Source organism: Leptosomus discolor, chromosome 2, assembly GCF_034619465.1.
Source record: "Leptosomus discolor isolate bLepDis1 chromosome 2, bLepDis1.hap2, whole genome shotgun sequence".
Lineage (NCBI taxonomy): Eukaryota > Metazoa > Chordata > Aves > Leptosomiformes > Leptosomidae > Leptosomus > Leptosomus discolor.
In genome coordinates, this window is record NC_141392.1 from 113,100,183 (window position 1) to 113,244,361 (window position 144,179).

Sequence of the window (144,179 nt, forward strand, 5' to 3'; positions counted from 1 at the left end):
TCATCCAAAAGTTAAACCAGTCTCTCCTGGATAGATGGATAGATGAAAGAAGGACTAAAATAGGTTTTGTGATGAAGGTAGACTAAACGTAAGACAATAGTTACTAAAAAAAACCCCAAACAAACCAAAAAACAACAAAAGGAAAGACTGACAGATCTTATGCACTAAAAAAACTCTGCCATAAAGTAGAAAATCCACTCTCTTACAAGACTATGAGTGAAATTTGGGAGTGTGCATTCAGATGTCCATATTGATTTTTGTGAGGTAGAGATACTCTCTTTTTATACTACACAGTTTAAAAGTAGATTAAAATTCCCTGTTTTCTGCTTTGCTTAGTAACTCATAGATTAGTCTATGTCTTCCCGCCCTGCTTTCTCCTTTTCAGCTCTTTTTCAGCTCTTTTCTCCTTTTACACAACTGTGTGTTCTGGCATGGTTTACAGCAGGATCTCACTGACTGCACTCTAGAGTGTAAATGAATACATCATAAAAAGTAAGCATAATTTATTGCAGATCATATTGAGTTTGTTTAGGGTGCAATTCATCCCTGTGTAAAGGGCAACACTGCCAAAGTCAAGCAGTCAAACAAGTTGACAGATTTCCCTCCCTTCTTCCCTGCAAAAAAATGAGACTGGTTTAAATTATGGAACCAGAAATGAGCCTTTAAATTTTTGAGCCTTCAGGAAGCAATCACCTTTTGCTGATTATTTCAGGTTCATCTCCAAGTTTGTGTTTCTGTAAACACAGAAAAGTGGGCTTCTAACTGTTGAGAAGGGAGAAGTGGTGTCCTAATTGCACTTTTCTATCCCTATCCTTAACTTTTTACAAATCTTTAGGCCTTTCCTATTGGTTCTTCTGACAAATCCCCTCAGTTTTCTGTACATTTAATATGTTTTCTTGGTTTTCCACATACCACTGCACCTTCTGCATCCTTTCAATGTCCCTGATCCATCTTTTATTGTCGTGTAATCTGTTCTTTCTATTTCCTTAAAATTTGTCAAATATAGAATATAAGATAATGTAACAGTCTCTTCTGCTTGCCTTATTGGAAAAAAACCCACCAAAACACAACACACAAACCTGGAAGGAGGCAGTCTTTCCTACAAGCGTATCTTTCAAATGCAAATCAAACCACCTTGACAGAGGTCAGCTATGGTTCCATGGTATGCCACAGTGTCAATACTCATTTCAAGAAAAGTGAAACTTGGGAGCTAATGGAAATTGAGACTTTAGGGAAAAATGAGCTCATGAGCTTAGCAGTTCTGTAAAAGCTGTAAAAGCATTAAAATCAGTATCTCTTGTAACTCTCAAATGATGATTTTCTTTCTGGTTTTACTGATTCTGTGTGGTTTTTTGTTGTTTGGGTTTTTTTACCTAGTAAAGCTTTTCTTCATATCCATGCAAACTGAAAAGTACTACAATGAAAAGTGGGATACCCAAATTTGGTCCTATTCCGTAATCTCAGGCCTTAAAGTTATTAAATTTTTATTTTTCCTGCAAGCTGTGTAAAATCGTAATAAAATCACTCAGTGGACACACACTATGCTCTTCATTTGAATTGTTTCACTGACACAGGAATGAAATACAGTCTTTGAAACCATTCATGATAATCTAATAGTTATTATTTAACAGGTTAATAAAGATTTGCAATAATTTTAAAGTGCAGTTTCAGAAATATCTGTATTAGTTGTTTGTGTCCCTTTTCTTAAAATGTTATTTGATAAGAGAATCAGGCAGGTCAAGACTCAAATGAACCAATGATAAGAAATTTTCACTTTATCTTATAAAACATAGAGAAGAAAGTACTGTTGTCTATCAATTTTGTGAACAAAACACTTCTGTGATATTTCATAAGACCAGATGTTAATTTTGTGTTTGAACAAGATGAGCTATCATTACTGAAGGAATAGCAGTGGCATCAAAGCCTAAAGCTTGATTCAATGATACTGCAAGAGCATAAAATTGTAGTGTTTCTAAAAGGATACACTAACAGTACAAAGTTTAAAATAGAAATATATACCACTGTATTTAAAAACAAAACAAAACAAAACAACAAAACACAGGAAAAAAAGAATTACTTAAACTGCTTGTCCTAGACTGAGTATCAAAGCAGTTCCAAAGTGACCCTCTTTCACCTTCCTCCAAGCCTAAGCATTCAAACCCATCATCTTTTATAATGTATCTAATCACCAGCAATATGACGACACTGAACAGAGAAAAACGATGAAAGCCAGGATTTAAGCCACATCTATTGCTCTCTCTGTTTTCTTTGAATTGCCTTTCAACTGACTGAAACTCCTCTCAGATGTTTTTATATTCTGGACATCACTTCTCCTTTATGCCACTCACTAGTGATCCCCCTTTCCCTCAATCTTTTCCTGGCTTTATACATGTATTTATATACATATATGTAATTATACCCTCTGTTAACATCCTAATTTTGACTTTGTGAAGTCCTTTATACACCTGATAAACTGACAAATTTATATGAGAGATGATTAAAAGTTGGGAGAAAACCTGGATTATGCATATTTAATATTATGAACTACATAATCTTCAGAAAAAAATGACACATTCTGAGAGTCAGAGAGGCTGAACAGAAGCACAGCATACATTCTTAATTTAAGAGTTGGGCCTAGCTATGGTTTGTTTATTTTTAAAATACATTTTAAAACTCATTCAAAACTATACTCATGGTAGAGATTGCTCAGAACAGTTCATGCAAAATAGATATCTGCTACTTCTAAAACCTAAAAGCCATTTTCTGGTTATGCGAATAACAAGTACAGAAATGTACATGGATGATTGAGACCTATAGGTCTAGAATCAAATATGGTATAAATTCATGTTTGTGATTTAAAATCAAAGCATATATTAGAACCTTTCAACACATTTTTTCATATTTTTGGACAAAGTTTTGGACAAATCTAATGAACCCCTAACATTCTGTGATTCTGTGAATAAAAGAGAGTGAATTATACTTTCCACAGTTAATATAAGAAAATGAAAACTGTTGAGGGGTAAAGTTTGGGAATCCACTAAGTGGAATCTCAGAAAGCTTTTGCCTTTTCACCTTTAGTGTTTTTTCTTGCATTACATCAGAACACAATAAGTCATTCTTTGTTTTGTATCCTGTATATGGACCTGTAACACTCATTTAAAAAAATGCGTAGAGAGCGATAAACATGCTCCCATTTTCCTAGGGACAATTACACAGTCTGTTCTACAAAGCACAGGATATATTTTGAGCACAGATGGTATAGACCAAAGAGTCAGCAAAGGTATTTTTTTGTGTGCATTCATAGGAGGAAATGAAGAGCAATGTATTCTTAAACAAAATAAAAATTCATCTGTGCTTGAGAATGATGGACAGAGAACTTTTTATGAAAGATCAGTTGTGAGTGAGCAAGATGAAGGCTTCAGTTCTCATAAATGCTGCTACTTGGATGAGAAAAATTCTATTTGCTGTTTATGATAAAGCAGCTGACAGCCCTACAAACACAACACAGTTCAGAAGTGAAATATATAAAACATGATAACCTTAAGTTACATTTGTACATGAGATGAGACAAGATCCCTATTGTAACTATGTTTCCTATATAAAAAATATAAAAAACATGCACCTCTCTCAGGGAAGCTGAATATTTTTGAATACTGAAGAAAGAAATCCACTGAACATTCCTTTAAGCATCTGTAAACCATTTTTTACTGTTGTTTTCTTCCTTGCACTTGCTGTCTGTATATGTTTATTAGGATTTTTTTATTTGGTGTTTTTAAATTCTCCAGACTTGAATGCTTAGAAAATGTAAGAGAACAAAATCATCCATGGCTACTAACACAAAGGGCTTAATTTTCTCTTGGACTTTTATGTAAATGAGTAAGTGAGAATTAGAGCAAAGCCTTCTGAAGTCAGTCAGTTTTCAGATTTGTGACAAGATCATAAATAAGACAGTAACCTAGCTCACTATTTTGTTTTGAACGGGGCTTATGTCTCCCTTGTGAAGATTTTTTTTTTAACCTTAACTGCTGACAATCAGAAAGTATTAAGTGTAGACCTCTAATCTCCTTTGACTGGGCCAGGCTGAGCGACTAGCCACAACTGTAAATAAGAGGATGCCGTTCACAGCAAATGTGATGTTGTCTTAAAGAAGTGGTTCATCAAACTGAAAGGAGGCTGCTCAAGAAGCAATACCACAAATTTCAAAAGGAGAGAGGAAAGTGAAAAGTTTTACATCTTTATGTGGGGGAGCACAATAGAAATATTTTCTTAAGATTCTTCTCCTTTGTAGACAGAAAGTTTAAGTATCTAAAACTGAGAGAAATAGGAGATGATGAGGAAATTAATGTCTGAAAATTGGCCTGCTAGGGGAAAACTTCAGCACTTTACTGATTTAATACTTTACATTGACTTTATATTTTATCCTGATTTCATTTTGAGGCATTGCTGGTTGAATGTATTTTCATATTCTTTGTCAGCTGTTAATAAGTCTGTGAAAAAGAAGAAAGATTTGACTATAAACACTTTTTCCACTTTTAAGGTATGGGGAGAAGCTGAAAAATGGTGTGTACCCATAGGATCATTCTGTAACATGAAGTGGGCTCCTAGAACTACCATCTCACACTTCCTTTAATGAGTTGGTGAGATGTCATAGAAGTCCAGGAAGAGAAAATATTACTAATGAATTAGCGTACACTCTCACACGGAAGGAATCTCCTCAACTCTGCTTTTATTATGGCTTCCTAAGCCAGGAACAAACTAAGGGAAGACAGAAATAACTGTTGTCTGCCAGTTACCTCAAATAACGTATAAAAGCCTTGAGTTTCAACAAATGTAGCTGAAGACTAGAGGTTTCAGAGGTCCGAACTTCCAACATCTTAATAAAAAATCGCTAGTTAGAGAAGACATTCTCTCTCCTGGTGAAAGAAGGCGGTAAAGTGGGCTTGATAGTTGTATTTTCTGTTTGATCTGCTGGCTGTCCAGCAAATAGAGCTTGGAAACTGGCAGAGCATATGCTGACTCATCCTGACAATACTCAAGAGTACACTAGAGAGAGCTGGCTTTCAGGGTGAAATTATGATATTTGATGTAAACTAGAGAATGATCAGGGAAAAGAAAGAAAGAAAAATAAACAGAGATTGGTTTATTTCAGAGGAAGGTCTAGAAAATAAATTTATAGGAAATCAAGTTGTTAAGTCTGTTGTTCACACAACAATTTATTGATTTGAAATATGAGTAATTTCCTGGAGTATATTTTCCAGAAGTACCAGGTCAAGTGACTCAGGGGTCTTAAGCAAAGTGAATGACTGTGTCAAGCTCCATGTTCTGGGTGATTATATCATGTCACAGTGATTTTAGGAAAAAAAAAAAACAAAATCAAACACAAAGCATTTCCAATGTGACACTGCTGTCCCGAGCTGAGAAACAGGGATTACATGTGGGAAGCCAGGTTCTCATCTTAGTTGCAGTGAAAAGTAACTTCCATAAAGTTATTCTAAATTTATAGTGGCTTCATCAAGGTAAGAATCAGGTCTGCTACAGCCTAGAACTAATCACATGCTGGTTTTGGTGCTCTAATAGTTGTGTTAGCACATCTGAGGCAGGGCTGGGAGAGAAGGAATTCTCTTCTTATTGCCACATGCTGTTTCAGCTGCTGCCACGAAGATACTTCCCTGAAATGTAATAGCCAGTAAGCTCTAGTCAGAGACTCAGAATGTTTGATGTTTTCTTGGCAGCTTCTGATTGCAAAATACCAAGGACTCCTTCTTGCAATAAGCTTTAGCTGGGGAGCATGCAGCACTTGTATTTCCATCTCTTATGACCTTGTAAGGATTATATCTCTTATTGGGAAGGGAAGAAGTACCCATGACTACTAGGCATTTTGGAACACTCAGGAGGTGAAATATGTTCTTAAACTGGGTGTTAAGACAACTCTTTCTTTTCATGGTCTGTGTCTTCCCCCCCCCCAGTCTTATTCGAAACACAGTCTTTTGATATAGATTTGCAGGCAGCTTTGATGAAAGACTGCCATGCTTTTACAGACATTCTGGCTAGTAAAGGTCCAAATGAAATAGACCATGTTTAACAGCAATTCAGGAATACTATCACGTCTACCCACCCATCGAATGAAAAGAAAGCAATCAATAATGACTATTTCATAGGATCTTCAGTGAGAGGAAAAAACTGTGTGAGTAATGCAGTATGCGAGTAATACAGTAAACCAGTGAAGGAAAAAACCAAAAATATGTAAGGATTAGCTTTCTTACCCATCACTTCTGACAGGAATACAGCTATGATAATAGTTAGGATCATGAAAGCACTTCTGTATATGCCCACATTAGTTTTCTTTCTTGTTTGTTTGAACATGAACTAGATGAAGGACAAGGGAATAAAATGATTGTAAAATTAGCTTTACTTTTAGTAGGATTTGTGTTATGCATGTCTTTTACTGATGCAAATGCACTTTGCACTGCTTCAAGTTATCTGATGCAGCCCAATTATTCTGTATATTTCTTTTCTTCTTTTCCTCCATGTCTAATTTCATCTTACACAATTTAAATTTACAAGAAGAATGACAATAGAGCTTAAGTACCCTTTTTCTTTTGTACTTTCTGATTAATTCCCTCTTTGCATTTTGCCTTACCAGAATCTTTCACACACTGATGACAGTCTGTCACTCTTGAGTTTCTTTTCAGTATATGTTCAAGCTTGAAGTTTTGTACATTGAAATTACAAGACTTTCCATCTTCCAAATTTTCTCCTATTAAGCAAAGGAGTTTGAAGTATTGTATAAATCCAGTAAATGGATTTAGGTGTCATAGAGTTGTCATCTTTGAATCACTTGCATAATTGTAGAAAGGTTAAAAGACACAATTACCTTTATAGCTCTGGGGTATATTTCCAACAGAGATTACAAACTATAAAGTAAGAATTTGTGCTTGTTATCTGAGGGCTATATTAAATTAAGAAATATTTAATGTAAACAAAATTGAAAACTCTTCAAGGTAAGGATCCTGTCTCCCTTTCTAATTGTGAAATGTTTTGATAAATGGAAGTCGTAAACAAATCCAAGCAGATGTTCAGGTGCTTTGCTGTATTGTGGATAAATGTCCATGTGTGGTTTTATCATCACAAGCTAGTTTCACAAAAAGATGATATTGCCTTGCCAGGAATCATGACCTCTCTGCCTCACTTCTGTCTGCTTCTGTGTCTGTATAAAACTATCAAAATCCTGATGATCATCCATACAATATAGACTACTGTGTCTTATAATACCCTTGAGAAGTCTCTTAAGGGGATAAGAAAATTACATTTACCTGGCTGCCTTATTATAGTGTCTAAGAGGTTTAGGCTATTTCATCACCCTGCAGAAAATGGAGGAAAATGACAAAAACCGCTATGGTCTATATAGTAACATTTTATGGGATGTGCTTAAAAAATACTGCATGTGGTTATATGTCCAGATGGCATCTCTCTTGCTCCTACTGTGACTTTTCTCCTTGCAATAATGTGTTCAGATGTCTGATCTGTTGGAAGTCATAATGTAAGATGATGTATCTATGATACATATTATAATTTAGCTGTTTTAAAAATTTATTGGTGTTACAATCTTCTTCACCTTCTTGTATGTACCGAAACCTGTAAACTGTAGTAACATACAAATACAGAGGTTATGGTTACACTTGTCAAAAAAAGTCAAGGGAACTTGATAAGTGCTGGAATCTGATTATTTATAATATTAAATTGAGTAAAATGTGCCTGGTACTGTCTTGGTCCAGGTCCAGCAAGTACTTTGATAAACAATTCCTGAGTACAGTATGAGAGTTACCATGGAGAAGGAAACATTTTTCAGTGGACTGTCTTCATGCAACTGCTCCCCTTTGGAGAATGAGAGCTGTAGGTTATATATACACAGGCCTTTCTACACAGTTTGACCTCAGTGCAAACAACAGCCTAAGCACATTTACTATACCAGTGACTACACTCACTCCTTTTCTGACCCAAAGCATATTGAAAAGTTTCCAGGAAAAAGGGAAGAGCTCCAACATGTGGAACTGGATGGCCTGCTTCAGAGTACTACAGGCCAGATGCTGAGGCAGGTGGAAGTTCATAATGTGAATTTGAATACAGCTGTGAAAACATGGAGTTTGGTCATTTAGTTTTCAATGTGATCACTGATCTGTTTGGAGAAACAAAGAGGAATGTGCTATGTTTTCAAGTACTGATTCGCTGATTTTTTAAAGTACAGGATAATATATCATAGAATCGTATCATAAAATGGTTTGGGTTGGAAGAGTCCTTAAAGATCATCTAGTTCCAGTCCCCTGATATGGGTAGGGACACCTTCCACTAGACCAGGTTGCTCAAAGCCCCATCCAAGCTGGCCTTGAACACTTCCAGGGAGGGACCATCCACAACTTCTCTGGGCAACCTGTTCCACTGTCTCACCACCCTCACAGTAAAGAACTTGTTCCTAACATCTAATCTAAATCTCCTCTCTTTCAGTTTGAAACCATTACCTGTTGTCCTATCGCTACCTGCCCTTGTAAAAAGTCCCTCCCCATCTTTCCTGTAGGCCCCCTTTCAGTACTGGAAGGCCGCTATAAGGTCTCTCTGGAGCTTTCTCTTCTCCAGGCTGAACAACCCCAACTCTCTTGGCCTGTTCTCGTAGGGGAGGTGCTCCAACCCCCTCATCATCTTTGTGGCCTCCTCTGGACTTGCTTGAGCAGGTCCATGCCTTTCTCGTGCTGGGGGTCCCAGAGCTGAATGCATTACTGCAGGTGGGATCTCACCAGAGTAGAGTAGAAGGGGAGAATCACCTCCCTTGGCCTGCTGGACACACTTTGATGCATCCCAGGATGCAGTTGGCTTTCTGGTCTGTGAGCACACATTGCTGACTCATATTCGGTTTTTCACCCACCAACACCCCCAAGTCCTTCTCCCCAGGACTGCTCTCAATCCACTCATCACCCAACCTGTATCTGTGCTTGGGTTTGCCTTGACCCAGGAGCAGGATCTTGCATTTGGCCTTGTTGAGCTTCGTGAAGTTTTCATGGGCCCACCTCTTAGGCCTGTGAAAGTCCCTCTTTATAGCCTCCCTTCCTATCAGCGTGTTCACCACATCTCACATCTTGGTGTCATCAGCAAACGTGCTGAGAGCGCACTCAATCCTACTGGCCATGTTGCTGACAAAGATGTTAAACTATACCAGTCCCAATACGGACCCTTGAGGAATGCCACTCATCACTGATCTCCACTCAGATATCAAGCCATTGAGTGGAACTCTTTGAGTGTGACCAGCCAATTCCTGATCCACCAAGTGATCCATCTGTCAAATCCATGTCTCTCCAGTTTAGAGACGAGGATGTCATGCGGGACAGTGTCAAATGCTTTGCAGAAGTCCAGGTGGATGACATCACTTATTCTTCCCTTATCCACCAATGCTGTAACCCTGTCGTAAAAAGCCACCAAATTCATCAGGCAAAATTTGCCCTTCGTGAAGCCATGTTGGATGTCACAAATCACCTCTTTATTTTCCATAGAGGATCCACTCCATGATCTTGCCAGGCACAGAGGTGAGACTGAGTGGCCTGTAGTTCCACAGGTCTTCATTTCTTCCCTTTTTAGAAATGGGGGTTATGTTTCCCCCATACCAGTCAGTGGGAACTTCACTGGACTGCCACGACTTCTCAAATATGATGGATAGTGGCTTAACAATTTCATCCACCTTTATGTACCTTCAGGTTCCTTAGATGGTCTCGAATATGATCTTCTCCTACAGTGGGCAGTTCTTCATTCACCCAGTCCCTGCCTTTGCCTTCTGTGACTTGGGCAGTGTGGCTAGAGCACTCGCTGCTGAAGGCTGAGGCAAAAAAGTCATTGAGTACCTCAGCCTTCTCCATGTCCTGGGTAACTAGGTCTCCTGTTTCTTTCTGGAGAGGGTCCACATTTTCCCTAGTCTTCCTTTTATCACTGACGTACCTATAGAAGCTTTTCTTGTTGGACTTGATATCCCTCACCAGATTTAATTCTGCCAGGGCTTTGGCTTTCCTGACCTGATCCCTGGCTGCTCAGACAATTTCTCCGCATTCTTCCCAGGCCATCTGTCCTTGCTTCCACCCTCTGCAGGCTTCCTTTTTGTGTTTGTTTGGTCTAGGAACTTCTTGTTCATCCACACAGGCCTCCTGGCATTTTTGTCTGACTTCATCTTTTTTGAGCTTCATTGCTCCTGATCTTGGAGGAGGTGATTCTTGAATATTAACCATCTTTCTTGGTCCCCTCTTCCCTCCAGTGCTGTATCCCGTGGTACCCTACCAAGCATGTTCCTGAAGAGGCCAAAGTCTGCTCTTCTGAATTCCAGGGTAGTGAGCTTGCTGTGCACCTTCCTCACTGCCTTAAAGGACATGGAATTACATTTCATGGTCACTGCAGCCAAGGCTGCCTTTAAGCTTCACCTTCCCTGCCAGCCCTTCCTTGTTGGTGAGAATAAGTTCCAGCATAGTGCCTCTCCTCGGTGACTCCTGTATGACTTGGAAAAGGAAGTTACGCATCCTTCTCACTGCCTCCTGCAGCACAGCGACCTGCTGCAGGAGGTCCTCCACTTGGGCCCACCTTTTGCAGGCAGGTCTGCTGCCTGCTCCTGCCCCAGGAGAAAAGTCTAAGCATTGCCTGAAGTCTGAGGTCTGCACCGCAGCCTCTCTCTTCAGCAACTCCATCTGGGTGGAGATAATCAACCACCACTGAGGTAGATGGTGCAGATCCCCCAGACGGAGCTGCAGCCTTTGCTTTCCGACGAATACTCACCATTCTGCCTTGAGGGTCAGGCAGGATAAATGCTCTTGGCCTATGCAGATGGTCATTGAATGGTGCCCAGTTGCTCATATGTTGTTATATGTGCTTCCAGCCTCTCCACTCGGCCAGTGAAATGTCCCTCCTTCAAAGAGGTGCCCTCCCACTTACCCACCTGCATGAACTGCTGGGCCAACTGCAGCGTCACACCCTGGCTGACACGCCATGCCTTGTTTGCCCACTCTCTTCATGATACTTCTGGTTGCTGACGCTATCCAGGCCGTTTTTTATAAGCATTCTTCTGTGCAATCTGAACTTCACAAGTTAATTTATTCAAGAGGATAAATACTATTTAGTGGTAGATATCCTCTTAATTTTATTCATCTGTGATATCTTGAGGAGACCAAATTTTCAGACTTTTCCTAGCACTTCATGGGAAATATCTGATGCAACTTTCTAATTATATTGTTAGGCGTAAATCTTATTTTTAAGTACTCACTGGGCACCACGCTTCTTACATGCATTACCTGAATTGGATGATTTCCGGAAGCTGGCACATTATTATAAAGAGGGGGAAAAAACCTAACATCCCCACCAAAAAAAAAAAAAATTGGAAAGAAAATCCTAGCAGTCTCAGACCGTTCTTTTCAAACCTTAATTTCCACTTGTGTATCTGGCTAAGCATAATTATATAAATATTATCAAGAAAAATGTCTGAGAAGGTGAAAGTTCAGCTTAACTGTTTTATTCATGTTACTCCTGATTCTTCGCCTCACTACACCAGTTTTGCTTTTCTTTGACTCCGTTGACAAGAGTTCAGTCACACTGGCATGGAACTAGTTTAATGAAGTAGATGATTATGACAACAAGATCCTTAAAAAAGAATCTTTTAAGAAAGTAAGTTAAACACTTCAATTAGGGGATGCTGGAATTTAAGTTACTCAGGCAACGTCATCCAATACTTTTGAAAGTATTTTATGGTAGCCTGCCATTTCCTGAACCCCATAGGACCCATGATAACTTCGGTGTAATGAAGAGACAGCAACACAGAACTGAGAATAGTGTATCCTTTTCCTACATCTTTTCAAGGTGATCCCGCTGTATTTACTGATATTCATTGAAATACTGTACAATATAGGTAGTTCTTTTGCTTCCTGGAATTCCAAGCTGTGGTAGCCCTGCCATGTCAGTTATGTTTTTTCTTCTCTGACATGGTACAGCATTTCAAAAATAAGGATAAGCCTAAACCGATAGTTTCTTCTGTGGTCCTGGTTGTGCAGCACATCTTAGACCTGCTGGCATCCAGCAATATGATAATACGGGCTGTTACCTTTACTAGGTACCCATTCTCCCTTTTATATCAGTTATAAGTGTGGATGTTCATCACTATGTATATTAAGCTTCAGACTTGTGTAAGACACGAAAGATTATAATTAAATCATTGCCAAAAACTAGTGACAAGTGGCTTGTCATATAACTTCATAAGAATATCATAGAAAACCTGTAGCTGAGGCAGGGATTGGATTGAATTTTTATTTTATTTTATTTTTGGTGGCATTCACTTAAACCAGGAGATTTAAACTTTTGCTTCTGCAGTTCTGCTTTATTCTCTATGTAAACTCCCAACATCTAGAAAAAATCAAATATTCCTCCTTCCGCTAACACCATTTATGATGCATCTTTACTTCTTTACCTTGAGCCCATTCTTCCAGCATGTTGCATATGTTATGAGTGCTTTGGCTTAAAGAGAGCATAAACATCATGTATTATAATGCTTATGTGCAAGGGAGCTGTATCAAATGTTGGCATTTCCCTGCTTTCAGCCATTATAGTCTATATAGATTTTTTGTAATTAAAGAAATCAAAGACTAATTTTGCCTGCTATAGTGAGCTGAGAGGAAAGACATAGACACAAACTGGTTTATACAGCTTTGGTGTAACCCAGCACACCTTAACTAAGGGTTGGGGGTTTTTTTGTTTTTATTTATTAAATGAATGCTTCTTTCCTTTGTTACCTTGGGAGCTTGGATCTCTGATGACCTCATCTATGCACCACAGAAAATCTCTCTCATACACTCTCTGTGGTGACTGTTGAACTTGTATCTATTTCTGCAAATATATCTATAATTTCTTTTTATTTTTACTCTGAAAAAAAAACAAGCCAAGAATATGAAATATGCTTTTGTTTAACAATTCTGTAAAAATGTATTCTGTTAGTCATAAAGCTATGTTATTCTTTACTGTATACCCTAGTTTTTTGTCATTTTGCTGTGTTTATGTCCACCCACAATAAAAACACAGGTTTGAACTGTCATGCCTTTTATTTTCACTGCCTTAGCAACCCTAGAGAATTTTGTATTTGATGGGAGTACAGGTGCTACAAACACCCCATGACTTAGACTTCAAACTAATTGAGAAAAAAAAAAAAACCCACATTCTAAAGGATAAAGATGTTCCTTAAAGAAGATACTTACTATTCAAACTGGTTGAATAATCTGTGAAATTGTTCATCTTGCAAATGTATTTTTTAATCATAACTATTCAACAAATTGCTTTGAATAGGCTATTTTGAGTCTGTTGACCATTCACAAAGCAGTTGCTTTTACTTGCTCAAAATGTACTCTGTTTTGTGTGCTTTCCCACGTAAACCATACTCAAGGATTTTTTGTTTTGTTTTATTTTTAATGAAGAATCTTTATAGAAATTGCATGGTACATATCTGTCATGGTCCATGTTAAGAAAATTATTTGCTTGTTGTGCACAGAAACCTCATCCTATCACAGTGGTATACAAATGCTTTCCAGAGACTGAATACTAAACAAATTTTAACTGACAACAGAATTTTTTAGAATACTTTGTTTTATGTAGATTTCCCAGTTTTTTAAGTCCATTTATGTTCAGATATATTTTGTACAAAAAGCCTACAGAAATATCCATCTAAACCTTGGGCATGCTAACATATCTGTTAATAAATAAAAGATTTATTTTAGTAGCTTAGTCTCAAGAAACAGATTTTTATAGGATTAATTTCATTAAAACATTTAAACAATAGCATTTATAGCAACTTAGGGAAAGACAAAATACTAAAATCCTACTTGGCAATCTTTAGATTTAGAATTCATTTTGAAGGCTTGTAATAAGGCCTGTTTCAAATCTCAACAGATTTTCAAGGGATCTTGAACAAATCATGCATTATAATTTTTCTCCAATTGCTTACTTTACTGAGGTCAAAAGAAACTGGGGGTATAGGGTATAATACAGGCAGAACTCAGGCTCAAAACTTTTTCTGCTTCCGTTCCTCATCTATAAAACATAGCCAAGCAAAAGAACAAATTACCATGAGACTGTCTTGGTGGGAAGGTCTTATGAGTATGAGGTGGTAATGGCCCATCTGGAGTTCAACCATCTGAAGCTGACAACTGTAAGGTTTTGTGTTTTCATATACAAAATAGCAGAGACATTGTTTTTCTATTAAAACTGCAGTAAACCACCTTTCAATATGCAAATTTCTGTCTTCTAAGTTGCCTCCCAGTGACAAAAATATGCAGGATCTAGGAATTTATTACATATCCTTGGTGTAAACCATATGTCCAATTTATTAATCTCAGCTCAGTATTGGGAAATAAATAATGAATGTAGAGTCTTGCTTCTGAATCCAAGTAGAGCACAATTGCTGTTAATCATTCTCCACTTTAAAAATATATTGTTTTTCATTGCAGTGGTTTATGGTTGGGGAATTCTTACCCTCCTTTCTCTTTTGCTTAATAGTTCTAATTCCTGTTGAAGTGGTGGTTCTGAAGAATGCTAACTTCTGCCTACTTTCTCGATACCTTCTTGAGATCCAAGAGAACTAAAAATTCTTGTGTCTGCAAAAGGAAAAAGAAAAAGGAAAAAAAAAAAAAAGTGAAGTTTAGTCTTAAATACAGAGCTTTGTTGTTCTCGTGTGGGTTTTCATGGGTTTTTTAATCCGCGTTACAACAACAGTTCCTATCATATATTGCCCCTCACACTGTATGCAGTTTCCACAGACACACTATTACATATTTTTAAAAAAATCTAGAAACAGAAACCATTACATAAATTAATTATCTTCTTGAAAGCTGTGCATCATCTTTTCTTAACTTTTATATGCTTGAGATAAACAGACCTTTTCCTAAAACAGTAGCATAACCCTACATACTAGTATTTCTCTGCTGGCATTCAAAGAGATAGAACACTCCTCAATTTTTCAACATAGAATAAGGACTAAATTTGAGATTTAGACAGTCAAAAGAGGTGATTATCCCACTGTATTCAGCTTTGGTGTGGCCTCACCTCCAGTACTGTGTGCAGCTCTGGGCCCCCCAAATTAAGAAGTATGTGAGGGTCCTTGAATGCATCCAGAGGAGGGCAACAAAGCTGGTGAGAGGGCTGGAAGGCATGTCCTGTGAGGAGTGGCTAAGGACTTTGGGTTTGTCTAGTTTGGAGAATAGGAGGCTGAGGGGCGACCTCGTTGCTCTCTACAGCTTCCTGCGGAGAGGACGTGGAGAGGGAGGTGCTGATCTCTTCTCCCCAGTATGCAGTGATACGATGCATGAGAATGGTTTAAAGCTGCATCAGGGGAAGTGAAGAAGCATTTCTTCACCAAGAGGGTGATCAAATGCTAGACCAACCAGAGGTGGTTGAGGCTCTTTAGGTGTTTAAGAGGTATTTGGACAGTGCCCTTAATAACATGCTTTAACTTTTGGTCAGCCCTGGAGTGGTCAGGCAGCTGCACCAGATGACTGTGGGTCCCTTTCAACTGAAACATTCTATTCTATTCCAAAAGGAACTATTCTATTTTTTTCCCTTGTTTTTACCAATATATTTCCGTGTTTTGATAAAAATACTGCTTTCCCCATGTGAAAACAAATGGGGTTTTTTATTTTAAATACTTTTTGTGGAGAAACATCAGTTCTTTTAACACTACAACATGATCCTTTAGAGATGGTCTCTTAGAGAGTGAGAAATAAATGGAATAAGAAAATTTGGGTTCTTATGATTTTTTGCACAAAATTGTGACCATCATTAAAATTGAAATATTTTTTTCCAAATGTTTGGGAGAATGTATTTGAGATTTCAGTTTCTCTTTTTTCAGTTGTTTTATATATTTTGTTCAAAATACAAATATCTTCCTTTTTTCATTAAATTCATTATGATGTTACTGTCATCATTGGAGGACTCATTGTGACAAAAAGATCACACTTCGTTTTAAATTACATCTACCATGTAGTTCCAGTCACATCCTACTGCATCTGAAAGTCTTAAATTAAGCTACCGTAACTCACTGCATAGTGTGCTGAGTAAAACTCCTCAAATGGATAACAAGGTTGTCTACACGTTAAAAAGACTTAGTTTCCTCTACTTCTACATGAGAAGCTCATGTATCTGTGGAACTGTTAGAATGATGATAAAATGTTTTGCAAAATCCACTTAAGTAGTTCTAAAACTCTAAAGTAGAAAAATTTTGTGTAGTTCTAGATACCTTCCACCATAAGTGATTGTGTTATTTAAGCAAAAAGATGTGACAGACTGTGGCAGTGCTGATTAATTGACACCTTGGGTGTGTAGCAAGGCATGAAGTGAAGCTGATGCAAACAAGAAGTACGTTAATCACAAGAAGTTCAGAAACCTGAAGCATCTTATTGTCATTTTGTAATGAATAGGTTTTACACATAAAAATATATATTGTTTATGTCTATTTTTAGTGCTGTCATATGTAATAAAGTTTTATGGCCTTTTTTTTTCCCTTTAAAAATGTGAATTATACAAGCATTTTGGAAGCTGATTAATAGTTTAGAGAAAAGCCGCTTCCAATTGCTAGAAGCTAGCCTTCAAGGGCCTTTAAAAATGTATTTTCATGTGTGTATATATATATATATATATACACACTCATATTGCAGTTTTACAATATGGATTGTACTTGGATACAGTTAAAAAAAAAGACACCTCTAATTGTGAGAAGTCGCTTTAAGACAAGGATAAAGTTGGCTGTATAAAGTTGGCTAGTAAAGCAGCAACAGGAACCTGCCTTTCACTTTCATTACCTTGACTATTCTTTCTTGCCTATGCATTTGTGTCTTACTAACAAGTTATATGCCATGTTTGATTTTTATGTCTCTGCTTAATGAAAATTGTTATATATATCTTGCCAACAGGAGAGGAACAGAAATGATTTCTTAATTTTGATTTAAATACCTTAAACTTTTAGTAACACTCTAGGGACATCATTGTGCTTTAAGACATACTGGACGTTTTTTGAACACTGACCTATTAAACTCTCTAAATAAGAGCCTTCTATGCACCTTCTCATACGTAAATATTTATACTACTATCTTCATAGTATGGATGACACTGTCTAACCCTAAAACATAACTACAGTTACATACCACAGGAAAGGTAAAGGGTCTTTAAATGAAATCTGTCTGGTTCCTGAGTGATTCAGGAAATACTGAAAAATCTGCTGAACTTTTCACAAGCAGTTGAGTTCCAAAGGCCAAAGTCTGTGCAATGGCTCATGTCATCTTCATTCTAAAAAAGTGCCTCATGACTGGAGATATAATGCTCAAAAGTGCTCCTGATGATACGCGTGACATGTTTTATGTAATAATGTCCACAGTTCCACACAGTGTCCTCTTACATTCAGCTCATGACATTTTCTGATGGTTTCCTTCTTATAACTGAGACATTTCTGTGTCATACAAAGTGCATTTATTTTATTCCTATGCCTTAGAAGTAAACTATGGGATTTGAAAAGATCCAAAAGAAGCTTATGTTTCTAACTGATAGCACTTCTGTGTCACTTGTATGTTCCTCTGTGTGTCAGCAAGGTCATAAGTCAACACAGAGTTCTCATGAGAAATTGCATTGGATCTTGCTAAGGTCACAAAGATCACCACTATGGCAAGATATTAATGCTGTATTAGGAGAATATATCAGGATTCTTTTATTGTAGTGCTGATAGTTTTGGTTTGACCCATCTTGCCCCTTGGCTGTACAAATCTTTTTACTACAAATACTTCTTTCCCAACCTCCTTCCACTTAATCCCAGTGTTTATTTATTCATTTTTATATTATCTGCCTTAAAGATGAATGCTCCAAGGGAACTTAGAAATTCTCTACAAGCACTTCAGCAAAGACTAATTTTCTGTCAGCATATAGCTCAGCTAACATGTTTGTCTTGGAATCTATTTTAGAAAACGTAATTCAGTCATTTATTTCATTTAAGTGGGGTAGAACAAGGTTCACCATACAAAATAGATCAATTACATAAAACTCAGAAGCAAATCCACTGTTTGTAATTCAGCTTTGTCAAGCTCCATTCAAAATTTTCACAATTTTCTTAGAATTGTAAATATGTTGTCAGTTACCTTCTTTTAGTACTGTTGATTCAATTCACCCAGAGTCATTGAATTTTCCAACCCAAATAGCCCTAAGCCAAATAACTACTATATTCATTATTAAATTTTAGGATATTTTCCTGCTTATATGGTCTCTAATTATTTTCTTATCTTATTCTTTTTCATTGTACCACGGAGTTTGGAGGCTTGAAGAGAACTGAAGACACTTACAAAAAGTCATCTTGCATTTAGAGTTATGATACTTTCTGAAACTTCAATGGGCCCAGCAATCTGCAGCAGCAAAAACTTTTTTACAGACTCGTGACAAAATCATTCAGTGAGCTTTGGTCCTGTCCTGTCTCATGCGCTCTGCAATAAGATGATGCCTATGATTCATCTCAGCGTTCATGGGCTCCTGTGGGGTAGACATGTATTGTCCCCATTGAAGAAAATACATATACATAAATAGATATACATATATGCATGTATACTTCATTACTTGTAATTCAGCTGTGTTTTGAGGACTGCACTGTGGTTTGTAGAAAGCGTATTAGCTGGAGACAGAAGGCCTGTTAGAAGGATCTATGATATTAAAGAACAACGACACGTGAAATAGTGAAGATTTCTGAACATGCTGTTACTGAAATATGGTGTGGACATAACTTGTGCACTCCCTACCCCTAAACTCCTCTAATGCTACTTCAGACAACTTGTGACTTTCATGTGCACTCTGAGGTCGCATCCAGGGTAAGCAGCATAGACTGTCAGACTGATGCTGATAAGACATTGCTCTTCTGACTTTATGGTATAGCCACACATTTTCTCAGGCACTCCGAACTGAAAAATATTCATGAGGTAGTTGTAGGTTTTAGGGCCATAGAAGTATAAAATTTGGCTTAGAGGAAATCTTTGTGCTCCACTTTATGTAGAGTTGATGTGGCCTTAGTCTCTTGGCCTCTGGACTGGAAATTTCATTGCTACAGTTAGTAAAGATTTGCTGACGTATTATTTAGATGGTCACTTCTGATGATCATAATTAGTTTATTTCTTGCAAATCAACAGTATAGATATCTTATTTGTTTAATTTTTTGAACTGAAACTTTTAATTTTGTGGGGGAAAAGTGCAGTGACCCAAACCAAATGAAATTCTAACCCAAAGGATTTACCATTGTGAAGAACTGCTAACACAAGATACTGTGTTAAAGCTGGTGAAATTTTTACTACATCCTAAATTCTATCAAGGCATGACTTACGCAAAGGTACCCTAAATGTGTCTAACAAGAGACATGTTTTTCTTCTTAGGTTAACATTTTCCCTGTAACACTACTTTTTTGACACAGAATCAATTCAGGGATTTTGTTGAGGTTTTTTAATGCTTTAAAACTTCAAAAGAGATAATAAACAATAAATGAACAATGACACATTTGTCAGCTTCCATTTTGTTAACAATCTGAGAAAAAAAAAAAAAAATCATTATTATAAGAAACACCAGCATTAAATGACATACGTCTCTAGAAAATAAACTATTTCAACATAGAAAAACATGTTTCATCCCATAATGGTAAGACTAATGGAGAATTTTCAAAGCTTTCCTTTGAAAAACTCAGTACATTTGTTTTAAGTAAGCAACAATGGACTACTAACTGCTAACAAACACTTTGATTTCATGATAATTTCGTAGATGGGAAATTTCTATATGGATTTAAAATGAAGATTTGATTTTGAACATAACAAGAGAGACCTTGACACATCCAGTCCCACTAACAACTCTTAATTGTATTTAAATATAATACTGTCCATATTAATCTTTTAATGTCTTCTTCTGGGATATTATCTCACATTTAAAAGATTCCTGCCATAAATCTGCAATCCAGCCAGATAGTCCTTTAGCAGCTGGCCTAGGTTTCTCCTCAGGTTTCCACATCTTTGATCATAACAAAATTTGAATCTTTTGTCTTTGCTTTTCTTCATTCTGATGAAATTATCTTGCTGCCCTTCATCTCTTTTAATTTACTAATGCAAATCTCCTGAAACAGAGGACCAGACCTCTGTGCAGTACTCCTGTGTTGGAAGAAACATGATGGATTTCTGCAGTGGTAAAGCTTTGTATATATGGTTGTTCTTTACTTAGCTCCTACTAATTGCTAATACCCAATTATGCTTTTTTGATCGCTTTCAAGTACTGCAATAGTGTTTTGATGGAACTGCTTATATGTCTAAGATCTTTTTTGTCATAACTATTTTGGGACTTTTACTTTATGTTCCAAGATAGATTTTTTATTCATGTACATCACTGACACTTGTTGACACTGAATTTACTTTGATTTTATCATTATAAATGTGAATTTGATGGTCATTTTGGCAAATTTTGTCGCAACATTCCACTTATTATGACTTTATTAGTATTTTCAAAAGCAAAAACCTTAGAACAGGTCCCTGTAGATCTCCACTAGTGACCTCCCTACTCTGTAAAAGCTGTCTAATTATTCATATCCTTGCTTTGGTATCTTCTAACCAGGAATTAACTTACAAGATTAATGGTTTCTCCCTTTATGCTTTTGTTTCTCTCAAACCTTTTATTGAAGAATGTTGTCAGGTTGTGGTGGTGTGCTCCCCCTCTACCCCCCACCCCAACAACCTGATCTTTATTTCCTGTAAACCTGCTCAAGTGATAACTACCAGTGGCAGCTATAATGGATACATCTGGTCATGATGGCTGCGTATGGCTCACAGTGGATTTGGGGGAGACAGATAACAACACAAGAGCCAAGGGCTAATTTGAACAATGCGCCCACCTAACCACAGTGCTGATCAATGTCCGAATCAAGCCAAATTTGGAAGAAACTAGTATGTAAATATATCACATATGTACATACTAAAAATTAGTATGTAAATATGACTGTAAGTCAATTGTCTTACTCCATAATAGTGGACAGCTCCAGGGCCCATGGAGCTCTCCTGCATGGCAGCAGGCTGCACAGCAGGATGTCCCCTTGAGGAGGGATGTCTCTCAAGGCTTCTCCGCAAGGCTGAGAGAGTCCTTGCTGCAACAGATTCTTGGTAAGCGATTAATAACATGCTAAACTTTGAAATCCTAACTAAGTGATATAAAAGATTGATTGTGCACATATAATCCTACAGACATACACCATTGACCAAGTCTGGGACTACATCTGCATCCAGCCGCACCTAAACTTCCTTCTGAGAAGACGTTTAGATCGCAAAGGGATCCTTTCTGAATCTTGTGACTCAATGGGAGGGTTTCCCTGACAGTTTTGTCTGACCTTGTCCTCTATGCAGTAAATAATCAAGTGTACCTTACCATCAAATCTTGTTAAACCATTGTTACACTTACCAATGAATTTCATTAACTCTCTGTCTTACATCAATAAGCATACTGCTGCTTCTCTCTTACTAGTGAAATGCATCACTCCATTGGTGACACAAGTACCTATGAGAAAGATAATTAGCCTTTTGGACTCTATCTCTCTTGTTCACACACTTTTTGACTCCTTTAAAAATGTTTTAGGTTCAGACTTTCTTTATAAGTACCATGCTGACTTTTCCATAATATTATTATTAATCCTTAGGACCACAAATCTTTTTCTTTCATTTCGTCTTACTTTGATTTGTCTTTCTGGTTAGCATTTCGACAGGTCCTCCTTAAAGTTTTGAAAAAGAAAATAAAAGATCACCCTTCTTCTTCCCTCCAAAGAAGCCAGAAGAAACACATATGTTACCTTTCATTCTAGGGTACTAGGGAAATTATAAACGAGAAGTTATTACTACATTCAATTTTGACAGTTTAGCTATTTCATACTCAAGTTCCTTTACAACTCTTGGGGGAATACCAACTGTTTGTATCAATTTGTTACTGTTCATTTTGAGTTGTGCTGAAATCTCTTCTGTTCACACTTTAATTTCAGACACATTTTCTAAAGAGCCTTCTGTGAGGAAAGGTTCTGGTGTGGGAATGCCTAAGATCTCCAGGAACAGACACAGATGTGAAAGAATAAACTACTTTTCCTTCTATTCCTAAATTTTTAGGCACTTCCTTCCTTGTTTCATGGCTTATTGACCCTACAGATTCCCTGTCAAGTGTCTTGTATCAGAGACTTCCTTGTTGGATTTTTCCTGTTATCACAGTGTTCCTTTTATTCTTTTTTTTTTTTTTTTTTGGGGGGGGGGCGAGGGGGTTGACAGGCAGGGGGCAGGATCTTGTGTTATTGGGCTTTTTACATTTAATTTTCCACAGTTAAAGTTCTTTTGTATTTTCCTTGTGGACAAGGCTTTATTTTTCTTAATGGTATTTTCTTACTTTAAATGGCTTTTTGCATTCTTTCACTTCACTGTATTTTTTAAGTCTTTTCACAGCTGTCCCTTTCTTCTCTGGGCATCTAAACGACCTCCATATACGTAAGTATTTTATCCTTTCTCAGGCTTAGCAGTCCCTTAACTGGAAAAAGGTCTTTCCTTTGCGGAAATGTGTTTAGAGCAGTAGGTGCAATTCCCTTTTGTGGTGACCTTTCTTCGTTTGACTAGAGTCAATGAGCTTAGATGGTTGTTTTGAACTGAATACATAACTTTTAGATGAACTGCACACAACTAAGGCCTGAATAAATGCTTTTGATCCTTAAGATCTGACTTTCTTTTCATATAATACTGTTTTAGGATACCTGTTGCTCATGATCAATGCTGGAGCTCAAACAAGTGTTGCTCTATTCCAGAAATAGGCAGCAAGTACAGATCTACATGTTTTACCAAAAATAGAAATAAATTAAAAATTAAATATATTGCAATATTTTATATTAAAAACTGTTATCAGGTTCCCTGTCAGCTTGTCATTCCTAGAAAAAACAAGTAAGATGCTCTGTATATTAATGATGAGACAATATAATTATAGGACAAATGGTGGTTTGGACAAAGGTTTGAGTGTGCCTCAGACAGAAAAGAAGCCTATAGACCTGAGCCAGACAGCTGGGTGGTCTGGGTCACAACCCAGAGAGGTTGGGTACCACCTGCGGTCTAAATCAAATAGTTTTACTTAATCTGTACAACTATAATAAATTGGATGTACCAACAAAACCTCACATAAATGCATCTACAGTCAAGCCATTTTTTTCTGTGGGCAGCATGGAAGTGCGTGAGCAGAAAATCAGGCTCCACACTGATTCTATCACAAAAATCTTCTCCCTGCCCCTGTCTACAACAATACTACAAGACAGAAATGAAAAAATGATCAAGAATATGTGTGTGTGGTGGGAGAGAGGGAGAAGGGGGAGGAATGCAGGCATCTTTAAAACACCCTGATGGGATTTGTAGCATTAACGGCAGGAGCTGAACCCAGTATGTGGTGCATCAACATTAATAACATTCATTTCTACATTAACAATTAATTGAGGTGAGTATAGATTGGCCCTTTCCCGGGCCAGTCTTGCCTCTTAGTGAATTGGGCAGTAAAAATTTAACGGCATTTCTGCTTCACTACTATTACAACTGTGTGGCTGTCAAATCTGAATTCTACAATTTCCATAACAGCAACTGTACTTGTTTGCATGCTAAAAGCTAGTGTGAACCTGATGCTGGTGAAGGCCGTTGAAGATACAAAAAATTGCCTACATGCTAAATAACATAAGTGTTCACTCCTTATTTTTTGATTGAAATTGAGTCCTTATATACCCTATGGTCCCTTCAGAAATGTTGAGTAGGAGATAAAAAGTTGATCAAAAATAACCTTCTGTCATGTTTATAAGTACAGCAGTTGTTCATTGTCCGTTATTTAAACCAGGACAAGGAAAAGCTATTCAATCATGAACTTGTCCTTTATAAATCATCCTCTGCAGGTGACAAGCAAAGAACATACAAGTGACCCTTCAAGTCTCACAAAGATTTAGATCAGTCTCCTGGGGAATATCATATGTGAATGACACCATCAACTGATATTATTTCTCTTCCGTAAAGGTATAAATGAGGAGCTAGGAAGGCATAGATTTCAATTTTCAGTTAAAAGCTTCATGGTCATATCAAAAATCACAAGGACTTCCCAAGGTGGCATCTGGATACTACAACACTACAAAGAAATCAAATGATGTCAGCTTAATTCTAGCTCTGTTGCAAGCTTTCTTACTCTGGACTGTGACCTAAGCTGGATCTGTATGCTCCATAGGAGAAGGAGATGGGATAAAATTTGTGCTTCCTGACCCTGGTTTGTGTTTCATGTTACTGACAAAATGGCATGTCCAGTTGATTTATAGTATAAATCGTGTTGTCTTGCACAGTGGTGATGTAACCTCCCTCAAGAACATCTTTCTTCAGGTGTTGTTGTACTGTGCAAAGAGAGACTTTGCAAGCAGGATATGCACAGATAAAAGTACACACCAGTTATCCATTAGCTAATACATAATAGATCGCTAGTATTGTTACCAGCTTACTTGTTCACATGCTCACTATCATCCTCCATTGCTTTAAATTGCCTTTAAACAGTCATGCTGAGTTGTCATTTTCTGTTTGTTTGTGAGGGTTTTTTAGGGATGTATAACTTGTCATGAAAGCCAGTATTTTCTTGATGAACCCTTGAGTCATTATTGCCACCTCAAGACTGACTTTCTATGTTGTGACTTTTCTTATCTTGTATGGCTTTGGTTAAATACTCTCACACGGCTCAACATCATTTTTTTTTCTGTAAGAAATGAAGGTAACGCAGATAGGATGCACAAAATCAAACCTTAGGTCACAGACAGGTGACCACTCAGGCCATGATTTGCTGTGGAGCCACTCATAAACATGTTTATGAGCCACTCATAAACAAGTTTGTCTACCTTCTCTAGCCACCCTCAGTAGTGTAGGATATAACCAGCTGGCCTACAGTAGCAATGAGTGCACACTTGGGCTTTTTTCTCTGCCATGCTTTAAAATTCATGCATAGTTTTCATTGTAAAGGTTTTATATTCACACCCTGAGGTGCTGAATATATAAATGTAAAAATAAATCTGAGCCTTTCCAGTGGATGTTATATTTTGCACATAATCTTAATCTTCATTAATTGCTAGTTTATAATTTGGAAGTAATAATTTTTATCCAGTTTACTATGATGTTTGGGAATACTTTCTTCAGTATGTCTGAAGACCTTCAGTTTCATGATGCTCAAATCCATAGAAGAACCTCTATAGATTTCAGTGTTATCAGGAGTTAATTACTATAATGACTGGTGGTGGGGGTTATAACCTTCATTTAAACAGTACAGAAATAGCTGTACTCCTGCTTTATTGATCACTACACTGTACTTAAACTTTTGGAAATATATTTCATTTATGATGTGAGACAAACAATGTGTCAATCTCAGATGAAATCTGCTCCTTCCAAGCCATAGAATCATACTTTCTGTAACAGTTCCATGATTGATATAAACATTTTGATGGAAAATATTTGGTGGTGAATGCAGTGTAAAACTATCTGAGAATAAATGCACTGTGACTTGGAATACAGAATACAATTTTATTTGCATAGAGGCAAAATGAAGTGATCACAGAGTTCGCAAAACCTATTCTCCTCCTAAAATTGCACTTTGACCTTGCTTTTCAACAGGAGTCTTTCAGAAAGTTAGACTTGACCATGCAAGAAATTTCACATACTTTTCTCTATAAACTGGCAAATGTAATATAACAATGCCCAAATTCTTTAGTGTTCTGTACATGAGGATACTAACAGAGACCCCTGAGCTACCAGACCATAATAATCATAGTAGCAACATAAAATTGTATATCTTAACTTAATGGCTATTGGAATCCAGATTTCCTACTTAGTACACTACGTATTGTACTGAAAGACCATAAATCTGGGCTTATTCTCCCTTTTTGGGTTGCAGAAGTTCTCATTATTTAATGCAAGTGAAATCTTTTCCTCAGGAGAGTGATAGGGCAAAACCATTATAATTTGGACACTTCCCTGGGAAAGTATACAGTCAAGTTGCCTTGCACAAAGGAAATAAATAAATTCACTTTCCTATGGACATGGATTTTTCTCAAGTCCTGGAAGCCCTTCAGTTGGTAAGTGTATGAGTGTCATCATCACCTCTACCTGTTTCCTATAGCAATAGCTCCAGTTTAGTGTCTTCAAAGTTTTTAAAAAATGGGATTCAAATATTTGGAGAAGTTACAAGCCTATGAGTGCTGAATAGAGAGAGTGAGAAATTTTAGTACAAGAAAGAAACAAGATTTAAGGCGTGGGTTTTTTATATCAAATTTTGTATTGTCTGCCTCACACAGCTTCTTGTTAAAATGCAAATCCATTATGAAAAGTTTAATATGTTTCATACATTATACTGGAAGGCTATTTATCTATTTAAGGGAAGATTACTTTCTTAATTTACAAGCAGATCTTCATTTTATCTAGTCTCAGGAGTTGTTATATTGAAAACTTTAGTTTTAATTATCAAGCCTTCCATATATTGTGTGCTTTGGCACCTGCAATGTTGTCACCATTTTGGGTCTCATGGTGGGAAGAGTCTGTGATGCTTGGAGACAGCTCTGAGTATTTCCTTATAGGAAAGTCCTTTCAAACAAATTTCGCCATTAGGAAGTTCATCCTCTTCCCTCCACCTGTAGTGCTACAAACAGCCTGATTCCCAGTCATCCACCTAAATTGGTTAACATTCTGAAGGACATTTTAAGAAGTTACATTTTGCATATTTTTAGCTATGTAGGAAGTGCATAAGAGCAGTCCTCAGCATGGGGGAGCTGCAGATAACACTCCAGACCTCACTGTATCACATTAACAAGTTTGAATGTCAGCTAGGACTTTTGAAAATGTGTCCACATTATCATAGAATCATAGACTAGAATCACAGAATAGAATCATAGAATAGTTTGGGTTGGAAGGGACCTTTAAATCTCATCTAGTCCAACCCTCCTGCAGTGAGCAGGGACATCTTCGACTAGACCAGGTTGCTCAGAGTCCCGTCCAACCTGACCTTGAATGTCTCCAGGGATGGGGCTTCTACCACTTCTCTGGGCAACCTGTTCCTGTGTTTCACCACTCTCATTGTAAAAAATTTCTTCCTTTCTTCCTTACCCTCTTTTAGTTTAGAACCATTACTCCTTGTCCTATTGCAACAGGCCCACGTTAAAAAGATTGCCCTCATTAGCCAAATTCCATCCATATGGAATACGATACTAAAACCTCTGACGCTGATTTAAATGGTTAAAGAGGCAGGTCACTGCTATGCACTTTTCAGAATGTCTTTCTAAGGTTTTAAGTGTTCTGTTAATATGGCTGGAAAAATAAGGCAGCATGTGTGCTGGTTTTGGCTGGGATAGAGTTAATTTTCTTCGTAGTGTCTCATATGGTGCTATGTTTTGGATTTGTAATGAAAACAGTGTTTCACACCTGTCAACACATGGTTGTTTTTGTTATTCCTGAACAGTGCCTACACAGAGGCAAGGCCTTTTCAACTTCTCACACCAGCCCACCAGTGAGGAGGCTGGGGGTGCACAAGAAGTTTGGAGGGAACACAGCTGGGACAGCTGCCCCCAACTGACCAAAGGGATATTCCATGTGACGTCATGCTCAGCATAAAAAGCTGGGGGAAGCAAAAGGAAGGGGGGACATTTGGAGTTACGATGTTTGTCTTCCCAAGTACCTGTTATGCATGATGGAGCCCTGCTTTCATGGATAAACACCTGCCTGCGATGGGAAGTAGTGAATGAATTCCTTGTTTTGCTTTGTTTGCATATAGCTTTTGCTTTACCTATTAAACTGTCTTTTTCTCAACCCACAAGTTTTTTTACTTTTACTCTTCTAAGGAGTGAACGAGCGGCTGGCCAGTGCTTAAACTGCTGCAGTTAAAACACAACAGCATGGTATCAGGGAACTCCCATGGAACAGGGATATTTATTACAATTATATTTAGCCTCTGTAGTTCAACAGCCTATCAAAGCGGTATAAATAAAAGACAGTGTTTCCATACATTTTTAGGAGCTCCTCCTGCCATTTATATTGTATTCACACAGAGCAAGAACTTAGCATTGTAAATTAAATCACTGAAATATTGCATGTTAACATACTTACATCTCACAGCAAGGTCATTTTATATACCCTGTAGCAGCCTCAGGAAATAATGAGTAGGCTGAATAGATTACATTGTAGAACTGAACTGTGCTTAAATTAAATCATAAAATACAGGCTCTGACAATCTAGCAGAATACTAAAATGCAATAAAAGATAAGAAATCTGAAGCACGGACATAAGTCTACCTCCATCTCAGAGTGCCATACATATGTTGTATAAAACATATGAAGTCAAATCGAAACTTGGTGCAATTTGATATGAACTGAAATAGAACTGAAAAGATCTATGCCAACTCAGTTGAGTCAATTTTATCCACATTTATAAAATAAGTTCACTTACTGTAAAGAGACCACTGAACTACTTGGAACTCATAAAAGGTAAGAGAAAAAAGTAAAATTCTCACAAGGAAGTTAACAAGCCTTGACAAGGGAAGTAAAAATGAAATTAAAAATCGAACAAAAAGGAAGAAAATGAACAAAGAAACAAACAAAACAACACCAAGGAGAGGTTTAAATGATCTATTTTGAGATTCCAAAAGGTTAAGTGGGGGAGGGCAAATATTGTACTCAGGCTAGTAGATTTTAATGTGTTAATTAAGTATCTGTAGAAGGTCATGCTGGGGTGACAGCCTGCTGATGACACATTTAATTAGTTGAGTCTAATGTTTAGTGAGGTTATGAGGAAATCTAAAGCCACAGAACAATGGCACAGGAAGTCTTATAACTTCAAAGTAAGGCAAACTGGAGAGAAGCTATTGAGCTACTCAAGCAAACCTGTGGGATCCTCTGTAACTGTAAGCCCTCTGATAATTTCCTGAAGTAATTTAGAAAAAGTCAACAAAATAAAGGAAGAATAATGCTTTGCAAAGAATCAAGTACAATCAACTAACAAAAAAAAAAAAAAGGCTGAAAAATCAAAGCTCTCTGAAAATGTGTTCTTCACCATCTTAAGGTGAAGCATAGCTCATTCCACTGTTCCCCAGTGCACTGTTTCAGTAAGTGGTACATATTAGAACAGGTTGCTCCTGGCTATATTTTAAGACCACAGCTGTGACCGTTCCTTCCCCCACCCTAGGTACTGAATTCTCCATGTCCGAAATCGCTCTTCTGAGTTGCTTGATGAATGCTGTTTTTTGCAGGTTGTGACACTGTAGGAAAGGAAGATGCATGGACTTTAGTTTATAGTTAATAGGCAAAGCACATTTTGATATGCTATGATGCTATTGATTTTAAAAATATCAGCTATCAATGGGTCAGGATGCTAACTGGCTGTGTCACTGACAGTGTTACCACTGTAGTTCTCCCTACAGATCTAGTCTCTCTAGCTTCATATTAGGACTTTTTAAAATGTGTGAATAAGTCTTTTGATTATATTTCTATTGTACCTTCACTCTTTGGCATCTATCAATATTTAGATCAGGTAACTATAACAGGTAGGTATTAACTATCCCATACAGCAGCCTACTTCAGGAGACACTGAAACATCAGGCAGTCTGCAGTCTGCAGCAGTAGAAGCATCCAGGCAGATTCTGAAAGTTTTAAACAGGGATGGATTGCTCCCACATTTTTGATCCAGATGTTGCTCGACTTTTGCTGTTGACTTTCGAATGAGATGAATGAGGTCTTGAATTTTTTTTTTCAGTTTTTGACTTTTTGAAACCTTTTGCTTTTCCCCTATTAAAAAATTAAAAATAGCCAGAGAGATTTTCAGAAAGTTGGAGCAGGGGAGGTGGCTTTGCAGGTTTATTGTTTTCATTTGTTCTTTAATGTATTCTGGGCTGAAACCATATATGCCAAGGTTTACCTTGGAGCAAATATTTTTTAATGGTTGAGTTATAAACTCCCACAGAAAGGGTTATAATAGAAACACTGACAGGCATTTAACTATAACAGTAGTAGCAGAGTTGTTATAATAATTGGATTTGGGGTGGAATGCAAAGCTAAATTTACAGATTCTTTCTGCCTTGGGGGAGCCATTCATTTCTGTCTGAAACAGCTAAAGCAAAGCTTAACATCAGCATAGGAAAAGGCACTAGAAAAATGAATGATTCCATCTCTATTAGCTCCAAGAAAACATTTGTTACTTTATAGATTTAGTGATGCACGAAATATTGGAACCTGCATCTGGGAATCATTACAAAAAGAATAAATTGATTTATATTGACTGTCTTAATTTGTTGCTTTAAGTGAAAATGTGAAAGTTGATATCTGACACAAGTATTTTTTCACTGGATAGTTCACTGGAGTGTTAAATTAAACAAAAACATCCAAATAAAACTGAAGAAATAAAGGTGGATGCAATTAAGAGCTTATCCTGCAGATCTTTCTTCTGAGGGTCCTGTGGTTTAATTCAATTAAAAAAACAACCAACAAAACCTTGTCTTTCTTCTTCCTTTTTTTTTTTTTTGTATTGCTGAGTTTGTCAGATCTTGATAACATCTTAATGTTTATGCAAGTGAATGAAATTGCTTTGTTCTGTCAGATAAATAAATGAGATAGTCTTCAACAAATTACACCCTGTGATAACACAGAAATCTTGTAGAACGACCTTCACATCTCAGGACATTTTTTTAGTGTTATACCCTTGTCGAGACTCTAGTGCTTGTACATATCCAGTTGTCTCTAAAAAATACCCATTATGCTGTCTCATCAATAGCTCTCCTTTAGCTGTTAAGTTTGATTTGTATTTGAAGTAGAAAGTCATGCTAGGTCAGATCTGGAATTCAACTCAGTGGACTTAGTTGCTCCAGACATCTAGGCAGCTTGCACTATGATTTCTATCAAAAAACAACCGTCATCCATTGACAGGGGACAATTTGATCTTTTTGAAGAATCTGTACTTAACACGACCTGGATGATGATGTTCAATTATCAGGTAAACCCAACAGTATAGTCAAGCACCTTTAAAACTAGGCTTGAGCTGCAGTACTTGCTGAGCTAAAACTGAAGTAGAACTACATTTAGAATTGTATTTAAGGACGCCTGCATCAGAAAGTATTTGTAATGACTTTGCATTGTTTAAGTGTGTTTCAGCAGAAGAAAGGTTTTGGTGACTTTCGGTGACTTACATGAGGTCTGGCTCTCTCCCTGGACTGGGTTGGCAGCTTGCATTTCTTTCAGCAGATCATTGGGTGTTACTTTTCCTCAGTGGTCTCTATGGTAAAATGAAAGTCCTGATATATAGCATAAACTATGTGTTATACTATTCAGAAAAATGTTTTCAATGACAATTGAAAATTGCTGGTATGAGCATATACAGGACTATTTCAACTCCACTCTGAGCTTCCAAGAGCACAACACTGAACAGACTCTGGATTACACTTTTCCTTTTTTTCTTTGTCTGACAGAAGAGAAGAAATCTCTTCATTCTATCCAGTTAATTTTGTACTCTACATGTGCTGACTGTCCACACAGCCGCTGCCCATCATACACCCAAAGATAAGAGAGGGTGCTTCCTCCCTCCCTCTCCTGGACAAGGAGTTGGAGCAAAAGCAGAGCAGTCACTTCTCTGGAGTTGGTTTCACCACTCTACCATAGGAGTCTGTGTACTTTTTATAAGTAACTCGGTTCCAGTATACTTAGTGGAATTGTTGTGAGATTGAATTTTACTCCTCAGAAATCACGAAGGCATAATCTACCCTTTTCAATGCTTTCAGAAGTAAATCAAAAAGTTTAGCTTTGGAATTATTTCTAAGCTGAGCTACAAAGGTGCCTGATGGATCAGCGTACTCTGCTCTTGTACTGGTTCTGTAAAACTTTGTTTTCTAAAGCAGTCTCTGTTTTAAATGGTTTTTTCCTTCATCCTAAGGATATATTCAGTTTAATGACTGTATAGTTATCTGTTAGCATCCCCACAATGCTCTTTATAAGTGAGAACTGCCTTGTATCTTGGGACTAAATTGCTGAAGCTAATGCACAGTAATTCATTAGACAAGTGTTGCTACAAGAAACCTAACTACAGAATTTGTTCTATAGCAGTCTCCAGTAGCAAACTGCTGACATAGTTGGTTAACCAGAAGTGCACCTGAAGTTACATTTGTGACTCAAATACTGAATGCAAGCCAAAAAAATAGAAAATTGCCAAGAACTGAATTGTCTGACTGTTCATTTAATAGGATACTGAAAATGGAAATAGATTTAAAAATCTTACTTGTAATTATTTCTCCTTTAATTTTTCCCAATGCAGTTTTGTCTTTCATCTACTTTTCCAGGGTAAGTATTCTACAAAGCAACAAAAATTTCTGTTAGGAAGTTTTCCATTAACAATAGTGGAATATGTTTGTAGATTTAATCTCTTTCATTTTTATAATGTTCTCAGTATTTGCCATGACTGTCTTTGTTGTCTTGTCCATATAACAGTGTCTTAATTTCTGACATTTCTGTGGTTTTCATGCTTGGTTATCATTTATCCACAGGGTTAACTCCTTTTGCAGTTGCTTTCACTTCTCAGAGACTATAACAGGAATCAGGAGTATATAGACACTTTTTTTTTTTCCTTTGGGGTTATTTTTGTTTGGTTTTGCAAGATAATAATACTCAACTGCTCATCTATAGCACTGTTAACCATTAACCTGGGCTTCTCACTTGCAATCCTGCAGCAAGACCAGTTCTATGAGAGGAATGTGTTGTCTGCAAGAAGAAAACTATCACTTTTCTTCAATAGTTTATCTGCCATCATTTGACTTATCCAAAATACTTCTATTGCAGAGAAATTTCATAGTGGTTACTTGCCCTTTTGAATGTCACCTGTCAACTTACTTCGGAACGAAATTCTCCATAGAAGGACAGAATATGGAGTAGTCATTGCAAAATATTTATTCCAAAATAATAGGTAGTTTTCATTCATGTTCTTAAGTTTCTTAGCCTTTTACCTAAATGCAAATCACACTGGGTGGAAGATTTTGAAGGAGAGAAGGGGGAAGTTTTGGAAAGATAGGGTATTTATTCTGTCCTATTTTGTTCATTTGTTTGTTTGATGGAGTGGTAAGCTCTAAACCATACAGTTTAATGACATAGCTAGTAGAAAGTGAATTTGTCTCAAACCTTCTCATTCATTAATTGGGTGTCCATCGCTTAATCTGCCTTTCTAGAAGGTTTTCCATTTATGAAAGAAACAAAATTGTAATTGCATATCTTTTTGCCTACAGTATCTTGTGCTGGTAGTAAAAGTTTCCACAGTGACTTGAAGATGCAAAATGTCTTATTTTTTCTCTATTCAAAACCTTTAATAGATGTCATATTAGAATGTCATTGTTTATAGCATATCTCAAGGTTTTTAATATTAGCTTCTTTTCCACCCATAAGATCTTTGAATATCTCTTGTTTCTGAAGATGCACCTTCCCTTATACAATATTTTTTCAGTTGTGCCTTTGTTGAGGTGCTTTAAGATTCCTTTCCCTGCTACTAAATTATATTGTTTCTCATTGCATTCTATTCACAGTTTTCCTTCATTTCCAAATCATGATGTCTTGAATTTTAATGCTGTGACACTATCACTTTCTAGGAACACATTTACTAGTATGAGAACTTCAAATTGCTCAGGATTGCTGAAATTTTCATGTAAGTCTCACATCCAGTGTTTTACTACTTGAACTCTGCATTATGCTGAGAAATTAGCCACTAGATATATAAGAACATATGAAGTTATGCATGTTAAACTGAAGGTCTGTCAAGCCCAGTAATTGAGAGAGGATGTGAATAATAAAACTGTAAGTGTGTAGTGACACCCTTTCTGCTATATATTTACATGGTAAGTTCCATAGAAGAGGTATCTCTTTACAGAGTAAGCCTTATAAGTAAAAGAAAGGAGGGGTTCATTCCTGAGTATGTACTTGGGTATACACATAGTACTTATATTAAATACTTAACTCAGATGCCTGCACTTTTTCTATAATAATGGAGGAAGAAAATCCTCTTCAGCGAGGGATTGTGTCTTAAATTCACTCTAGACCAGTCATGGAGAGCACTTCAGGGATGCTGGGATACCTTCTAATGATGAGATTCCTAAATCAGGCACCTCAGGTAAATGTTTAAAATACAGCAGGATAGATAGCACTTTCCTTGGATGATTAGATAACCATTGTGGTAGGAGTCCAGAGGGTCTATGGTGCTCATGGCTAACCAAGAGCCTGAGGTTCTGAAAATTCAGTTTACTCTGTATTTCTAGAAGGAAAGGTAGAGCAAACCTCCTGCAGAATAAGCAGCTGAAATTCTCAGAGAAGAGCCCCTGTGGAATAGGTTTATCTGTCCACAGAGTGCACATGCTGGTGGGGCTCTAGAAGAGCTTGGTGTGTTCAGCTCCCCACAGAAAAAAAATCTAGTTTAAAAAGGGGAAGGTTGTACAGAAAAAGAATTAAAAAAAAAAAAAAAAAATTGAATTGTGATTCTGAGTGTGCTGAATGTTTGGATTGCTTGGATTAGAATTTATAGTTTTTATTAATCTGCATAATATTGGAATATAAGATGATTCAAGCTCTTTTAAACCCTCTGAGTAATATTTTATTGTTCTTTTAACATAGCCTTTTTACACAATATTATTTTCTGAGTGTCATCTTTAACATAAAATTTAATGATTCAGTATACAAGAGTACACATAGGAAGCCAGGTTATCACTTGAGTCTGGGCACGTGGATCTGATTTGAACAAAGATAAATGGTCTCATTTTATTACAGGAACTTGTCATTAATAACGCTATGTATGTCATGTACATTATAACAGGTTCAGTGCATTTGGTCCTTTTGACATTTTATGAAGCAATGGTAATGAAATTTGTGAGCTGCTACACAGCTTTGTGTAAAAGAAAACAGCACTTCAGATTATTTATAAAAAATTATTAAAAAATGTCAGGTAAATAAATAATCTATTTGAGGGAGATGTTACAAATTCCATTAAGGAACCGAGAAGAAAATTTCTTAAATCTATATTGCACTTCATATAATAGTATAATTTCTGCAAATAGTCTATACTAAAAGGTTTATTGCTATACAATAGAGATTTGTTGCAATTATCAGTAGGTATGTAATAATTAGTAATCTGGACTTCGTGAAGCATCTAGTTAAGATTATACATTTTTCTCTAGAGTGTTTATGCATTTTTCTCTATATTTTTTTGTGTGTTTTCTCTTAATGTAAAAGCAGTGATATTCAAATTTCTTAATGTGCTGCTTCTCTGAGGTTTAAGCTTTGTGAGCTTTGGTATTTTCTTTCTAGTAACTAAGTTCTCACCTTTGGTAAAATACAATATCAAGAGTTTAAATCGTAGTAGTAGTAGTAGTAGTAATACTAGTAGTAGTAGTAGTAATAGTAGCAACGGTAGTAGCAATAGTAGTAGTAGTAAAGGTAGTCCTTTACCTTCCCCTTTCTTTGAAAAATAGCACAGTAATTTGTTCTTGTAACATTAGACTAAGCTACCAATTGTTTCACATTTATAAATATTGTACAAGCAGTGAAAGAATGAGGAAGAGAATGTATTTAACATAAATTTAGGAGGTAGAAGTCTAGTTTTTTACATAGTTCTCAAGCTGACTGAATGAGGAAACTGGAAAATATACTATAGCATTTATCTATAGAGCAAGGAACATAATACCAGTCTATCAATCATGACTACTATAATGATTTGTTATTTAATAACTGTAAATTTCTGTTAAATTTAAAAATGTTAAATATTAGTGAAGGATTTTCTGGCTTACAACAAAGCGTGACAGGTCATTGCATAAGACAAGTGTGACAAGGTATTGTCGTAGTAATGGCTGGATAATCACAGATTGTGGATTAATTGTATTTGCACTGCTGCATTAAGCAAATGAGAATAATTGGTTAGTGGGTGAGGAAAACTTTGCTTAAATCTTAACAGCGAGAAGAAGCTATTAGCAAAATGTAGAAATGGAAATACATACATTGGGGAGAGTAACTATATTTCAGTTAAATTTTGATATGTGGATTTGGAAAGTTTTCTCAGTCAGAAAATCTCCATTTAGTAGACTGAAGAGCAGTAAGGGTTTGCTGAAATATCCCTAATGGGAAATGATATTTGAAAGCAAAGGCTAGTGAAACTGATTACTTTTCTCATTAGGCAGCATCTCTAACTAAATAAATCGGATGTTACTATATAAAATGTCACAAAATCTGTCAAACTGAAGGATATAATCTGGAAACATACCATGAAATTAGCATAGGTCCATGCAGAATTGGATTCAACAAGCATTTTCATCTTATACTAATTGACAAAAGGCAGAGCCACTGCTGCACACAATTTTATGTGCAATTATTAGAGGGACAAGTGAAAACATTCTGAACTACAATTTTCTCCTCATGTTTTGATGTCAAGTGCTACTTATATCAATGTCTCCAGTAAGTAGAGTTTTCTCTTTTTAGTACAGTGCAGTATATCCTTTAGCAGCACCTTCCCCTTTTCAAAGCAAAAGGTTAAATGAAATCCTTTCCCTACATAGCTCTGGGAGGCTGGGCAGAAGAAAGAGTAAAAACGTTTCTCAGGAAGGAGTGTGGAATTAGCTCAACGCACCAGCATATAGACCCCAGTGTGTTAGGCTCAGTGTCACAGAGCTAAGTAGTGAGAGAGCACATGTCCCTAAGGCCAAAAGTGGTTCCTCCAGGTTCTCTCTGCAGGTAATGAGGAAGAACGTCCTATTCCAGAGGTGGTTGAATGCTCCTGGATCAGAGGATGCTCTGAAGATGTTCTGTGCTGAACAAGTAATACTCAAAGGCAGGGAGAGGGAGAGGGAGAGGGAGAGGGAGAGGGAGAGGGAGAGGGAGAGGGAGAGGGAGAGGGAGAGGGAGAGGGAGAGGGAGAGGGAGAGGGAGAGGGAGAGGGAGAGGGAGAGGGAGAGGGAGAGGGAGAGGGAGAGGGAGAGGGAGAAGGGCCATGCATGGGGCTGCCTGTAGCCAAGACAAGAATTTAATTATTTAAAGCAGACTGGCATTGCTTTAACTGGCAAGGTGAAAAGACCACTCATGATAAGCTATTATTTAGCACTCCCAGCACTTTTTGGTAAGAAGACCTGAGTTCAAATCACTTTTCTAAGTCAAGAAAAAGAGGAAATCATGCTGCCTCTTCTATATGCTATGTGAATACTCAACAAAGCGGTTTGTGTTTATGTGTATGACAGGCATCAGTGTGGCCATCTGGGAATTTATGTATCTACTTTGCTGGCACTAGAACTTCTTTTCTCAGCAAGGTACCAAACATCCCGAAACTCTGGACAAATGAACAAATATCTATTTTTATGTGCTATGTATTTGATGTGTTTGCCAAACATAGAAATATATTTCGGAAAACAGAGATATAGCAGCCCTTCTTAAATGCTTGCTTGAGTCCCTTCAGCCTCAACTGTCTTTAAATGTCTTCAGGTTTGGTACAAGATGTTGACAGTTGAAGCTGGAGCTAGTAATCAGATTATTGTTGATAGTTGATATTTGATTGTTGAAATTTGACAGATTGCTGACAGTTATCATTTATCAGGCTAGCACATTTTGTACATATGTATCTTCAGCAAAGTTCCTATCTCTAGCTGAGCTTTACACAAGCTTTCTGGGAGAGGCACCTCTTTTGTTTGGTTGTTTGGTTGTTTTTTAAAAAAAATTATTCCCTTTGTTACATGAAGTGTACAATTCTTGCTAAATTAACAGTAGACAGGCAGTACACTACACTGTCTCCATTATCAGGTGGTCCAATGAAGCATGATATTCAGTTTCCTTGCAGTTAGTATTTTAGCATAACTCAGCACTGAATAGTTACCAACATTTAAACATTTGTAACATCATCCAGCTTTCCCCTGTTTCTTCTAATTTATCCACCTACTGAAGCAGAGAATGGTAAAATAGAATCATAGAATAGAATCATTGAATCGTTAGATTGGGATAGATCTCTAAGATCATCAAGTCCAACTGTTAACCTAATGCTTCCATGCCCACTAAACCATGTCCCAAAGTGCCATATCTACATGTTTTTTGAACACCTCCAGGTATGGTGACTCCACTTCCCTGGGCAGCCTGTTTCAATGTTTGACTACTCCTTCGGTAAAGAATTTTTTCCTAATGTCCAGTCTAAACCTTCCCTGGTGCAACTTGAAGCTATTTCCTCTTGTCCTGTCATTAGTTACTTGGGAGAAAAGATCTATCCCCATCTCACTACAGTATCCTCTCAGGCAGTTGTAGAGAGAGATAAGGTCTCCCCTCAGCCTCCTCTTCTCCAGACTAAACAACCCCAGTTCCCTCACCCACTCCTCATAAGACCTATTCTCCAGGCCCTTCACCAGCTTCGTTGCCCTTCTCTGGACACGCTCCAGTACCTCAATGTCTTTCTTGCAGCGAGGGGCCCAAAACTGCACACAGTATTTGAGGTGCGGCCTCACCAGTGCCGAGTACAGGGGCATGATCGCTTCCTCCTACTGGCCACACCATTTCTGACACAGGCCAGGATGCTGTTGGCCTTCTTGGCCGCCTGGGCACACTGCTGGCTCATGTTCAGCCGGCTGTTGACCACCGTCCCCAGGTCTTTTTCTGCTGGGCAGCTTTCCAGCCACCCATCCCCCAGCCTATAGTGCTGCATGGGGTTGTTGTGACCCAAGTGCAGGACCCAGCACTTGGCCCTGTTAAATCTCACAGCGTTGGCCTTGGCCCATCAATCCAGCCTGTCCAGGTCCCTCTGCAGAGCCTTCCTACTCTTAAGCAGATCAACACTCCACCCAATATAGTGTCATGTACAAAGTGACTGAAGGAGCACTTGATCCCCTCATCCAGATCATCAATAAAGGTGTTAAACAAGAAGAAAAACAAAATTTAACATGTGCTTCCCAAGCAGCCATCTCTTGCAGTTTGCTATGGATTTATACTTTTTTTATTTCATTGCCTATTAATGTTCTTGTTGAAGAAAATGAAAAGGCACTAAGGCAAAACATCCTCCTAAATCCAAAGCATGCATGATTACTCTTATAGGAGCTGTCCTATAAGAACTTTTATTCACTGGGGAGGCAATAAGTGTATAGTGAAAGGTCAGTCCTCACTGTTTCACATACCAATGTTCTGCATGCAAAGATATATATGACAGGGAAAACAATTATCAGTGTAATATTTCAGATTATAACAATTCTTGTAAAATAATTAAACATTCTGTTTACACTGACGAGTTACTGTGCTGATGGTATTCTACCATGATGAAATCTGTAGTTTTAAAGAAAAGATTTTGTAAAGTAGGTAACATTTACAGAACATTGGCACAAGCTGTGCTGCAGTTCAAGAACAATATGTGTTCTCTTGTGTAAAGGAAAAAGATGCAAGATAGTAGCTACATATATTAGCGGTAGTAGGGAAACAGGATAATTAAAAGATAACTAGGAAGATAATTAAATGATAACAGAGACTAACCTGATGTGCTTTTGGCTAAGTGCAATAATTAATCTTGATACATAGTATATAATAAGGGTTTTCCAATATACTCTCCTACACTAGCTTGCTATTATGAAATCACAGCTCTTTGTGCAGGAAATAATTGGACTAAAGTGAAATGTTCATGTTAGACTAGTGTAGTTCTTCTGTGAAAGGTGCATTTTAGAGAGCAAGCAGGAAGAACTGAACAACTCAATTAGCTATGGAATTTCTAAAAGGCCTGCAAATATATAGGAACCCTTCACTCCTCCCTGCTTTTGGCTTTCAATGACTTTAATGAGAGATACTGGAGTGGTTGGTCTGTAGAACTGAGATTCTCCATAGAGGTGAAGATTTATTGAACCGCAGTGCTACTTTAATCCTGTTCCAGAAGGGAACATTTCTCAGGAGGAAACTTCTTTCTATGTCAAAGTGTCAGAATATGGACCTTGGGGCACATTGCCATTTGCTTGTTTGTTTAAACAGATTTTAAGATTTTTAGGATTGTAACCTCAACTTGTTTGTAATTATTACTTTTTTTTAGAGTACAAATCTTATATCATCAGAATCTTATATTGTTCTTTTTAGAGGTAAATGAAGCACAATTTATGAAATAGCAAATGGTAGGCTACAGTCATTCATTATGTTGACTCTCTGGGGAAACAGCAGAAGTAAGTATTAATTACTGTCAACCATGATACTGGCTTTTATAACACTGACTTGTCTGAAATGAATTAAGGTCAATAATTTCCATTCATACAGCTCTACAAATAATGGCCACCTTTTAATGAGTATAGTTAGAAAGAGTTTAACAATGTAACACTTCCTTATAGCACCAATATGTGAAAAAAAGTACAATTGGTAGAAATAAATCATTTTTCTGCTTTTAAGCATAGAACATTTTTGCCTTGAAAACAATGCTATGCCACTAAAAATCTCGGCTTTAAGAAAAAGAGGTAGAAGAGTGAAGAACATGGGATGAAAAGCAGGAAATATTTACTAGATCACATTTGAAGATCTCCTTAAGGTTTAGATATTCATAACCAGAATCCCTAGACAGGATAAACTGAGCAGAACTCTACCAGTTTGTGCCAATAGGGAATGTAGTTATACTCATCTGTCTTTGGCTTGCCTTGCTACAAGTAAATTACTGACTCTTGTGAGCTGCAGTGATTCACATTTGCCACTTTGCCATCTATGCTCTAGTTATCTGTGTCATGGAAAGCAAAAGCAAGACTCAGAGGATGCTCTGCACCAGGGGGATGGAGGGTACAGGGTTCTTTCTGAATCTTGATCAGAAAGACATAATAGTAAATAGTAATAAAATTGCTTTAAAAGTAAGATAGAAATAGGAAGTATAATTAACAAATAAATCTTACGTCACTTCAGATGCTGGGAACCCTACTTTCATGCAGCATCGGAGTAATCCCAGGTGAATTCTCACAGCTCACTGCAGATACCCCATCTGCGGAGACTTTCAGGCTCCCTGCCATACTACGATGCCTTTTATCTTGTGTAGCAAACAAAACCATCTATCTTCTCCTGGTGGGATGACATCCACCAGAGCACAGCACTGACCAACTTGGGGACCAGCACCTTCCTCTACAGTGTTGCATGCTAAGGGGTTGGTTATGTGGCAGCTACCCATGCAAAGAGCAATTAAGTCTTCTCGAGCCCCAAATACAAGGCCAAATAGAGCAGGTGTGACTTGCCTAAGACCACCAACTCCTGCAGTACAATGTTTACCCCAGAAAACTCACTACAGAGGACTGGTTAGCTAGTGCAATATTGGGTAGCACTGATACACGTATTACAGATTATTTACCTTAACAGGCCACAGAAGTCTCTTTGACAAAGCAGAATTAAGTATAAAGCCAAAAAAATAAAGTTTGTGCGAGCAGGTTTTGTTCATATATCATCAAAATATTATTTCACCAAACCAGTGAAGTTAGAGGGGGAAGTTTCTTTGGAGGAGAAGATCACATGCTGCACATTCTTTTCATTTTCAGTACTTATATCTTTTTGTTTAAAATCTTCAACAATGTGCTTGAGAAGAGAAGGAGTGGGTGGAGGAATGCAAATAAAGAAGTAAAAATACACTTTGCAACCAATTTTTTTTTGATTTTCTCTGCTTGTAACCAGGGTCTGAAATACTTCTTCATGTCTTGTGGACATCTGGCCCTGAGTTTCTAGTTCTCTGCCTCATGGATATAAAAGCATTTAAGCTCATTAAACTTCTGCTTATGTGAAATATAAATGCTTCAGGAAATACAATTAATTTCTATGTCTTCTGTTTTGCTGAATTCCATTTGTGGAATTCTGGAAGTCATGACCTTACCCAGCTCTAATCCTGATTTATTTATAATTACACCTCCTGTGATTTTGAGATGACAAAATTACATAATCTGCCTGGTTTTCTCAAGCACAGAAGAAAACAATTGTGACCACGTTATATGAGAAATTGTTGTAAAATCTGTTGGTTGTAGGGATTAAGAATGGAACTAAATAAATTTTTGTTTGATTTTTGTTTACTCACTGATAGGAGAATTCAGATTCTGTTAAGAACTGCAAATATAAATTATGTCATATCCAGAAAAAAAGAATACTTTTCCTCTCATTCAACCAAAAGCAAGAAACTCCAGAAATCTCCCGAAAAGGCTGTTTTGCAGTCCTCCAGGTTAAACTGGTAAGCTTCATAATGGTTTGAATGAAATCTTGAAACAATTTGGCATCGGTTCACTGCTAAGATTATATGGAGTTGATTTGGATAGGGTTTTTTTGGCAGGATTCAATATGGGTCTTTTTGAGGAAATGCTACATGTTTGCAAATCCTGTCACACTGAGTGGGAGATGAAGGTTGTCTGACACTTCTGAGGAAGAACACAGAGTTACCAAGATCATGTTACCCATCACAGGACTAGATGGAGCAGAATTTTAACAGGACTTATAGCTACTATTTATTCACAAGGGGACAACAACAGATTAAAGTATATTTAGAAATGTAAGTCACATTTCACAGGAGAGAAAGGCAGCTTGCCATTTCTGCTGCAGTACTCATTTCTTATTACAATAATAATAAACAATAAGAATGATTTTGAGGTTACCGGAAGAGAAGGGAAAAACAAATATAAGCAGCAATTAATTTTCCAGACCAAGGAGGTAATTTTATGTATCTTGGAAATAAAAGCTACAAACAATGCCAACCAACAACTGGGAGGGTAGCTATTTAATGGAAGAAGAACTGCTTAATGATGGCAAAATTCAAATAAACCAAAATTCAAAAAAAGCCAAATAAACAGAAATAAATTGATATAACTTTGGGATGACTCTTGTTGTTTTGAGATAGACCTGTAACATGGCTCTCCTGATAATCTGTTCATCACTGTGTTTTATATCATATATTTTATTAATATTAAGTTTGTAATACGTTAAGCATAGTCCTCTTCAGTTGGATTCCTTTACTGAGAATTGTTCCTTTGGCTGTGAGCTTTTCCTAACAGCTCTCTTCCTAACAAACTCCTTCACCTGGCACTTAATAACATTCCCCCTGCCCTGGCTGTTACAGCTTACTAAGAAGTGCATCTAAATTTCTCTAATCTATCTATGTAAGTATCACAAAAGATGTTTTTACAACGGTAGTTTATTTGTAGAAGCTCCATCCCTGGAACTGTTCAAAGTTAGGGTGAACAGGGCTTTGAGAAATCTGATCTAGTGAAAGATGTCCCTGCTCATGCCAGGGGGTGGTGAACCAGATGATCTTTAACGATCCCTTCCCACACAAACCATTCTGTGATTCTATGATTCTTGTTCTTGTTTGAGTTATGTTCTTGATTACAAGGCTGGAAGCAATGCCGCCAAAGAAAGTATAAAATAACAAATCTTAATCTTAGATCTGACTTGACAAGGATCTTAACGGCTCCTGTATCTGACCTAGCTTGTGAGCTTTTTGGTTTATTCCATGCAGATGCACTCCTGCAGCAAAAGCTATATGAGCTCTCTTTTGCAATAGTAGCTTACAGGTACACGCACACTTCCTGTCTGTGAAAATTCCTTCAGACTAGAAGGAATAGCCTAAATCAGACTCCTAAGATACAGTCACACATTTTTGTTTTGTGAAAGACTGAACATGAACATGTTTCCCGGCAAACCACTTCTCCCAAGATTGCATCTAAACTAGCCAAAAATGACACAGTTTGTTGTTGGCTTTTTTTCACTGCTACATACACTAGAAAACATAACAACTGTGATTTTCAAACCACAGGGGAAGTTCTAAATTCTTATTCTGTCATAAAAAAATAGAAAAGCATACCTGAGTCAGCAAATATATTCTCCTGGTCCTGATGCACCAAAATAAGAAAGAGAGGAAGATGGGAGAAGACAATTGAACCTGAAAAGACTCCTACGACTCACTCTTGCAGAATATGTCATCCAAGAGTCAGTTACCAGAAGTCTCCTTCAAAAACATCCTTTCATATTTTGACAATGATTTGTACTTCCTAAGGCAGGCTTTTTCATTGAGCATTCTTCATTCAACTCAGAGATCCAGGCTGTCTATACCCATGGAAAAGAAAGCATCCTGCCTCTACAAGACAGAAATGCTCATCAACATATTGTAAGAAACGACCATGAAGCGCAAACTGTACTTGAGATATACAGTGAAAGCCTACTGGAGCAAGTATATCTTTAATGACATGGAAATTTTTCTTAGATTGAAGAGTAAACCCTTATAATTAAGTAAGATGCTTTGCATTTTCGGTTTCAGTATTGTTTAGCACCATTTTACAGGTGAAGAACTGATATTTTTTTCAGTTTAAAAGATCTTGTAGGGATAAATACAACAGATATTGTACATGCAACAGTATTTATTGCTTGCATTATTGTATCATGAAGGAGCATGGAAGGAGCCATCAGCTAGAAAAATAGAACAACCAGATATAGTAGGAACCTTTCACCATTCTTAGATGATATTATTTCACTTGACTTTATAATATTCTGAAACAATTTCCTGTTTCTTTATAATTACATTTGCAATTCTCTTTCAAAAAATGAATTAATTCATTTAGACTAAAATCCAAATGATGAAACCTTAATTAATAAACTATTAAACACAGCTTTGATGACTGATTTGCAGATTTGTAGCTCTGTATATTTGTTATCTAACTAACATTTGTTTAATGTTTTGAACATGACAAACACCATGAAAATACTAAGCACAATTAGTAGACTTTAGCTGAAAGAATTAGCTCAGCTGGATTAGAGAGGAAATAATCTGACTAAGTAGATGGATTTACAAGATGACAGTTAGATTTCATTACTGTAGGGATAAGAAGTAATTCCTGTTGTTAAAAGTCTATTTACGGGTGGCAGAGGAAAAACAAGGGACAGCATTAAGGACAGTGTGTGTCTAGCATTGTCATTGGCATGTACAAATAGGACACCTACTGTATTGGTTTTGTGAGGAAATGTTTTGGTAACAGGGGAGCTACAGGGGTGGCTCATGTGAGAAGATGCCAAAAGCTGCCCTTGTGTCCGATGACAGAGTCAATGACAGCCAGCTCCAAGAGGGACCCACTGGTAGCCAAGAGTGAGCCCATCAGTGGTAGCACTTCTGGAATAACATATTTAAGAAGGAAAAAACTTACTACACAACAGGAGCTGGAGAGAAGAGTGAGAACATATGAAAAAAACAACTCTGCAGACACCAAGGTCAGTGAAGAGGGAGCGGGAGGAGAAGCCAGAGCAGAGACTCTCCTGCAGCCCATGCTGAAGGCCATGGTGAGGCAGGCTGTGCCGCTGCATCCCGTGGAGGTTAACAGCACAGCAGATAACCAGCTGCAGCCCACGGAGGACTGCACTCCAGAACAGGTGGATGGAGCTGTGACTCCATGGGAAGCCCATGCTAGAGCAGGTTTGCTGGCAGGACATGTGACCTCGTGGGGGATCCACTTTGGAGCAGTCTGTTCCTGAAGGGCTGCACCCCATGGAAAGGACTCATGCTGGAGCAGTTCATCAAGAATTGCAGGGTATGTGAAGAACTATGTTGGAGAAGTTTGTGGAGGACTGTCTCCTGTGGGAGGGACCTCATGCTCGAGCAGGGCAAGAGTGCAAAGAGTTCTCCTCCTGAGGATGAAGGAGCGGCAGAGACAGCATGTGAGGAATTGATCACAATCTGCATTCCCTGTCCCCCTGTGCCACTCGGGGAGGAGGCAGAGAAAATCAGGAGTGAAGTTAAGCCTGAGAAGAAGATAGGGGTGGGGGGAAGGTGGTTTAAGATTTAATTTTGTCAAGAGTTGAGGCTGGGTCAGCCACTAACAAATGACAGACACTGTCTATTAACCTCCCTACCCTCCCAGAAGGGAAAGGGAGAGAGAACAAGGGAGAGAGAATTATGGTTTGGAAAAGAAAACGAAAACAGCTTTAATGAAACAATAACAATAAAAGAAAAGATAATAATAAAACTAAGAAAATAACAAAATATATACAAATAGATACAAAACAAATACCGAACCCAACTGCCCCCACCCTGATGACGATACATCACCACCACACTGCAGGGCTGGCACTGGGGCAGTCCCGAGCTGGACTTGGCAGCAGACAGGAACGGGATGCAGGAGCTGGACTCAGGCACTGGATTCAGGGATGCACGGATCGGGATTGATGACAGAAGAACAGACAGAGTCCTCCTCGGATGTTCGCCATCGAAGAAGAGAGAGAGACCTTCGAGATCTCTCAGATTTATACTGAATATGACGTATATGGGATGGAATACTCTGTTGGTCAGGTTTGGGTAACCTGTCCAGTTCGCTCCTCCCTGCAGGTGTGACCTCTTACATGCTTGCGACCCTTTTCACTCCCAGTACCCCAACATGGGGTACCAGATTTAGCAGTGACCTTGGTCGCTATAAGAACAAGTATAAGCAAGGGCCTCTCTGCACACCGTTCCTTGGTACGCACTATAAACATCAGGCCTTATCACTGCTGGAAGCAGTCACTGTCTGGAAAAACATGCAGCTGTTTCAGAAAGTGCAGTTAGTTAGAGGAGACTTAACTGGAAAGTAAAATCACTAAAATAGAATTAGGTCTGGTTCAGCCCAAACCAGGACAAGTTTTTATTTCTCATTATCCTACTCTGATTTGGCTGATAATAAATTAAACTAATTTTCCCCAAGTTGAGTCTGTTTTGCCCGTGACAATAGTTGCTGAATGATCTCTCCCTGTCTTAACCCACGAGCCTTTTGTTATGTTTTCTCTCCCCTATCCTGCCAAGGAGGGAAGTGATAGACAGGCTTTAGTGAGCACCTGACATCCAGCCAGGGTCAACCCACCACACCTGCATTTCCGTATCACGTGGCATGACAACAGCTATATGGTCATGCAGCTCTTTGACTGTGCCTCCACATGTCACATCAGCAGTTTCTTTTACTACTCTCATACTCTCTATTCTTTCATTGATCATGCTTCTTGGGTTTTGATTCCTACCTCTACTTACTCGCTGACTCACAGCAATCACTGACCTTTGATATATGTTAGAATAAAAGCCAGTACCCTTGAGTTTATCCTCCTGCATCCTGCAGGCCAGAGAGTTTCCCCATGATTCTTGAAGCAGTCACACACATTATAGTTGAACTGGCTTTCCTTCTTCTTTTCTGAAGATGTGGTTATTATGATAAAGAATATGTCTCTATCCTGTCCTATTCTCAAGAGAATACTTCCCTAATCTTATCAATCTTTTCTTTAAAAAAAAAGTAAGACAGATTGCAGTTTTCTCACCCTAGTATCAAGTAAAATGCAGCTACAAATAGTAAATAGGTTTATTTTCCTGTAAATGTTAATCTGGAGTTTCTCCAAAGTAATTGTGAAAATAATACGAGAGGAATGGCATGTTCTGGTTGTTAACCTGAGTAGACAATGTTATAGAAGGGAACAAAATTTGAATCTACATCTCTTATCTAAGTGGAAACCATTCTTTTTCTCTGTCAGAGAGAGAAGAAAGAGGCATGTATAAAGAATTGAAGAGAAAAAGCGACCCCTGAAATCCCCAAGACAACCACTGTGATTTTGCTTTACCTCCCTGTTTACTGAAACTGACTTATTAACGTTTAAAATTGCCCTGATAACGTCTGCAAGCAGTTCACTGGTGTTTTAAATAATGTATCTTGGTATTTGGCTAGAGCCATATCTCATATTTGTATTTGATGAATCTAGATTATATTTTCTTCATGGTGAGGACATGGCTGAAAGCATTATATTGATTGACCAACAAAAAGTGAATTAAATATTGCTTACCATCCTAAAGAATGTGAAGTTACTGAATGGTGTCTTGCATCTTGCTACTTGCAATCTCCCAGGTGATGGGATTCAGCGCTTTCATATCAGTTTTAAATATTCTTTCCAAAATTAGACATTTATTTCCTTTTAGGAAAACCATGTTGAATTAAGACCTCAAAACATTCAGTTTTCTGGGCAGCCCTTAGAAGTCACTGTGTACTAAATACTGCATTACATATGGTATCAAACAGCAAATCTTTTTCAGGGACAAATACCCTACCTTTTTTACAAGCCCCTGGTACATGATGCCAATAATCTGATCATTGTCTAGTAATTTTAAAATAGGATGAAGGGGTTGTCCCACAAGAACATCCCACCATGCTCAAAGATTATCACAGATAATCAAAACATTTTTTGAGAGTTAGTTTGTATTTGTAAATTAGAGTTTTTTGAAAGGTAGGTACTGCTAAACTATCATGTATCCATGATTATGAGGAGGTTCAGCAAGTCAAAGTGCAAGGTCGGGCCAATCCCAGGCATAAGTACAATCTGGGTAGAGAGTGGCTTAAGACTAGCCCTGAAGAGAAGGACTTGGGGGTATTGATTGATGAGGGGCTCAACATGAGTTGGCAGTGCACTCATGCAGCCCTTAAGGCCAACGATATCCTGGGATGTATCAAGAGGGGTGTGGCCAGCAGATCAAGAGAGGTGATTCTTCCCCTTTACTCTGCTCTTATGAGACCTCATCTCGAATACTGAGTCCAGTTCTGGTGTCCCCACCGTAATAGGGACATAGATCTGTTGGAACAAGTCCAGAGGAGGGCCACAAAGATGATCCAGAGGCTGGAGCATCTCTGCTATGAGGATAGGCTGAGGGCACTGGGTTTGTTCAGCCCGGAGAAGAGAAGACTCCAGGGCGACCTTATAGCTGCCTTCCAGTACCTGAAGGGAACCTATAGGAAGGCTGGTGGGGGACTTTTTACAAGAGTGTCCAGCAACAGGACAAGAGGAAACTGAAGGAGAGTAGGTTTAGACTAGATCTTAAGAAGAAGTTCTTCAGTATGAGGGTGGTGAGACTCCAGAATAGATTGCCCACAGAGGTTGTGGATGCCCCCTCCCTGGAGGTGTTCAAGGCCAGGTTAGATGAGGCCTTGAGCAACCTGGTCTAGTTGAGAGGTGCCCCTGCCCATGGCAGGGAGGTTGGATTAGATGATCTCTAGAGTCCCTTCCAACTTAAGCCATTCTATGATTCTATGATTTTGTATTAAATGTTTCTGAGTGGGTGCTGAGTTAAGGAAAAACCAATATAATATGCTCTTCTTGTATTCTCTTTGCAAACTTGGAAATAATTACTTTGATTTTAACAGTTATTTTGCTTCACTTTGTTTCTTCTAGCAAAGGCTGAATCATTGGTTGACATATTGCTGAAGTGTGTCTCTAACTTAGCATCAGTTTGCAAGTGCTGCTTTTACCCCTCACAGACAGCTCACCTTCCCCTTTCTCCTCACAGTCTGTTCATTTCAAGATGTCTAGAGACAAAGCTGACGATGGGAGGCAATCTCAGTTAACTGAAATCTTAGCTTATGGTAATAAAAGTGTCCCACTGAAACAGCCCTTAGAGCTGTCTCAGTTTTAAGAATTTTTTCATTTATTTTACTAATCTTTGTCAGAATAAACAGAAAATAACTGGTAACAGCTCGCTTTGCCTGTGATATTATTTTGGTCTATCTTATATTGAATCCTGTAACATTAGACCATGCAAAAAATATACATCAGTAACTTTCAGTAACTGCTGCAACACAGGGCTCTCCACAAAAAATGAGATGCGCTCTTATGAAACTGTAGAAGTTAAGAATTTACTACTGCCATTTAGCAGGTGACAGTGGCAAAAAGAAAAGAAAGAAAATAGGAAAACAAAGAAAAAAATTATTTTCTAGAGCAAATTCTACTCCCAGGTATATCATGTTAAAGGCACAGTTTATTTGCCTTGCTGTAGCTAGTATCTTTCTGTCAAATTAGTTGTCTTATGTACGACTTTGTAGTCATGTCTGCGGTGCTTTGTGGATGGAAAATACTGCTTTATCTGATACAGTAGCATAATTTATAGTGATTTTGCAACATTACAAGCAATTCTAAAATGTAGTAGGTATTACGTAAGGCTCCTGCTGTCCTTTTTCCCTTATCTTGAAAATTTGTTATACCTGAACTGCTTGCACAAGTGCTAGGTGATACTTTAAGGTGGCTCTTGGAGACAGCTTAGGATTGACATAGTTGAAGAAAATATATCTGAAAAAAAAATGTGAATTACTGTTTAATTTGTAAATCAAAAATGTGAATATTTCACATAATAATAAAATTGAAAGACATTTTTCATTTTCTCTGTTGACTTTCAGAATTTGATATATTCTTGTAAGAATCTTCTCATTTCTAAAGATATCTAAAAAAAATAATATTTTTTAAATGCCCAGAGCTCTCCAAAACTGAATCAAAACGTATCATAACAGGCAGAGGTACTACTCAAATGGAAAGATTTTTGTTGGTTTTAATTTGGATCAAGAACTCCTAGAGGAGAAGGAAGTAGCATATAGTAAGTATAATCAGAAAGGGAAATCCTATTCCAACATCAGATCAGATAGCTCCTGATGGCTGAAGATATATATTCAGAATTTTGGGGGTGAGCTGTAGAGCACCTAACTTGTGTAACTCATTTGTGCCTATATTGCAGCTGGTGAAGAACTGGTAAAACTATTCTTCAAATTCGGCTCTTCCCATACAGTCAAAGGAGAGAAATAAATTACTCTAGACTTTTGTATTGCAGTAAATATGAAAATTAAGAAAAGAGGATGTGACTCTAAAAGCCTTCAAAGACAATTATCTCTATTGCTAAAACAGGCATTCAAATGAAGGAGGATTTTAAAGGTGAAATGGGTACGGAGTTAAACCCACACAATAAGAAACCAGGGCAGTGGTGGAGAATGTAAAATTATTAATTTCTGATGGTAGTATGTATTCCTTCCTTTTGTGATGGAAGGAGAATTATGCTTGAAGTCTACCTTTTGTTGCCCAGTATGGGCACTGTCAGCCTAAGGGAAAACTGAGAAGGAGCATAACATTGCACAGTGGTAGCAGATAACTTGGGTTGCCCTCTTCCATTTTGCAAATAAACAATTGCATAAACCAACGTAATTAGTTCCTCAAGTGTTAGGAGGGCAGAAGAAAAGTAACTGATAAGTACCCACTCCTTGATACTTTTTTTCTGGGTTGCATAGTTCTGAAACAATGGGGAAAAGTGGAAAGTGCAAAGGCAAGTTTAGAATTTGGCCCAGGCCAATTGTATGAGGTTCAACAAGGTCAAGTGCTGGGTCCTGCACTTGGGTCACAACGACCCCATGCAGCTCTACAGGCTGGGGGATGGGTGGCTGGAAAGCTGTCTGGCAGAAAAGGACCTGGGGGTGCTGGTTGACAGCCGGCTGAACATGAGCCAGCAGTGTGCCCAGGTGGCCAAGAAGGCCAACAGCATCCTGGCCTGTACCAGAAATGGTGTGGCCAGCAGGAGTAGGGAGGTGATCGTGCCCCTGTACTCGGCACTGGTGAGGCTGCACCTCGAGTGCTGTGTGCAGTTTTGGGCCCCTCGCTGAAAGAAAGACATTGAGGTGCTGGAGCGTGTCCAGAGAAGGGCAACGAAACTGGTGAAGGGTCTGGAGAAAAGGTCTTACGAGGAGCAGCTGAGGGAACTGGGGTTGTTTAGTCTAGAGGAGGCTGAGGGGAGATCTTATTGCTCTCTACAGCTACCTGAAAGGAGGTTGTTGTGAGGTGGGGGTCAGTCTCTTCTCCCAAGTAACAAGTGATAGGACAAGTGGAAATGGCCCCAGGTTGTTCCAGGGAAGGTTTAGATAGGACATTAGGAAAAATTTCTTCACCAAAAGGGTTGTCAAGCATTGGAACAGGCTGCTCAGTGAAGTGATTAAGTCACCATCCCTGGAGGTATTTAAAACTTTTGGAGATGTGGTACTTACAGACATGGTTTAGTGGTGGACTTGACATTGTTTGGTTTATGGTTGGACTTGATGATCTTAAACGTATTTTCCAATCTAAATGATCCTATGATTCTATGAAAAATAAAATATTTCATCCCTCTGTGATTGTTCGGTACACAACTAGAGCTAATAGGATGCTTTCCATGCTCAGTATGCAGTATTAGTGCAATGTCGCTGCTGTAATACAGGAGGTGGTCTGGGACTGCACTTAGCAACCTGAAATGGGCCAGGAAATGCATTTTAAAACAAACATTGTTAAAGCTGCTAGAACTACATTGGAGGCTAGTGACCCAGACACATGAGGTCTTTTGCATATAAGTACAGAATGATGTGGCATGTTATTAAGAACTACCGTTTCTTAAGAATTATGTTTCGAGAGAAAAGACCATGCTTACTTTAGAAGATGATGAAAAATGAAAGGAAAAATTTGCTGAACAGAAAAAATGGGAAATAAGGCAAAACAAACAAACTAGAGGTCAGTTGAGATGTCCAGAATCAATTCCTTGCCTCACAGCTCCCTGTGCTCTCTTTTACACTTGTCAGCCAAGCAATAGAGTTCAAATTCCTCAATCCTGATTAATGGGCCTGAGAACAGAGACATCCTATCTGGAAAAACAGAACTTCAGTAGTGCCAGAAAAAAAATCTTGAGAATAGCTTGAGCAGCCTGGAGAACTATCTCATGCTGGCCAACAACAGCTGCAATAAAGCAGTTCTCCAACTCTGCAGTGCTGAATGCTGCATGACACCCCACAGAACTGTACCATAACCTGTAAAGAAAGAACAGATGATGATCCATCAAAGAGAAGGAGAACAAGAAATATCTCTCACCACTGGAGATTCTTAATGCTGGAAATGCACTTTGGCTTACCATGCTGGACTGCAAAGAAGCAGCTCAATTCCAGGAACCTGCAGAGTTGCGCATGAGAGGGAGGTCAAACCAGATGACCACCAGAGATGCCTTCCAACTTACACAGGATTTGATAACAAGAGTGTATGGGCAGCTACTAAGTTTCTCCAACTTGAAGGTGATCCGTAAGGAAGCAGAGCTGCTGTTTTGCTACTCAGAAAAAAAATAGACTTTTCTGGGGTTGAGGTGAAAGGGTGATCAATGTTAATAGATAAAAAGTCATTTCTCCTTGAACATCTAACATCTGATGAAGATGCTATCAAAAATTGATATAAGAGAATGAAACACAACTTGAAGGATGATGGCTCATTAAGAAAAGAGAATAATTGCATGCTGAGGCAGAAGATACTGAAGAGCAGTGATGATCACTGTATCTTTTAATAAGGACACAGGTGGCTCAAACAGTGTGATAATAACTCTCTCCCGGGCTCATGTTTTTAAAACTGATCAACTTTGGAGGATATAGAAATCACACTCTTAAACCGCCAATTAATCAATACAGCCTTTGGGGCACTGATTAGAAAGAGAAAAAAAATAGTTCTTTGACAATTACTGAAGGAACTTACAGTGTGAAAGCAGGCCAGATGCAAAGCCACGATAACCCATGGATGAGCTAACTGTAGGCATACTAGGTTTAGCCTTCCAGTTAAAAAACTGAAGTGGTAGGAAGCATCTGGAGATATATTGTTCCTATGCAAGGCATAGTCTTAAAGAGCAATCAGTTATTCCCCAAGGCTATTGAACAGAAAGAAGATACAGAAAGACTACAGATGGAAAAGCAGATTGCTTGGAGTTAACAAAAGACATTATGCTCTTGCAGCATACAGAGAATCTGCCTGCAGATGGGCAAGGCCCTGGAGAGAATATATGTTAAACTATCCCTTTGATGGAGTTCACAGTTCATTAATCTGTGACTTGGTTGCATCTTTGTTGAGGTCATGAGATGAAAACATATGAGCAGAAGCTCATTGTGTTGGGGGAATACAAAGACAGACAATACCCTGCTTCAAGAAGCAGGCTCACTGTTATGGTAGGAGTGCTGTAAATTTAAGTTGAAGATACTCTGTGGCTAGCAAAAGACAGAGAGGAAGTTTTAGGGAAAACAGATTCTAAAAAGGAGAGCCTTTATCAAGATAGTAAAAATACCTTTGAAAATCAGTAGTTTTCTAGATAAGGATTAATGTAAGAACTATGTGTTAACTGTTTCAGAATTAATGAATTTCTATAGGAAAAGTTGCCAAGAAAACTGACAGTGAAAATGAACTAGTCACACAGATCTGAATGCAGCTCAGTACAGACTAGTTTACTATTATTTGTCATTATTAGAATTGTTAAAATGAGTTATTTTTACCTAGTTTTACATTTCAGGTATTAAATAAAGCTTGCTTTAAAGCAAACCTTGATGTCTGAAATTTTATTTGGACTAGATTTTGTGAGATTTTGATCTTTGCATGTTTTTAAAAGATGCCCTAAAGCAGTTTCTAATACACATCCAAAATGCATAGGTATTCAAGGTTTGCAAGAGACTAATAAGAAAAACCTTTACTCTCAAAAGGTCTGAGGAAGAGGCTGGGTTCATTCATACTGAAAACTAGCATAACATTTTCTAAGTCAAAAGATTTTGTTACAGGTGCTTTGAAATCATTAGAGAAGCCAAAATTGTTCTGCACTGCTCAGCAAAAAAAGGAACCCTTCATTCATAAGGAGCTAGCAGTTCTAGTTCAGACATTTCCCACATCTTAAAATGAAGATATGTGCCCTAGAATGAAGATGTGTATCTAAAATTCTTCAGGTTTCTTTGGACACCTTTTTTTTTTTCCCAAATCACTTAACATCACAGTAAATTATGCTTGGATCAATGAGCTATCTACTTGCCGTCTTTGAATATCAGTAACCTTGCAAATGTTGGGATTTTTCCAGTGTTTCAAGATTTAATAAAAATGAGTGTTAGTAGGCCAGAAAACTCCACAGTTAGCTTATTTAGTAATACTGTTTGCAATTTAGCCAAACCTGCTGATTTAAAAAATGTTTATACCTAGTAGATGTTGTTTAACATCCTCTACTGTTACTAATGGTCTGGAAAGTGCTTCATCATGCTTGTGTGTTGTAATCAATCATCCTGTTATCTCTTAAATACAAAAGAAAAAATACTTGTTGAACACTTCTGGCTTTTCTGGTTTATTTTTAGCAATTTATGCCCATCTATTAATGGACTCAAACTATTCTCCATTTTCTAAAATTAATAAAGAAATAGCAACAATTCTTATTGTCATTACCTCCATTAACCATTGATTTCTTTCTTTGTTTGCTAATTTTCTCTTATCAACATATTAAAACCCTTAAGTCTGATTTTATATACTTTGCTGAACACATTTCCTTGTCTTCCATTCATAAAATACTATGATTTCTTATTGCTGTTTTGCTTAATGAGATTTTATCTAATGTCATCCTCTTTCTTGGTTATGGAATTTTAGCTGTGAAGACATTCAATGAACTCTTCTTAAAGATCTGCAAATTCTGATTTGTATTTTTTTTGTCTTCTTTGGTTGAATTATCTCAAACTTTAGGAAATTTTCCATTTACAAGCAGTGGACACATATTTACTACTGATAAGGATGTTTCTTTTTTTGCCCATTTTAAACACAAGTAATTCAGGATCACTGAGCTGACCTGTCAAGCCATTAAAGTACCTTAATCTCTCATAATGAGATCCTAAGGAGATACATGGTGGCAGAATTAGCCCATTTAGGCACATATGAGTTCCCAATCAATATGGAAAAATTATGTAGTGTTAAATGAAACCTGTAGCAAATTTACCTTTGCACATATGTACACTTTCTGGGCAGAGAAAAGTAATTGATTACAACAAAGAAGTAAATTATTTGCATTTTTTTCTTTTTTTGTTTTTTCTCAAAAATATGGGAACCACATCCTGTAATGACTGGTTATGAATTTTTATTATTAATCCTTACATATGTAATCCTATAATCATAACTGAAAAAGAGTCTCTCTCTCTATATATATATAAAAAATAATATAAGTAGGTGTGGTGCATAACACCTCCAAAACTTCCTAGACACCCTGAACAAACAAAGCAATGTGTTCTTCATTTCTCCCACTGCAACGATTTCCTTTGCTATACCTTGAGTTGTCTATTTAGTTGGAAGGCTCTTCAGGGCAGAGTCTGTCTCCTGTGTTCATGTAGTCCCAAGCACAATGGACCCCAAATTCCTGTGCCTCTAGGTTATGTCATAATACTAATAATTAACTGATTCACTTGATTTACAATAGAGATGGTTTTGAGCTACATCACATGGATTCTGTTTTAATTAGTTTCTTGTACTGAAGTCATCATCAGAACAGCTTACTTCTTTCCAGTCTTCTCCTACGTGCCAAATTTCAGGACAGTTAGATGCCAGGTTTTCAGCAAAGCTAAGACCTGATTGTTACAATAGACTAATTGCAGAGATACAATATATTAGAAGTCAAGTCTTACTTTACAAAAAACCTTCACAACATTGAAGATGATCAAGGGGCTGGAGCACTGCGCCTATGAGGACAGGCTGAGAGAGTTGGGGTTGTTCAGCCTAGAGAAGAGAAGGGTCCAGGGAGGCCTTTTAGCAGCCTTCCAGTACTTCAATGGGGCCTACAGGAAAGATGGGGAGGGACACTTTATCAGGGAGTGTGGTGACAGGACAAGGGGTAACAGTTTCAACGTGAAAGGTGGTAGATTTAGACTAGATCTTAGGAAGAAATTCTTCACTATGAGGGTGGTGTGGCACTGGCACAGGTTGCCCAGAGAAGCTGTGGCTGCCCCCTCCCTGGCAGTGTTCAAGGCCAGGTTGGATGGGGCTTTGAGCAATCTGGTCTAGTGGAAGGTGTCCCTGTCCGTGGCAGGGGGGTTGGAACTAGATGGTCTTTAATGTCCCTTCCAACCCAAAACATTCTATAATCCTATGATTCGTTAAGGCTTTTTAAGGGGAGCTATTGTACTACCCTTATGTAAGTCATCGCCAAGTATTTGTGTATACATCCTGCTTTTTACATTCTACTTAATAACTAGGATGCTTTTTCAATATGAAGTGTAAATTTGAAATACGAAGGATTATTGTATTTTCCAGTTTATTAGTCATTGTTCTCCTTTAGTCTAAGATAGGAAATGCAGTGTTTTTTCAGAAAAAAATATCTGGACTCCTGGTTTATGACTTAAGCATGACACTTGCAAATCTAAAACAAATCTCAGATATGGTATAATAATGTATCCCCTTGGCCTGGCACATACGTCTTCTTGCATGAGTTCTGAAGCTTAACAGAGTCCTGTTTTGTCACCCTGTTGGGCATGTTTTCCTGTAGATATAATAAAGAACTTAATCTGTGAATAAAGCTTCAAATATGAAAAATTTGCTCTTGCTGATAGTTACTTAGGCATATGAATGTATGTGTCAACAGCAACAGAACTATTTGCCAGAGTAAGGACTGATCAGTGTGTGTAATTGTTCCACTGTTGGTTCAGGAGAACTACACTGCAAGTTGGTAAGACAGAAAATTTCTAGCTGTTCAACTGCAAATGACTAACAACATATTTATTTTTTTTCAGAACATCTGACTATATCACTTTTTCTAACTGCAAAGTTCAAGAAAGGATTTTTGATCAGATTGTGTCGTTAACAGACTATGAATTCTGACAAGCTTTACTGCAAAGTCCAGTCAGAGATAAAGCAGAACTGTAAAGGCAGTTCCAGACACCTGATTGACAAGAGCCCTTTGTGGTGCTGCAGATTTCAGGAGCTGAAAGGAAAGATATTACGCAGATTATATCGTCTGTCTCTGTTTCTTCCTGCTGAATATTATTAAAGGAAACATAAATATTTCTTTTAATATTAGTTTCCCAGCTAAGTAATTGTTGTAATTTCCTTTAGGCAATGATAAGAACAAGGCAGAGTAGATGGGTTCAGGGAACATTCTCCCTTTTAAAATATGACTTTCCTCATTGATAACCTGCCTTTGCAGCATAGATACACAGTTGTGAAGTCTGAAATACTTTACCCATCCTACAGGAGGCTCACCATCCACGCAGTTTGTTTCAAGGATGTTATAGCTAGTGACCTCATTGCAGGCTTAGTAACTTCAACAGAAATCATTTATGGTTTGTCTTTTTCAAGAGGTATACTGCTCCTGCAACATCTGCAAACACAATAATGTATTTAGAAAGTGCTCATGGACTTTGAACAAGGCTTGATTAAAGCTGCTGGAATAATAAATGCCTCTGTATAAAAATTCAGTCTAAATCCTAGCTTATAAAGTCCTTCTGTGGCAATGTAATAGCTGCCAGTATGGGGAATGCCACAGTTGGAGGTGAATCAGCAGCAGCCTGCAGCATGTGTACAGGCCTCCCAATCACTCAAAGAGACAAGACAAAACACAGTAAAAAAAACAACCCAGAATGTTTTAAGGGAGGATAATGCAACATCCATACCTTACAAATGAGCTCTTGCTTAAGAATCTGGAGGAATGATATATACCATGCTGACAGAAGCCCTCCAGGTGATGCAGTATGCTCCCAGCACATGACTGAGAACAAGAACTGCCTTAATAGATGTCTCTCCACTAAAAATATTGATTTTAAGACCTAGACCTCTGTGAAAGTTTGGAAGGGGTGGAAGGGGTGAAAAAGTAGCATGAAGTGTTCTTTTTCAGGAAATGTTACACTTCTCAACAGATGACAAAAGTCTTTCTGTGAGATGTGGCATGAATGTGTCACTCCCAGTCAATCCACCAAGCATCACAACAGTATCTGTGAAATTAGTATGAGAAAATATGTTTCTTGATACCGTCTGGCTCAAAGTCATTAATGAAAAGAGCCATGCCACAGAACAGCATCAGTGAACAAAGTGCTTTGTGCTTTCCTGCCCTCCTCCTTTTTCTTCTGGTGCCTGTGCTTTCAGACTACTCCAAGCACTAGGCATCAGCAAATTGTTGGCCTTGTTTGAAGCCAAATTAGGTCATTAAAATCTTTAACATTGACTTCAGCCATCTCTGGTTGCACACTGTAAACGTGGATGTGATCTGGCCCTTCTTGATTGATAGACTTGACATATTTTCCTACTGACCAGGAACATTTTGGATAGGCAGGCAAGATTCTCTCTTTCTTTCTCTTTCTTTCTGACTATATTTGTAGATAGAGCCCTGTACTCTTTCCCTCTATGTACTGTATAGTTTAATTTGTCTAGTTACCAAGTTCCTAATTAACATCTAAGCCTGTACTGAACTAACTGACGCATTTTATTACCTATGTTTTTTTCAGAGTCATCTAATAGGTGAACAGTAAAAAAAGAATAAGTGCTCTTGATAGTCAAATTGAGTCACAGCTTTTTCAGGTCAATTTTATCCTCTATTTTTCCCCCCTATTTTTAGCCTTACACCCCTTTGCACCATCACTGACCAAATGTTCCTATTCTTGACTACTACCAGCTGCGGAGTTTTCAATAAGCAATTTTCTCTAAGTGCTTTCTCCTGTGTCTCCTTCACCTTTCCTGTATAGCTTGCAATCTTTCATATTGAAACAGAAGGTTTGTGATCGTTTCGACTAACAAAAGCACAAATGACAAATCAGACCTCATTTTGACAGTGTGTTTGGTGTGGGAGATTCATGTATTCAGAGACAGCTCTGTGTAAGTTCCTACTTCATCCTTATCTGAAAATACCTCCCTATATAAATTCACAATTTAACTAGGGCATGTGTGTATTCGAAGTAACTCTCTGTACTAAAGGATGATACAAGGTTCATGTCTCTGTATGCTCATCTCCACTGACTGTAGTGTAGCTATGACAAGCTAGGGAGGCAGAGAATTTCAGTTGCGAGACATGTTTCCACTTCAGGTTCTGGAGCGCTTGTGATGGCAGTATGACAGTTTTGACCATACTATATGTGAAGATTAACACTCAAAGAAATATGAACCAGGATTTTATAACAGTCTTAGATTAGTACTAGGAAAAGGCAAAAGCACACCTTTAAAATACACTGACATTATTACTGTCAACCACTGGATTTCAACTATAGAATCATATAATCATAGTATCATTTGGACTGGAAAAGACCTTTAAGATCATCAAGTCCAAACATTATCCTAACCCTACCAAGCACACCACTAAACCATGTCCCTAAGCACCACATCTATAACTCTTTTGAACACCTCCAGGGATGCTGATTCCACCACCTCCCTGGGCAGTCTGTTCCAATGTCTAACCACTCTTTCAGTAAAGAAATTTTTCCTAATGTCCAATGTAAACCTCCCCTGGTGCAGCTTGAGGCCATTTCCTCTCATTCTATCATTAGTTACATGGAAGAAAAGACCAACGCCCACCTCACAACAACCTCCTTTCAGGTAGTTGTAGAGAGCAATAAGATCTCCCCTCAGCCTCCTCCAGACTAAACAACCCCAGTTCCCTCAGCTGCTCCTCGTAAGACCTTTTCTCCAGACCCTTCACCAGCTTCGTTGCCCTTCTCTGGACACGCTCCAGCACCTCAATGTCTTTCTTGCAGTGAGGGGCCCAAAACTGCCCACAGCACTCGAGGTGCAGCCTCACCAGTGCCGAGTACAGGGGCATGATCACCTCCCTACTCCTGCTGGCCACACCATTGCTGATACAGGCCAGGATGCTGTTTGCCTTCTTGGCCACCTGGGCACACTGCTGGATCATGTTCAGCCGGCTGCCGACCAGCACCCCCAGGTCCTTTTCTGCCAGGCAGCTTTCCAGTCACTCCTCCCCAAGCCTGTACCGCTGTATGAGGTTGTTGTGACCCAAGTGCAGGACCTGGCACTTGGTCTTATTAAACTTCTTACAATTGACCTCAGCCCATCAATTTGCAGGGCCTCCCTACCCTCAAGCAGATTGACAGTCTTGCTTAATTTCATGTCATGTGCAGACTTACTGAGGGAGCACTCAATCCCCTCATCCAGGTCATTGATAAAGACATTAAACAAGACCGGCCCCAAAACTGATCCCTGAGGATCACCACTTGTGACTGGCTGCCAACTGGATTTAACTCCAGTCACCACAACTCTCTGGGCTCAGCCATTCAGCCAGTTTCTAACCCAGCAAAGAGTACACCTGCCTAAGCCATGAGCCACCAGCTTGTCCAATAGGATCCTGTGGGAGACTGTGTCAAATGCCTTGCTGAAGTCCAGGTAGACAACATCCACAGCGTTTCCCTCATTCACTAGGCAGGCCGCCTGATCATAGAACGAGATCAGGTTGGTCAAACAGGACCTGCCTTTCATGAGCCCAGGCTGGCCAAGCCTGATTCCCTGGATGTCCTGCACTTGCTGTGTGGTCGCCCTCAAGATGGACCGCTCCATAATCTTCCCTGGTACCGAGTCAGGCTGACAGGCCTGTAGTTCCCCAGATCCTCCTTCAGGCCCTTCTTGTAGATGGGTGTCACATTGGCAAGCCTCCAGTCTTCCAGAACCTCTCTCATTAACCAGGATTGCTGATATATGATGGAGAGTGGCTTGGCAAGTTCCTCCGCCAGCTCCCTCAGTATTCTCAGGTGGATCTCATCTGGCCCCATAGACTTGTGAGTGTCCAATTGTCATACTAGGTCATTAACTTCTACTTCCTGGATTATGAGGGAATCCTTCTGGTTTCCACCCCTGTCCTCCAGCTCAGGGAGCTGATTACCTTGAGGGTAACTGATATGACTATTAAAGACTGAGACAAAAAATTACCTGTCTTTTCATCATCCTCAGTGACAATGTTCCCCCTCACATCCAATAAAGGATGGAGATTCTCCCAGGCTCTTTTTTTTGTTATCAATATATATGTAAAAACATTTTTTATCATCTCTTGCAACATTGGCCATACTGAATTCTAGCTAAGCTTTTGCCTTCCTAATGGTCTTTCTACATGACCTAACTAAATCCCTGTACACTTCTTCAGTAGCCTGCCCCTTCTTCCAAAGGTATTAGACTCTTCTCTTTCTCCTAAGTCCCAGCAAAAGCTCCCTGTTCAGCCAGGCTGGTTGTTTCCCCCTCCAGTTCGTCATGGGGACAGCCTGCTCCTGTGCTTTTAAGACTTCCTCCTTGAAAAATGTCCAGGTGTCCTGCACCCCTTTGTCCTTTAGGACTGAATCTCAAGGGACTTTCTCAACCTGTGTCCTAAACAGGTAAAGTCTGCCCTTCGGAAGCCCATGGTAGCAGTCTTGCTGCCCCTCCTCCTTACTTTGTCAAAAATTGAAAACTCTATCATTTCATGGTCACTAAGCCCAAGACAGCCTCCAACCACCACATCAACCACCAGTCTTTCTCTGTTAGTAAACAGGATGTCTAGCAAGGCATCTCCTCTGGTTGGCTCACTTACCAGCTGGGTCAGGTAAGTTATCTTCCGCACACTCCAAGAACCTCCTGGACTGTTTCCTCTCTGTGTTTTATTTCCAGCAGATGTCTGGTAAGTTGAAGTCCCCCATGAGAACAAGGGTTGGTGATTTTGAGGCTCCTGCCATCTATCTGTAGAACACTTCATCAGCCTCTTCATCTTGGTTGCGTGTGTCTATAACAGACTCCCAACAGGATGTCTGCCTCACTGGCATTCCTCCTTATCCTTACCCATAAACATTCAACCACTCCATCCCAGTTGTTGTGTTCTATGCAGTTAAAACAGTCCCTAACATAGAGAGCCACCCCACTGCCTTTTCTACCTTGACTGTTCCTTTTGAAGAGCTTATAGCCATCTATTGCAACACACCAGTCATGGGAGTCATCCCACCATGCTTTTGTGATGGCAACTATGTCATAGCTGTCGTGCTGCACAACAGCTTCCAGCTCCTCCTGTTTGTTGCCCATGCTGCATGCGTTAGTGTAGATACACTTGAGCCGAGCTAATGATTTCACTCCCAACAGTGGCCTGCCACCCTTAGGCTCAACTCTGGTGAGCCTGGTTTCATCCCTTTCTGCTTTCAGATCTAGTTTAAAGCCCTTTCAATGAGTCCAGCCAGTTTGTACGCGAAGATCCTTTTTCCCCTTTGAGACAGATGAACTCCACCTGTCGCCAGCAGACCCTATGTAGTGTAAACCTCCACGTGATCAAAAAACCCAAAATTCTCCCAGGGGCATCAGCCTCTAGCCACATGTTAATCAGCTGAGTTTTCCTTCTCCTTTCAGAGTTCTTCCCCAGCACTGGAGGGATTGAGGAGAACACTACCTGTGCTCCTGAGACATCGAGCGAACTCCCCAGCACCCTGAAGTCCTTTTTAATTGCTTTTAGACTTCTCTCTGTAACCTCATCATTACCAACCTGGATAACCAACAGAGGGTAGTAATAGAAATCTATGTGCTTGAAGAATTTTCATTTGCGTAATTTCATTACCGTCTAGAAAAGCCAGTAATTGACCAAGTGTTAGTAAGAAAGCTAAATCAAAGCATATCATTTTCCAAACCAGCAGGTGGTTGCAGTTCTATTCTAATCACGCCTTCAAATATAGGTTTTACTTTATGTGGAATTTTAATGTTTACAATCATTAATATTAAAAAAGGCATATATTTGCAAATTCAACCAGTAAAATGTGGGTCCTGCAGCTTTTTTCCTCATTAGAATTATTCCACTAAATTTCTCCTTTCTGTGCTGCTCTATCTATAGTCATCTGCACAGTTCGAAAGGATGCTAAGGCAATTCATGAGAATAAGGGCAGTATCCATCAGATAGTAGTTTTAACTAATTAACTGATGTTACGAATCTGACGGATAATCCCCTTATTCACATGATGTCAAGAATCTGGATTCTTCTTCAAATACTGGGTAGAAACTGGCTGCTGTAAATTATTAACTGACTGATGGGAATGACACTAGGATTGTTTTTCAAACCTACTATATTATTTTATATTATTTTCTGCAAACTTTAAGGCTGCAACATTGATGAAAAGTGAAAGAGTAGAACCCAAACTAACTTTCTTGTTTTGTACTTTAATGTTCTGATCCTTCCCAAAGGTATTTTCCCTCTGAAACAGACACAAGGTATAACATTAATTGGCTTCACTCATAGCTTTCAAATTGCTTTGTAATTGGTGCTTTTCTTGGAACTATTTGAACTTAAAAGTATTCGAGCACATACGTCTGCAGATGCAGAATTACTGGAGGTAGGGGAGAAAGAGATGCACAAGACAGGGTTGTTTACCTTCCTTACCAAGACTAAAAGGTCCACCGCCATGTTGCCATGTGTTGCATTTCTATTCATACTAATGTGAAGGCCATTATGAGTTGGCCACTAGGCAGGCAAACAAATTGAAAGAATTCATGCTATTACACACTCACATGATTTGCTGAATTCGGAACTTCAGCAAGAAACTAAGCAAAATAAGCTTGTGGAAATGTGGGAAGCCAGAAATCAATGAACCTTGTGTATGGGTGTCTTGGTTTGAAAGACAGGTGTCTGCGGAGGAAGGCAGGAGCCTCCCTTGAAATGGAAAGTGCAACCCCCTTCCCTCCAAATTATTATAATTTTGAAATTAATGGGCCTTCAGGCAAACATATGGGGAATAGGAATAACAGTTCTTTACTAATATATATATACATAAAACAAGGCAGGGAAAACAAACAAACAAACAACTGGTTTACACTGACAGAGTCAGAAATACATCCTGACACCCTGTTAGGGTGGCAGTGGCAGTCCGATAAGATGCTGGCTGCAGTCCTCCTGAAGCGATGGATGTAGTTCTGTGGAAGCAGCAATCAGGTAAAAGAGTCTGGTCTTCCTCCGAAGGTCCAGTGGTAGGTAGATAGCTCTTGTCCTCTGGAACTCCAGTGGGGGGAAAAGCTCCTCTGGGAATCCAGTGGAAGAAGGCTGCTAGGGTGTTCAAAATCTCCGTTTTTATTTGACATGGACTGCTTGGCTCCTTCCCCCCGGGCGGAGCATCTCACAATGGGATGGGGAGTCGTGAGGCAGTTCCTTGATGGGCCATGAACAGGAGATAGCCCAGGAGCGAGTTACCGATGGGTCAGGCGATAAGGCATTGTTGTGCCCAGTAACAGGAGATAGTCCAGAGGGGGGAGGCAGGGAGCACCGCCCCACCTGGTCTCAACAGATCCTGAAGATTGTAATAGAATACTTTTTTTTCCTTTTGGCACATTTTACACTGTAACCTAGGACAATGGGGCATAAATGTTTTTCTAGTTAATATAATAATGCCTTGAAATAAAACACTAGGCTGTGTTTTTTTTTATTCTACCATCATGTGCTGCCATCTGCCAGACGTTGCCATGTTTACCCCAACCAGTTGGATACTTCTGAAGCTGGCGAACACAGACCTACTTTTCAAGTCAAGGGCTGCTTCCTTTTGCAGGTGCACTGACAAGGCTGAGAAATCTCAGAGGATGCAGAAAAAAGATTTTTTTGCAGGTTACTGCTCTTTGAAAAGGCACAACACAGACTCTTTCCTGCTTAAAAAGCCAGTGTCAAGTCAGAAACTGAGTCAGATTCTCTGAGTGCAGTTGCACTATTTTTATATACTGAGGCATTTACAGTTTTAATTTCACATACCTTTTCTTTGAATCTAGGAAGGCAGTCTTTAAGGTGGAAAGCTGTCTTTGTGGGGATCATTGTTCATCTTACTGTGATTTTTCTTCTGTTTGTCTTCTTCCTCTCCTCATCAGTGAAGGAAGATCAAAAAACCTGACAACTAGCAAACAGCGAAAAGGACTGCTACATTTCAAATATATAGAGCCCAATATTTGCAGACACTGATTTTCCTTCTGAGAAAGACTCATGACAGCTATGAAGCTAAACTCCTTGTCACCACTCACTTTTCATGCCCTTTCTGACTTGTGTTTTGTGAGAAGTAGTAGTAAGAGAAATGGGAAGTCTTGGGCAAGTTTCTGTAATGTGCCAAATTCTGATGAGATGGCAATTACTGCCAGCCTCAGTTTTCCTAAAATGTGTCTTCAACATTAAATGCCTGGCCTATTCGTGCTCACTTGTGTGTTGGAATTCTGAAATATCCAGGAACATCCTTGTCTTCATCCTCTTGCTTTAGCATGACAAGGATGTTTTTCCAGGAGTTTTAAAATATCAAAAACCTTTTAAAACTATTCTATAAAATAATCTCAAAGTAAGAGCAGTGTCCACAGGGATATCTGAATAGATAATTCATAATATTCCTTTTTTTTTTTTTTTTTTTTTAAGGAATCTTATATCCAGTCTATGGTGTTCAAATAACTGGTGATTTTCCTTTCTGCAGCTTAAATTTTGCAACCAAAAAACCCTTGTCTATTTTTATTTAACTACAGGGCAAGTTTAGTGTATTATTTAAGGCTTGTACTGTCTGGATCAAACATCTCTTGCTAAGAGTGTCTTAACTAAGAAACTTATGCTGGGCCATAGTACTCTCAGCCTTACTGATTAAGCTGAGCCACTGCAGCTCACTAGGTCAGAAAGAACACGGCATTATCTGTCACTAACTCTTTAGGTCATTGAAAGTCTTCAGGTCCAGTCCTTGCTGCCAGGATCAGTGTTGTATTTTGCCAATTGATTACATAAAGTGAAATATAGAGGTAACGTGGGGTCCAGGACCTGCAGTCTGGGTTACTGCAAATACTAGAGCCCCTTTCTGGTCCAGCACAGATACCTATTTGCATTCCAACACTTTCTGAATGTGTACCCATTTTTCTATAAAAAGTTTCCGGTCAAGCTGAGTAGTACTTTGATTCTGTTCTATGTACTGGCTTTGGGTGAGATCGAGCTAATATTCTTCATAGTATCTAGTAGGGGCTATGTTTTGGATTTATGATGAAAATTATGTTGGTAATACAGGGATGCTTTTGTTGTTGCTGAGCAGTGCCTACACTGAGGCAAGGCCTTTTCTGCTCCTCACACCACCCCACCAGCAAGGAGGCTGGGGATGCACAAAAAGTTAGGAGAGGACACATCTATGACAGCTGACCCCAACTGACCAAAGGGATATTCCATACTATATGATGTCATGCTCAGCATATAAAGCTGGTGGAAGAAGAAGGAATGGTAGGGACACATTTGGAGTTATGGCGTTTGCCTTATCAAGTAACTGTGTGATGGAGCCCTGCTTTCATGGAGATGGATGAACACCTGTCTGCTGATGGGAAGTAGTGAATGAATTCCTTGTTTTGCTTTGCTTGCATATAGCTTTTGCTTTACCCATTAAACTGTCTTTATCTCAACTCACATGTTTTTTTTTTTACTTTTAGTCTTCCAATACTCTCACCCATCTGGCTGGAGGGGAATGAGTGAGCAGCTGTGTGGTGCCTAGTTGCTGGCTGGGGTTAAATCACGACAGTCCTTTTTGGCACCCAACATGGGGCTTGAAACGTACAAGATAACAACAGATTTGATTGGAATGTGCCAGATGGAATTTATAGCTGTTATTACTGTTTAGCCATTAATTGGCAGGCTTCTGTGCTTGTCGTAGGGCTTGCTTGCCTTGCTCTATATTCAAGCCTGTTACTTGTCAGTGGTTGCTTTTTGCTTTCGCTGCGTGCTGTACTGCTGTACTGCTTATCATCTTACTCTGCTGTGCCTGGGAACATTTTGCTAACAGCAATGGTGATGTGCCTGGGCTGGCAGATGGCCAGGTCATTGCTGCTGTTTCTGTGCTGCTATACTGGACAGGTTGGAACCCTAGTGTGAACTCGAGTCAAAGGAACTGTTACCTGTGGCTGAGTCTACACGGGAGCAGGACACCCCAAAGCAGCTGTGGCCACGGATAAGCCCATGCCAGAACAGGTATATCTCAAAGTGCCTGTGGCCGTGGTCATGTCTGCACTGCAGCAGGTACACCTCTGAAGGGGTTGTGGCCCCAGGGTAAGTCCACACTGGAGAAGGCACACCTTGAAGCATCTGTGGCTGTGGATAAGTCCATGCTGCTGCAGGTACACCTTGAAGCATCACTGGCTGTCCATGAGGTCATGCTGGAACACCTCAAAGCATGTGGCCATAGACAAGCCCACGACAGAGCTGGTACAACCCTTGAGGTACTGCAGCCTTGTTGAAGCAGGTTTACTTCTGAAGGGACTGTGGCTGTTGGTAAGGCCATGCTGGAACAGGTGCACCTCATGTTGCTGTGGATACGTCTATGCAGCAGCAGGTACACCCCTGAAGGGACTGTGGCTCATAGATAAATCTCCACTGGGAGCGAGTACACCCCTAAGGGACTGCAGTCTGTGGATAAGTCCAAGCCAGAGCAGGGGCAAGGGGAGGAGTTCATTGTAATGTTAAATGTGGCGGTTTGGTCCAAAGGGACAAGGGGTGGTGATTGTAATGGAAATATCTTTAAATTGTTGTAACCTTGGATTTGAGTTGCGTGTTATGGGAATTACTACAGCAGGAACCACCTGAACCAATGGAGGACAAGACTTACGAGAAGCAGTGGAAGTGCAAAAGTGACCCAACCTGAGCTGACTTTGATAAAACATTAAGTATTTATTTCTCTTCAGGCATAGAAATAGATCTAAAGATGTCAGCGAGATGCCTCCCAGGTGCTCAGATATTACGCATAGTCTTTGTGATTTGCAAAACCGTTCTCAGCAGAGAATGGTTTGGTTTGAACTGTAACAGCCTCAATGAACTGTTTGATGTGCCCAGTGAGTTTGAGAAAAACAGCATTTTTTTGCACACTGGACAGAAAGGCAACCTTGTTGAACTGAATGTAGATGCTTCCTTGTTTCGGTTTGCATTGGACAGGAGCTATAGTTAAAATGCATCCCAGCAGAATTTACCACTAAAACTGCTCGATATTCTCCTGCTTACCTGAACCTCACTGATGATGGAAAATGCTTATCTCACCTTCAAGCAGTATGCTCCAGTACTTCTGATACAGTCATTGTAATCTCTGCCACTCACTCATATCTGAAGTTGGCAAACTTGTAGCAGGCCAATTCAGAATAGCAGGACAAGCTGAAGTCTCTGTTGTTTATCCCTGAAGCTACTGTGATTCAGAGAGAGTTTACTGACATCTATGAGACCAGAGGAAGCCTTTTCCAATCTCAACTGACCCAGTGCCCTGCAGCACAAAATGGGCCTCCATAGTATCCGTACTGAAATATGCCTTTTAGGGAAAAAATTACCATTGCAAAATTACTAGCAATTTAGATATCTTTAAGCAGAACACCAGCTCACACAAGGCTGAATTTCAGTTGTTGGAGCATTACTATCTTCCAGCATGCACAGAGCACGATTGGATATATTGTTCAGTGTCTTTTATTGGAACAGTGTCTCTTCCTGGGGGAAGCTCATTTATTACTTTGACTGAACCTGCTTTATTGTTATAAAATTGTATTTGCTTAACAAGAACAACTAAAGAGAACCACAGCTTAGATGATATTAAATAGTGGGAATTAGACCCCAAGGGACTAATTCTAGCAAAATTCTGTACTGAAAGGTAGAACTTTCCTCTTGGAGACTATACTTGAGCCATTCACCTCAGGGAGTGGATTGTGGAACGATATGTGTTCCTCATGCTTGCAACAGAAAAGCAAAGATTTCTGAAGTTCCTCTGAATGTTTGAAAGATTTTATGTATGTTCAAGGAAAGGTAAAAATTGAAGCATTATGAAAGGATTGTCTCTTCAACCGTGACTAAATGGCTGGTTCCATTTGCTGTCAACTTCATTAGAAGTCATAAGTCAGACCCACCCATCTGGTTTGCATTGCTTTCCTGACATAAAACATCTGCAAACTTGGCTAAACTGGTACTATTCCATGAATTATTGTTGATTCATTCAGCCAGTGTTACCAAAAGCTGCTTTAGGGAAAAACAGAACTATCTTTTCCCCCCACTGATTAGTAAAAGAAATATGTTAGTTGTTTAGACACTCATAAACTAAAAAAAAAAATCTGCTTGTGTTTGTATAACCTGAATTTACCTCATTCCACAGACACTTTGAAAAAGAAAATAGCATAAATTTCTGATGAATTCCAGTACCAAGCTGCATTCATGGTGTCTTAATCAGCATAATAATACTACCATTATATTTGTTAATTATTTTCTTCTCTTACATTTAAGACTATTCTCCTTTCTTTGCATCTGATTAAAAGAATAATATCTTTTATTATTTTGCATTCTCCCTTTAAAGACTTTTTGAGGAGAATGCCAATGTTATCACAATTAAAAGTCAATGTTCAAGCAGAGCTGTATCCTTCCAGATCTTTGAGTGGAGCTGTGTAGAGCTAGTTCCTTTAATTGAACTAATGAATTCAGCCTTCGGTACCCCATGCAGTTATTCTTTTACTTTAGCAGCTTTATTAAAGGTTTTCTATTAAAAATCACGTTAAATTGGGACATTTATTTGTCTGCATATTCTCAAATGTGCATGTTGATTTCTCCAATTATGCATCTGACTTTTTATTACACTGTAATCCTTTCAGGAGCAGGCATAAAGCATTGAAAATCATAAGGATTTCTACTCTTTGGTTAGAGAAAGCAATGTTCTTGAAGGTAAAAGAATCTATTTATCCTTCGCACTAAATTTTATTGTGATTTTTGTCTTCTCTCCATGCTCCCTAGTGGTGTTGCACTAAACACCATTTTGCTGGTAAGCTTTCACAGAATGGCCAAAGGCTGAGGGCAGATCAGCTGCTATTAAAGCTGACATGATTTGGACTGTGGCTGAGATGAGCTTTTTCTTTTAGAGTTCGATATAACTCATTTTTTAGTCAGCCTTTCCCTTAAGGTCCAATTCAGCCATACACTGAAGTCCATCAAAAGGCAGACATTGTCTTCAGCTGAGTTGGATTGGGCTCTCAAGGGCACACTAAGCATGTTTACACCATAGGCATAGCAGGTGTATGATTTTTTTCTTTGAGGAAGTAATTTTCAGAATCAACTTTCAGAAGAGGCAGCTAGGACTGATATTCGTGACCATCATATTTTTAAAAAAATTGTAAAAATTGTGGAATTAGATTTTTATCCTTTGTTAAAAAACATCTGATTTCATAAATACAACTGTTTTCACTAGGAAACTTGGCCATTTTTGTAATCTGAAACATTATTCTCTGTGAATAGTCGCAATCTACCTGTACAGATTTTTTCAGACAAGTTTTTATATAGATATCCACATTGTTTATATTTATAAATGGAGAAAACATCTAAATTGGTTTATTTGTTGAAGGAAAGAAACAGCAAAAATCTTGCAAAACATTAAACATGCCAATTTGTGAGTACCTTTTTTTTTTAAATGTTGGTAGTAAATAAACATTAATTCAGAGAAAGGTGAATTCATTATAGTGTAATATATCTAGCTAATACAATGCTACAGGGATTGTATTCTGTTGCACTGTATTTTATTTTATTTTGTATTATGTGCTGCCTGGAGGCTACAAATAATATAAAAAATATATTTTACAGGAACAAACATCACGCAACAAACAACAGGAACAACAAGGCAACAGAAAATCCTTGAATAAGGACCATCCAGTTTAAAAGAAGGGAAACTTTTTTTTTTTCCCCTGATATGTGGAGTTAGCAACTTTCTGCTATGATGTATGGGAATTAACTGCACCAAAATTACTGTAATTCATGTTCTAAAAATAGCATTATAGAAATGTCTTGTTGCATTTCTTCACCATTGTGTAGAATTATATACTTTCCCCATAGAGCTACGTAATTCTTTCCATATGTAGAGATGCATGCCTTACATATTGGGCTAGGTATCTGAGGAAGGTATTCTCAACTTGGTCTTTAATACCAGTCGCACAGAAAACAATTTTTTTAATTCAATGTGATTCACAATATAAACTGGACACTTTTTTTAAAAAAAAAGTTATCTATAAAAGAGTGTGAAAGGAAAAAAAATAGAACCATGTTAAAGCTCTAAGTAAGCACTTAAAATTTAAACAGGAAAGTTAAAAATTAATTATTCCGCTCAAATACTATAATATTTATTATATATTTCTGAACGACTTGTCCTCAATGTGGCTGAACAGAGTTTATATCATAACCTCTTATTATTTTGTGATATGTTGGCTTACTTTTAACTACTTTTCTTAAGATTATATTATTCATTTTGTCCCATCTCCCCTATTTGCCCCACAGTCATATGCGTCTGTTTCACATAAAGCTGTGAATCTATTTCCATAAGACTCTTGTAAGATGAACAGAGTATTATCGCTATTATACTAAGTAATGTTTGTTACCCTTGATTGATTAAATTCAAGAGTATCTGGAAATTCTAGGTGTCCAGTCTAAGAAATGCAGCACCTGATTTTGCAGAGAGTTTATATTGCATTTTATACATTCAAAGCACAATCTCTGTTGACTACATTTGCATTTCTATAAATCAGACCCCACAGTCTCAAGCTAGACACCAAGAAAATGAGAAACGTATAGTTGGTACTCTCCTCTGAAAAACTGAGTTTCAGTGACTTAACTACAATCATAGAATTATATTCCCACGCAAGTACTCTGCTATCTGGGTCACCAAGTAATTGCTTTAACTAGATCCTTCTTTCTTTTTATGCAGTCTTTCAAAGGGGTAAAATTTAGATCCGCTCTGTGGATCATATTGAGTGATATAAAATAACCACTGGCACCTGTGAGTTGTCATACTTTGAGAAATTCAGTTTGCCATGAGATAGATGCACAATTACTTAATGGATTTCACAGGTATTTGCTTACAGGGGAAGGCAATCTCTGTGCTAAAAGTGGACAAAACCTCTTAGGAATTAAACAGAGATCTAAAAGGAGGATTCTGTGCAAAACGAAGCATTTTCAAATTTGAGCAGATTTTCATGGGGACTTAAAGAGATTTCATTTCTTCAATTTCTCAATCAAAACAGGTTTAGTTTAAAAACAAAAAATCTACAACCTTAATTTACATATTAGTAGAATAATGTATTTGTTTCACGGCCTTATTCTTTGAAACAGCTGTACTGCTTAGGCTGTTTGGGGACGAGGTAGGTTTTGTTGTTTTTAGTAGATTGAAATAACATGCATTACAACTGTCAATCATATTGGTTTTTATTAAACTATAACCAACTACAAATATCAAGAGATCTAAGTTTTTCTTGCACCCTAATGACAAGGTAATGCTGATGTGTTCCTGCCGTGTTAGGAAGTCAGATGACCCTCAGCATTACATTAGGAGAGATGAATGGTGTCACATAGCTTTCAGATGCCATGGTGGGCAGTTTTCAGCTCATTCTTGAAGTTATTAGAGATAGCTTGATTGCAGCTACAGGTGGCAGCTTATAAGGTTTCTGCTTCTGCCACTTCTAGTGTTTTCTCGGATACTATGTACGGAGCGGAGCAAAAAATTTCAAAAGCAATGTAGTTCTTTCCTAAAAGTCATAAGAAGCTGTAAAAGCAAACCTAGGGCAGTGGAATGAGGCCATATGCATATTGATTTTATTTTAGTTTAGAACTTCTTACCAGTCTAAGTACCCAGTTGAGGGGATCAAATTTTGGTATGGAAGCTGATCATGCATTCATTGTCGAGTTTAGGGGAAAAAGTACTTCTGACAGAGCTCTTCTTTATATCTTAATTAATAATAGAAGGTGACAGCTCATCTGAGAAATTTTCAATCTACAAATAAAAAATTATGGAGATTCAGCCACTGAAAACATCTGGAGAAATAATTTACTGCAAACTTAAAACATCAGGTGTCTCTCAGCTTTTGTTTAAATGAAGTAACATCAGGAAAAATAAATAGCATTATCATTTTATCTCTTGCTTCTTCTGCTTTATTCTAGTTTATGCAGTGAAAACAAGCATTCTGCATTTCAGAATCATTTTGCCAGAGTGCAATTGGGTACTAGAGTTTAATAAGACTATGCTACTCTAGGGCAGAAAATAAATAGGATGTTACTGTTAGTTTTTATCTGTTGCCATTTCATTGTCGGACTAGGGCCGTCTTATTTGGAGTAAGGCACTATCAATCTGTAACACTCTGGGATAGAAATTATTTTATTTTTTAATGTAGTGCCCTAAAATATTAGGATCCTTAGCTTGACTTAAACATTGTGGTGTAATGTGATACAAACATTTCATAGTAATAGCCACTACCTATGGAAACTAAAGTCTGGTGGAATATTACTTCCCTTCTGGCTTTTGGGAAGATTCAGGAAGTAGCTCTTCAGGTCTGAAAACCAGAAGAAATGGAAATATTTCAGGGAAGCTGTGGTAAAAATATTGCAGGGGTCTTTCATAAAACAGATGTCCTTACTTGAAAAGGTCTTCATAGTTAGACATACTTTTAATTTTAAAAGATAGCTCTTTTTCAGTATTCTGGAATAAGTTAAGATCATCATCTCTGCTACATTTTTTTTACTCTAATTGGACGCAGAACAAAAATTTTCATCAATCCTGCTGACACCTGTGCTAAATGTCTTTTCTGGCTGTGAATGTGGTTTCAGGTATAATTCAGAATATTAATGATGATTTTTACAGCCTTGCATAGTCTGAGATTTGGGTTTCTCAGAGCTTACTGTCATTCTTCTTGTTATCAGTTACTAAGCTGGAAGGTTTGGACTAGCATGCACTTAAACACTTGTGTAGCTTTATTACGCTGATAATGTTAGAATTCTCTATTATTAATTACCTATCTAGTATAGTCATATATATAGTGTATCTATGTTATTCAAACAATAGGAACAACAACGGAGACATGCAAATGCAGTAATACGGGGAAAAAAATCCCCAAAATAGAGTTTTTGATGGAGCACCTTTCACTGCTGCTTTAAGAGCTGTTATCCCGCTACATGATGTCCACATTTAGAGGCTTTGTTGGTATAGTCACACTGGCAACCCATTCCTTATCTAGACAGGCTTTTTTAGCTCTGGAATCTGACAACCTGCGTAATCACTTACCCTCATCTTGACCCCCAATATTCGGTGGTAAAGACTCAGAGACAGCCACATGACTTAAAGATTCACTTGCATTGTCAGACTTTGAGCAATTCACTACGTCTCAGGTGTTCAGTGGTTTGTTTGGTTTATTTTTTCCTATGGTCTCTCTACTGCTTTGTAATGAAAAAATGTACATATAAGAGTAAGTTTATGTTCCTGTGTTTATCAGCCCTATATATTCTGCCTGCTTCTCTCTGTTTTCTCTCTATTTGTTATGAATGCCTTCTACAAATCAGGAAATCCTAGTCTCTACTTCATTCTGCAAAACCAAAGACACACTTTAAGATTCATATAATTAGTAAATTCAGACTTCATAAATGGGCAGATTTCTATTTTTAAACAACGCATACTCAGCTTTCTGGAATTTACTCATGCAGAATAGGTTGCTGAGGCTAAAAGCTATCTATGCAGGATCCAGTTAACCCCTGATTTTTGCATAGCTAACCTAAATACTCAGGGTGACTTTAATACAGCTTTGTAAAAGAAAGGTTTTAGGGAAATCTTTATTTTCACTCTCTTCTAATTGCAATGAATCAGGAGGAGGTTTTCCCCACTAAATATTATCCCACCCTATCCCAATACAGTCTCTTGAACTTTCTGTTCTGTATCCGCCATGGACCCACCATTAATAAGACACTGCAGTAGTCAGCCAGAGTGTGAGAATGCTGATGCGTGCTGACTCAAAAACGCTAGCAGAGCCGTGCTAGTGAGCGCATAGCTGCTCTGGCAGCAAGCATCAAGTCTGTTTGCAGTCGAGGAGGATGTTTTGTGCACGGGGTTGGAGATCAGTATGTGGGAGCTAACAGGGGATGCTGTGAATGAAGAGGCAGAGGTTATCAATGGGAGTAAAACTGGACACTGTGAGGGTGGTTAAGCTGTAAGGATGTAGAAGCTGAAGCTCAGGAGAGTGGTGGAACAGGAATGAGACGGATTGCATGGATAGCATGGCCCATTGCAAAAAATAGGAAAGGTTAGTACTAGCTACTCTGTTGGAATAATCAACAAAAGGAAGAACAAAACATTGTCCACTGCCAAGAGCTGGCTTACATGCACAATTTGAATGACTCAGTAATGCATGTCCTGTGCCCAGGCAGGGAGCAGGAACAACATCCGCCTATGTTCAGCAGAGGATCTCTGATGCTGTGATTCCCTTCCCTGCCCTAGGGATGTGGCCAATGAAAGCTTTTTCTCCTATTAATGTCTAGTACAATGTCTGGATAAGGATAAGGGTAGTTTGGCTGCTAATAGCCAATGAAGCTATAACTAATTATTCTATTGCACACTGATTCCATGCTAGCTTTTACTTACTTTTTTTCACTTAATTCTATGAAAATATTGGAATTATCTTAACCTTAATATATTAAAAGACCATATGAAGTAACTGCCCTTCCCAAACTGTTCTGAGTAAAGTCAGAAGTGATCCTAAGTTTTAGCATCCTACCAACAGGTACATATGGTGTTATTTGTTAGATATTTCAAATCTGTTTCAGTGCATGGCTAGAATTAACAGCCTTCTTTTAACAATATAGTCTGTTATTAGATATAAAAATACTCTTACTTAATACAGAGTCACTTGAGCAGGCAAGCACCCAATGAATGAAGCACATGTGCTGCTGTCAGAAGTGGAATGGAGCGTGTTCTATTTGTGAGAGAAGTTCCTGTAATGCTGACTGGCCTACATTTTTGCACAGAAAGCAGTGAAAAGACTACTCTACTAGTTTGGCTAAGGGCTATATAAACCTAATTAGAAACGTTCAGTCCCACAAGAGCACAAAACCGTATCTGGAAACAGCTATTTAAATATTCATTTCTACCTCTAAAAAAGGGAGAAAACACATTTTATTTTGTAAAAGCCTTCACATACAGGACAAAATTATGATCATAAAATTATAATTAGTGGTCTGTGGTTACAGAATCACAGAATGGTAGAAGCTGGAAGGGACATCTGGAGATCATCTAGTCCAACCCCCCTGCTAAAGCAGGTTCACCTACAGCAGGTTGCACAGGACCACGTTCAGGTGGGTCTTTAATATCTTGAAGGAAGACTCCACAACATCTCTGGGCAGCTTGTTCCAGTGCTCTGCCACCCTCAAGGTTTTTCCTTATGTTCAGATGCAACTTCTTGTGTAGCAGTTTGTGCCCATTGCCCCTTGTCCTGTCACTGGGCATCACTGAAAAGAGTCTGGCCCCATCCTCTTGACATCTGCCCTTTAGATATTTATAAGCATTGAAAAGTCCCCTCTCAGTCTTCTCTTCTCCAAGCTAAAGAGCCTCACGTCTCTCAGCCTTTCCTCGTAGGAGAGATGCTCCAGTCTCCTTGGCATCTTAGTAGTCCTCCACTGGACTCTCTGCAGTAGTTGCCTGTCCCTCTTGAACTGAGGAGCCCAGAACTGGACACAACATTCCAGATGTAGTCTTACTGGGGCAGAGTAGAGGTCGAGAAGAACCTCCCTTGACCTGCTGGCCACACTCTTCTTAATGCGCCTCAGGGTACCACTGGCCTTCTTGGCCACAAGGGCACATTGCTGGCTCATGGTCAACTTGTTGTCCACCAGGACACCCAGGTCCTTCTCTGCAGAGCTGCTCTCCAGCGTCGACCCCCAGCCTGTACTGGTGCATGGGGTTATTCCTCCCCAGGTGCAGGACCCTACACTTGCCCTTATTGAACCTCATTAGGTTCATCTCTACTCAGCTCTCCAGCCTGTCCAGGTCTCCCTGAATGGCAGCACAGCCTGCTGGTGTGTCAGCCACTCCTCCCAGTTTTGTGTCATCAGCAAACTTGCTGAGGGTGCACTCTGTCCCTTCATCCAGGTCATTGATGAGTATGTTGAACAAGACTGGACCCACTACTGACGCCCGGGGAACACTGCTAGCCACAGGCCTCCAGCTGGACTCTGTGACACTGATCACAACCCTTTGAGCCTTGCCGTTCAGCCTGTTCTCAATCCACTTCACTGTCCATTCATCTAACCCAAACTTCCTAAACTTACCTATGAAGACGTTCTGGGAGACAGTGTCAAAAGCCTTGCTGAAGTCAAGGTAAACTACATCCACTGCTCTCACCTCATCTACTCAGCCAGTCATGCCATCATAGAAGGATATCAGGTTGGCCAAGCATGATTTCCCATTGGCGAATCCATTTTGAGCACTCCTGATAACCTTCTTTTCCTTCACATGCTTAGAGACAATATCCACAATGACCTGTTCCATCACCTTTCCACGGATGGAGGTGTGGCTGATTGGCCTGTAGTTCCCTGGGTCCTCCTTCTTGCCCTTTTTGAAGACTGGAGTGACACTGGCTTTCCTCCAGTCCTCAGGCACCTCTCCTGTTCAGCATGACCTTTTAAAGATGATGGAGAGCAGCTTAGCAACAACATCTGCCAGCTCCCTCAGCGCTTGTAGGTGCATTTCACTGGGGTCCATGGTTTTGTGGGTGTCCAGATCACTAATCCAATCCTCCTTCACCCAGGGAAAGTCTTCCTTTCTCCAGACTTCCTCCCCTACCTCCAGGGTCTGGAATTCCTGAAGGCCAGGCTTAGCAGTAAAGACTGAAGCAAAAAGACCATTCAGTAAATCCACCTTCTTGTATCCTACATCACCAGGGCACCTGCTTCGTTCAGCAGCAGGCCCACATTTTCCCTACTCTTTCTTTTGCTACTGATGTACTTGAAGAAGCCCTTCTTGCTGTACTGACATCCTTTGCCAGACTAAATTCCAAGTGGGCCTTAGCCTTCCTCGTTTCATCCCTGCATACTCTGTCAACACTCCTATATTCCTCTCAAGTAGCCACTCCCTTTTCCACATTCGGTAAACTTCCTTCTTCCATTTGAATTTTTCTGTAGCTCCTTGCTCATCCATGCAGGTCTCCTGCCTCCTTTGCTTGATTTCTTCTTCATAGGGTTGCTCGAATCTTGAGCTTGGAGGAGCTTGAATATTAACTAGCTGTCTTGGATCCCCCTACCTTCTAGAGCCCTATCCCATGGGATTCCTCCAAGCAGGCGTTTGAAGAGGCCAAAGCTATCTCTGCTGAAGTCCAGGGCTGAAATCCTATTTATTGCCCTTCTTCTTCCACACAAGAACCTGAACTCCACCATTTCATAGTCTCTGCAGCAAAGGCTGCCCCTAACCTTTGCAAACCCAACCAGCCTCTCTTTATTAGTTCACCATATCCTGCAAAACTTAACTTAGCCTCAAAATAGAGCATTGAATTCATACTCAGTGCTTTACTGTGAGGCTCAATTTAACTTTGTGAATTACATGCAGCATAAAACTTAATCTAAGAAGGAAAGATATTGTCACTTTCATTGTTGTAGGGTTTTTTTTCCTTCTGCATAATAGAAACTTTGAGATGTAATAATGGTTATTCATAAATGGATTAATTTTGTCTTCATTTAAATTATTTCTTACAGGTGTTGAAATAATCATGCCTAGTTTTCCTTTTCCTCTTTTTCAGGTTCTCTTTTGTGATGCAGACTGAACTGAGGAACTGGAAAACAAACTCCTTTTCTAATCCTTTTCTATTACTTGCTAACTTTTTTTTTTCTGGTGATATTAAAAAATAATAGAGAAAAGCATGTTATTCGATACAGAATGCTGTCAGGTAAAATTGAGTAGCAGCTGCCAGGTTTATGTCTTGTACTAGTTCATAATCATACAGTGTAATTCAGCCACTAGATTTAAAAAATGCAACTAACAATAATAATCTTGCTGTTGGTTTAACAATTTTATGAGTATGTTCTCAGCATTTAATGTAACTCACTATTAAATTGTTCACAATCATCAGCCTATTTTTCCCCTTCTTTCTTTTGCTTCAAGAGTATTTTTATTTCTGTAGGGACCTAAAAATAAAAGATAAGATGTCTCTCCATTTGTCTTTCTTGAATAATCCCAAGCCAGTGTGAATTCATATTTTAGCTCAGGAAGTTTGTCTTTAAACTCTCAGTTCAAATCTGACCTCAGGAAACATGCAGCTCACATAACTGTAGGAGCAATTACCAATTTTAACATTGTTCCTAGTGCTGGTATCATTAGGGGCACCATCCTTAGATTGCAGTAATGCAAATGGTTTTGTTAAATGCTACATTTTTCATAGGTCATGCCATCCAAATGGGGACTAACAGGAATATAATTTTCTTGGTCATCATTTTGCTGTTATATGCCTCAGACCAGAAGACAGTCGGATCTTGGGGTTTTTTTCTTGACTGCATTGTAACTGTTTCTTCTTGGCACTCACATTTTATTCACTCGAACATCCCAGGGGTACTGGGAAGCTTCCTACATAATGAAGTTCTCTTTTATTCTTATTTTGTTCAACATCATCATCATCTTAGTTATTAACATTGATTATGCTTTGCAGATGTTAGATAACACCTTTGTCAAAACCAGTGTCCTTAAATATGCCTTTCTTTCCTACCTATGTGTATTGCTTTTCATTTGGAATGACTGGATTTAGAAAGGATTAGACATGCTTCCATTTTGCATGTAATAACAGTCTCAGAATTTGTTAAAATCGCTCACTGACGTTTTGCTTTATGTTTCTGGTCCAGTCGCTTGCTGAATTAGAAGTACAGGATTACACACACTTAAATGAAAACACACTTGAAATTGGTGTGTATATTTTGGGAGAAGTATTTATTGAGTAAACTACTTTCTTCCATGTGGATTCTTTCCTTCCATGGAGACCTTTAAGTTTGCTCTATGAATAATTTCCTGCAGACTTTTGTTTATAGTGGTTTCCCTGGGCCATTTCACATATAGTCTTAAGAAGGAAGAGGATAAGACCTCACCAGCAGCCTCAGCAATGCCAGGGCACAGGCACAATTGTGTGAACTGGACTGTCTATAGGTGTTAACTGTGATTTTGGCTCAGGCCAGCCAGCACTTTAGCTAACAGCTCCATGCAAGGGTCAGGAGTTCAGACAGGTCAGGTCATTTTTCCAGCTTGTGATATAAATTCTAGCACTTTCTTTCAGAGGTTAAAATACCTTTTTAGTTGGCCACAAGTTCAGGCACACTTTGGTTTACCATTACTGCTATAGCCCATTTCTATCAGAAACACAAATGCCTGGTAGGGGTTTTTTTTTGACCCTTTCAGGCATGGTAACTGGGTATTGATTTACTTGCATTTTGTTAATATCAACAGTACATCATGTAATGATATGCACTGAACTGGCTCCACTCTATCAACTATCCTCTGAAAATACAGTTGTCTATTTTCTGCTCCTATACCTACGTGTTTTAAAGAAGGCTGAGTCATTCTGTAATACCCTGGAAAAGCCTAAACTACCTATTCTCTGAGCAGAGACTCAAACCCAAAGGGCAGCTCCTTTTTCGTACATTGTAAATTGCAGCGTGGACCAGAACACATCCTCCTCTGCCTGGCTCTCATTAAACCAGCAAAGGAACTTGGCATGATCACAAGGAAAAGCTTTATCTTGAAGAATATTGTAGAGAATTCAGACAATTACAGGTGTGTGTGGATGTACTGAAATAATTATCTCTTAACAAATGATCCCGAAAGGTTGACACATCTGAAAAACTGCCAGATTCCTTCTTTTTTTTTTTTTTCTCCCTGCTCTCAATAGTGAATTCACAATGTCAATGCTCAGTGTAAAAATAGAGAAATTATTAGTGCTACTAACAACGAGCATAATGAGAACAAAGTATTGAATACAGCAGAGAGTTTTTTGTGTGCAGCACCTTTGATAACCCAGCCATAAAACAGGGCTCTGATTACTGTAGCAACTATTTGAAGAAAGAAGTTCTCATGCTGAATTTCTCTTTTAGCTTTAAACATAACGCTAACCTTGCACATTCAGCAGAATTCGCCTTTCAAAGCCACAGACATGCTTTCTGCTTCCAGAAAATAATGTACTGAAGTGTTCTCATGGACTTGGCAATCAATTAGAAGAACCCATTCCCAGGAAATATATATATTTTTTTTTATATATAAAAGCTACAAAGTTACTCCTTTGCAGCTCCTTTAGAAGAGTGTTTCACTGTTTCAGATACTATGACAGGCTGCATTTTCATGTTTTTCAGCGGATCTGCTTTTTTATGTACTTCACTTGCTTGTGCTCAAGCAGAATGCCATTGTAAAAGAGTACTTCTTTAAATAAGAGCTTTGGTCATTAAATTTTGCAGAGAATCCCACACCACAGAACTTCAGTGTAATGAAAACCACTTGACTGCAGACATTTGGTGGTAATATTCATAGTTAGAGATGGACAGCAAACTAGTCCTGCTGTGTTACATGCATTGGCCCACTAGTATGAGGCATATTAACTGAAATCAGCTCTGCAGTCAATAGATTTCTTTCCTCCTCTTAAATGTCTAACTCACTGGTGGGCAACAGAGACAGCAGGAAGCAGAAGGACAAATGGAGAAAGAATCTAATAATTATGCACAATACATTTTGAATGCTTGTTTTCTATGATTATTTGGTCATTCTGAATTTTAGAACTCAACAGCGAATTTTGTAGTTTTGTAGAACAAAAAAAAAGATTAGAATTGGGTTATACTTAAAAGATACAAATATTGATTATGTTGTTCAGAAAAATGTAAGTAGTTATATCTATTTAAAAAACATTGACACCAACAGGAGTATTGAACAACTACACTAAAATAGCATTAAAGCATCAAAACATTTCACTAAATGGCAGAACATTGTTATTTGCTTTTCATAATCAACTTAGAATAGAAATAACTGAAATTCAAACTTTTCTTGTTCAATTTCTTTTTGTAACAAATGAAATTACATCTCAGAATTTTCCAACAGAATGGCTCAGTCATGTATTTTCAAAATAATGTATTTTAAATCTTTATAACCATTTTTACATTTGAGCAAATTTTCACGGCAGAAAAACCCTCACATTCCTTATATCAAAATGGCAGACTCCTATTTAAAAACTTACGTCCTTTCACCAAGAATAGAGGTGTTGCCGTTTCTCATTGCTGCTACTTCGGCAGTTTCAAGTCAGTTGTTTCTAACAGCAGTGTATTTTCCTTATTCATCTTGTTGGAAATGGTCAAAATTTAACTGATACATTCACAAAACCTCAGATGGTGACTTGGACAATATCCTCACATATTTATTACTGGGCAAAACTGCAAGCAGCCAAAAGGAGATATTCATCAGGGAAAGAGATAGGAAGTTTAGCTATTAAGAGAGTTTTCAAGACTGCTCTGCAAAAGTCCATTGTGAAGTTTATACCAGTTTCCATCCTAAGCGTATTATCCTTTTAATGGTTCTTTCATACTCCATTAACCCGACCTTTTTACAGTTAAGTATCATGTAAACCAGAGTACAAACCATTGGGGATACAGGGCTACCCTATGAATTTGTATGCTACTCAGCATACTGGGACTCTTGCCTGGTTGGGACTTACAAGTAGTCCAGCAGTAGCTGTCAGTGCATTTTGATAAATCACACATCAAAGATTATTCAGTTATAAGATTACAGGCAGGAATTGTGTTACACTGTACTTTTGAGGTTGGTTTGCCAATGTAACAGTTCTCCTAAAACAGGTTTCTTCTTTCCTCAATGTGTTTATCCCTTTCTATCAGTATGTTTCCTGTTGCAAGACCCACAGCCTACCCTCCTTCATAGATAAGATTCAATAACCGACAGACGTTTTAACGGATATTCAGAAATGAGTATTTTCGTTCATTTCATATATTTGATTGCTTTTCAGTAACAAATAAATTAAAACAATATTCAAGCCTGGCCATCTATACTATAAAACTAGGTTTTAAGGTGGTAGAATTTGTATAACGTAACCAGAATGTTAAACGTCCACCTTAAAATAAAATTCTGATATAGGCATACTTTTAAAAGGGAAATCTTTTCCATCTATCAGATTATGGAGAGATATTTAAAGCCACAAATGAAAAAGCAAGATCTTTATTTGTCTAATTTATTTCCCGTGTGCTGTCTACATGGCAAGGTTTTGGTAGCGGGGGGGTTAGATGGGTGGCTTCTGTACGAAGCTGCTAGAAGTTTCCCCTATGTCAGATATAGCCAATGCCAGTTGGCTTTAAGACGAACCAGCCACTGGCCAAGGCCGAGCCCATCAGCGACAGCGTTTTTCGCCTCTGTGATAACGTATTTAAGAGAGTGAAAAAGTTATTGGGCAGCAGTAATCGCTGCGAGTGAGAGGAGTGAGAATATGTGACAGAAACGTCCCGCAGACACCAAGGTCAGTGCAGAAGGAGAGAGAGGAGATGCTCCAGGCGCCGGAGCAGCGATTCCCCTGCGGCCTGTGGTGAAGACCATGGTGAGGCAGGCTGTCCCCCTGCAGCCCATGGGCGGGGGAGCAGATGACTGCCTACACCCCGTGGAGGGCCCCCATGCTGGAGTAGGTGGATACCTGAAGGAAGCTGTGACCCCGTGGGAAGCCTGCACCGGAGCAGGCTCCTGGCAGGACCTGTGGCCCGTGGAGAGAGAGAAGCCCACGCTGGGGCAGGTTTGCTGCTAGAGACCCTGTGAGGGGGGGCTCACGCTGGAGCAGTCGGTTCCTGAAGGACTGCACACCATGGAGGAGACCCACGTTGGAGCAGTTCATGAAGAACTGAATCCATGGGAGGACTCATGTTGGAGAAGTCATGGAGGACTTTCTCCCGTGAGGGGGACCCCACATTGGAGCAGGGAAAACACGTGAGGAGTCCTCTCCCTGAGTAGGAAGGAGCAACAGAAAAAAACTGACCCCAACCCCCATTCCCTGTTTCCCCCCTTGTGCCACTGCGGGGGGAGGAGGGAGAGAAATTGGGATCAAAGTTAAGCCTGGGAAAGAAGGGAGGGGTGAGGGGAAGGTGTTTTAAGATTTGATCTTATTACTTCTCTCTGAGTTAATTGGTAATAAATTACATTTTCCTTTAATCAAGTCCGTTTTGCCCGTGACGGTAAATGTTGAGTGATCTCCCTGTCCTTATCTCAACCCCACAAGCCTGTTGTTATTTTTTATTTCCTCTCCCCTGTCCAGTTGAGGAGGGGGAGTGATAGAGTGGCTTTGGTGGGCACCTGGCATTTTAGCCAGGGTTAACCCACCACAAACAGCATTTCGTTATTTAAGCAGTGAAGGATCCTTTCACCATTCAGTTTACAGAATGGACGGAAGTCTCAGAGAGACTCAAAGCATAAGTCTATGTGGATCTGCCAATTTACTGCAGAAATTGAATAAAACCTGATTCTCATTCAACAGAAATTGTATAATATTGCTGACTGGTGAGGTAATTGCCACTAAATTAAGGATATTATTAATCAGAGAATGTGAGACATTAATTATAAAGTTGAAACCTATTTTGTTATATTGTCTTTATAAATATTAGCTTATTCATGATACATGGTAATTTGCATGGCCACTTTTGTTCCTGAAGAATTTTGAGCTGTCCTATATAGAAGGAAATACGCCGCAATTCAACATTCATTGGGAACCTTGTGGTGTTCCATCAACAAATGGGGGAGGGAGATTCAGCTTGGTGATTCAGGATGTATTCTTAAAAAATAGGGGGGTTTCTATCTAATTTTTCATCTTGGCTTCATCTGCTGTGAAATGTAGACACTTCATTCTGACTTCTCATATTAATATAAACCTACTTCATAAATATACCTGAAGTACAGGTCTGTCAAAGCAATATATTACTTCAGCTTTCACAGTATGAACTATAAATAGTATGAATTTCAACAAAGACTATTAATATTGACCTTAAATCTTATTGTTTGTCTGAGCTATCTTAAGGTATGAATTCGAGGGTTTTGTAGCTGTTACTCTAATGATTTAACTACAAATGTGAAAATAAATATAGTTTTCGGCTACAATCACTATTTCCAGCTTAGAATGACAGTGTCATTTTTCTTCCGAAGCCAAGGTGTGGTTGTTTGTCTTCAGTTCTGTTGAGGTACCACAGAAAATTATAAAGAATGAAAATACATGAAAGTGCTCAGTCTGCCTTCAAAAGTGATTGTAGTAGGGACATCAAGCAGATGACGTGCTGAGATCATTTGCTCCATATTAGGTTTTAGAGGCTTGAGAGCAAGGCAAAGCACCCGAGGGCAAGGATAGCATATAGAACTAACAGTAATTACGTGACTGAGCTAATTATTTTATCAGCTCAACATGAGCAATTTTTTCTCTTCTTGATGTCACACTGCTCCATGACAGGAAACCTGAGTTCAGCTGAAATTCCATCTGTGTTCAGAGCCTTATACACTTCCTCCAGGTTGGTTACTTCCTACGGAGCATGATGAATGGCTTCAAAGTATTCAGAAATTAAGTAGGTAGGTATATCTTAAACTTGGAAATTAGCCACTTTTTCATTTCATCCAGGTTACGCAGATTTTTATTTAAAGAGAAAGGTGTTGCTTTTCTAAGGTGAAACTAAAAAATATTCAATTGCCTTTCTTATTTAAAATCAGCCAGACTACTACAGCACCAGAGCACCTTAAATCACCCAGATATGATCTAAAACTGAGCATCTCTCAAGTGTAAAGGAAGAAAGAAAAAAAAAATTCTACTATGGTTTATGATTTAAACAACGAGCATTGACAAAGGAAGTACTATCCCTCTTCCTTCCTATGCCGTTTATTAATGAGGGACTGAAATAGAGGAAATATGCCTATACTAAGAACAGCAATCAAGCTCTGTCAGCATGATGTCTACACAGATAAATTAGCCTAGAAAGAGTACCACACAAATGTCAATAAATTGCTTGTAGGCACTTGCGCTAGCAAACCTGTGCCATATTCATGTACTAGCAAATTAAGCAGCACAAGGGACTAGCCACTGTCAGAACAATCCTTGACTATTTCTGCCTCAGGTCAAACCTTCCAAACAATTCATAGACATAGAACCAGACTGAAATATCTTCAGAGACAGAAAATGGGCTCTAGCACTGTTTATTTTACTATTATTGGCATATTTGCAGAAGCCTGTTTAATAATATAATGAGTATCCATGAAAATAAAACAGGAATGGAGTCCCTCCTTTTCTACTTCTACGAGTAATCCTTTACCCGCAAAACTGGGCAAACCTGTTTTCCTCCCTGTGGCTGTTATCTTTTAATGTCTTCTGCCAAAAAAAGAGTTCTGACTGAGTAACAACAATCACAGATATTGCTGTAGTTGCAAATTCTTTCTTATCAGGTTATGAAAACTCTCATTTTAGAAGTGCTTTGAAGAAAGTTATGTTATTGAGGAATATCAAGAAAATAACCTTACCAGCAGCAGTATTGTCAGGGCTTGACATTGGATGTGAAACAAAAAGAGGTCAGGAAGTCAGAAGTCAATTCACTTAGCTATAAGCAAACTCATTTCAATCACTTTGACACAGCATGATGGGTCTAGAGGTTCATCTGCTCTTGAAAGCTTTTCAATCTTTGTATTTTGATACATACTGCATTCATAAATGCAGTCTGACTTACTGCAGAATGAAGACACTCAACTTTCTTATGAAGTGAACCACAGAGGGCCACATCATCAAGTACAAAAAACCAGCACAAAAGTTATTGTAAGCCCCAATATATTTCCTTCTCTTCCATCTTACCTGAATCCTGGCTAAGGAAGTCATGACTTCAAGCATTTCACCTCTACATGAGGGCTTGCCTTGATAATTCTTAAATTATGAAAGCTCCTGTGACACTTTTATCTCTGATTTCATCCCAAAGTTTACTTGTGATTAACCTGCTTTAGTAACTGTTTTTTTTAAAAAGTTATTACAGATGTAAAGGAAAGGATTTACTTTTTATCACAAAGAAAGAAGGATTGAAAAGATAGTCATACATTCCAGTAAAGACATACATAAAGCTGTAGGAATAATAAGTGAAACAGCAAATTCAAAGACTTTTGTTTACCCTTTAAAAAGTGAAAATAAAGTAAATTGATAAGAACAGATTTACAACTGATGCCAAGACATCTGTTTTTCACAGTGGAAATCTGTTTAACTGGTAGAACTCATGGCCATAATATGTTACTGAGTCCAAGAGCTTAGTAAGCTTTAAAAGAACTAACCATTTACATGGATAGTGGGAACACCCACTGTTATATTAGATAGAAAATAAAGATTTTGTTCAGAATGGGAATAAATCTTTATGGTTTTATACAGAAACATATCATTAGCTGACAAGTAAGAAACAATTTCTATATGGACCACTTATTTTAAAAGAAATGTTCATATAACTGGGATTTTGGTTTGCTGGTGAATACAAAGAAAAATCTGCAATGAGTCAAACCTGGAAAACAATTGAATGATTGGTGAAATGAAAAGAAAACGTGGTGTGTGTCAAACAGAACCTCCAGTTTCATTTTCAATAATGTTTAAAAAGAAATGGATTTTTGAGAATATTTAAAATAAAATAAATATTTTTTAAAAAATATACAAACATCCACTTTTAAAGACCTTTCTCTGAGACTGACAGCTGAGGATGCCTCAAGAGCAGGTTGCTGGGTTCCTTCCTGAGACCCAAGGCTGCCTATTGGCATGCGTGTCCCTCCGATGGCACACAGGCTTTCCAGGGCTGACACACCTACAAGGCAACCCAGGAGGGAGTTGTCCCGTTCCGAATGTACGGAAAAGGGATGAGAATTAGATACACCTGAAGCAAGATTAAGACACAAACGAGGTCAGATGTTGATAACCAAAGGATGATCCTGAAAGAATGAAAGAGGGAAAAATAGAAAAGAGGGAAAAATGCTAAGATTTCTCCTGTAGAGAAGCAAGTGATGGTCACCACCATGGATCCAGCAGCGTTCCATTGATCCTGTTCTTTGGTGGTGAGACCTCTGCCTGGGGTTGTCTAATGCCTGTTTATATACAGTTTTGAGGGTGAGCTTTACAACTGCTTTTCTGCAGTCTTGCTTACACTAGGTGGTCGTGGTAACGTCATGAAGACTTTGGCACTCATACGAAAATTATGTGATGTACCCAATCCACTGTGCATGTGGATATGTTCTTAGGGGGTCGTCAGTTGTCAGGTGCCCCCATTAAGTGCTGTGACCGCTACGTGACCTGTCACAGACCATTGCCATTGTCATGGTTTTACTTCTTGTTTTCCAGCTGCAAGACAACTGCAAGGCAAGTCAGCACTAGCAGGTGATGCAAGCCTTAGCCAAGCAATGGCGAGACAAACTTATATTCTTTCAGTCCTTTACAGCAGTTAAGGAACAAGTGGTGGGATCAGTCCTGACTATCTGCAGTAGCTACTTTTTCAGACCAGTGTAGGCTACTAAACCTGCCAAATACTGGGGCAGGGGGAAGGGGGGTTGTTGTTGGATTTTTAAAATAGTTTTAATACTTATTTTTTTCCCTGGGTATTACCCAATTATTTATTTTTTTTAGTCTCTCCCACTAAAAATGTTATTCTGTGAATAGAATAATCAAACACACTTTAGGCCAGAGACAAAGAAATCATTGGGTGTTTGGTGTCTCTAGTGCATATGCTTATGCATATTTAGTTGTTTATGCAACATCTCAGTTAGAAAAATAACCTTGTAGTTCTAAAACTCTCGCTAACATCACTAATCCCTATTTCATTGTCTTCTCTAACAATATTTTTTTTTATTTCAGATACGGTTTAAAACACGTTTCCACAGGTAAAAAAGAATATACACATATATATATATATACACACATATATACAGTTCTAAAAGACCCCAGAGATGAACATTTGCCCAATTGACATGCTAGTAACCCAGAAACACATGTTCTAGGTCATGTTTTATGTCATTGTCAATTATGCATCTTAAGCAGATCAGTAGAACATACCCCAAAAGTCCCTATTCATGTGCATCATTCATAGAACTTAGATAATCCTACTTTAGAAGGAGCATAGAAAGGGCTTTCTGATTTACAGATATCTACAGTGAGATTATGTGACAGGGAACCTACACATTCCCTTCGTAATCTGATATTTATTCTCCTCACTGCTAAGTTAACTATCACTTATTCGGGCACTAGTCTAGTTTTGTTTTAAGATATCTTCAAAATCCACTGCACATTCTTCACAGCTTTTTCTGCATGAGAAGGCTGTAATGTATAACATTATTTTAATACAATTGTAGTATTTTTTTAGTGTAATAGGTTATGTAAAAATAAGTGAAACTTTGCCAGTCAATTCAGTTGATATAATTTTTAAAGATTATATTCTGTCCAACTGTAGTCTGACTGGTCACCTGTAACCTGTGTCCAACAGCAAAAAATTATTTCCTCTGAGTCCTTAATTTTCTGTACTTGCCCCAGAAGATCACAGTAGAAGCTCAAGACCAGGGTTTACACCACAGAACAAAATAATTGTCTTTACAAACCCAGAGGTCAGTAAAGAATAGCATCATATTTTTGCTAAAGATTATGGATTAAAAGCAATCTCTTCTGTCTTTATTGGAAATGTTCAATAATTTCTACAGGTGTGCATGTATTTTTGGACAATACTTTTTTTAATTTCTTTTTTCTTTCCTTTGTCTTCAATCATCATAGAAGACGTGCGATTCAAGAGAAAGGACATTAATTGAACTATCCACAGGAGCTTAAACCTGCAAAACAGCAAGCTTGCTCTTCTGGCATCTCTTTGTACCTTCTCAAGTTTGATATTTACATTTAATCACAGCTATAAAATAAATTAAATGCTATTGTGTTTCTTATTATTATTTATTTTATTTTTATTTTTTAAATATCAGGCAAAGCAGATTCTATGTTGTTTGTGTTAATACATTTTTAAAGAAATTATCTTGAACTTCAAAAGTATGAGAAATGTATGTCCATCTCCTTATTAGATTGTTCTTCAAGAAACAGCTCAATTTTCTTTAAATGGGTGAACAAATCAGCTCATTAGCATTTTGATGAAATTTAGAGGAAAGGTCTAAGAACCTGATTTTATTCTGATGCAAACTAACAATAGCAAAGAAGCAAAAATGTGTTAGCAGAATTAGAACAGATTCAGAAACTCAAAAGTTGCACTGGAAACGATCTCCACTTCATTGTGCATGATGTGCCAAACATCTTTTTGATAAAGTGTTTTATAATTGGTTTTTAGACTTGGAGTCAGAATAATTCAAAAGACAAAACAAAACAAAACTTCAGACCCTCACAGTTATTAAGTATCTCAGTTTTGAAATAAGTGCTTGCAGTACATTTTTTTAAATAAAAAATTCTTCAAATAGACTCCAGTTCAGCAACGCATATATGCATTGTTCAAATATTAAATTCAGGAAATCACGTTGTGAGAAATTATTAAATTTCATTCTATTTAAAGACAAACATTGTGCATGGGTTTTGTTGGTTTATCCGTTTCTCTGTTGACTTTTAAAGGTGGTTTAGTCTCATGAGTGAACTAAGAAGTGAAACAAAACATTATGGGTCATAAACTTTTCTTTTTTAGAATTTTTTCAAACATGAGAAATGAGGAAAGTTCTAGCATGCATGACGACTTCAAACCTCAGAAATTCATTATTTCTTTTGCCACAATGATAATCTTCAGCCCATTGGTTAAGAAATGCTTCAGATATATTCAGAAGCAAGCAACACTTTCCTTACCTTTTACAAATCATGTTTTATCTGCTCATGATTCTAGCCTGATTTGGCTTGTTTTCATGTTTCCAAACACTTTTCTTTCTTCTAACTCAACTTGGATTCAATAGCAACTTCAGGCAACCAAAAGATACATTTGTTTTAGAAAATAGACCTTGTAAAATATTTGTTCAGACACAATGCTGTGCCCTCAGGGTTCAAACAAAGCTGAAGACCATGTAAAAACAGAGAAAACATTAGTAAATCACTTCTGCTATGCTAGAGAAACATCCAAATATATACAAGTGGTTAATATATAGATTAATTCTAATTTACCCAACTGGCCTGATATAATTTAGGCCTACCTTTATTCTCATTAAAGGCAAAAGAATCTCTGTAATTAACTCTTTTCAAAGTGGTATTTTAGAAATGCCCTTTTTAAAATGAAACATTAAATGTATAAGCCAGCTGACATATTTTAGCTGACATAAACGTATGCATGACACTGCAGAAAGCAGAGCTGCTTGAACAGCTGGCTTCAGATTCAAAATTTTCTTTTTTTTCTCTTGCACTGAACCATGTTGTTTGGACTCTTAAATGGTAACCACTAGAGAACACTGGCAGACTGGGCAATCAGAAGTTCTGATTTATTTCAGACTGTTTTCTTTAACAGTGGCATTTGTTTAGAAATATTTTTTCAAGCGGTTCTATTCCAGTTTTATTTTTTAATCTTTTAAGCAGAGACTGTCAGTTTTCATACTCAAAGAAATCTGACCTGACTGAAGATCAGACTGGCTGCTCATGGCCTAGACAGATGCACTCTCTGCTGGGTAAAAAGCTGGCTGGACGGCTGTGCACAGAGAGTTGTGGTGAACAGAGATAAATCCAGCTGGTGGCCGATCACAACTGGTATTCCCCAGGGCTCAGTTTTGGGGGCGGTCTTGTTTAATATCTTTATCGATTACCTGGATGAAGGGATCGAGTGCTCCCTCAGTAAGTTTGCAGATGACACTAAATAGGGTGGAGTGTTGACCTTCTCAAGGGTAGAAAGGATCTGCAGAGGGATCTGGACTGTCTGGATCGATGGGCTGAGGCCAACTGTATGAGGTTTAACAGGGCCAAGTGCTGGGTCCTGCACTTGAGTCACAACAACCCCATGCAGCGCTACAGGCTGGGGGATGAGTGGCTGGAAAGGTGCCTGGCAGAAAAGGACCTGGGGGTGCTGGTCGACAGGCAGAAGAACATGAGCCAGCAGTGTGCCCAGGTGGCCAAGAAGGCCAACAGCATCCTGGCCTGTATCAGCAATGGTGTGGCCAGCAGGAGTGGGGAGTTGATCGTGCCCCTGTACTCGGCACTGGTGAGGCCACACCTCAAATACTGTGTGCAGTTTTGGGCCCCTCGCTGCAAGAAAGACATTGAGGTGCTGGAGAGTGTCCAGAGAAGGGCAACGAAGCTGGTGAAGGGTCTGGAGAACAGGTTTTATGAGGAGCAGGTGAGGGAACTGGGGTTTAGTCTGGAGAAGAGGAGGCTGAGGGGAGACCTTATCGCTCTCTACAACTACCTGAAAGGAGGTTGGAGTGTGGTGGGTGTCGGTCTCTTTTCCCGAGTAACAAGCAATAGCACAAGAGGAAATGGCCCCAGATTGCACCAGGGGAGGTTTAGATTGGACATTAGGAAAAATTCCTTTACTGAAAGACTTGTCAAACCTTGGCACGGGCTGCTCAGGGAAGTACTGAAGTCACCGTCCCTGGAGGTGTTCAGAAAATATGTTGATGTAGCACTGCGGGACATGGTTTAGTGGGCATGGTGGTATTGGGTTGACAGTTGGACTTGATGATCTTAGAGGGTTTTTGTAACCTAATGATTCTATGATTCTAAGATTTATATACTGATATCAGGACACATACATTTACAGACTCATCTGTTCTGCAGTAATTTTAAACATAGCTATCAAAACAATCTGGACATGGCTGACTCAGGTTCTTCCAGAAAAAAATAAATTGCAAGATTTAGTTGTCTCAAAATTCATATGTACAAAATAATGTTTATAATAAAAATAGGAAAAATAATGATCACTCTTTCAGGCTACCAGAAGCAAAATCCACAGAATATAATAAAAAAGAGAAAAAAATCACTTCTGAACTTGTGTATTGAAATGTTAAAAATAGGGTATAACAATAAAAAGCTAACGGATATAAATTTAGAAGGAATCAATTCTCCTTTCCAATCATATTCAATCTTAATAACAGAGCTTTAATAGGCTCATACCTTTCTGCCAATTTCAGAAAAGACTGCTGCTGATCAATAGCATTTATTTTAAAGAAGACAGTAAAGCAAAGGAGAGATGTTGGTGACTGAAGACATGCTTTTTTTCAGAAGGTAGGTGAATAATGATAAAATACTGTGTGAAACAGAGGCAATATCACAGATAATCATCGGTTCTATTAATCACTCAAAAAGCTTTCATCTGCAATTATTTACTGTTTTGTTTATTTTCTTATTTAGCACCTTAAAGAACACAGGCTAGTTCCACCTGTTTGAAACACTGTTTTCTTGATTTTTTGGGTAGCAGAGACATCCCACAGAATTTGCCTCAGAGAAGAAGAAATTCTCAGTAATACATGAGATATAGAGACAGGATCCTGGACACAGTACGCTGCAGAGCATATTGCCTACTGTGAGAAGCCTTTTTGTCTTAGATCTGGATGATGGACCAAGACCGTGCAGGTCCTGTTTTTATTCCTGGCTTTCAGAAGTGACTTTACACTGCTTCTGGTTCTGCTGCTCCAGTCCTTCAGATCTCTGTTTATGTAGAAAATCCTCTGCCTTTAAAATACTTTTTCTTGATTTCTTTTTAAAAAGGCTTTCCTTTAAAACATTCATTATTGTTATTTATTTCTCAGATCATGCTTCAAAAACTTTCTAGTCTAAATAGAGAAGTAATTTTATGAGCTTCATTTGCTACTCTCCAGCCAGTTTCCATAGCTTTCAGTTTAGAGTCTTCTTTTTTCATCATCCAATATTTCCTTTTGTTTCTCTTCCCAGCACAGAATTGCACCATTATTCATTATTTGCTCATTGAATTCACAGCTGTACCTGTAACTAAAAGAGGGCAGGGAGCATTCCCTAGTTGAGAAATGACTGTTCCATGCCATTAAAATCCCTTAGCTCCAGAACAGGGTGGCTACACCCAGGCTACTTATTAAAAGTGATGGCTGGCGTAGGAGACTGGGAAAGCACTACTCAAGAGTGGGTCAAAATAAGATGAGGGACCTTCATCAATGATCAAGTTCTGGGGTCCAGGCCTGGACACTGTTTAAGTTAGAGCCTCCTGTTCATATCAGAATGGTGGTAGGGTTTAGGCTTTGGGGTTGGGGGTGATTATTGATTTGCATGTTTGGGTTCGGGCTTGGGGTGGGAGTTTTTTTGGTGTTAATATTAGTTTCTTTCTTTTTTTTTTTTTTATCAGTCTTAATATTTTCAGGAAAGGTGGAAATTAGGTCTCCCCAGTGAGGCTCCCAAGTTTTTTCATGATTGGCTTGTTTCTGCCTAACTCTCTTCAGTCAACGAACTTTATATCCCTTTTTTGCATTTGCAGCAATGGTCAAGGTGTTCTAGCTTGCTGATCTGACTAAAACCCCAAACAGAAATAATGATTGCTTTAAAGAATTGATAAGAAATGACAGCTGGATAAGAGCAGGAGTCTGACACCACTTTCTGCCCTTCCTGGGAAACAGATGGTGCTGCCATCTCTGCTGTTTCAGGGATTCCGGCTAAAGAAGAAGGAAAGCACAGATCAAAATAAAGCTTATGAATGCCTTAAATTAGGATGGTTCCTGCATCCAGGTCTCAGATTCACTCGGTTATTTTCTATAATGGGTTGCCTAATACCTGGGCATTATTTGTGTATGTAGGATTTTGCACTGCTTACAGACTGCAAAATGTGCAGATGCAAGTGTATATGCTATGTCCAGGGCTGGCCAGCCACAACCCAGCTTAGACTCTAGACAACCTAGCAGATATTGATTTCAAGCTCATACACCCGGTTTTTTAAAGATTGTATTAGTCTGAGCTGACAATGTTAATGCTGATATAGGTCTCCTGAACTGGAGCTAGCTCACATTCTGACTACCTGAGAGTCAGAAGAGCTCAGATTTGCCTGCACTTGTTTATGTTGTCATACATCTTTAAGCAGTTTGCCCCAGGATGCCCCTAGACAGTAGCTGGCTCCAAGAGGTTGGAGTTAATTGCATGTGCACCCAAAACAATGCTTGGAAGCAATCAGTGCCTTGGATTAAAAACCTGCAAAATTCTGATACTTAAGGCAGCCAAACAGATCCTGCTGAAATGCTAAATACAAAACTATGAGTGAACTAATTCCTACTTTGAGGAACATTGCCTATATGAGTACACCCAACTATATGCCTGACTCATACAAGTATCTGCTGGAGGTTCAAAGTTCTTCTGCTGGTAGATGCTTATTCTTTCTAACTCTTATTTTAATATAAGAACAGTTTTGGTGCCTGTTTGTCTGCACAGTATTTCCATAGCTGCAGTGGTGGTTTGATTACTGTGAAATAGTGGTTCAGCAAAGAATACAGTTTAGAGATTTATAGAGAAAAACAACAAAAACCTAAAAATAAAAGCAAAATAACTTGATTCTAAAGACTAAAGGCAATTGATTCTCCTAAAATGTGCAGTGAGAAGCAGATTGTGTGACTCATAGAGGAGAATGACATGGTAAAAAATAACAGTATGATCATTCAGGTATTTTCTTCAAAAATATTTGGAGGAGGAATGAGCAACAATGCATCCAAAAAGCCAAATTAAAATCTTTTATTGCAAATACTGAAGAGGTTGGAGGTGTGGAAAGTGCTTCCCTTTTCTGTGACACCACTGTTCATTACAGGTAACAGAACCATTTGGAACATGTGCTAGGTGCGACACATAGAGAGCACTTTTTCTTTTATAGCATGAGGCAAATTCTAATGCAGCTAAACTACAATGCATGGATGAGTGGATATGCAAAAATGCCTTATGGTTTACTTTGAAGGCAGTTGCATACAATAGCACTGAAATTATCTTTTAAAAAATATCTAACCGTTTTCAATTACTTCATTTCTCAATAAACCAACTTTCATACCTTTATACATTGTATATCTTTCACGCTTTAGAGCAGTCTAGATGTGTGCCTTCAACACTGTTTCCCACAATATTATCATATCCACCTAGGCTGAATGAGTGGATGATGAGGCGCATAAAAAACTGGTCAGATGTCTGGGCTTCAAGAGTAGTGGTTAATGGGTCATACGTTATCTGGAATTTGGTAACTAGTTAGGTGACACAGGGGTCTCTCCTGGACCCATCCTGCTTAAGCAAAGCCGTAGGTGGGTATTGTCAACTTTGCAGATGATGCCAAATTAAAGGGATGACTTGATACACTGGAGAGCAGGGCTGCCATACCAATGGACCTACACAGGATGGAAAAAGGGGCTGACAGGAATTTGATGAAATTCAGTAAGGGCAAATATGAAGTCCTTCACACGGGAAAGAAGAATCCTTTGCAACAGCACAGGCTGGGGACTGACTGGCTGGGGAGCAACTCTGCTGAAAAGCTGGTATAACAAGCGGTACAGGAGCCACCCATGCACCCTGGCAGGGAGGAAGGTCAACAGCATCCTGTGCTATATGAACAGGAGCACAATCAGGAGACTGAGGGAGGAAATTGTTCTCTCTACTCAACACACATAATGAGTTTTGAGTTCCCCAGAAGACATAGACAAACTGAAGTGAGTTCAGCAGATGGGCACCAAGATGGTCAGAGAGCAAAGCAAAGCAAGGAGACTGATGGACAGGGTCTTCTTCAGCCTGGAGAAGGGTCTGCTTCTGGAGGATTTAACAGATACTTGCCAGTACTTTCGGAGAGGTGATCAAGGAGATGGAGCTAAGCTGTTCACAGTAGTGCATGGTCAAAGGACAGGCAAAGGACATAAACTGAAACAAGAAAATTTTGTATTGGAGGTGAGTTAAAATCTTTCTCCCCAAGAGGATGGTCAAGTGATGGACTACTTGTCCATTTGTCAGAGATACTGTGCAGTTCCCATCTTTGAAAGTTTTCAAGACCTGAGGGATAAAGCCATGAGCAATCTAGTCTGACCACAGTGATGACCAGGCTTTGAGCAAAAGCTTGGACTACAGACGCCCTGAGGTACTTTGCAATCTGAATGATACTAAGATCATATATAACTGCGCGTGTTTTAAAATACTGATTTAAAACACATAGAACTGTTCCCCAGTCACTAACTTACATGCAAGTGTTCAAATTCTTTTTTTTTTTCTTCTTTTCTTTTCTTAAGTCCCAACATCGCAACCTTGAGTGACTGTATGAAGGAGGACCTGACAACTGCTGCCATTGCCTTATAACACCTGTATTTCATTAATCTAAATTTATCCTGAAAAAGAAATAAATCCAAATATAGAAACTAGTGGTATAATTCTGGATTTTCATATTAGGTAGAGCACTCTTACTCATTATTCCCCAGACTTAAATAGTCTTTTTTTAATTTTTTAAAAATTTTCCAACCATAACCTGGGTTTAAAATGACGTGTCCATGTTCATATTCTTGGGGATATCTCAGGTGTTATCAACAATATTTTCTTGTATAAGTAGAAAGTCTGAGCGATTTGGGAACTTAAGTGACAGACAGAGTAAGTGGATCTGGCGTATTTTTCCACGTAAGCCTACATTTTCAAAGTGGTGTATTGAGAAACTATGTTACTTGAGATGGCATATGAGTCTAAAGACCACTCCGATGCAACTTTTCTGAACTTTAGAAGCATTGCAAAAGAGATTCAGCATTTGAACATGATTCACTGTGATCAGATAAGTTTGGAAGAGGCACCTGATTCATAAAGTATGTGACTGTTCAGAGAAACTTATAAACAGGGAGTTCTTTCCCTTAAGACTGAAGAAAGATGCTTTATTATGAGGGACCTGCTTTCCTACTTAAGGCAACGTAACTTCCTGCCACTCTATGTTCTCACTGTGAACTCCATGTCAACAGTACTTACTCAAACTGCGTGACATACATTGTAACTCCTTGCTCAAGTGATTTAGCAATGTGTTTATATCCTGTCTTTGTCAAGTTTAGTAGGCACAAGAACATTTAGTAATTATTGCTATTTAAAGATTAGTAGCTGATGGATGATGATGGTATTTTAGTAAATTGCTTCTTTACAGCAGAGTGATGGTGTCGGTTTTTGTTCCTTGGCAATATAGGGCTTCTTTACATTAGAAATGTGGACTTTATTAACTGTTCTGGAAATACTGTGTAGCTGCCCTAGCGTGGGTATGGATGCAGTTATATTTATCAGACGATGATTAATGCAAGCATAGCTATTTCTATAAAGGATACACTATTTATAAGCCTGTATCAGTGGAACTGCACCCATGCTACTTTTGCATCCAAGCAATTGTTGTTAATGCTGGGATCTGGGATCTCAGGATCACAAAATAACTCAGTTGGAAGGGACCTCAGGAGGTCTCTGGCCCTACCCCACACTCAAAGCCCGCCTAGCTATAAGTCAGACCAGGTTGCTTAAGGCTTAGTCTAGTTTAATCTTGAAAATTTCCAAGGAAGGGGGTAGCACTTCTCTGGGAAACACATTCCACTACTTGACTTTCTTATCAGCTACTTCTGTAAATACTCTCTCTCCCCCTCCTCCTTCTCTCTCCCTGCTCCCTCACCTTTCCCTCCTTCCTTCCTTCCTTCCTTCCTTCCTTCCTTCCTTCCTTCCTTCCTTCCTTCCTTCCTTCCTTCCTTCCTTCCTTCCTTCCTTCCTTCCTTCCTTCCTTCCTTCCTTCCTTCCTTCCTTCCTTCCTTCCTTCCTTCCTTCCATCCTTCCTTCCTCCTTCCCTCCCTCCCTCCCTTCCTTTCCTTCCTTCCCTCTCTCTCAATAGGAGGCCCATGCTTATTATCTCTTTTCATGGTACTTACTTATCCCTTCCTCTGTTTTTTGCAACTTTCTTATCAATTACTGTCTCCCAATAATCTGTCACTGTTACATCCTCATCAATGTTTCTTTGTACATAATGATATCAACACAGCCATACTTCTTTTATCCATCAGATATATTATGTCTTTTGACTTTCAAATTATTGCATTCATTTAAAAATCTGTCACTTCTCTGAAAATTTGAAGACACGGCATTGTGACAACCACTCAACACTGAAATTATTTTTTCTTTATTTTCTGCTCCTCTGCATACATTTTAGAGATTTTAAATTCTGTGGTCAAATCTTCTTATAGATAGTACCTAAAGTAATACTGCAAACTTTCCCTAACTGTATATGAGCTGCATTCAACCTGAATTCCCATTTTAAAAAGTTTAAATAAGGAAAGCAGTTCCACTTCACAGATGTAGCCAACTCAGGGTCCTGTGATACTCACAATCAAGTCTACTCCGTTATCCTGAACATCTAATTTTCTAGTGCCACCACTGACCTATCAACCTGCAGTAAATTAAATCTATCGTTAGATAATTCTTTCTACAGTATCATTTTTTACAGATATTTTTACTGCTAACTTTCTCTTAGTTTCTTTGCAGAGATCTTTCAGGTGAAAGAGCAGGATAAACACCAGTTGACTGAGAAGTACATTGAGTTTCACTGCAACAGGACATACGTTTCTAAAAGAAAATACAAGCTGTTTCAAACAGTAATGGGAGAATTAAATTAAATTAAACACTGTCAGAGCCCAAGAACTGTAATTCTGTCACCTCGTGCAGTAGTTTTAGCACATTTTTTCTGGGCCACTAACCATGCTTCCAGCAAATACATGAGCACGTTTCTGGAGTTATTACAAGTAAGTGTGTATTGGGTTTGCATGGCAAGGTTTTGGTAGAAGGCAGGCTACAGAGGTGGCTTCTGCGAGAAGATGCCAGAAGTTCTCCTAAGGCAAATAGAGCCAATGCCGGCCAGCTCCAAGATGGACCCGTCACTGGCCAAGGCTGAGCCCATCAGCAATGGTGGTAGTGCCTCTGGGATAACATATTCAAGAAGGGGAAAAAAACCTGCACAACGTCAACTGGGAGAGAGGACTGAGAATATGTGAGAGAAACAACTCTGCAGACGCCAAGGTCAGTGAAGAAGCAGGGGGAGGAGGTGCTCCAGGCACCAGAGCAGCGATTCCCCTGAAGCCCATATTAAGACTACAGTAAGGCAGGCTGTCCCCTGCAGCCCATGGAGGTCCACTGTGGAGCACATATCTGCCTGCAGCCCATGGAGGACCCCATGCTGGAGCAGGTGGATGTGCCTGAAGGCGGCTGTGACTCCATTGGAAGCCCATGCTGGAGCAGTCTCCTGGCAGGACCTGTGGACCTATGGAGGAGAGGAGCCCACGCTGGAGCAGGTTTGCTGGCAGGACTTGTGACCCCGCAGGGGACCCATGCTGGAGCAGTCTACTCCTGAGGGACTGCACCCCATGGAAGGGACTCACACTGGAGCAGTTCATGAAGAACTGCAGCCTGTGGGAAGGACCCATGTTGGAGAAGTTCACAGAGGACTGTCTCCCCTGCAAGGGACCCCACGCTGGAGCAGGGGAAGAGTGTGAGGAGTCCTCCCCCTGAGGAGAAAGGATCATCAGAGACAACACGTGATGAACGTATAATGTGCGACTGCAGCCCCCATTCCCCATATCCCTGCACTGCTGGGAGGGTGGAGGTAGAGAAGCTGGGAGTGAAAAAGGGAGGGGTCGGTGGAAGTTGTTTTAAGATTTGGTTTTTTTTTTTTTTCATTGTCCTACTCTGACTTTTGATTGGCAATAAATTAAATTAATTTCCCCAAGCTGAGTCTGTTCTGCCCATGACAATAACTGATGTGTGATCTCCCTGTCCTTATCTCAACCCACAAGCCTTTTGTTGTATTTTTGGTCCCCTGTCTAGTTGAGAAAGGGAGTGGCAGAGTGGTTTGGTGGATACCTGACATCCAGTTAGTGTCAACTCACCATGCAAGTGATTCAATTTTGAAAGCTGCCATCTTGTTTTAGAGGGTAAGAACATCTATTATGAGCATCACCAGACATTGCCTGCTGTCTTCAAACTCAAAGAAGTGACCTAGAAGCTGCTTGATATGTTAATATGCCTATCACTATATAAGACAGAACCTCAGATTATTACAAGGGAGAAAAATGTGTATTTCTTCCACCTTCTTTACAGTAAGGAAGGCCCATGAAGAATTGTTTTTCTAATTGCTGATATTTCCTTCTGTTCCTTCAGCTATGCTGCATACACAATTTACATTAATGTGGGCTATGTGTTCACAGTATGTCTTGTTTTCTGATTCTTATTTTAATCTTTTGCTCAACTCCTTTTGCTTCTTTGTTCACAAGATAATATTTTTTGGAAGCTCGTCTTGGTTTAAAATCCCTAATCTATCAAATGTATAGTAAATTGTAAAATTAATTTTTTAAATGTTGAGTAGTGCTGATAGCTCTGTGCCAGTTTTACTAGGGGTTTCATTTGTTTCCAAAGAAGTTTCTAGTACTTTCTTTCTCTCAGAGCAAAAATTCGCTGATTTGCTTAAAAATATTTTCTTTCATGGTCTCCAAAGTAACAAGAGTACTAAAATATAGGATTTGATTCACAATAATCTTTAAATTTTCATGGTTTTTTTTACTCTACAAAGATCTAGTTATATTACTATACAAACAGGATAAAATTTCATTAATATTGTATGACAAAATTAAATAAACCGTTATTTCTGTATATATAATTTCATTCAATATCTACGTATACACGTGTATGTATTGTGCATGTGCACACATACCCACCTGCATACAGATATGCATGTACAATGTACGGAGAGAGGTCAGATTCCCTCCTTGGAAGCACCAAAGAGTTTTTGATAGACTGATTAACTCTGCCTGGGGACCTAACAGTATCTGTGGAAGCATCTTGCTTAGAAAATACTAATAAACCAAAGTCTGTGCTGGCTGAAGTTGAAAAACACCCCTAATTATATTGACACTCAGAAGATTACCCCAGTATAAACCAGCAGAGAACGTGACTCAAATTCACATTTCAAGGTGATTTCTATTTGACATTTCTGGTGTGCCAGGTAATATTTCAGGTCCAACTAGTTTAATCAGGTCTCTCATAAGAACTGTCAATACATTATGTCACCCTAGACATGTTTTATATTAAAGAGCAATATGCTTTTCTTATTTTAATGCAGCACGTAGGCACTCTTCTCCTACACTCATGAGTGAGTAACTCCTGTTACACTCAGTAGAAGTTACTTATCTCCTGAAAGTGGAAAACAGGATCCTCTCTATCTGTTTCAGCCCTCATAACCAAGTCCAAATTTGGTATTGGTAGTAAAAGCCAATAAGGAGTGTGTCAGAGGAATTACTGAAAATGTGGACTACATTAGTAGCACCTATTTGTGAGACTATAAAACTTCTGATAATCCCTGCAAAACTGCATCAAGTTAATAAGAAAATAGTTTATGTCTGACTCTGCCTACTTAGGTGAAAGAGAGCAAGACATCTAGGACAGATCTCAAAGATCTGATGGAATTTCCTTCAGTTTTGTATTTATACAGTTACGATGTATGAATATGTTGTTCAAAATACAGCACATGTATTTATAGATACAATATACACAAATGTAAGTGGAAATTATATTTATGTAATTTAAATAGTATATGTTTATATAAGCATACAACATATCCACTTATAGCTCTAGACACATTCCTTCATTTGCATAAAACCCCAGTGCAAGAAAGCCAAAGGCAGGACAAGGCACTGAAGTTATGGGAATGTATTGACATAGGAAAAGTAAGGATTTCCAAGGAAAGTTATATACCAAAGAAGGAATTGGAAAAGTGTTTTTGAAAAGAAATCTTTTTTCCTATGCTTTAACAGTTCGCCAATCCTGTATTAGATGAGGAAACACTAGGCAAAAGGTCACAAGTAAACAAGTAAAACAAAAATCCCAGAAAAATCCTTAGAATTTTAGTAATGTCCTTGCCTCACCCCACTGTTGAAGCAGTGGATATTGCTGATACTGATGGGTATTTTCTGTTTTGTTGTTTCAAGTCAAACTGTCTGGAGACATTTATGGTTATTGAATATGAGAATTGGTTATGTTATGGTTATATTCTCATTTCATTCTGAAATTAAACATCATATTCTTCAGCTCTCTATAGGGAGGTAGAGCTTTTAATGACAGGAGGGAGGTTTATCATTAATACACAGTAAATTCCTGTTGACACACGGCTTTAGACTTCAGAGGGGCAACTTTAGCCTGAGGTATAAGAACTAGAAGTGTACTTGTTATATAAATACTTGTACATATGAAGATTTTCCAAATATGTTTGCCTGACTGTAAAAAGACATAGATTTTCAGAAAACAGATAAAGAATAGATTATCAAAATATTGTTAATTATCAATTAATTCCTTTGCTGTCATTGAGTTCCTTATGAGAATGACAGTTTAATTTGAATACATGTACAGGCATGTGTTATAAAGTCCTCTGGCTGACAATATGTGTGCATTGGCACAAGCAATGAATAAATAACTAGCTATGTAAAAAGGGATGATGCTTTTGGGGAAAAAGAAAAGTTAACTGTAATTTCAAGCATCTTTCCTTTCAGTCATATGATTCCTATAATACACAGCTTGAACAGAGCAGCATAGATTTTGAGTGTACAGAGAAAATTGTTCACAGTTCACATGTTGTTTCCAAGACAATGAAAATACCATGTACAGGGAAACTGAGACAGAATTTAAAAAAAAAAATAAATAAAAAGAAAACTTGGAAAATCTTTTCTGTCAGAAGTTCTCTAACTTTGCCATAATTATAACATTAGACTGTTTCTAAAAAAACCCAACAGTATTTTAAAAGTATTTGAAAATCAGACATGAAAGCAACGTAAGTATTTAAAGAGTATTCGAAATTTAGACATGTAAGCAAAGTAGAAAAAATAATTTAAAGTATTTGAGATATAGAAATTCATTTTGATTTTTCCACCATAAATATTGTACTTACTATAAACGTGTGTAAACAAACCTTAGTAAAGAGATTAAAAATTGCTTATGCTTCTTTTTTTCACGTATCTGTAAATGATTGAGTCTCTCAAATGTATGTTTTTATTAATTCATTTTATTAATACATTTGAGACTGTGGCTTATTATTTCAAGTATAATTTATGTTTGTTAGTTTAGTTGGCTGTAATCATGTTATTTTAGATCCATGACTGGTTGAACATGACATCTGTTCTAAGGCTCAAAATCCTGACTGAAAGACAGGGTAAGGCTTTTTTTTTTTAATGGAGTCTATGAACTTTTAGAAATCTTTTTTTTTTTTGAATAACCTTGTAAATAAGCTCAATCAGATGCTCTCCAAGGAAAACAAGCAGAAAATGGTGGTAAATATACCAGAACAAATTAATTTTAAAAATCTTATGATGATCCAAAAAATATTCCTCAAACTTAATATTCCTTAGTTCAATGTAAAATGGGAAAGTAAACATTGATGGTCCCATCAGGCTGTGTAGAAGTAGAATGTTGCAGGTGGTTCTATATGCTAGCAATAAAGACAAGGTGTTTGATAAGAGAAATCTAAATCACAGCAGCATGCCCTAAAACTTATCTAGGATGTGTCTTATTGGAGTTGAAAAGCCAAACTCAGAAGTTAGAAAAAAAGTAAAATTATTCAGTTTCTCTTATGTGTACTTGATGTTCAATGATATAATCAAAATAAGATTTTATTTTTTTTTTCTCAAGACCCCTGACTTATTCAATGCCTAGGTTTGATGATGCTGATTTAGGAACAGCTGTTCAAAGTTTTATTTCTTTTCATTGTTATCTATGTGGTCCCATGTCTTATTATTACACACTAATTAAGCCCTCTTTTGAAGACAAGATGCATACTCATAGTTTTAATATACTTTTCTAGTTTTCAAGGTTGTTTACTGCCTCCAAATGTCATCAGAAATAATTTGAAATATTCATATCCACTATCTTTAAATGCCCTTCAAATACCAGCTAATTATTCATATTTTTGATATGTATTTGGATATTTGTGTCTTAGCATGAATTTAGCCCCTAATGAGGTATACTTCAGTTGGAATGTTAGATTTTTTGTTATTCTGTTTTCACGGCTTTAGTTGATTGGCTTTGTGAGAAAAAAAAAATTGTTGTCGGGGTTGGTGTTTTTTCAGAAAATGTAGGATTTTATCTTTTTTTTTTTTCAGATAGAAGGTAATTACAATGAAGATGTTGAAAAGCTATTGTCCCTAAGACAACACTTTTAAGAATACATTGACATCTCTGAAAAAATAAATTGTTAACACATTAATATATGGATTGTATCATTATATTTAATGATCAAAAACATAGCTACTCTCAGCTATAAAGAAGTAACAGTGGAGTGATCTACAGTAACCATAATAGTGAAGAATCCAGTTCCTGGCATGGGATAAGTATTTGAATCTTCCACCCTGGAAGACAACTGCTTAAGTGTAAGATCCTTTTGAACTGTCTCATAATTATCTTCCTCCTTCTTAGAATCTCTTTCACTCCAGTGCATACTTACTAGAAATTTCAAAGATCTTTAGGATCAGTTCACTATTTTTAATTAGTATTATTGGCACACTGATGAATAGAGAGCCTGAAAACAGGAGAAATCAAGCAGTAGATGAATATGTTGTGCAAGTTGTTCCATTATGTGCTGTGATCCAGTGAGATGCCTCAATTCAGGCTGATCAGTACTTGAATTGCCTCTAAGACCAAAATGTACAGTGTGGCCATGGTAATTCTTCAGTGGCACAGGTTCATCTCAGTTAGCCCTAGTCCATCATTCCAGACTGAAATAATCATTGGAGATGCTGTATTTTCTAATTATTTTATGTCTCAAACATTTATAGATAGATTTTTTTTTAAAGAATGAAATGCTGCATAAACCTGATGTTCCAATGACGTTCCTGCATCTGATGTTACTTCAGAAAAATATTAATTTCTCATTGTTGAAACATGAGATACACTGACATAATCTTTTTCTTTCTTTCTTTCTTTCTTTCTTTCTTTATTTGGTTGCTTATGTATATTTACATAAAGCTGCAGTCTGACAACCCACCAGTTTTCCTTGCAGCTCTTTTTGAGACTGGCAGTTGTTTAATGAATATTATTTGTACTTTTGAGAAGCTGCTCAGATTCAGACCAGAACGCAGTCAGCTTTCTCAGTTTCTTTCTAAGTTGATTAAACATTTGTTAGAATCCTGGTTTGCTCTGGAAACCTCTGAGAATAAAAATGCCATATAACTGTCAGTTATTCTTTTTTCTGTCAAACTAATAGATACAGTGTTTTTCTTGTATTTAAAATGTAATATTTTTTCTTATTACTCTACACTAGGGTGCAAAGCATAGTATGGACCAAAAGCAATATAATAAAGTCAATTAAATGTATTAAGACTCAGAAGTACTATAATCAAATTGCAGATACAAAGAAAAAGTTAAAAAAGGGGCCATTATACTGTTGTACCTTCTGCTCCATCTATTACAGAGCAGTGCAAGATTTGCTGAAATGAACCAAATACACACTTCCTTTGCAAGTGTAAAGCTCTTTCACAGCCAAACCCACAATTCTTTCCAGAACCAGTATGTTTTGCAGAAACCAGAAATCCTCTACAAAGACAAGATATCTTTGTTCCACATTGCTTGTTTTTTTAGTGTTATGTTTTACTAAGTGTATAGTCAAGGTTTCAGACTGAATGCTAAGAATACTAAGGTACAGGAGGATGATACCACAGTGCCTGTGAACTCTGTGATGTATCTTTTGCATGAATACACCACTATAATCTTTAACTTCAGGCGAGTCTGTAGGAAGGTGATAGCAGTATATATATTGTCATTTTGTAAGCAGATTTTTGTGATTCATTCCAGTCTGGTATGATCTGCCAAGCCTTTTCTCAATAAATAGTTGGTCACTACAGAAGTTGTTCAGGTGACACATGATAGAAAAATCAACCTATCAGTCTCTTACCTGTTAGACATTCACGAATAAATCACCCACTCATGCAAACTTCAAAGAAAGCAGCTGTCTAATCTGTGATTTAATCTGCTGTCAATCTTACAGAAAAATCTTTGCAATGTCACACACTAAAGCAGAAACTTCAAAGAAATGCTGATTGCCAAGAACAGCGTAAGAGGTTTTCTCTTCCTATGCCTTGAAAAATAGATTTAGAAATAAAAGCCAAGGGTTTTTTTGCTTTGGATACAGTCAGGGTTTCAGTATCTTAACACAAAGTTTCTGCATTCAGCTCTAGGAAAAGTGTACAGGTAAAGAATCCAATGCCCAAGTGTTGAAGAAGTCTGCTAATTTTTTTGTAAGAGGGGAACAGATAAAGAGTAGGACATAAAGTGATAACTTTGGCACCAAAATAGTCACTGAATCATAGAATCATTCAGGTTGGAAAAGATCTCTGAGATCAAGTCCAACTATCAACCCTCCTCTGCCAAGTACACCCCTAAACCATATCGCCAAGCACCACGTCTAAGCAACCTTTAAACACACTAAGGGATGGTGACTCAACCACCTCCCTGGGCAGCCTATTCCAATGCCTGACAACCCTTTCAGTGAAAAAAATTTTCCTAATGTCTAGCCTAAACCTACCCTGGTGCAGCTTGAGTCCATTCCCTCTTGTTCTATCATTAATCACCTGTGAGAAGAGACCAGCACCTGCTTCTCTACAATGTCCTCTCAGGTAGTTGTAGAGAGCGATAAGGTCTCCCCTCAGCCTCCTTTTCTGGGTATTGGAAAGAAGGGCACTGGAACAAACTCAGCAGAAGGTTTTTGGTACTAGGAAAGGTTAGTTAGAGCTGTTACATCCTGGTTTGTTCAACTGTAGAGTTTTAAGATCACCTTGATCAGCTAAAAAAAAAAAAAAAAAATCACAAAAATTATGTAGCCACTGGAGGCACAGTGCTTATCTAGAACTGTTGAGGCTGGTCGTAATTTTAAAAACTCCCACACAGATTTGCTACAAAGATTTAATTTGGCTGCTAGTTGCCTACAGGCAAAGTTTTTCATATGGTCCATGCTACAGGCCTTCTCCAGTCACAGTACAGTGGAGGTCAAAAAACATTTGACTTTTATATTTATTAGTGGTACAAATAATCTGGGGAACTCAGTTAGATTTAAAAGGCATTAAATGGCAAATACAATATCTGCCTGATTCTGTTAGGATCCCTTTTTTCCAATTTGGAAATCGAATGACAAGTAGTAACCAAGAGGTCATCTTGTGGTTTATGGTAACCATGGAAGAAAACACGTTAGATTGAAACATAGCACATTTTTTGCTGCTTGCAAGATATTTGAAATAGATGATCCTTTGTGTCAATCATGAACTCATGTAGGCTGTAATCAAGAGGATTGTATCACAGAGTACTTGAAGAGTCTGAAATACATAAAGAAAATGTACAGTAGTTGGGTATAAAGTTTCTAGTGTGTCTAGGAACAAACGTGATTTGAATTGCTCCTTAAGTAAGACTCTGAGAAAGTGTGTAGTAGCAGCAAAAGCTCATCCAGGTCATTAAAAGGCAAGTCTTTATTCAATGAGAGTTTTGCAGAGGTGAGAATTGCCAGCTCAGTCTCTTCAGGACAGTGAACTTAGTCATAGGCTGCTTTTGGCTTAGATATAGGAAAACATAGAACATTTTTAGAATGAAGTACAGTAAGGAATATATCTGTAATAAGTATAGGAAAATCAGGTTAGGTAAATTGAAGACACTAGTCTGCATCTATTAGTACCAGTTGAAGTGGAGACCGGAGACACAAAATAAGTTTATTTGATGGCCCACGTGAAATGCTGTATGGAACAATGACATTTTACATGAAGTTCACTGAAATGGTGAAGGAAGTTCATCCCTAGAGTTCAGATTTTACCAGTGATGTCTCTTTTTCAATAAAAATCAGAGTCCGCTATTTTTTTCAAGATGAGAGAAGCACTATGTACTGTCTACCTCAGGTTGGAATGGTCATCTTCATTTCTTTCATTTTTTTCTTCCTAGAATAAAAAAAAAAAAAAAAATAGAATTGTTTCCATGACTTATAATAGGTAATTGTGAAAATATCTGAAAATATGTTCATTATTTTCTTCTTGTTACCAGCACAGAAGAAAAGATATTTAGGAAAAAGGAAAGAAATAAATCAGTTATACTCTGAAATACATGTTGTGACTCCATGCTGAAACACTTGTGATATTAACTGGATAAAAAAAACTGTATTATTCCATAATGGCATTTATGTTAATACTCAACTTGCTTCTGCAGCGTGCCTTCATTTTGATCCCTTACTCACTGTGAGACATAATGAAAAACTGTGTTAATGAAATAAATGCACACAGCTTTTTATAACTGAACTTAACAGAAGTTACTGAAGTTTACTGAATAAGTTAACAGTCACTTATCAAAATTATTTGAATTTGTGACCTTATTTCTGACGTGTTAGAGGCCAATACTGCACCTCACTTTACAGAGCAAATATGTTTGGAATTTAGACTCTGTCCTTTGGAAATCTTGCATAAAGTGTTTCAGAATTTGGAGCTAGCTGTGAACTTGGAAATTCTCTCTAGAAAGCTGATATTTATGCCAAAAAGTTGAAGCTTTGCATGACATTCAAAATTTCCACAAAGCAGTCACATTTCAGAAATAAAGAAAAACATTAAATATATGATCCCTTTAACAACGTTGACCAACTCTGCACAAACCTAGATATTGTCAGAGAGCAAAAAATAAGTTGGAGGACTTAACAGATATTCATCTTTTCTTAAACATGTAAACATTAAGACTGGTACTTTAAGCAACACAGTAGCTATTTCTCACTGATTAAGTCTTCAGACTCCATAGAAGTTTAGAGCTAACAAATCTCTTCTTTTAAAAAATACACATTGGTTTTGTGTAGATAATGGAATAAGCATTTGAAACACAAACAGATTTACTCTGAAGATCCTCATGCATTTGCAATATGAAAACAGTGAGTACAGAGGACTGCTTATTTGAAGAATGTAATTGAAGTCAGAGCAGCCTGCATGGTTCTCATTGGTATTCCTGCCTACATCTATATCTTTGATGCACCTTTTGTACATCATATATTTGCAGGCTGACTTCAGTAGGCTGCCCATTCCTCTCTGAGTGTCTTCAAGGCATGTTTAATCTTTGACCTCAGAGACAGACAGTTGGTCAAGACAGCATCTTGGCTGAATTTTTATTTTATGAAACAGAGTAAAATATGTCAGGGTGTAGCACAGGCCAGTAGCTCCTGGGGATAGGAGCAGCAGAGACTCCCCAGGGATGTCAGGGAAGGTTCTGGCACCCAGGACCCATCCCATTGTCCCAGCCAGCTCCAGAGAGAGTAGCCGAGGGGGGGGGGAGGGTAGCTGGGGGCAGCCCCAGACCTGGACATCAGGCATCTCCCTGGGGACAGGGACAGACTGAGGCCAGGCAGGATGTCAGCCCTGGGGCTGGGGCTGGCTTACTGATGGATAATGCACTAGCATATCATCAGAGATATCTAGCTAATATCAGGAAAAAAGCAGAGCCAAGAGCTAATGCTCCATTTAAGTACTCTTTTTTTCAGAGTGGTATAGGCATAGCCACAGTGCTCACTGGTGCTGCTAAAACCTAGCTGTGCCCTCAATGGCACTAGTCATTCAACATCTTTCTGTCAAATTACATTGGTTTGAGGAAGTGAATGATTACGCATGCAAAGAGAAGAGGGGGAATTTGGAATATTTTAAAGGTGCACATAAGAGAATGGGAAAAAAAATATGTCTCCAAAACTAATGAAAGGAAACTTCCAGGTTAAACCCAAAATGTCTTATGGTGGTGTCTTGTCTCCTAAAGAGTGCATTCCCCATGGCTGTCATTTCAACTGTGCATAGGAAATTGCTAGAGGCTTCCTATTTCCACATTTGTAACATGGAATAAATTTTCAGGGAGGCAGCCAGTAACTTACAAATTCAAAATCTATGAAATCAAAATGCTAGTGCATGGACAGTTTCCACAGATGTTGGTCAGAATCAGCTTCCACAACACATAAATGGACATCACCAAAGTTTTAGGCTGACAACAGTTTGCATGGAATTAAAGTACTTTGTAAATTGCTTGTTAAATGTAATGAGTAGAAACATGCTTAAATACTGTGGTGGTTTGGTGTCTGTCAGGGTTTTGGTAGTGGGGAAGGGGGCTACGGAGGTAGCTCCTGTATGAGGCTTCTATAAGCTCCCCCAGCTCCAATTACAGACCTGCCTCTGGCCAAGGCCAGGCCAATTGGCACCTCTGCGAATAACTCCATTTAAGAATGAAAGAACCTGTTGGATGAGTTCTTTGTTCATCTGTCTTTGTTTGCGAGCAGAAGAGAGGAGGGGGATGTGAGAGAAACAGCCCTGGGGACCCCCCGGTCAGTGAGGGAGGAGAGGGGGAGCTGTGCCGGGGCAGGGGTTCCCCTGCGGCCCATAGCGGTGGGGTGGCGGCTGAGCCCCTGCAGCCCCTGGAGCCCAGCGGTGGCCCAGAGGTCGCCCTGCAGCCCGCGGAGGGCCCCGGGCCGGAGGAGCAGGGACCGGGCCCGGAGCAGCCGCGACTGCGGCCGCGCTGGAGCCGCCCGTCGGTGGGAGGGCGGCAGCCCCGGGAGGGCCCCGCGCTGGGGGGTTCTGGGGAGCTGCGGCCCCGCGGGAAGGGCTCGCGTTGGGGCGGTTGGAGGGGGAATGTCTGCCGGGAGAGGGACCCCGCGGTGGGGCAGGGGAGGGCTGCGAGGGCCCCTCTCCCTGCGGGGGAAGGAGCCGCAGAGATACCTTGTGATGGACTTACTGTAACCCCCACTCCCTGGAAGACAAGAGGGGTGGAGGGATGGTGTGTTTTTAAGACCTGGTTGTCTCTCTCATTCTCCTTGATGGTGGTAGTTGTTCATTAAATTTATGTTGTGATCCCCAAGCTGAGTCTCTTTTGCCGGTGACCACAACCGGTGAGTGAGCCCTCCCTGTCCTTTGTCTCGACCCTCAAGCCCTTTTGGTTGTATTTTCTCCTCCCCATCCCTCAGGGGAGCTGGTGCTTTGTTGCCAGCTGGGTGAGCTCAAACCACAACAATACATGAAGTATTCTCTTCCAGAAGATTTTTTCTTCTCTTCGAGAGCTTGAGAATCAGTGTTTACTAACACTAATTTAAACTGGAATACAGGGTACTATTTTTTTTAATTAAAAATTGCGAGGATTTTCCATTAGTGTTTTCATGCCAGACACGAATCATGGAGTTTGGGGATTCTCAGGTAGAGGCCTTGGCTCCTGTTCTGTTCTCTGATAGAAAAGAAGCTAAAACCATAGGAGTGACTGGGGTCTGTAGGTAAAGAATGTAGAGTTTAATTTACAAGTGGGTAAGCTTAGGCTGTAACAATTAATACTAGAGGACAGCTTCCTCTTCTTTCCTCAAAGAATAAGTGAAGCATATTTACCACTCCGAGTCAATAGCTGAAATCATCATACGTAGCCAAAGGCAGAACTTACGCTAATAAAATTGCCTGACAGAAATTAAACTGCTTATTTTCCTCACAACATAGTTTTAATCTTTAGTCCTATTACTATTCTTAGCTTGCTTACCGTGACCTAGAGCTTTTACGTTGGATTTACGACTGGTAATCAGTCTTTAGTTTTAATTATCATTGTAATCTGAAGAAAATCTATTTATATATATTAAAGATAAAAAACGTGTCACAGAACATTTGTAAAATAGCACTTCCATATTTTCTTTCCGTATATTTTGTGGACTATTCTCTGTTGCTTAATTCTTGGGGTTTTTTTCAGAACCCTTCTCACAAACTGAAATCAGAAATTTCCTTTCAGATCTGATTAAGTACTTTCCAGATTTAGTATCAAAATGTGCCCAAAGTCTCACCCTTTCCTCTCCCAAAGGAACAAAAGAATCATTAAATCTGATGACAGCGTTTGAATTCTAGATCCTTTGATACCATCTTTGATCCCTTTTTTCTTCACCCAAAACTATCAGGTTTTAGTCTGTTTAGTATAATTACATATTGTTGTTAACCTTACCATGAAATAAAAAGTAAACGTATTGTTCAAATATATTTGTAAATGGTTGCCCACGCTTTTTCAAATAAGATCTCACAAAGGGCTTTAAGCTTCAACAACAATTTATGTTTAATGACATAAATGAAAGAGGATGACATTAAAACTTCAAAGCAGCAAAGATGACACATTTCCAATCATGCTGTCACAGTGAGATCTACAAACAGCATACTAGTATGTAAAGAATTGCTTTTTCATTTACTGAAGTTCAAGTGTGACCTCATCTCATGTAATATCTAATTCTACTGGTACCTCAAATCCACAAAAGGCCGTTAAAGTGCCATGACAAATACATGTGATATTTTGGTAGATTGGTCTCTTAACACAAGAGAGTTAAATTGTTGTTCACTCTGTGTCTCAGAATGCCCGTCCAAATTTAAAAGACTAGAATGCCAATATAATTAGTCATCTGATATGACGCTGTATCAAAAAGATTGTGTATACAACGGAATGCTAAATGTCATTTAATTACTTGAGGTCAAGACTATAAGTAAAAACTGCCCTCTATCTTGCTACTAGTTGATGCTGTGGGTTGGTTGAAACTCTGCTTCAACTGATTTCACCGGATTTCACTGAAATTTTTTATTGGCTTCTTTTCACACAGACATCTCAAGGCATATTGTCTAAGGCCAATATAGGTTGTATGAGACTGCCATGGGTTTAGTCTATGTAGCGAAATAGGTACTTTCAGCTACCAATTCAAGTTCCCTTAAGATAGTGGGGTAGAATAATTTGATCTGCCCATTGCTAGTAAAGAAGCCAAGAGTATATAACTTGAAATTAGATGTCCAGTTTATAGATATCTGAAATTAAATGAGGTGATGACCACCTTCAAAAACGTCAAGAAACATGAGAACATTTGTAAATAATGTTGATTGTTATATATCTTTTTTTAAAAAAGAAGTGAATGCCAAAGTCTTCAATATGCTTCATTTTCCATTTTTAACCTGTCTTTTGTTGGGCTGAAATTCAAGCCATCCGTTTCTTGTCCATATCATGGTCCTCAAGTGGCCATAATTGACCAACTAATCACTGTGAATTACTATCTTAAGTATTGAACATGAACACAATGGAAGAGGTTGATAGTATAAATTGGTCAAAATATGCACACAGCTGGGTACGGGATCCTACTTAACACCGAAGACAATTTCATATAAAATGACATACATTTTTCATCTAATGGCTTTATTATTCAATGTTGTTTCTCAAAATATATAAAAAAACATATATAAAATATGACAGGTGGAAATAGCATGTTTTTCTGAAACACAGAAATTCCATATTGGGCTGAATGAGCAGAGTGTATCTTGTAGATAATCCTGCTTCATTATTCAGCACTGCATTAACCTCTGTTTAGTTTTGGCTTTCTGTGTCAATAAAGGTTGGGATTAATAGAACAGACTCCAGAAGAAAGATCAGAGGTCTGGAGAACATGAGCAATGAGGAAGACTGAAAGCTTTGCATTTTTTTCCGTTTAAAGAGAAGTCAGGAAGGGGAGGATGTCCAGTAAAATGGGGCAGAGAGAGGGGAAATAATAGTCTTCAAATACACATTGGAAGTGTTTCAAAGAGTATTCTTAGACCCTTGTGTTCTTGACAGTTTGGACAAGAAGAAACTCACTTAAAATAATATATGGAAGAATAATTCATATAAGGGGAAAACACTTTTTCTGATAAGACTGGTGGCAGGTTGCCTTAGGAGATTGAGGGAACCTCAGAAAACAGGCATCTTAAAGAAAAGTCTAATCAAATGTCTGTTAATAATGAAACACATAAAGCATATGATACTTAGGCTTAAAGATGGACTAGGTAATATACTGCCGGTCTTCCCTCATCCTATAATTCTGTGACTCTATATAATTTAACCATTATAACTTTATATAGGCAAGTAATATTTAAATATATAAAATAACGTACTAAACATTGCTTGCAAGGTTTTGCAGGTCAATTAAAATTATCTCTAGCAAAGAACCTAAAATAACCTTGCTCTGAGAAAATGCTTTCATCATTATGGACTTAGTTTGGGCAATTTAATAAGTATGAAACCGAAAACACAAAGGTGCAAAGAAATCATGTGGTTTGCTCATAGATTAAGGTGCTGCTCAGTGTGAGAATAGTAGAACTGGGCTTCGAGAGCTCTTCCACTGTGGTACCAGATTTAGAGAGCTTTAGTTTGCAACTGAAGGAACTATTCACGGGAATGTCTTTTCAAATTTGGTCTTACATGATTTCCAATAGTTTTAAGAACAGTTACATAGTTTTGAGGAAGAATCAACAGAACAAAGGTATGCTTTGAAACGGACTTCATTCGTAACAGTGTTTGGAAAAAAATGTATAAAGACGTCTAAGAATTAAGAAATAATATTAAAAAGAAAATGGTCTCTTTTTTATTCAATTTCAAATGCAGAAGCAATGTATGCACCTTGACAAAGCCCTAAGGATATCACTAATGGGTATATAACTGCTTGAAGGTCAGTAAGAGGATATGCTCTTCTCAGAGAAATGTAAATAATGTGGGATGTCTAATATAAAACTGGTCAGTTGGTAGCCAGATTTTTCTGATGAAGAAATCTGATGAAGCAGTTTCCTTTTATTATACCATTATTTACAATGTAGTGTAATCGTATGCAATCTGTTCATGGACTACTGTCAGAAGACTATTTTTCAGCATCGTTTCTTTCCCCCTTTTTTTTCTTTAACTTTTAGGGAGCACATATATTGTTTTATCTAATCTGATGAGCACTTGACTAGATTTCTTGATGCTAATTTTTTCATGAATGCTACCTATTGTGCTGCAAAGAATCCAAAGGAAAATGTATGTAGCACTGTTTTTATAATAGTCATGGACACAAAACATTACAGTACAGATCCTGCAACAGAAGCGTTTGAGTGTACATCAAAATTGTATACAGACGAAAATAAGAGTTAATCACACAGAATTATTTTTATCACATAAGGAAAGCGTTCAGTGGATTTCAACACCCTGCCCTGACAAATAGGCTATCCATCAGATTCTGTTTGTGCACACACTATAAAATCAGTCTCCCACTTGTTAACAAAAGAGCTCTCAGACACCACATTACAGTGTAAGGACTGAAACAGAATCATACATAGAGACAGTCAGATAGTTACTCGAGAAGTGCAGCACATGCAAAGAGCAAAGTCAGTAGCTTTTATTGATGAAAGTTCTTCACTCAGGACAGCAACCATACTCACTGCATCGAACATAAAATCTTTTCTCAGATAATGACCAAACTGAATGCCTAGAGTTAAGTGTAAAAGAAGACAAGGACACTTCTACCGAGTACTATGTCAGCCTTGAATTGTGTGTGGCTTAGGAGTTTTGTCTACTAGAAGCAGTTTATCAGTATTTAATAACCCAGAGTAGATTTCTACTCAATTAATTTTTCCAATCTCCCTATGAAATGTGTAAGCTTTTAGCAACCACAGCACCCAGAGACAATGATTTCCACGGCTCAGCTGGGCACTATATTAGAAACTACCAATACATTCTATGCCATCCAAAACTTTCACTAAATCACAAGGGTCAGTGTTTAATATGACTGGAAAACTGATTCTTACTGCAGTTTGGCTGTTATTCAAACCAGTTTTCTACCATAAATCTTAGAACTAGAGCTATTCCAATAAAATTATAGGTTGTACTCTGAAATTCTGACATTGAGAAGAGTTTAGAATGCAAAATAGGCAAATGTTTCAAATGGAATAGCTGTCACATGGAAAATAAGCCATTGAAATTGTGTATATTTTCACTTGTATCTTGATAGTGTACCCTTGTGCAGCAGCTTTATTGTTCTATTACAGGCATTTACGGTGTGGAAACACCTAAGGTTGTGAAAACACCTACAGGAAAATGGTCTGTCACACAGCAAGATTCATAGAAACCATGTGGAATTTAATGTATCAATAGCTTTATTCTATGATGTGCATTAACTACAATTAAATTGTGAAAAGAAGCCTCCTTCACTTGTGGCATGTCTGACAGGAGACAGCATCAACATCTTGTAGTACACATAACGTATAGTACATAATGACTAACTGATCTGCTCACTCTCCAGAATATCCTCATTTGACGCTTCTGAAATATTAGATTAAAATCAGTTGAAAGCCTTTAAGCATAGACCTTTACAGAAAAATCATGATTTCCCATCATAATCCTCTCTCTTAAAATCCCTCACACATAGCTCTTTAAAAATATCTTTGATGGCACTGAATTTCACATGTTAACTACTGCCTTGATTTGCTCACACTATTGCCTGAAGGTCCCTGTTGTATTTTTTTTTTTTCAAATCACTTTTTAACCCCCCAAAGATATTAATGGTGCAAGAGGAAGCACTAAAAGCCTTACTCCTTGAAGTTATTTCCTAAAATATAACCTAAATATTCCTGTCCAGTGTCTTCAATTTCTAGTTTTTTTCTGAAATGTCCCTATATAATAAGCCTCATTGTCCTCAGTTTATATTCCTCAGACACTTAATAGTCTGTGTTGATAGAAGAGACACTACAGTAAATAAAGTTATAACAAACCCTGTAACCCTCACACTTTACCTCTGAGGTATTTGTAAGCAGTCATATTCTTTATAGTTTTTCCTTCAAGCAGTGGCATAGTATATTAAGTTGTCTTAATCTCTTCTCATACATCACAGCCTCTAATCTTTCTCTCTGGATTTTTTTTTTAAGTTTATAAATTGTTCTTTCTATATTGAACATATTCACAGACCATTCAAAGTGCAGTAACAGCAACAGGCTACAGATCACTGGGACCTACAAATGCTTGTATGTTCATTCTCGTTTAAATTCACGAAGAAAGACAGTAACACTTTGTTGAAACAATGCACTGGAAACTCAAGTCTTACCTGTTAGCCACAAGTGTCTGTGATTCTTTTCTACCTTTCCTGTACAGAGAATTCTCTGACAGGGCAAAGCTACAAAATTCGATAATCATTCTCCCTGGCATCCACCCACTGGGTTTTTACATAAGATTCATCTAAATCCATTGTGCACGGAGATTTTTGTATCTCCTGGAAATGGTTATCCTTGCCCCTGAAAAGCATAAAAACCACTTGCAAACATGATCTATATATCTACTTTTTTTTTTTTTCCTTTTTCCAGTTTGTTGAAGATACTTAAGAGTACAAAACTTGATTTTGTGGTACTATTACATGCTTGTCCAAAAGTAATGTTAATAATAAGAAAGGCATGATTATCCCTATAAACTCTTCTTTTTTGTTTACAGTATAACTGTGAGGCTGGATGGAGTGGTTTAGAATCAGGGAGATACCAAAGGTAATATTGTACTTGAAAAGAACTGAGGCAAGCAAATAATCCCCAGAGATACTGACAAAAAAGTCTGAAAAAATTTTAGTGAGAAAAAGAAATCACAAGCAGCTTTCCTCTATAAGGAGACTCCCAGGCAATTGCAAGGTTGTTTAACTTGTGTGATCTGCTGGCATCACTGCTCTAAATAATACAGCTGCAGGTTAAGGGCTAACCTACATAATGCTTTGTCACCCTACCAGATATGAAATTTGCCAGCACTTGCTTGCATCAGTGCTCAGTAATTTCTGATGCATCCATCAGAAGGATGTAGGACAGTACTGAGTCCTAACACTTTCTCTATAATCGTGGTCTTCTCTATAAACAATCTTTCAGATGCCTAGACATTGTGATTTCAACTTGTATATAAATTTTCCAGCACAAAGGAATAGAAAATATTACAAGACTTTGTTGATTGCAGTTACTAAAACTCATATGTCAATTAAGAAACTGAATCTTAGTTTGGAAGTACATATAGAAATTTGAGTATTTTAATAGAAACTTTGGATGCAATCAATACCAGAACTGGACCATGACCCTGTAAAGCAGTTGATAAGACAGATTTAGTTTGCTAATGATGCTCAACACATTTATAGTTTTTTACTGTACTCATATTATAGCCCTTTTCTTGAATAATTCCTGTGTTCAGTTGCCTGTGTTTCCTGAGGAGTAGGAGGACATGATTGTTGTACAATACAAATATGGAAAGTGACATACCTGTCTTAAAAATTAACATTAAAGGTAATTGATGCCATTCTTTATGATAGTGTATGTGCTTGGGTATGACTATTTGTGTGTAAACAAACCTCTACAGATGCAACAAGACAGAAAACTAATTGTGACATGAAAGCTTTATTCTGAACAAACAAGTTTTATTTTTTCATGACTAGTTCATAAACAGAAAACACTACATATAATTTTACTCCTAAAAGCCACTAGAAAGTGCCACTACTTTTCTTATGCTATTTTGTTTACCATCTTACATTTCACTTCAAAGATTAATGCCAGTGATTCAGAACTGGTGCCCTTCTTGTATTATTTGTTTTTACCACATTCATTCAACCATGCAATAACAGTCTACAGTTGTTTCCATCAGTCCTGATAATTCATTTAAATATATTTTCAACTCTGTTATTCACTGGTTTTAGCAGCTTAATGTCAAAAAAAGCATTAAGTCAGTATTAAACTTGATAGTTTTCCTAATGCTCTTATTTGCTTCCTCTATCTGTTACCACATTCTTTGATTGCTTTTCCTTTTTCTGTACTCTTCTGAACTATACTGTGTAAGGTTTACTTTGATTAACCCTATCTCTAGGTCCCACAGTTCTTCCTCTGTTGCATATTCTTGGTGGATTGCTTTACTTTTTGCCTCCATTGTGATATTGTCCACTCTGAATGTATTTATTTATTTCTTAACATCTCTACTTATGGGACTTGGGCCATTTGTAAAGTCTAACATAATGGAAATGTATGCACAATTCAGTGAAAGTAATGTAAACACCACATCAGCAACAGTGTCTAATATTTACCTCATAATGCTTTGTGGATTTGGGCTTACAGGCTCACAGCCTCCCATCCTACACATTCTCTGTACAGCTACAGAAGCTTTTGCGTTTCCAATTATGTATCTTCTTAAGGGCTGGGTAGAGAAAAATGATTACGAAGTATTCAATCTTCTGACCTTCCTGTCTTTCCCAGATTAATCCTGTCCTGCTTCTATCCTTCCTTGTACAGGGGAGGAGGAGATGTTTTCCTCAAAAGCGGGCTCACTGTCTTAAACTTCTTCCTCCAACTATACTACAGACTTTTACTAGCCTTATTTACTGTTGAAGAATTAAAAATTAACAAAGGTATTAGGGTTGAGGTTTTGCTTTTCATACTGCTAGACTTCCATGTCCTACTTCCTGCTGCCTAACTTCTAACTTGTTATACTTATTTCTAGTCATTCAGAATAATAACAAAATTCCCAAGTCCATAACTCTTTCTATTACACATAAATTGACCCAAATGTATCTCCACTCATATTTCTCCACTTCTTAAAACAGAAAATTAGAATTGTTGCTACCTCCCTTCCCCATACATAACTTATTTTTTTCTTAATGCTTCTCCAGAATAAAATTGAGTAATGAAACTCTCCCAGGAAAGATATCTGATTTTGTGACTTTTAAACATTTCAGGTAATTTATATATTACCAGTGGTTTGTTTGGTTTGGTTTGTAGTTTTTTGTGGGTTTGTTGGTGGGTTTTTTTCCACTTTTTTATATAACTTGGTATCTTGGGGGTTTTCACTTCTGCTAACCTTCTCCAAAAAGCTTCAGTATTCACTGTAGCGTTCCTTATACAGATGCGTCTGATTATGTGTGTACTATACATTCGATATAGACTGCAGGCTAGTTCTTTTCAAGCTTCCCTTTTATATCCATATAAAATAGACAATACTAATGTTCTTATCGGAAAATAAGTTTCTGTAATACCTATAAAATTGTGCTTTCTTCTCACAGAAACATTTCTTATGTTCTTTGTAACTGTATTCCTAGCAGCACTTACATATATTTGCTTTCAGCTTTGTTTAGAAGCCAGGCGGTTAAGTATTACCTCATATTGTAAAGTTTATACCAAAATGTAAAATTGTTTATCAGTTAAAGCCAGTTTCTAGGGTGGCCTTATGTCACACAAAATGGTTTTGTAGACTAAGAATCGCAAATTACATAAGATGGAACGACAGACCAAATTTATTCTGTGAGCATCAATTATTTTTAGTGGTCTGTATTTAGAAAACAACCTTTCATACAATTTCCTAAAATCCAGGGGTTTATCAACAGGAAAATTGCATAGGGTGGATGTTCACCTCACGCTTTGCACCAATTATTGATGCACCTACAGCTCACTGGTGTTTAATGGATTTAGTTTCAGCATGGTTACGTCTCAGAAATGCCACTCTTTTCTACAGGAGAGCCTGCTTTATCTCCAGCATCTAAGGCTTTTTGTAAGGCTATAAAAATGGTTAAAACTAGACAAATTAATCTGCTGTAGTAGTAAAGCTGAGAACTCACTACAGCACCCACAGAAGTAAGTCGTCCTATTCTTTGGCACCTATTCTGAATGGCTGAATCAAGGAAAACTTTTTCACACTTTGAAACTCGTGCCATTCAAAGGAGAACCTGCCTGGTTATACATGGCTGCCACTACATAATTATCCTCTTTGATGATTTGAACTTCATGTCTCCATTTTTTCTTTAAAAAAAAAAAATTCGCTTCTGTATATGAATAGAATATACAGCTACATGGTTCTCTTTCAGCAATGGGATGGAAAAGGGACAGTGAAAATCTGAACGGGAATAGTTTCTCTAAACTTCATTAGATTTTTATCATTTGTTGGAGTTCTTTTAATGCAAAAAGGAATGAAGACTGTGTTTTGTGAAATATTGTCCGTGAAAATAAGGCCAAATAGACACAGTTTCAGTTCTCAGCTGCTTCTGCTTAGGGCTGTCTTTCATTCTGGACAAAACCTGACCACCTGAAAATTTTGGGCTAGGTTAATCAAATTGTTACATTCATAAAATATTTATTTCAAATAATGGAGCATTTTCTAGGGAAGACAACCGGTCTTTAAGATGGGTTACATCCTAACCCGTTTGTAACAGGGTTACAAATTTTGCTTATGGCTAAATCCTGTAGCAACAGAAGAAACAGTCATAGCCAGCTGTGAATGTGAAGGTTATATGGATTTAGATTTTTCATCAGGACAGAAGCTGTTTTGCATATAGAAGCAGGTACATATACATTTTTTGTAGATGTAACATCTTTATTTATGTGTCAGTTAAAAAATAGCTAGTACAAAAATGGATGTGGAAACATAAGACATTTAAAATAACTGAATAAATAATTGTTTAAATAAAAGTATTTAAAAACCCCTTGTTTTCTCTCCAGTAATATTTGTTCCTTTTCTATAGAAATGGCCAAACAAAATCATTGACAAGAATGATCTGGATATAAACAGGAATGTTTATGGTTAAGGTAACGTTTTCATTCAACCTAATGAGAAGCCTGAGTAATGTGCTTGTTGTCTGCCCAGCTACGAAGAAGCATCTCCTCCCGCCAGGCTGGAAGGTAAAACACAATATCTGTTTTATATAGCTCATTTCAGACACATGCACAACTGAATTTGAACTAAACACATTTTGTCATTGCCAGTACAGGAGGAATTGCGTGGTTATGCTCTTCAGATTCTTATTCTTCCTGGTTTTTGGAGAAAGCCCAGATGCCCACCTCTATTGAAGTTCTTCAAAGAAAGCCTCTAAGATCATTTCCTTCAAACGCTGTCATTTAGATTGAACGATGGAGACAAAGGAAAAACTTCTTATTGGCGAAAATTTTTTTCCAAGGTATGATTTAAAAGGTTGAAACTGTTCAACGTGAAAAAAAGGGTTGTGACTGAGTAGGATCTATTGTAAGGGACTATTGATTTTTACAGGTTTTTGTTTAGCTGACAATTTCTGTTGTCTCTTCCAGGTTGTGTAAGTAATTTCGGTTAATCTTAATTATAGAGTAAACTTAGATCTGTAAAGGCTTGTACAATTGGTTTGGTTCTCATTAAGCTCAAAGTCATTACCATTTCTATGATGAGCTAAAATAGACAAGAAGGTACATACTGAGACAATGCAAGTGTTCCTGTTGAGATAACATGCAGGCAGTTAATCCAGGACAAGCTATGAAAATTGTGATTTAGTGAAAAAAAAGCCCTGAAAGGCCATGATCTGATATGGTATATGATCCAAAATTAATTTAGATTGCAGATCTTCAAGGCTTGCAAAAAGACATAGCTCTGGAAGAGTATCAGAAAGCTAGACAAACAAAACCAAAAACTCAGTTTAATTCTTAAATGAAAAATTTGAATTCTTTATTCATCAAAAAAACAGAAGCCACAATTTTCTGTGGCTAACAACCTTAAAATGTAGTATAGAAACTATTTTTAAAATATTTTAATTAAGAATTCTGGATTAAGGAATATACTGTAACTTCTTATTGTTCAGCAAAGACTAACAAACAGCTGGAGAATCTACATACGTGTATTCTTCTGTCACTTTTATAAATTGCCTTTGAAATAATTTATAGCTGGTACATATTTCTACAGAAGTTCTCATTAAATTGCCTTTCGGTCAAACTGTTACATTAACATTCTCTTGTTTTTTAGTGAGAATATCTATACATTTAAAGCTGAAATATCATGAGGAGAAATACTAGTCTCAGATTTACTGTGCACAGCAATATCCAGACTTTTCCTTGGCATCCAGGAAAGGATTGGAAGATCTACCCAGATATACATTTATTTATATCCTTCATAAGTTCACACATACACAAAAAGCATACATAATTTATATCTACAATGTTTAAGAAGGATTTTGTCTTGATTTTTTGTCTTATAGCTAAAATGCAAGCTGAATAAAATTGCTATTTGATCCAAAGCTTTTCACTGCAGAAAATCAAAACAGAATCATTGACTATGGTGTCGATAAACAATTTGGGATGGATAGCATTATTTATTTTTATGACTCAGTGAGAATATTTTATAACTACAATAACTCATTTTATTACAAAATTTGTTTGAAAAGCTGTTTTATATATCTATCAATATTGATATCAATATATATCCTTCTCCACATATATATGTGTGTGTGTATATATAGAATCTGCATTTATATAGGTACTCAAACTCTTTAAAGAAGAGAATGTCTCATTAGTTTAGTTATTTTTACAATTAAAATCGTAGCTCTTGGAAATGTCATGTAGCACAGTATAGAAAGCATATTTAAATATATCAGTTTTACAGCTAAGAATGCACAAAAGGAGATAAGAATACGTATCCTTGATCAGACAAATTTATAGAGTCCAGACTGTGTTTTTGACAGTGGCTAGTGTCAGAAGGGCAAATATAGGGTGACACACCCAAAGTACCCAATTTCTGATAAATTGCAGTTTAGGTGGAGAATAATATTTTTCTTCCTTTTGCTAAATTTAATAACCCTTGAGTACTTTAGCACCATAAATTGGCTTAATCACTTTTTAAAATCTAATTACACTTTTAGTATCCACAGCATTCCAACAAGGAGTTTGACTATAAAAATATTTATCATGTAAAAATATACTTTCTTTTCTGTATTTTAAACCAAAATGTTTAATTGCGGCTGTTCCTACTTAAACAAGCTAAACTTTGTGTGAGTTACTAACTGTGGATACAGTAAAAGGACCATGGACTGATGTAGGCACCTCAGCATATTTTATTTGATAGCTAAGTTCAGGTATAATGTTATAGAATCATAGAATCGTAGAATCATTTTAGTTGGAAAAGACCCTTAAGATCATCAGGTCCAACCATTACCCTAACACTACCAAGCCCATCACTAAACCATGTCCCTAGGCACCACATCTGTTGAAGTCAGCTGGGGCTATATGTGTCAATATCTTCATAAATGCATGTATAGAACTCTGCCTGCCTCTTCCTTCCATTCATAAAATGAGCTAATAATTATTGTTCTCCACATCCCTTGGAGGTAAGGTATGAAGCAATCATTAACTTTGTAGCAAGAAAATAACGAATAGCTTAGTTATAAGAAAAACAAAGTCACACAAAGATCTGCAGGAACTAGGAAAGATTGACTAGCAAATATGTGGAATCTTCTCACTGAGGTCCACAGGAAGATAATCAGCAAACAGCTAAGAAGCATTTTTTTGGCACACCTATGTCAGAGCACAGATCCTGACTCAGTAACCTCAAATCCACATATTTGCTTCTTAATGTCTCTTAATAAGATGAAGATGTTCTTTTTCATGCTTTTTAAAAATCTGCAGTAAAGGAGTTTTGATACTGCGCTTTGATATTCAGGAATCCAGTGAGGTACCAAAAGAATTTCATATTAAATTAATAAGGGTTATCTATAACATTTTTTACAACTGTGTAATTAAAACCCTGATGTGTGTTCGTGCAGCATGGAATAAACAATACTGATCTCAAACATCTCAGCACAAGACTAGAATTAGTATTTAGTACAAAATGAAATGGGGAGAAGTGTAAATAAAAATGCAGTTTCCAAGTTGTTGCTCTACTACTACAAAATAAGAGTGTCCTTGCATGTCCACCCTCAATCATACCTTTGAAGGTGAAGATTAATCAGGAAGTGTTGCTCAGTCAGATTGCACAAGTTAAACATGGCATATGGGTATCACAGAGACACATAAATGAAAAGCATGAGATAGATTGCATGAAGGTGAAGACTAGTAAAACAAGTCATTTTTTCACATTTTATTCCACTCCATTACTACTTCTGTTTGACTCTAAATGTGCATTTGTTTTAGAATCGAATGTAAGCAGCCATAAAGCCCTGATCACATACATGCAATGATGATACTGATATTTAAGCTATTAGGTAGGGTTATTTATTTTGCTCTGCTTTAGGCAACACTCTGTACTTCCTAATAGTTAATCAATGCTCATACAGCCTTACGGCAAATGCCTCACTGTATTCTTTATCCACTCTATAAGTGTTTACCTTGTGCTGTGTAATAAATGTTCCTCCTGCGTAAACTGAATAAAGGGTGACATTCCCAGCTTGGGAAAGCAGCTTTACATATGCTTAGCCTTAAACGCACACCCAGGCTCTTTGTTGTTTTACACTCATTTTTCGGCAATATGATTACATAGTCCCTAGGTATGTGTACGCACTTGGGCATCCAGATATTTCTGGTTTAAAAAAAAAGCATACTGGCCCTTGCCAGTTTCTAAATTAAGAAAATTAAGGCTTTACTCAATATATTTCATAGTTATACATCCTCAAGTATCAATATGTAAAAAAGCAGCAGTTCAAAATAAACCAGTTTCTCTTCATTGGTAATTCACACTTCGGCGTCTTCAATAAGAAATTTAACATTAAAGCAGTTGCTAATGCTCGGGATACACCTTTTTATAATATGCTGGTAGCCTTTTTTTGAAGAAAGCCTAAGTGATAAAAACAATCCTTTAATATAAGATGAGAAATTGTCCAACTCCCACGTTCACCCAGATCAGGTAAAAGTGAGCAAGAGCCTTCTGGGTGGCTTATATCTGCAGACATTCAAAGGACAGAAGGTGACAAAGACTATCAATCAGGTGCATTTTATACAGTTTATATTTTGAGTAATTCAGATACTTGTAAACATTAACGCCACTCAATCCATTATTATGGCCCGTGAGATTGGCAGTTTTATACAATTACCAAAAAGTGTTTTATAGATGCAGTTCTCAGCTCTGTGATCAGAAACTTTCACTGTCTTTGGCAGAGCAAAATTTTTAACTGCTGTTAATTTGACTAAAATTATATGAAACTTGCTAGCAAAACATATGGTTTAGTTGTAAGTGAAAATGCTCAATTGCCTTTGAGCTATGGTCATGCATGTCAAAAAAATAAGCATTTTAAAAGTTGAATGGCAATTGTTAAATTAGCATATTAGTAACAGAGCAAAAACATTCTCTGTGTGAAAAGAGAAGTACAGTAAAATCACATTAACCCTTAAATAATTTATTAAAAGTACATATTTTAAAATCTTAATTGCATGGTGGATAACTGGCTATTTAAGAAGTAGAGATATTTTGTGACAGACAAATAAACATTATAAGTAAACTGTGGGCAGGGGGAGGAACCCAATTTTCTGTATGATGAGTAAGTTTAAAATAAGCTTATTAATCTATTTCTGGAGCCATAGATGTAAACAGCAGTTCACTGATGAGGCCTAAGTACTGTTGGTAGAAAGCCTACAGAGCTTCCATCTACCTCTGATGTTAAACTGTTATTGACATCCCAAATAGCATGCAAGGCAGGATGAAAACTGGCACTTTTTTCTCCTGCCTCCACACCTCTTTAGTCTTAAAATGGATTTCAAGTACATAGTGCTTTTAAAATCCCTTGAGTCAGAAAGTTCAGTAAAAGAAGAAATTGAGTTTTACTTCAAGCCACAAGGAAAAGATTTTTTTTGAAAGGGGGGGGGGGGGAAACTAGCATAAATTTTCAGCTCATTGCTTGAAGATTTAAGCATATGCACTTATGTCCCAGCCTTGTAGCTTCACTCACAAATCTCTAATCAATACCACCTTACATGTCTAATAGAATAACAGAATGACTGAATACAGTGAATATGAGACTTTTTTCTCTTTTTTTTCTTTTTTTTTTGGTATTTGAAAAGTTTTTACTTCCCATCATGAAGGACAGCACTGCCTATCTTATATAGAACAAGAATTCCTAACAAAAAAATGCCACCTCGTATCAGATATTTTCAGCTCCCATTGTTATTTACAGACCATAATCACTTCATGTCTCGGACTGTTCTTGTGAGACATTGGGGATTGCTTTGGTCACAGAAACACAGAATCACAGACGGGTAGAGATTGGAAAGGACCTCTGGAGATCATCTAGTGCAAACTTTCTGCTAAAGCAGGTTTGCCCAGAGCAGGTTGCACAGGGCCGCATCCTGGTGGTCCCCATGGCTTAGTGTTTTTCTTTGCATGGGGCTACGTTTTGGGTGAAGCTCCTGCAGTGTAAATGCCTGCTGGAGTGGAACATACCTGTCTTCCTTTTAAATCAGCTTTGCAAGTCAGTGCCATAAATGAGGTGGTTGTGGTTTTGGAGTGCTGGAAGGGCTAAAAAACTGAGAAAAGAAGCATGTATTAGGGGTCTGCAAGCATCCAAAATGGCCTTAGAAATGGTCAGTATGGTAAAATGGATGCAGTAAAAGTGGAGGAAATGATGGCTTTGACTTATTAGTCGTTCATTGTGCAAAATACTAATTTTTCTCTTTCCAAACCAAGCAATTCCATGGGACTGTTTTCTCTTATTTCCCCTTCTCTCTTCTGCCATGGTTAGCTTCATGGAAGCAATGAGTCCATAGACAATGCAGACACAAAGACCGTACGAGCAAAACCAGTCCGAGTATCATCTATCCTCTGATGTAAGTACATGGTATTCCACTTATTTCAGAAGAGTAACGAGGAGTATCTAATAGAATAGTGCTGCAATCCCTACCTACTCTCACTGTGTAGAAACCAAATGAATTGATACAACTGAGCCAGAAAGTCAATTCAAACTATAACTAGTTTAACTGTATCATAAACCAAAGCTCAATGGGATCAATGGAAAGACACTCAGGGTCTGAGTATATGTATTAAATGCATGACTTTGCTAAAAGCATCCACCAAATTTATGAAGTTGCATCACAGAAGAGCAGAGAAAAATTAGTTGTTAATTATAATTTTTCAGTCTTAGTTAAAGCATATGTTTTTTCCGGTATCCCATTCTCCAATCTGTCTGGTAGCCCGACTTGTCTGGGCACAAAAAAATAAATTAATATTTCTTTTCTTTCTTTACTTTATGCTAATGTAACACACATACTTCTTAATGATAAATGCAGCAAGATTTTAATAGTGTAAGAACTGAAGAAGAAAAGACCCAGATGATTAAGTGGATGTTGAACTCAGATACAGTCTGATAATGTGACTAAACCCTTTAACTAAGCACTGAATCTAAGGACAACAAAGAAACTTATTTCTTCTGTATTCACTTTATGCAAGTTTCACCCTCTCGTCTGCTGTGAAGAAAAGGATCCCATGTAAATAATATCATCCAGGTATGTTTACAAGCAAAAGTTAAGGCTGAAAAGAAATGTGACTACAACATCAAAGTAATGTATTACAGAAAAACTAAATATTGTAAGTCTAGAATGTAAACTGTCAAGACTATAGAATCTTTTTTAACCTATAAAGTTTATATTTATAAAACACATATTTTAACCTTCATAGTTTAACCACAAAGCAGAGGTAAGGCTTTTAATTGGTTTGACTGCATTTGTAGAACTTAGCATAGTAAGATATTAACCATGAGATTTAAACTTGTAAAAGTAATTAAATCGTGTAACATACTCATTTGTATGTTCTGCCTACTTTATGTTTCTTGGGACACCATGAAAAGATACAGTTTTGCAGGCAAAGCAGATGAGTTCAAAATACCTTTCTTTCATTGGTGCAGAACAAGTAATTGGGTAAATATCTTGGATTACCCCCATCATGAACTTGACAGAATACATCTGTCTCCTGCACCCTTATTTCAATTTAAGCATGTAAGACATTTATAAATTAATTTACCTCTTCTGTCTACATTCACAGTTCATTAGATTTCTTACAATCAGAAAGGTTAAGAATCATAGAATCATTAGGTTGGAATAGACCTCTGAGATCAAGTCCAACCCTCAACCTAACACCACCATGCCCGCTAAACCATGTCTAGAAGTGCTACATCAACATATATTTTGAACACCTCTAGGGATGGTGACTCTACCATTTCCCTGGGCAGCCCGTTCCAGTGTTTGACAATACTTTCAGTAAAGAAATTTTTCCTAATCATAGAATCATAGAATCATTCAGGTTGGAAAAGATGTTTGAGATCATCGAGTCCAACCATCAACCCTACTCTAACAAGTACACCCCAAAATCGAATGGCCAAGCACCACATCTAAACCACCTTTAAACACACTAAGGGATGGTGACTCAACCACCTCCCTGGACAGCCTGTTCCAATGCCTGACAACCCTTTCAGTGAAAACATTTTTCCTAGTGTCTAGCCTAAACCTACCCTGGTGCAGCTTGAGTCCATTCCCTCTTGTTCTATCGTTAATTACCTGTGAGAAGAGACCAGCACCCGCTTCTCTACAGTGTCCTCTCAGGTAGTTGCAGAGAGCGATAAGGTCTCCCCTCAGCCTCCTTTTCTTAAGACTAAATAGCCCCAGTTCCCTCAGCCGCTCTTCATAAGGCTTATTCTCCAGGCCTTTCACCAGCTTCATTGCCCTTCTCTGGACACGCTCCAGCACCTCAATGTCTTTCTTGCAGTGAGGGGCCCAAAACTGCACACAGGATTTGAGGTGCAGCCTCACCAGTGCTGAGTACAGGGAGACAATCACCTCCCTACTCCTGCTGGCTGCACTATTCCTAATACAGCCAGGATGCCATTGGCTTTTTTGGCCACCTGGGCACATTGCTGGCTCATATTCAGACACTTGTCAATCAGTACTCCCAGGTCCTTTTCCACCAGGCAGCTTTCCAGCCACTCATCCCCCAGCCTGTAGCGCTGCATGGGGTTGTTGTGACCCAAGGGCAGGACCCAGCACTTGGCCTTGTTAAACCTCATACAATTGGCCTTGGCCCATCGATCCAGCCTGTCCAGGTCCCTCTGCAGAGCCTTCCTACCCTCCAGCAGATCAACACTCCCACTTAACTTGGTGTCATCTGCAAACTCACTAAGGATGCATTCTATCCCTTCGTTGAGATCATTGATGAAAATGTTAATGTCCAACCTAAACCACCCCTGATGCAACTTGAGGCCCTTTCCTCTTGTCCTGTCGCTAGTTACTTGGGAGAAGGACATATTTAGTATTCTTCACAATATTTTTTCTCCTCACTTTATAGAAATTCAGGAACAACTGTTTCTTTCAAATGTCTGTAATATCCCATTTATCTAAATTAGGTCACTTAAGCAGCTTTCAGGAAAGATGATGATTGCCAACACTGTGAAGAAATGGGGACTATTTAGTCCTACTAAAATTGAGAGGAGATTGCCTTTTTTCCAGAATGGTCAACTAAATGGTCCATAAAGGTTTGGGGAAGTGGAACTGTTTTTTAAAAAATAATTTTAAATAACATTTAAATACATCTTTGGTATAAAAAAATATTATATTGCAAAAATATATTTTGAATTTGAATTATGAAACGTCTATTCTAGTGTGGCCCAGGACTATTTCAGCAGTTTTTATCTCTACAGCTATATGACCTAAAAGTATGATTTATTCCATCATTAAGATCATTAAACTTTACAGTTTTAACAAGCTTCCCTTTATTTCTAAATCAAATAATCTAACATAAATTAGATACATGTGACAGGTGGCACAGATCCTGATATCTAGTTTTAGTAACTGTTACAACCTGAATCAGGGCAATCTCTCTATCTCTGCAGTACCTAAAATATTAATCTTATGTACAATTCCATGCACTGGACTTATGGGTTACAAGTATATTAATCAGTGTCAGTCTGTAAAGAAGTTAGTGGAATGAAACTTAAATGCCTGTAATGCTAAAATTTCAGAGAAGTTCTTTGTATACTTTTTGGCCTGGGCCAGTTTCTTCCTAAAAAAATTTCCAGGCATGATTCAGAAGTTAGCAGAAACATTCTGGATGCATGCTAAGATATTTTCATAGTATGGATGTACTCAGATTCTGCCAGCTGGACTCAGAACTGGAGAAAAACTCTGGCACTGCTCAATTTCACATAAATATAGCTATGAATAAATATTAATAGTCCCTTTTTCCTGTACTTTTCACAACTGAAAGCAGAAAACATTTAAAGTGTATTCTCAGTTCAGTGGTACCTTGATTTTAAGGACACATCTTAGGTAATGTCTAAAAATGCTGAGAGCTGAATTGGTATGAATTGTAGGCAATAAGAAATGACCCTTCCTCACAAATATAGCTGGTATAATATGAGATGATAAAAGAGAAAATTTCTCTGAAGAGACTTTCCTTTAGCTATTACCTCATGACATGTTTGTTGTGTCTTTGTAATAGGGGTTATTGCGGCCATTATCTTGTGGTACAACATTGAAAAAAGCAAACTGCTTAATTGCTCTCCTCTGGTCTCTTTTCCAATTTTCATAACACCTTGAGACTTCTAAAATTCTAAAACCATCCTCCTCATGTATGCTTATTTAAGCAACATATTTTTATTATAAGTAAGCAGAACTTAATATTGGACATAAAGAAATAGATAGGGGGTTTTTATTTGTTTTTTTTTTTTTTGTTCGGGGTTTTTTTTTTTAATCCTCAGGTAGTTTTTTAACATCTTGCAGGAGCATAGTGATGTAGCTTCCACTGGGAAAAACCAGCATTTAGTCATCAGTGATTGCTAGAGGGACCTGACATTTTGCATCTCATATTATTTTATTTCTGTAAAGATATCATGTCCAGTCCATAGCCAAACTCACAAATCTGGTTTGACCCCTCATTGAGGTTAATCAGATGCTCTGAGATAAAGAGGACTGGAAATAACTGAAACCTTGTGATAGAACATGGCAAGGACAGGGTTGCTGTCCCTATTTTAAGTCTGAGGCACAGAGTAAAGGATGTGCGAGGCTTTGACAAAACAGGGAAGAGAAATAAATGAATATATGGGTAAATAAGGTGAAGTGTAACAGCCAACACACTTGATGTGCAAATCAACATATTGGGTTACTTAAAATTGGGGGTTTGGGGGTTTTATTTCCAGTTGTGCTACCTGCAGTACACAGAGAAATCCTTGGAATGACTCTGTGGGACACTGCTGATCATTTAGGCTGATAGTAAAATGTGCATATTGGTTTCAGTCAATATGCTTTCATATATGACCAACTGCCCTTCCTGGGAAGCAGAGGACTACTGTCTGGCTTTGTAGACCAACCCTATTTATGGGTTCCACAGAGTATGAATAATAAACAACCACAGTAAAATACTTACACAGAAATTCTTTTCCTCCACTTGATTCTTCTATAAAGGGAAGATTTCACAGCATGTTTTGAAATAGAGTTTAGAAACGAGCACATAACAGAGTCCTTTTTCTCCCCAATCTTTAATCATATCAACTGACAGATTAGTGACATTTAACCTCGAGTGTGTTATTTTCCTAATGCTGAGCTGTATTTTTTTTTCTGTTCTCATGTCCTATTAAACTGTTACTATATACAGCAACGATTTCAAAAGAAAAGAAAGTAATGACTTTTTGAAAGATATCTTTCAAAATGGTTTCACTCCCACTGAATTCAGAAAATGTTTTTCTCCCAGAAGATCTGAACAATGCTGTAGGCTGATGCAATTTGTTTTAAAATTACTGAGTATCCAAAACAGTTCCTTGACAAGAAGGATAGGATTTACCCTTCCTTTTCTCTTTGCACTGTATGTACAATAGAGACCTTTTTCTCTTCACCCTTGATCCACCATTTTGGGACAATTTTTTTTTTTTTTTTTTTGCTTTTTTTCTGCTGTATGATTTATCTGACACCTCTCCGTGTGCTTTGCTCACACCACATACAAATCCAATACTGACAAGCCAGCACAGTTTAAATTATTCACGCTTCAGTGTACGTGAGCTGCAGTGCAACAATCAGCCAAGCAATCATTCCATTCATTGGTCTCTTCTGAACTTATTGACAAAAAATTGCAGAAGAGGAAAACTAGAATCCTGTGTTGCTAATGAAAGCTTGAGTCTCAATAAAATAATTTCCATATAAGCAAACAAGCAAAACAAAACCTTAGCAAGAATTAGAATAAATGTATAAATACATAAATAAACTAAAACATTAATATTAAAAGGCTGTGGATTAGTTAGAACTATTTTGCACATCTGATATGATAGCATAGAGTCACATGGAAACCTTCAAAATCTCCTTTGTTTTCTTAACAAGTTGCAAGACCGTCACAGCAGGATCATTTAACTAACTTCTGTTTTACATGTCGGAGGTAAAAACAAGCTAGTAGAAGCTGTAAAGGAAGTCAGGAAACATTTCTGTCTCTTCTACCAAAACAGCTTGGCTGACATAAAGAGTGACACTGAAAGCCAGGTTTATGAATCACGACATTTAGTATTGTGGGTCAATACAACGGAAGAGATACTTTGCGACACTAAAAAGAAGCACAAATTTTACAGTTGAACTTTGTAGAAAACACAGGCATCATTAAAATTTATCTTCCTCTAAAATGAAGTCTGCCTACCTTTCTTCTTGCTTTTTGTAAATGGAGAGAAACTTCTCCGGGACTTATAGAAGTAATGGCAGGCCAGAGGAGGATGGCAGAGTAAGCAACATTCCTTCAGAAGAAAAAGGCTTGGAAAAAACAATTCAAAAAAGAGGTTGCTCTTTTGGCCCAGATCCACGTGAAATGTCTCTTATCCAGTGACCCTCAGGTCATAATAATAGGAATCATGTAGCCTATGGTGTGTAGTTACGCTACTATATAAGCCAAGTCCTGAGCACAGGCTCGAGCACGGGCTCCCTGCAGTTGTCCACGGTACTTGAGTACAAACAGATATCCCACCACAGTTTAGCCCGTGCCAGTTGTCATCTGTACCCTATATAGCCCCCTTATAATGTCTGAGAAGGCTTTGCACCCTAAGACACTGCCGTGTGCCCTCAGACCGCACACCAGGGTGTGCAATTTCTACCTTCTCTTATAGAAAGACTCTACTGTACTATGCTGTGACACCATTCTCTTTGTTTCTGACATTTTGAACTCATTTTATCAGACAGAGAAGCTACAGCAGACAGTGTAGACTACAGCCACTTCAATGGAGACTGTGACTGTTCTCACCTCCTGGAGAGAAAGACACAAAACCATATGCAAAAATAAAAATTGATAATGGAAGAGTAGTGGTTGTAATGCAGGAATATTTGCAATATTGCTCCTTCAGAAACCCCTAGTTCACTGTGCTCATATCTTATCAGCTGAACTCACTTAAAATGTAAGCCAATGGCAAAACTCCAACTTATTTCAAGAGGCAACAAAATCCAAAGCTAGTACATATGGGGGGCGGAGAACATGACAAATCTAATGAGTTCACATCAGCAGACAGCTGGGCGCTGACTCAGCCTTCTGTAGTTATTTAGGGCTAAAGTATAGTGGGTGAGTTGTACCAAGTTATACAAGTATTTTGGTTTGTGGGGTGAAGAATGTTACTGAAAGAATTGAGGTAGGTTACTAGAATGGCCAAATAACAGTAGCTCTTGAAAACTTACTAAATAGTAAAAACAATGCTTAAAACTAAATAAAAGTATCATTTGAGCTAAAAACAAACATTTTATTTATGGAATTTATATTTTTCCAATAAATAAAATTGCAGGAAATTAAATAAAACTGAATCGTGAAAATATTTTTCTATTAGAAATTGTCACTGCAAATGTTTTTGTTCTGGTAGGAAAGACTGGTTTTGTTTTTCTTTGGGTTGTTGAATCATTTTATTTTCTTACATAACAGGGTATCTAACAATACAGTTAATTCAATACGAGGTCACAGAGTTTCAGTCAAACAAAACTTGTGTTGGGGGGGTAAAAAAAATCTTTCTGTTGAAATTTTTGCGCAAACCTCACTATGATCTGGAATACTCTAGTTGAAGTCAAGAATTTTTGTCTACCAGCCCAGGCAACACAAAATGGAGAATAAAGTTATTTACGTAACAGTAGCCAGATCTTTTCACTGAATGTACTGTTTATTGCAAAGTCAGGACCTACAATCACCCTAATATTGTAAAAAGAAGCTCCATTTTGTGATTTCAGGTAGCATATGTTAAAAGTAATGTCTGACAGTCAAACTGCACAGGGATTCTTCTAGCATATGCAATTACTTAGAGCAACTTTTTGTAGTTTGGTAGGTCTGTGTACGTGTCAGTACTAACTTTTATTAATAGCTCTCAAAACTTCATATCATTCCTGCACAGTTCCTTGTCTTCTTTTTTTTTTTTTTTCCTTTTTCCTATCAGAAACAGAGATTTTCTCTCTTTTCCTGCTTCTTCTTCCATCTCACTCCAGTTTCAGCTTTTTTTTCTCAAGAAAGCCACTGGCAAGAAAAAGCTCTGTTAATGGCTTCAGCGTTACAGCTTGAAGTTAAAGGTATTGCAGTTAATCATAAATAGTCACATGTGCCTAGTTCCCCCAGTCATTTTAAAAGCTGAAATCTAGTCCTTTTACAAGAGATGTACAGTTTTAGTAGCTTCTTTCTGTGTGTCAGTATTATAAGGAAATGTTAGTTTCTGATTGCTGTGTCCAACTCTTAAATGAGTAAAATGCCACATTGAGCACCTGGTAGGGTTCTTCTTCAAGCATCACAAAATCTTATATCTTGCACAGTGCTCAGCCCAGCCAGACAGCAAAGGATATTGTGCTGTTAACAACTCACTTCTCCCCTTTCTAACTCTATGTTAGATCACTGTCAGGTCTCCTTGACAGCCTTTTAGAAGTAGAAGAGATCAAACTCACACAAATGTATACGAAGTATTTTAAAGAAACAATCTGTTCAAAAATTGTAATGCGACATTGTCAGAAAATAGGGATTCAGTTGTGTGAAATTATACTGCTTTCAAGAACTTCCATTCACTACTGGGTTATTTCTGGAATAAGGAGGAAAGGATGTGTGACGAGGAGTTTGACTTGCTGTCTTTTAGGAAAAACAAAGGTATTGACTGTATGACTGGCTTTCATGTGAACAAAGAAAGATTTGGAAATGCTCCTATTTGGGATTAGATTCCATGCTAAATTCCATGCTAGGTGGAATCCCAGAAGTCTAATCTGAGTACTAGCCCAGTTTTCCCTGGAGACCAGATATCAAACGCCAGATACAGGCCCGAATACTCTTATGTATGGACACAGGGAACCATGAACCACATTTTCTGGAGTCTCAGAGCACAAGCTAAGCTGTCACGGTGACACAGCCAAAGGGTTTTATAATTTCCCAATAGATCTGAGCACTTCTGACTGTTTGGCAACAGAAGGAAATACCTCTGATCCATAAGTTTGTAGTTAACAAATATGTCACTGGATTCTCTTGGTTGGCCACAGATCAGTTCATCCGGGAATCCCCCTCATGAGAATAGAGCTTGCTTCAAAAGAACTGGGTCAGATACTGGAAGCAGTCTGGTCTTGGCAATACGGAGCTCCTCTTAGCTTGGAAAATCAGCTTCTCTGCTGCAAAGAGCAAAGTCAGTTCATTTGAACTTAGCTCTATACTGCTGTCTGGAAAGCATAAGTTATTTCCAGTTGTGCTGGATGGCAACAGTTGCTATTCTAAGCTGGTTCTGATATATTTCCCTGGGCCTAACTCTCAATTTCAGAGGAAGGAGGTGCTCTAAACCATCTGGTGAGAGAGTCTGATATTGATGGTTTAAATTTTTCTCTGAGGCATCCACAAATGCTGAGTTGAGGTGCTCTGGGTTTTATAAAAGCAAGTCCATGTTTCTATGAAATTTTGTAAATGCATCAGATAATTGTACAATTGTCATTAACTATTCATTAGTTATGTTACTGCCCATGCTGTTCTAGACTACTTTACAAGCTGCCCCTATATGAACAGCATTATTCCTTTATAAGAAAATCAGAGACAATTAAGTCAATGGTGTTGCACTCAAGATGTTTCTCACCGTGACTCTTACCATCGTGAATCCCTTTCAGGTCTGCTAAACAGACAATAGAAAAGGTATTTTCTAGAACCACTCAGGAAAGCATTGGAAATCATCCTTCTGTCTTGATTGCCTGAGAGATCTCAGTCAGTAGCATGAGACTTATTTAGAGGATGCAATATCGCAGGAAACTGGGGTATATTGCAAAAGGGAAATGAATGCCACTTGAAAAGATTCCACACTAGGTGCTTAATCTGATCATAGCTTCTCTATATTGCTATCTATGGAGAAGTAGAGTAAGATTGCTTTGAAAACGGTTGTGTTGATGCTTGAATCAATTCTTGACAGATACATCATACCTGTATGTAGTCTCATGATATTTTGCAAAAGAGGCTGAGACAGGTAGGATGAATTAATTGAGAATCACCAAACTAGACATCCAAAAATTAAGTTTCCTGCCTAAATAATCATGTAAGTTTTCTGTTTCTAACCTTTGCATATTGAGACCATGTTAGACTGATGCAGTTCCAGGGGTCATTTCCCCCTACTCATTTTAGACAACATCTTAGCTCTCCTCCCATCTATTTTTTACATCATCTTGAGAATTATTCTCAGAGGAGAATAATCATCTTGAGAATTATTCTAGGCTAGGAGTTTCTGTTTCCCATAGGGGAAACAGACCCAAGGCATGAGATGTACCTCCTGTTAGGTGCTTGAAGCTTATAGTGCTCTCTGTCCCTCAAACACATACCCCAAAGGCATGCAAATATTCAGTATTTTCCTACATATTTATCTGACAATTTAACATTGGATCTGGTGCAATTTACACTTATATTTACAGGTGAGGTGAATAAAAGCTGTGAGACTTACGCATCCTCCTTGAAGGGAAACAGTTTTCATGCAATTATAAAGTGTCACATAGCAATTTTGTTTTGTTTCTATAGCTACTTATAGAATGGTCCTTATTATCAGGTGATTCATAATGGTAAAAATAATTTAAACAATGTAAACATTTTTTTCTCCAAACCATGCCATTGATAATTGCTTTTTGCATTGGAAACTGATATCCTGTATGGTATTTCCATGTAGACATGTATGTGTGTATTTGTGTGTGTGGGCACACATATGTCTGACAGAAAAATGTTGCTCAAACAGGATTGACTTTCATTGTAACTGTAACGTCATCTTGAAAACATTAACCTTTTGATATTTATGCAAACGTTCTATCTTTGCATTGTTTTGGAATATATTCTATTTGTGACAGAAGGTATTGTACTTGTACTATTTGTTGTAAAGCTGCTATATCTTGTCTTCTGCTTTTGTGTTTTTATCTATCCATTTTGACTCATTCCTAGTCAGGTGAGAAGTGGAATTCCACTTTGACCTGGAGGGCAAGTTTTGTATAAATCTGATTGCACAACAGTCTTCTAACACAGTGGAAAAATACATACAGATATGTAGCTAATGCAATGTAATGTTTCCATACATTTTGATAAAAACATCCAAATAGATTAGTACCAAGAATTCTAATTAAAGAAAAATCCCGATATATTAATACCAAGAATTTACAATTCACAGAGTAAAAATCTCAACCCTGTTAAAGCCTTTGGGAATTTTAATTTTAACTTTGATAATTGAATAATTGTACGCAGCAGTTACATGGAGAAGCAGCAAGAATGAAGTATCTGAGAAAGTGTTGCAATTTCAAAGGAAAACAACAGAGATAACATCATGTCAATACACACTGACTTTCAGTATTCAGTCTGTATTAAATTGTGCTATATCTCATAAATGTTATCTTTCCCTTTGTTGAAAAAGCCCACTACTCATTCTCAGAGAACATATCAGAATTTGCTTTGTGTTCTACAGAAAGCTCATAAGCAAATAAAACATCTCTGTTCAGCACATATTTCTGTATTGATTAGTTTAATAAGCAGTGCAAGTATCATATGGTGTTACTCTTGTACAGCAGATTTTAGATCCTCATCTCTTTTTACAATGGAGAAGTTTAAATTGAAGCAGTTAATACTTAATTTTCATGACAAATCACTTAATTGTACTCTTTCCTTACCAAACACAAAGATGCAATTTCTTAACAACATCCATTGTAGACAAAAACAGCATTAAAAGAACTGTTTTCAAACCCATGAAGGCATGAAAAATCAAAATTAAAGACCTGACTTCAAACCTTTAGGCACAACAGGGAGCATGTTAAAGAACATAACTGGACCCTTGCTGTGCCTAGATTGTAAGCTTTATTTATGTTACAGTTTAAGCCACACTTTTAATATCCTTATGTCGGACTGTCACAGAGTGAGGCTGGGCCGGCCACTAACAAATGACAGACACTCTCTATTAACCCCTCTCCCCTCCCAAAAGGGAAAAGGAGAGAGAGAACAAGGGAGAGAGACTTTACACTTTGGAAAAGAAAATTAAAACAGCTTTAATGAAACAATAACTATGAAAGAAAATATAGTAATAATAATAAGGAAATAATGAAATATATAAAATATGTACAAATATACACAAAAACAATACTGAACCCAACTCGCCCCACTCTGATGACGATACATCACCACCACACTGCAGGGCTGGCACTGGGGCAGTCCCAGGCTGGACTCGGCAGCAGACAGGGACGGGATGCAGGAGCTGGACTCAGGCACTGGATTCAGGGATGCACGGATCGGGATCGACAATAGAAGAACAGACAGAGTCCTCCTCAGATGTCGGCCATTGAAGAAGAGAGATTGACCCTCGTGATCTCTCAGCTTTATACTGAATATGACACACATGGGATGGAATACTCTGTTGGTCAGGTTTGGGTCACCTGTCTGGTTCGCTCCTCCCTGCAGGTGCGACCTTTTACGTGCTTGTGATCCTTTTCACTCCCAGCACCCCAACATGGGGTATCAGATTTATCAGTGACCTTGGTCACTATAAGAACAAGTATAAGCAAGGGCCTCTCTGCACACCGTTCCTTGGTACGCACTATAAACATCAGGCCTTATCACTGCTGGAAGCAGTCACTGTCTGGAAAAACGTGCTGCTGTTTCAGAAAGTGCAGTTAGTTAGAAGAGACTTAACTGAAAAGTTAAAGCACTAAAACAGAATTAGTTCTGGTTTAGCCCAAACCAAGACATAGATGGTTGACTGATGCATTTCCTTGAATTTGTCGGTGGGATTTTTTTGGTTAGACTGGGATTTCCGACTGTATTTATCAATATTGATTATTTTGCAACAGTGTTGGGTAGGGTAGGCTCAAAATTAATTTGATTTTATTAACACACAATTAAAACAATTCTTCTATCCAGAATTGTAAAACAGATTCATAAATGATTGAAAAACATACAGAACAGAAACACCAGCAAAATCATTCTGGAATTTCAGTAATATACCACTAAGCACTTACATACTTCTTTTAAGAGTTTGATCTCATCAATTAAAATTACTGTATATTCTAGTCAAGTTCACTGTATATTTATCCTTCCTTGTCTGCTTCACTGTTACAAACAGTATCATACAATAGAAGAATACCTATTGATTTCAGTGGGTCTACTTACAAAGAAATACCTGTTCATACTAGTACAGATGGTTAAATTGGATAATTGTGATCTACATTGTAAACTGAGAACTTTCTATTACTGTTCATAGTCTACATTGCCATAAGGAGATTTCAGATTTATGTCTCTGAATTCTTACTGTATATGCTACTGGATGAATTTCGTATTGTATTGTGGAAGAAGTATTGGATATGCACAGCATTTCCACTTGGCTTTTTTGTTTCTTACAGGGAATTTCCGTATTTTACTCTCCCCTAGAATAGCTGCTGTGGACTAGCTCACATTTCTCCCCTGTCAAACCGTGCTGTCTCTTGCAGGGTGACCTGTCCTAGGTTACAGTGTAAAATGTGCAAAAAAAAAAAAAAAAAAAAAAGTATTCTATTACTATCTTCAGGAGCTGTTGAGGCCAGGTGGGGCGGTGCTCCCTGCCTCCCCCCTCTGGACTGTCTTCTGTTACTGAGCACAACAATGCCTTATCGCCTGACCCATCGATAACTCGCTCCTGGGCTATCTCCTGTTCATGGCCCATCAAGGAACTGCCTCACGACTCCCCATCCCATTGTGAGATGATCCGCCCGGGGAGGGGGGGGAAGGAGCCAAGCAGTCCATGCCAAATAAAAACTGAGATCTCGAACACCCTAGCAGCCTTCTTCCACTGGATTCCCAGAGGAGCTTTTCCCCCCACTGGAGTTCCAGAGGACAAGAGCTACCTACCTACCACTGGACCTTCGGAGGAAGACCAGACCCTTTTACCTGATCGCTGCTTCAACAGAACTACACCCATCGCTTCAGGAGGACTGCAGCCAGCATCTTATCGGACTGCTACTGCCACCCTAACAGGGTGTCAGGGTGTATTTCTGACTCTGTCAGTGTAAACCAGTGGGTTGGGTTTTTTTTCCTGCCTTGTGTTATATATATATATATATATATATATATATATATATATATATATATAAGTAAAGAATTGTTATTCCTATTCCCCAAATCTTTGCCTGAAGGCCCGTTAATTTCAAAATTATAATAATTTGGAGGGAAGGGGGTTGCATTTTCTATTTCAAGGGAGGCTCCTGCCTTCCTCAGCAGACACCTGTCTCTCAAACCAAGACATGACCACATGCGGATAACCAGTGCTGCTGGACCACATGGAGTTCTTCTAGCTTTTGCCACATAACTCCTATTGTTTCACTCATCTGGTTCATATCCATCTGCCAAAACACTCTCCCCAGCTTGGAAAGGAGGCTTGAGTACAAGAAGACAAACACCTTCTTAGTTTTATGCACCTAGAGACTAGAACTAGGACTTTTAGAGTCACTTGCCACCTTCTACAGACCCATTCACATAAAAATAATGTCCTTCCTTTCAATAATCACATTAAACATTATCACAAATCCAGACTGCTACCAATCAGTAAGACATTTTGAGCAGGCAAACATACAATGGGCATGCCAGTTACAGATCATAGAATGGTTTGGGTTGGAAGGGATTTCAAAGATCAACTGGTTCTAACCCCCCTGCCATGGCAAGGACACCTCCCACTAAACCAAGTTCTTCGAATCCCCATCTAACCTGGCCTTGAACACTTCCAGGGATGGAGCATCCACAACTTCCTTAGGCAACCTGTTCCAGTGCCTCACCACTCTCAGGGTGAAGAACTTCTTCCTTGTATCTAGTCTAAACCTGCCCTCTCCCAGCTTCCAACCATTACCCCTTGTCCTGTCACTGCAGGCCCTTGTAAAAAATCCCTCCCCATCCTTCTTGTAGTCCTCCTTCAGGCACTGGAAGGCCGCTAGAAGGTCTCCCCAGAGCCTTCCTTTTTCCAGGCTGAACAACCCCACCTTTCTCATCCTGTCCCCATAGGAAAGGTGTTCCAACCCTCTGACCATCTTGGTAGCCCTCCTCTGGACTCGCTTCAACAGCTCCATGTCTTTCTTGTGTTGGGGGCTCCAGAGCTGGACGGAGTAATCCAGGTGGGGTCTCATGAGGGCAGAGTAGAGGGACAGAATCACCTCCCTCAACCTGCTGGCCACACTTCTGTTGATGCAGGCCAGGATACGGTTGGCTTTCTGGGCTGTGAGTGCACACTGTTGGCTCATGTTCGTGATTTCTTGCAGGTCCAACAAATTCTGTGTTAGCCAAATCATCAAGATTACAAGGTATCTCACCCAAAGGGGAAGAATTCATAGGATTCTTGTGTCATATAAGCTCTGAAACATGGTTTCTGTGACCATTCAGATTGCAAAGGCCAGGATACAGCTATTTTTCAGGCTCTCCTAAACCAGCACAGGTCAACTACAGATACCAGCAAGAACATGAGCCTGGGTTAAAACATTCTGAAGTTATTACAGTGGGTACAGGCAACTATCTTCTCCCTTTTTAGTGGACATCATCATTAAAAGACATCAGTGCTTACAGTGCACTGTGCTGGTTCATACAGCTGGACCTCAATAGTAAGGAAATAGCAAAAAAAAAAGCAAAAATTAACCCCCCAAAAAATTCCTCTGCATTCTTGCAAGGCAACAGCTGAACTACTGAATGTGAAAACAGACAACAGACTGGAAGTCAGAAAGCAGGACTAGCACAGCACAACCTCTGAGAATATTGTGAGGATCATCATGGCCTGTTGCATCCAGTATCGAAGTTCTGAGCTTTGTATAAGTATGTTCAGACTAGTTTTATGCTTTGAAGACCGAATCCTAACAAAGATTTTGGAGATACACTCCAGAAATTCACTCTTCCCATTGCTGATCCTCTAAACCTGCAGTTACACCTTTATCTAAGGCTTTAGTGATCTGCA